This window comes from Oryza glaberrima, chromosome 1 (assembly GCF_000147395.1).
Source record: "Oryza glaberrima chromosome 1, OglaRS2, whole genome shotgun sequence".
In the NCBI taxonomy this organism is placed as follows: domain Eukaryota; kingdom Viridiplantae; phylum Streptophyta; class Magnoliopsida; order Poales; family Poaceae; genus Oryza; species Oryza glaberrima.
The window spans coordinates 16,185,669-16,306,051 of NC_068326.1; the positions used below are offsets into that span (position 1 = coordinate 16,185,669).

The 120,383-nt window shown below is 43.7% G+C and overlaps 8 protein-coding genes, 1 long non-coding RNA gene and 2 other non-coding genes across 17 annotated transcripts; 6 read left to right on the forward strand and 5 right to left on the reverse strand.

The window, feature by feature from the left end:
* Positions 1–2,338: 2,338 nt before the first annotated feature.
* LOC127765687 (probable purine permease 4) lies at positions 2,339–3,704 on the reverse strand. Its single transcript, XM_052290633.1, has one exon. The coding sequence runs from the start codon at positions 3,608–3,610 to the stop codon at positions 2,471–2,473; it is 1,140 nt and encodes a 379-aa protein (XP_052146593.1). The 5' UTR covers positions 3,611–3,704; the 3' UTR covers positions 2,339–2,470.
* A 12,864-nt stretch (positions 3,705–16,568) lies between these two features.
* On the reverse strand, positions 16,569–24,580 carry LOC127760522 (protein DETOXIFICATION 12-like). 2 transcript variants are annotated; one of them, XM_052284805.1, is made up of 8 exons: positions 24,187–24,580; positions 20,344–20,888; positions 18,652–18,738; positions 18,516–18,572; positions 18,185–18,423; positions 17,688–17,893; positions 16,973–17,074; positions 16,569–16,830 (listed from the first exon to the last, which is right to left on the reverse strand). In XM_052284805.1, the coding sequence occupies exons 1-7, from the start codon at positions 24,502–24,504 to the stop codon at positions 17,018–17,020; spliced, it is 1,509 nt and encodes a 502-aa protein (XP_052140765.1). In that variant the 5' UTR covers positions 24,505–24,580; the 3' UTR covers positions 16,569–16,830; positions 16,973–17,017. The 2 variants fall into 2 exon arrangements, with proteins under 2 accessions (XP_052140765.1, XP_052140764.1); XM_052284804.1 differs by having other exon boundaries at positions 16,569–17,074; positions 24,187–24,579.
* A 5,274-nt stretch (positions 24,581–29,854) lies between these two features.
* Positions 29,855–29,961, reverse strand: LOC127760879 (small nucleolar RNA R71). Its single transcript, XR_008015156.1, has one exon. It is a non-coding gene; the product is annotated as a small nucleolar RNA R71 (small nucleolar RNA).
* Positions 29,962–49,590: 19,629 nt separating this feature from the next.
* Positions 49,591–68,526, forward strand: LOC127774306 (RING-H2 finger protein ATL43-like). Its single transcript, XM_052300563.1, is given in 3 exon segments — positions 49,591–49,782; positions 49,784–50,300; positions 68,321–68,526. Coding segments are annotated over 3 exon segments (831 nt in total). The 5' UTR covers positions 49,591–49,674.
* Positions 54,891–54,997, reverse strand: LOC127760880 (small nucleolar RNA R71). The gene has a single exon (XR_008015157.1). It is a non-coding gene; the product is annotated as a small nucleolar RNA R71 (small nucleolar RNA).
* A 1,403-nt stretch (positions 68,527–69,929) lies between the features above and the next one.
* Positions 69,930–74,110, forward strand: LOC127773731 (2-hydroxyacyl-CoA lyase). Its single transcript, XM_052299893.1, has 2 exons — positions 69,930–71,544; positions 73,474–74,110. The coding sequence occupies exons 1-2, from the start codon at positions 70,126–70,128 to the stop codon at positions 73,786–73,788; spliced, it is 1,734 nt and encodes a 577-aa protein (XP_052155853.1). The 5' UTR covers positions 69,930–70,125; the 3' UTR covers positions 73,789–74,110.
* Positions 74,111–74,206: 96 nt separating this feature from the next.
* LOC127773736 (pentatricopeptide repeat-containing protein At1g71060, mitochondrial-like) lies at positions 74,207–76,984 on the reverse strand. 3 transcript variants are annotated; one of them, XR_008017629.1, is made up of 3 exons: positions 76,763–76,984; positions 74,769–76,677; positions 74,207–74,684 (listed from the first exon to the last, which is right to left on the reverse strand). XR_008017629.1 is itself a non-coding variant. In XM_052299916.1 (3 exons), the coding sequence occupies exon 2, from the start codon at positions 76,652–76,654 to the stop codon at positions 75,032–75,034; it is 1,623 nt and encodes a 540-aa protein (XP_052155876.1). In that variant the 5' UTR covers positions 76,655–76,677; positions 76,763–76,984; the 3' UTR covers positions 74,207–74,684; positions 75,015–75,031. The 3 variants fall into 3 exon arrangements, 2 of the variants coding, with proteins under 2 accessions (XP_052155876.1, XP_052155866.1); XM_052299916.1 differs by having other exon boundaries at positions 75,015–76,677; XM_052299906.1 differs by having other exon boundaries at positions 74,207–76,677.
* A 13,259-nt stretch (positions 76,985–90,243) lies between these two features.
* On the forward strand, positions 90,244–91,379 carry LOC127759063 (probable calcium-binding protein CML11). The gene has a single exon (XM_052283956.1). The coding sequence runs from the start codon at positions 90,393–90,395 to the stop codon at positions 91,014–91,016; it is 624 nt and encodes a 207-aa protein (XP_052139916.1). The 5' UTR covers positions 90,244–90,392; the 3' UTR covers positions 91,017–91,379.
* Positions 91,380–92,753: 1,374 nt separating this feature from the next.
* LOC127765717 (uncharacterized) lies at positions 92,754–95,441 on the forward strand. The gene is made up of 6 exons (XM_052290662.1): positions 92,754–93,118; positions 93,221–93,277; positions 94,193–94,428; positions 94,524–94,652; positions 94,767–94,826; positions 95,103–95,441. The coding sequence occupies exons 1-6, from the start codon at positions 92,887–92,889 to the stop codon at positions 95,175–95,177; spliced, it is 789 nt and encodes a 262-aa protein (XP_052146622.1). The 5' UTR covers positions 92,754–92,886; the 3' UTR covers positions 95,178–95,441.
* Positions 95,442–109,534: 14,093 nt separating this feature from the next.
* Positions 109,535–111,593, forward strand: LOC127760431 (uncharacterized). Its single transcript, XR_008015079.1, has 3 exons — positions 109,535–109,742; positions 111,018–111,097; positions 111,172–111,593. It is a non-coding gene; the product is annotated as an uncharacterized LOC127760431 (long non-coding RNA).
* Positions 111,594–113,597: 2,004 nt separating this feature from the next.
* Positions 113,598–116,951, forward strand: LOC127768544 (pentatricopeptide repeat-containing protein At5g11310, mitochondrial-like). Of its 4 annotated transcripts, none has more exons than XM_052294160.1 (4): positions 113,598–115,527; positions 115,617–115,745; positions 116,239–116,292; positions 116,445–116,951. In XM_052294160.1, the coding sequence occupies exon 1, from the start codon at positions 113,619–113,621 to the stop codon at positions 115,242–115,244; it is 1,626 nt and encodes a 541-aa protein (XP_052150120.1). In that variant the 5' UTR covers positions 113,598–113,618; the 3' UTR covers positions 115,245–115,527; positions 115,617–115,745; positions 116,239–116,292; positions 116,445–116,951. The 4 variants fall into 4 exon arrangements, with proteins under 4 accessions (XP_052150120.1, XP_052150136.1, XP_052150128.1 ...); XM_052294176.1 differs by having other exon boundaries at positions 116,239–116,281; XM_052294168.1 differs by lacking the exons at positions 116,239–116,292; positions 116,445–116,951 and having other exon boundaries at positions 115,630–116,207.
* The last annotated feature ends 3,432 nt before the right edge of the window (positions 116,952–120,383 follow it).

Consider the following 120,383-nt stretch of genomic DNA (forward strand, 5'->3'; position numbering starts at 1 on the left):
TTCGTTGCGGAAACCAGCGGTCATCGTCCCCGTATTTGACAATAGGGTCAGTAGATCCATGTCATCGCTGCCACTGCAGCCGTTGTCATTTAGGGCCTCATCGTTTGGCTTTTTTCGTAATAAGCCAAAATGGCTTATTAGAGAATAAGAATGAATTTGTAGCTAAAACTTTTATATATATGTTCTCGGTGACTTAAAAGCCAATGCTGAAAAAGAAACTACGTTGAAAATATCTTAAAATCAATGTCAAAATTAAGTTTGAAAATTCAAATTTTGGCTTTTTCTTTGGTTGAATAGACCATCCGATGGAAGCTTACATCTTCCTGGGACTTATGGACTGAGAAGGCTCTACTGCCACCACGGTCCTTGCAACCGCACAGTCTGCTCTAGTGGCGGCGAAGCAGGGAAAGGACTGGAAGGAAGCGGTGGTAGTGCAACATCGTCGACACCCGAGTCATTCAACAAGAGCGACACGAGGACAAGATATCTGGTACAGGGGTTCACAATCCCAATACCGGATCAAAAATCGCTCATGGGCGATATCTTTAGATTTTGTGGAAACCATTGATAAATCGACAAAATCCGGATAAATCTTGTCAAAAATTTAAACTTCGGTTTGATTCTTTTTAACTTAACTAAAAACGGAGCGGTTTGTTTTTCCGACCTGGTTCAGGAAGCTCGGAATTCGGATTGTAAACCCTAATTTGGTATAACTCTGTTAAAGTGTAAAATAGATATGATTCAATTATTTAGAAGCTCTGAAAGGAAGGGGATTATTTTGTTTCGAAACACAATACGGGTCCAGGTACCAATATAAACACATGCACACTCACCCTTAAAAATATACATACACATCCTACCTCTATGAGTATCTTCAAGATTGGGCTAGCATATCACATATCTTCATATTCACAAAGTCACCATTGGGTCTTGCAGTCGGTGGTATGTCGCGTACCAGTGAAAGAATACTTAGTCGTAAATGCGAATGCTCATGTTAAGACATGTACCTAAATGGATAGATTTTACCAAACAAATGAACTAGTTCTACGTTCACTTTGTGAAAAGAAGAGGATTATAATTAGAGATGAAAACTATTGGAAACGGAATCATTTTTTATTATTTTTAATGAAACAGTCGGAAATGGTCAGAGAAATTCTCTATATTTAAGAATTTCACTGTTTAGTATTAACTTCAGTGTGATGGTGACAAAAATTAGGAAAAACTAAATTTTAAAAAGGTAATAATCGATAAAGATATTTCTATTATATTAATTATTTAATTTTATGGAAGGGAGTAGCTATATTTATGGACTCATATTTTTTTTAAAGAAAAAGTCAGCATGCATTTATATTGTAAGTCTCTAAATTACCTATGTAATTTTAGTGTGTTTACAATGTAAATACCAAAATTACAAGTAAATACCAAAATACCGGTATCGATCCGGTCAGGAAATTTCCTACCGTTTTCATCTTTAATTATAATTCATCTAAGATCAGACTTCTTCCTCTGTTACACATTCTTATATGATTCTTATAATAGTGTTGCTTTCCACTTTGCCTATCAACTACAGCTTGTTGCTCCACTAAGCCGTTGACTATAGCAGGACTTGTAAAGGTGTACAAAAGATATACACAGTGGCAGACACAAAATATTCTGAACCTTGGCGAGTCGTCGAGCCCGGCCGATTGCTCAGGATCTCTGGGCCCCTAGGTCTGCCGCTGAATGCACCCTATCTGAACTCTTGTCAATAGATACACCAATATCATGAAGAGGTCCTAGGAACGTGGAACAGTAACAATTGATGGGAAGAATATCAGATGGAATCCACCAATTTAGTGAAACCATGACACTAATACTACACTAAATATGCCTACAACTTAAAACAATTTACCAATGCAAGATTGATAGTACACTGTATTATGTAAAATTTCAAGATCAATCTTAATTTCGCTGGGAAGTTATAAAATTGACAAATAACGAAGCGAGCACGGTTGAAACAATTTAATTCGGTTGCTTACGATTTGATATCACTGGTTATGAATTTCATATATTTCAAAGAATTGCGTAGTATTAAAATTAGCAGATTACCTACACAACACATGGTATGTTCTATAACTTTCTGAAAATTCTTCACAGTTTGTACAGTGGTTTTCACAATTTGATTGGGCTGGTGGTTCCGCGGTACTTGACGGTCCCTGCTGAGTGCCCAGTGCACACGGTACCATCGAGCTGGCCAGCCACGATGAGCTGCCGATTCACTATTGCTCTCACTCACGAATTTCGATTCTGTCAGCGAAATATAATTACACTCAGATTAACAGATAGCCAGAGAGGGTCATTAAAAAAGCTAGTAACTTTTCACATTATGTGCATGGTGGTTATTCACATGAAAGGGAAAAAAAAAAAGACTAGAAGTGCTTTCTCTTCTTTCTTTTTTTTCTTTTTGCTTAATCTGATCTGAAAGCAAAATTTAGACCCGATCCAGAATCCCTTGGTCCTCCTCATTTGCCATGGCCTTGTCCCCTTTCTTGTACTCCCCATAGACGTAGGACGAGAAGGCCCAGAGGCAGAGCAGCATGGCCACCGCCTTCTCCGGCCCGAACTCGTCGCCGAACACCACCACGCCGCCGGCCACGTTCACCGCCAACAGCGCCGTCATGCAGATGCCGCCGTGCAGGGACGTCGTCAGGAACACCGTTCCGGCGGTGCCAAGAAAGCACAGCTGCCAGCTAAGCACCGCCGCCCCGACCACCGCGTAGTAGGCCGCCGGCGACAGATCCCACGTGGCCTCCACGCCGTCCCACGGCCACTTGCCCCCCGCGGACGACACCATGCCGGCGGCGCCGACGGCCGTCGCCACCGCCTCCATAATCACCTGCGCCTCCACCACCATCCGGAAGCCCGTCACCCCGCCGTGCCGGTACACGAGCTCGGCCGCCGGCAGGTAGAGCGCGAAGAGCAACGCCGCGCCGAGGGTCGCCGCGACGCCGACGAGGTAGTCCGGGCTGGTGGCGTCCGCTCCGCCGCCGCCGCCGCCCGCGCCGTGGCGGAGCGCGAGGAGCAGGGACGAGAGCGTGAGGAGCACGACGGCGTTGAAGTTGGCGAAGGAGAGCGGCACGCGGACGAGCGCCGCGGCGAGCGCCAGCGTGAAAGCCAGCTGCATGGAGAGGAGTAGCGCCGTGGTGGACACCGGCAGGTACGAGGTGCCGCACGAGTAGAGCAGGTTGTTGAGCCCCATCACCAGTCCGAGCAGGACGCAGTACATCACCAGACGCGGCGTGAACCCGGCGAACGGCCGTGACGCCGGCCGCCGCGCGCACATCAGCGGCAGCAGGAGCGCCGGGAACCCCGCCGACTGGACGAGCGTGGCCAGCCACCGGTCGGCGCCGCCGTGCGCGAAGTAGAACCGAGAGAGCAGGCTGGACGAGAGCGACCCGACAAACAACGCCGCGTAGTTCGCCGCCAGCAGCAGCGCGCCCCGCGCCGCCCTGCTCTTGAGCACAGGGAACTCCACGGCCGCCGGCGGGGAGCAGAGTAAGAGGCGGTCGTCATGGTGGGCGTGGGCGAGGAGGGGAATGGTGGGAGAGTGGAGCTTGGCGGCTGTGTCCATCAAGAGTGGAAGGTAAGGGAGGGGGAGAGGGACAGGATAGGGGTTTGCAGTTTGCTGCCTTCCTTGATGTTTATGGTCGTCTGCAAAGGCAGAGAGGCATATTTCAAGGGATTTTGCAAGGTATTTTCGGTGTAAATTGAGCACCGTTATATTAAACCCAAGTTGGTGGCACACGACATGGACTCGTCGATGATGGATCGTACTACGGGTACTCCAGTGGAGTGCAATTATTTGCTCTCAAAAGGATGCCGCCCTTCGCTATCACTGATGTGTCCCTTCTTCTTCTTCTTCTTCTTTTTTTTTCCCTTTTCTTTTGGGGTCCTACATGGCAACATCCTCCGTATAGATTAATAAGCTTGTGTCTGAATTTCCCTTGAATAGTTATGTATTAGTACTAGTCTCCAACGATCAATCATCAGCTCTGTATGTATTACTAGTAGGAGTATCTCTGTACTCTCTGAAGAACGAACGATGGAGTATGTAGTGTGTACAAGTATTATTTCTTTCCCCTCTGTTTTTGGATGATTGCTGGGGAATAATATCTCGCTTGTCTCACATGTGAGACACAAGGGGGAGAGAAATTCCTGTGTCTGTGTGTCAGGTGCCCGGAAAACTCGCTAGAAACGTCTGTGCTATGCACCCAGCAGAGCACTGAAACAGCACATTTTTTCTGGCATCCGGAGCGTTGTCGTTACCAGGGAGTGTTGGGGGCGATTTTTCTTTTCTTCACAGCTATGACGACATCGCGTGATGAACTGGTGACAGACAAGCTTTTGTTATTGGGGGGATATTCTGTGCTGCCAGGTCTGTTCTTTCGTGCAAACATCTTCTGAAAGAAGTCCCCTATAGTGCAGTGCAAAATTACGCAGAACATCCGTGTGCATCAAAGTATAATTTAGCATCAAAGTATGCATAATTTATACAGTATGCTTCCAAACACAAGCTACAGAAGGCTTAAACAAACACATGTACACGTCGCAATATAGTACTATAATATAATAGAGAAAACAGGACGAGAAACAGCAGGCGTACGTTGGACAGGGAGAAGCTTTGGTGGAAGGTTTCGGTGGGCATGAAATCAATCGGTCAGATGGGATCTACTCCCTCCGTCCTAAAAAAACAAATCTTAGATTTCCGTGTCTAATTTTAATTGTCTGTCTTATATGAAATTTTTTTATAATTCGTATTTTCATTATTGTTTGATAATAAAACATGATTAATATTTTATGCGTGACTTGTCTTTTTAATTTTTTTTATAATTTTTTCAAATAAGACGGACGGTCAAACGTTGGACACGGAAATCAGGGTTTGTCTTTTTTTTTAACGGAGGGAGTATATCTGTATCTATGTATGCAGAAGAAGAAGAAGAAGAAGAAGAAGATGCATGATCCATCTGCCGGCGGAGGGGCGCGACAACAAAGTGATCGAAAAGGCAGCGACCTACCTATGCAGATCGTAAAACATGATCGGACATGGGCCCAGCCGTTGCAGCTTTTCAAGAGCCGATTGCCCACAGACCGTGGGACAAAAACCTGCCCACTTGATGGCTTTCCGCATCTCGCTTCTCTCGGAGTAGCTAGTGGGCGCAGCAGCAGCGCGTGGTGGTGGGTAGGCGATGAATGTGAAGTTCAGTGGTGTACCAGTACAGCCGCGCCTGGGTCGTCCCTATCAACAAATAGAAGGGGATTTAGGCTCTGAAATTAATTTAGGCTCTATTCTGTGCTACTTTCTTTTTTTAGGCCCCCTTTCATTCAAAGGAAATTCATAGAAATTTTAAAGGATTTAATTCCTATAGGAATTTTTCCTATATAGCCCTTTGAATCAAAGGAATGAATCCTATGGAATCCTATAAAATTCCTATGGAATGCCTCTTCCCATGCAAATTTTGAAGGAAATTTAACATGAGGTTCTACCTCATGTTAAGAATTCTTTGAGTCTTTCTCTCTCCTCAAATTCCTGTGTTTTTCCTGCGGCTCAATCAAACGGTCATTCCTATGTTTTTCCTGTGTTTTGCAATCCTCTGTTTTATACTTGTATTCCTATCAGAATCCTATGTTTTTCCTATTCCCCCGTTTTTTCATTCCTGTGATTCAAAGGGGGCCTTATTCCAGCAAATCAATTTATTACGCCTAAGAAAATGTATTACGTCCATCTGCGAAAATATTCCCACCAAATTTTCTAATAGTATATTTTAATCAATAATGCTACAATTAATTAACTAATACATAAATATATGGTAAATTTTGCTATAGTACATTACGATTTCGTGATTTTAGCCGTAAGACACTGCACAAACTCCCTTTTGGGGGAAGACACACTCTAAACGTGGTTATTTGCCAGCGAACACCGTGCCGATTAAAATAGTATATTCGTGCTGACGAGGCGAAAGCTGAAAGGGGGCTCAAATATTTACACAGAGTGACCAAATTGCCCCTCATTTCTCTCCATCTTCTTCTCTTCTTCCTCCCTCCCCAGCATCGACGCAACAGAGGAGCCGGCATCGAGGTGGCAGCCTAGAGGAGGCGAGGGTGGCAGATCCACGGGCAAAGCCTCTTGCTGCACCATCGACGCACCACCTCAAGCCATGGGTGCATTAGCAGCATTCGCTGCCACTAACTCCGGCCCATGCACTGCATGGCTCTGATGCTCCGCGTCCATCCCTGCATGGCGCCCCAGCTCCTCCCAGCACTCCTCCGCGCCACCGCTTCTCCGGATCGAGGACAACACCACCTTCTCCGTCATCCTCCTCAATTCTGATTCCGATTCTGGCCAGCGTCCTCTCCTGCAACTGTGCCATTGGCCGACTCATTCCCAGCTTCCTCGTGGACCCCATCGTCCACCCCATCGGCTTCCTACTCGGCATGCTGGTTTTCTCCACCCCGACTCGTCCGCGCCGCTTCACCACGCTGGTCGATGCCGCCCTTGCCTCCTCCAGGCCACCTTGGATCCACCTCCAATGCCGGCTCCCCTGAAAGAGGATATAAGGAGCTGACTGCGGAAGTGGAGGAGTAGTGGTGGAGCCACGTTAAAACTGTAGGGTCAGCTGACCCCACATGTTTTTGCAACATACACCTTGATCATGTGAAAAATAGTGAAAAAGTACATAAAACAAAGAAAATTTGTATGGATTGACCCCACATAGTTGCATATTTATGCATTTTGACCCCACAGGGTTGAGAACTTGGCTCCACCAATGTGGAGGAGGCGAGGAAGGAGGGCTGGCTAGGGAGCCAAGGCGTGTCGCTGCTTGCGCATGATGAAGGGAGTCGGGCCACCATGCTATTGCGACGGAGGTGGAAGGGGGGGAGGAGGGAGGACCGACCCCTTAGCGTGAGCCCGGGAACAGGATCGTGCTGCCCCGCCGCCCGCACGTGCTAAGGGGAGCTGGGCCACCACACCACCGCGACGGAGGTGGAGGAGGCAAGGAAGGAGCGCCGGGTGGTTGCCAGCGGCGAGCGGAGGTGGTGTTGTGGCTTGAGTGTGAGAGGGAGTGAGTTGTGGGGGAAGAATATGTCAAGTGGGCCCAGGGCTATTTTTGACCTTTCACGCTATTTATCTCTCCTATTCAACCAGAAATTAATATTTTAATGTTTGCAGTGTCCATTAGCAAATAACCATATTTTGAGAGTGCATTCCCCCAAAGATCGACTTTTGACGTGTCCTAAAGCTAAAACCACGAAGTCGCAGTGTCCTGTGGCAAAATTTGCCTAAATATATCTAGCAACTAATAGACATGTAATACGGATATAATACACATATATTGTATGCATTAGTGAAAAGTGCAGGCCATACAATAAGATTTACAGTACCGTCATAATTATGGATTATATTGTTAATTACACAAGCACATGACTCTACTCCCCAAGAAACTTGGACTCTTCACTTATCGCTAAGCTGCCTTCGAGGTTGAAGAACAGTCCATCTTTATGGTAGCACTCATGGTGGATGAAGTGGTAGAGGTCCCGCTATATGTTTTTAGTGCCTTCATCGTCAAAGCTAGTTCGATATTCGATTCTAGACAACTGCATGCACGAGAATATATAGCAATATCAATTAGATGTGCATTCTATCATTAAACTTATACTTTGAGTTGAGAGAATTACATTAACCCGGAGGAACACGCAAGTATAATATCCACAAAGGACACAACCTTTAGGTTCCTTGTGACACTTCATTATGACATACATATAGAAGGAATTAGTTATACACGCAGGCAAAAGAATGTAAGTAAATAAGTGTGTAGAGTATGTTTAGTAATTATATTCTCATATGTATGCACTAGCAACTTCTCCCTCCTTGCCAGTTCTTCCTCGCCTTTTGCTTTGTAGTTGTTGTACGCACTGTACACAGAATAGGATATTAAAGTTTGTATTAATGAACACAATTTAATAATTATTAACACTTCATGATAGTACACATGCAAGGATAAGAATATCTTACTATTAATTGAAAGATTGTTAGAAATTGTCTATATGACTTGTGATTATAATCGAGGGAGTCGAGGACTGTAACAGTCCCATGCTTCGGGTAGAGCAAGAATAAATGTAATGATCGCTACATAGTAATGATGATTTAGTTAATCATAGATTAAATAAAGATATATACACAGATCTACCAGACTTACTTAAAATTTTATCCGACTATTATGACTCTTTTATCTTGAAAATTTAGGAATGCTTGTCCAATATAGATGGCCACAATAAGCAACTTGGTTTTGTGCAAGCCATTCTTATATTCCTTTATCTCTTTAGGTGTCTTGTTCTTCAGCTGTTTGGAATTTTCTTGGAGAGTGATGATATGATGTGTTTGACAAATCCTTGTTCGGTCCAGGTAACCAATGGGTTGTCGCGTCTTCTCATCATCCATGTATTGCATCCTAAAAAAATGATTATTAATCATTTTCGGGATTATATTGTCTATTTATTTCTTTGTATGAATGTGCATTTATACTCACAGGCACCATGCAGCCACAAAGTTCACGTCCATCTTTTTACGGCGGTACACGACGTGAAGGTCAGCGAAATCGAGCCATAAAAAACCTACACCGCTCATGAAAGCTTGGGGCGATGTTCGAAATGTTATGGACGTAAGCCCTTTTTTGCTAGCATCCCTGTACCATTTATGTAATCTTCTCATCTCCTGTGGACCTTCTTCAAGCATGTGATTGGACCAGACGACTTTCCATTTTCAAACTTCGCCGGTACTTCATCCGTTGGAAGTATTCCTCTCTAGCAAGTTCATCAACCATTTTCTGATCAATCAAGCATTCCTTGGCATGTTTTATCCCACCTCGGAAGGTGGTTATCATCCACTTCTCCTTTTGCTTATTCTCTGACTTGGGAGTTGTGGCTTCGTAGCACACTAGGCACTTTGGACTTATTGTTGCTGTTGTCATCATCCTTGGGTGCGTCTATGTCCTCTTTGGTGGGGCATTGGTCTTCATACACATCGAGTTCTATTTCTTCCCATTCCATACCCGTTGTGTCTTCTGGATCATGTTGGACATAGGACACAAGTTGTACTTTGGTTTTTGGTCTGTCCATCAATTGATACTATGGCTGATACAGCTGCTTCCCCTTGGCTATTTGCTTGTTGACCTGCAAGTTGCTCACTTCAATGTGTCCATCACAAGGTGCCACCTCATGTTCTTTACTATCTTTTTCAACCTTATGAGGGGCCGATTTCTTTTGTGTAGGTGTTGGTGGTTTCGGCGGAGCATCGATGGAGGTCCCAAAGATTATATCCTTTTTGTGCCATAGTATTATATATTCCACCGCATCCCCAAGTACAGCTAAACCATCACATGTCAGGAAGTCTAAATCGTATGTCTTGAACCCTTCATTCACATGTTGTGGTTGAATTTTCGCATAATCATCTGGAATATAATCCTCGTGATGAATGCGGCCAGGGATAGCCATTCATTTTGCCTCGATACAACGGGCCAAGTGCAATTATCTGAGGAACTATATAAACCATGATGTGCTCCATCATATTAAAATATGATGCAGGAAAGCACATCTCAAGTTTGCACTTGGTCTCATGTGAGAATAAACAAATTAGTGATAACACTTCAGGATTGATGAGCTTCTGTGATATTGCATTAAAAAAGTAGCACATCTTTGTGATAGCAACCTTTACATGTTCTGATTTAATGGCCCTTATAGCAATGGCGAGAAGCACGGTGAATATGACATCAACAAATCTTATAGTCATGTGAATTGTCACAGGATATCAACAAATCTTTCATGAAGACTAGTCGCCTGATGTTTGATGAGAAATCTATGGGCACTTTAACACCGTAAAGGCACTTGCAAAATGCCTTCTTCTCCTTAGGTTAATGTAAAATGCCTTCTTCTCCTCAGATGTTAATGTGAAATAGGCTGGAGGGAGATATACTTTTTAATTCTTCTCACCTTCTATCGGGTGTAGCTCTTACTTGATTCCCATATTTATTAGATAGGTACGTGATAGTACACCATTCTTTGTCTTGTTTGGTATGTCAAGGACAATTCTGATAGTGTTATCAAACACATTTTTTTTTTCATAGATGCATGAAATATATGGCATAGCAAATCTCCAAATCTTTCCAGTACCACATGTACTCAAAGAAAATCGATGCTTCTTTAATGTGGGACATGATTTATCATCTGGTTTCTTACGCTTTATTCCCTCCGAACATTTTTTCAGCCCTTTTCCGAACACGCATTGTATTTTCTTTGTAATGGCATGTATTTCCTTCCTAGTTTTATGTTTTGGTGGTGGATCATTCTCTTCGATACCATCGAATTCTGACGTCATCTTGTGGTATTTATGATTTATGTGTAAGAAACGCCGGTGACGCATGTAAACAAGCTTGTTGGAACCTAGAAGGTAACTGTAGTAGGACCCATTTAAGCATATCACACATCATGTTTTCACTTTAATCTGCTGCGGAACTGAAACATGGGGGGGTAATTGTTAATGGTAATAAAAATGATGGGCCTTTACTGTAAAGTATTGTCTTAAATACTCGTCCCACACATTCATCCCAGCTTCCCATAAATCTTCGATATCTTCCGTCAATGGTTCAAGAAATACATCAATGTTAATACCAGGCTATCGTGGGCCTTGTATAAGGACATAGAGTAAAACGTACTTTTGCTTTTGACAAAGCCCATGTAGGAAGATTTTACATAGTCAGAAACACTAGCCAAGTGCTATGTGAGCTGCTCATGCCTCTAAAAGATGAATCGTGATATGCAACTATTGAATTAGCCTAAAACCAGTAATGATTATAATTCCATACCTCAGTAGGTGTGGAATAAATTTCTTCCAAATCCCTCTCAATCCATTTGTAGCCCAGCCCAACCGACGGACGGGCCCACTTACACTTTCATCATCGCTTCGTGTAAAAGGGTTAACCCGGGAGTAGCATGGTTGGAGGGACAATGCCTTATAAGCTTGTTTCACCCGTGCTTAACTAGCAAAGTGGTACTGTTAATAGTGAATTTGATAAGCCCGGAGTAGTCATCGGCTTAGAGTCAGCATCGGCTTCGAAGTCCTGAGATTAGCCGATGAGAGTTGTCAAGTCGTCAGTTGTCGGATTCTTGCTATATTCGGTTAAGGAAATTGATCTACTAAAGGAAGCTTATCTAGAAGAGACCGAGTTCAAAGAGAATGCGGCATGGCAAGTTATCTATTAATTAGGAATAGTTTGTTAGTTTCCTTTTATCTTTAGGAAAGTGTGTTTAGTGTCCTATAAGGACTTTATCTTTTCCTTTTATCTTTAGGAAAGTTTCTTTCTTGTACGACAAGGACTTGTATCAACCCATGGGTACAAATATGTACACCCGGGGTCTATATAATCTATCTTCACGATCAATACAATTCGGCGCATCGCCACCTTTTACCTTTTCTACTTTATTTTATCGTCCGGCGGGACTTGGCACCTGACGCGGGGCTGCATCGGTGTTCGATCTCCGGCTAAGGGGTAAGTCCAATGTTCCGTCGGCCCAGGGAATTGTATCGTTTACGTCGGTGCCGTTCAAGGCTGCATTAGTACATTCGACCTCTTGGATTGCTCTGGTTTGGATGATATATTTGCGTACCAATTTATCACATGTCTCTGTTAATCTAGTCTTAGCATATCAATTTAGCTCTATCGGCTGCTTCTCGTTTTAGGGTTTCTGCCGATATCGGCTAAATCTCGTTGCTAGATTAGATTAGCTTAGATATCTACCACCCTGAAAACTCAGTCAACGGCTTGATTGTCTAGATATTATGTTTCTTTTCATACTTAGTGCTGCATCAATTAAGTTTGGTCTACTAAGTCGTGCTTAGAACCGTAATCTCTAGCCTGCTTCTTGATTGCCAATAAGGGTTTCATCGGGGTTTCAGCCGGTGAGTTATCTGGACGTTGCATCGGCTCATAAGGATTGCATATACATATAAGTTGGATTTAGCCGATGACAACAAAGGTTTCACTGTTTAATCTAATCTTGTGGATTTCATGACATCGGACCTCCAGCCGATGTGTGCTTTAACCTTCGGATCGATGCTTATTTATCATATCATTATTTGCCGATTGGTTTCTACTCGACTATATTGTTATTACATCATCATCAGCCGATTGCCTTTATATCATTATCTACATTGGACATATAGCCGATTGCTTAAACCCTATCGCTGTCGGCTGGTATCGACATCGGTTATTACCGGCTATCGGCTGGAACTACTCCATCGGCTTGTCAGCCGATCGACTGTTTTGATCTACTATTTGCATATCTTGTCAGTTGCAGGATCAAACTGACTGGCACACTTGCATCTCATCGAGATTTGGACCTGCACAGGAGCTAAGCAGATCTCCCAGGCCGGTGTGTTCGATTTTTTCGTCAACACAAATTGGCACGCCTGGTGGGACCACGAATTTTATATCCACATGTCTGAAGAAGAAGTCAATGCCAAGATCATGATCACGGTGGAGAATTTAATGGAGGAACGACAATATTGGCTCGGGGGCAAGCGCATCAGTTTCAGCATGGTGGAGCACATCAGTATCGGCTCATGAAACTGTTCAAAAAAATGTTATATAGAAAAATGACCAAACTAAAAGTTGTAAATTTTGATAAGTTATACAACTTTGTTGTTGACATTTTTTCCATTTGAAATCATTTACTACCCTGAAGTTATTTTGAGTCATAAAATGAATTATTATACTGCACTTAATTATTTTGTTATAGTTCAACTTACAAATATAAACATTTCATACGAAAAATGGAAAAAAAAACTCATCGGTGACGGGCTTTAGTTAATGCCCGATAGAGATTAAGTCATCTCAATTGGGCATTAGTATATAGCCCGTCAATGATGAGTCATCTATGATGGGCCTAGTTGTTATCTCAAACGGGCCTCAAGTTGGTGCACGTCACGGATGATGGTTATCTATGACGGGCCCCAACTTGAGACCCGTTTGAGATATGGAATGTTATCTCAATCGGGCCTAAAGTTAGTGCCTATCACAGATGATAGTCATATGTGATGGGCCATAACGTTAGGCCCGTTTGAGATATGGAATGTTATCTCAATTGGGCCTAAACTACGGCCCGTCACTGATAGGTGTCATCCGTGACGGGCTTAAGTTTTATGCCCATCTAACATGTCTGTGCGACCATATCTCAATCGGGCACTTTTCGGCCCGATTGAGATGACTTTCTTGTGACGGCCCGCTATTTCTAGGCATATTAGAGGCCGTCACAGATAGAAGGATCTGTAATAGTGCTTAATTCTATTGTTGTCTTGGGAGCTTTGACGTTATGGAAACATCGTAATTGTTCTGTCTTCGACGGTACTTTTCCCAACATGGCTGAAGCATTGCTACTTGCTAGAGAAGAGTTGTATAAATGGGGTTTGGCAAGGGCTAAGGGCATTCTTGCCCTTGTGCCGAACACTGAATAGTGTTTGCTTGTAGTAGGTTGAGGTTGTCTTTTGGTATCGTGAAGGTCTATTGTGTGTGTTGTAAGGGTTCTTACCATCTCCTTTATTCTTCTTAATATAACGATATGCAGCTCTCCTGTTTGTTCGAGAAAAACAATTGAATTTGACATAAACATCCAAATCTCTAACAATACCACGGTAACTAATCTTTAACAGTTTCGAAGGCATGAACCCACTACACCATGACTTAGTATGATGAGGACATCCGCACCATGCATGGATATAATCACGCCAACGGCAAGCACACAAGCTGAACCAGTGATTAAGGATCAATCGCTCGAGCTCTTGTCCGTCAACTTAATTACCATGTAGGGTTGCATAAGAATGATTTACTGAATTGGGTAGTACTACTAAATGCTAGTGGTGATGTTATTGTGATTAGGAATGACGGTTGAGATGAACAAAAGCTCAACGAGGATGCAAGATAGAATATTTCGGTTCAGTTTGCTGCACCACCCCAAATTCAAACGAGCATACCCGTTGATCTAAAAATCCATGTGGGGATAATTGTATTTGATAGAAAGATCTCGGAATTCTCTTTCCGACGGATCCAACCAATCTGAACCGTAAGAGTGGTTTGTTCCTAGAAACCAAAACCAATGGTGTTGCATCACCTCCACTTGGGCAGATGGGTCTGGTTTGTCGTAGGGCGACGTGCCATGTCATGCACACTGTCCTAGATCACTTCATGTATAAATACTAAGCCACCCCCTTAAGTTCATTTGGTGTTTTGTTAGATCATAATTTAGGCATTGTTACTTCATCATGTAATTGTGTGCAGTTGGCTACATCACTTGGTTACTTGTCTTTGGAACATCTTAGTAATGATTACCCTTAAGTTATCATTTTTTGTTTTTTATTTTTTTTTCTTGCCAGTTCTCGATTGCTCATAGGAATGAGTACCTTCATGGTTTGGTTGATTGTTCTCCATCAAAATCACTAACCTTTTCTGAAGTTGGTGTACTGGACGCTGAGGCGCAACGTTCTTGAAATCATGATTAGTGAGCATCGTTTCTTGCAATCAAATTTATCAACATCTTAGTACAATTCATCTGCCATGAAAATATATTCTTGGCACCTACTAATTACTGCATCATTCTTTTTTTACTTGTCAATTTGGCAATCGACACAATTTCTAATGCGTATATATATATTTGATTATTACTTTTACTAACTATATGTTTATAAAAGATATTAAACTAGTATATAAAAGTGCATTTCATGAAAAATCTATTAATATCTTTTTTTGGCACTTTGACCATACTTTTTCATAAATTCTATTAAGTTTATGAGATTATGAATGCTATTTTCAACATAAATATTCATCTACCATCTTTATATTCTGAAACTAAGTATTAAGGAAATTGAGCGTCAATGTTTCAAAAAATTAACATGAAAAAGTCAAAAGATTTTTATTTGCTAGTCTGACATTTAGCATTTTTGTCGTACAAACTAATTATCGTTTTGCAGCAACGCAGGTAGTATTTGTGTAGGAAATGATTAATTACAAGAATAATTATGATTACATGATTCATGTAATATAAGTCAAATAAATATATAGTTTCTGAGAAGAAAATGAAGAGAAATAACTTAAATTATTATGAGGCAGGAATGATGGAGATTCCAGGAAAGTGATTCGATATGCTGCAGAAGCTAGTACTAAGATCGCCGACAATGATCAGCTGATGGATCAGTTAGCTCTTTTTTTTTCGCGTACTGTGTAGTGCTTCTCCACATTCTTAATTACCTAATTAGGTTTAGCTGCTCTCGGGAATGTCGACATGACCAAAAAAGAAGTCGGTACGGCGCAACCTAACAGACTAGTGTGATGTATCAGAGCGAATATTAAAGTGCTTAGTATTTAGTTTAGGGGCTTAATCTGACCTCACGTTGTACGCGATTGCCAGTCTATAGTCCTATACTGCCAGTGAGCCATCAGCTGAGAGCGTATGACTTCACATATTTGTTTATGTTTCTTCTTATTTTAAAAAATATCGTATGACAGCAACATAGATACACCTGGTGGTAGCTACTGCAAGACTAGCTAGCTAGTGCAAGAAAAAAATAAGGGTAATTTTACCATTTTTGAGAAGGTACATAGCGATATTATTATTTTCTAGTGTAAAATTTTGTACATATAGAGTATCTAAAGGTATAAAAAATTTTAGTGGAAAATTTAGATAACTTAAAGATACTTTCTTCTCAATAACCGTAAAATTCCTTAAAAAATAATTAAGCAAGCTACAATAGTCGGACAATGAGTATTTGCATGGTTCACACGGTCTATATGTTTTTATTTTCCTTCTGTAGCATACACCACACGCACACTTAATAATTTTGCCTCGTAATGGTGTCACCTTCTCTCGATGGGCTGGGCAGGTCGGCTTAAACATGCCCCATGGGCCTCCTGTTGCCGGTCGTTAAACCCAACTCGACCGTCAATTGTTTTCAATAAAATAAAGAAAAGACAACATATGCTATTGTTCTTACTTTTTAACTCACATATTTTCACAAGTTTTGTTGGTTTAACATGTTTCGCAATTTTAAGTCATAATAAATCATCCTCGGACAAGGAGATCATCAGGAACTTGGGCCCAAAGTTAACTTTGGTCCCTAAACGTTCCCATCCAAAGCCCCTAGAAACACCTGATGAAAATGCAAGTATTAAACAAGGCAGTTGCATTAGCATCGGAAAGAATCTCCACAATGTTCAAAATTTTGTATGAGGAACAACGAATAATATCAAAGTTTGTATGAGAAACAAGCACTACTAAAGCCATGTTGATGTAAGTCACGTCTTGCTTGTTGCAGACATGGCTTCGTAAGCCTTCATAAAATCAGATATGAAGAGGTAAGTATTGGATTGTGCATTTTTTTTATTTGTTTGGGGAAGTATATACGATGCGCATTTTTTATTTGTTTGGATTGTGCAAGAGCTTATTTTGGTGTACTTGCAAGAACATGATGGACATCAGGACATAGAGGCTTCACTTAACATGGCAGCACTTACATTTACAAGTGGATTGTCTACACCTTACAACAATTTACGAATGATATACAAACAGCAGGTACTAGTGATGCCAAAACAATCATGACTTAAGCCAATATGCGTTTCTTTTGTTTATATCGATTTTATATTTTTTCCAAACCGTATGGTTCCAACCCTGGAGGATGTTTGCGCTGCAATCAGATGTTTGTTTTCCAGTATACTTTGCTCCTTGTTCAACACAAAGATTATATATGCTTTCCTACAGAGAAGTAAAAAAGATGTAACATCACATCTTTCAAGTCTTCCTGGGACTTGACTAATTCTTCGAGCTAAGATGCTACAGGATTCATTTGCCATTCTGTTACTAATCCTCAAGAAAAAAAAAAGAACATGTACCGTACAGGAAAAATTTGAAGATTGAATCCAACAAAACTTAGTCAATGTGGTTAGACTGACTGTGTCGGAATCCTTTCCTCAAATACTCTGTCCCTAGCCTTTTCAGCCTGCAAGCAAATAACCAACAGAAAGATAAGAATGTAAAACGTTCAGAACATAGTATAAAAAACAAAATCAATTTTTTATATATATCAGGTATATGACTTCAAGAGGACTTCGTTTTGTAGACTGAAACGTGGAAAATTGTTTGTTCATAGACCATTGCAATATACCAAGACAAGGAAACATTGATAATGTCCCTCGATGTAGTTTTTAGCTAAGTAGGACCCTTTGTGCATTTTGGTACATTAAACTCTTTTGAAATAGATTTACACAAGTAAAGTTAACACACTTTGGGTATTTCTTAAGCTTCTTTTGTATGGTGGTACAACATAAAACCTCCAAAACTGACTACCATGTTAAAACCGTAACAACTGGCAACTGCTTTTTTTTTTTTTTTACTTCATTTGACTGCAGACTATATTAAAAGTTTAACATTCCAAACCGGATTGAATTGAGCTTGGTATCAGGCTCACTTTACTTTTTCTGCATGGTTTCTAATATCCCAAATCACTCACAAGAATCTGTTAGTATTGTTATCCAAATTTTGAGGCATTACGGTTTAGAGACAGCCTGTACTGATAAAACTTTATGGAGAAGAAATGGAAAAAAGGAACCTACCATCTTTCCCCAGTTTGTCATTGCAGTAATGATAGATAGAAGAGTGACCTGTGTCGCTCCACCAGCTACCATGCCCATCCAAAAACCCATTCCTCCTAGATGCATTGCAAACCCAAAAAAGAGAGCAACAGGAACTCCGACAAGATAGAATGCACCTAGGTTAACATAGGCCCCTAGATGCTGCCATCCACAGCCCCTGGAAACACCTGGTGAAAATTGAAATATTAAGTAAGACAGTTGCATTAGCATTGCAAAGAATCTCTAATGTTCAATTTTTTTTTTTATGAGTAACAAGCACTGATATCAAATGGACTGATTGACAATGTTGATCACTCCTAACAATCACCCATCAATCATATTGCATTATTATGTCTAACAGAAATATTGGTTTTGGATAATGCATATGAATTACAACAAACACAAATATTCAAACCAAAACCTGTCTTTATATGATGAAACTGGCAATAAAATTTTGCCTTTAGAGGTAAATTTGATACCTGAGAGGACACCCTGAAGGCTGTCTGTAATAACTGAGATGGAAAGAACAGGTACCATTCTTGTTACATAATTTATGACTTCTTCCTCATTGCTGAAAGCAATTCCGATGAAATGACGCAACGCTAGAAGTGTTACACTCACTAGGACTGCTGAACAAAGTATAACAGATAAAGCAACCCCTACTACCAAGCGGGCACCTTCTGGATTCCCTGCACCTAGTTCATTTGAGACACGGACACTGCCACATGAATATAACATGTATTAGGTTAAACATCTGACGGGTACAAAAAAAGATGTTAATTAAGCATGATGAAAAATGAGTGGTCCCACCTTGCAGCTGTTCCAATACCATGAGGGAGATTGTACACCAACACAACAGTAGAAATGCTGTTCCAGATATATTTATTTGTTAAACATTATAACAGAAAAATGGAAGAATCTATTATTCATTGCATGTAATGCATACCATATAGAAAGCACAGAAGTTTCAAGTGCTGGATTTGGTAGGATCCCAGAAAGCAGAACAAGCAGCTCATAAGACCACCATTCGAGGCTGTTGACATGTGAGGCTAAATTAAATTCTGGGGAAGAAAGTTATGCAGTTTGAAGCTTAACATATGTAATATTACTTTTAATTATACTGTAAAAGAAATTCATGATTTAACTTCACATTATATATGGAGAGGCCTACCAATTTAGAATAAGAGGGCAGGAGACATAGAGTCAATTGATATTTTGAGCAATGTGCGCTACGGTTTAAATCGATGAATGTGTATGTTTTCAATTGCCCTCCATTTCTTGTACACATTTTGTTCCTGATTGTCCCAATGGAACGCATTCATTGGCCAAAGTTTTCCCTCTTCGTACTAAATATTGCTTTCATGCTAAACAGACAGTAGCCTAAAATCACGTATTAATTTAAAAGTGGAGAGAAAGCTAAACAGACAAAACTTCATTATTGAAATGAGTCATATCATGCGTGCATGGTAAATATATGTGAACAGATACTTTAATGTTTACTTGACCTTTTATGTCATCTACGATATTACCATTACTAAAAGAAAGGGAGGAAACAAAGTCTATTTACAACTGTAAAGGTGACATGTTTTTTTTTTTGTTAAACTCTTCAAAATTGTAAGGATAATTATTTGCAATGGAGTAGTAGTCCTGCTTGTATTAAACTTAGTAGCATAACAAGATCAACAATCTATCCCTAACACTTGAACAAGGAGTAATTAATCTATATAGAACGAAAAAATTTTGGCCTTGGGGGAAATTGTAAGCATTGAGAATATCAACAGGAAGGCAGTCACAAAAAAGGAACCTAAGATTTCATAACCAAATGATTCCTGTATTGTGGAAAATTCAAGGTCCTAAAAGGTGTTGAGAATTCTCAAGGTATTGTTGTTTTGTCCTCTTTTGCATGCATGCTTAAAGAATGGGTGGTCTTCTTTGCACACCTTTTTGTTTATTGTGGCTCCATTGCATTTTTCCACTTTCCTCCACAAGGCTCTCCTTATTTGTTGGCAAAACCATTAGCATGTATATGATGTTTCACAGCATTCAATCTAATGTAGTGTTGAAGGCTTTGAGCTTTACAAAGCCGTCACAAGTACAAAATGTCTAAGATTGTATTTCGAACCAAATTTTACAGATTTTACAAGTTTATATCGAAAAGATGCCAAACTAGATTGAAGGTTTTTTGTACTGCACATCATTTCTTCTAATTGTGAAATTTAGCTCTATAAGAGAATAGAAGTAACTATTAGCTGGGAATTCCATCCCTAATAATCAAAGAGCATGTGTGGTCAATGTTTAAAAATATGACCATGGATATAGATAAAACTATTCAAACTAGCCAACATAAACATGATATTAGTATATTTGCAATCAAAAGTGGTTCATATCAATGCACGTTTCCTAATATTTGCAAATACTCCATTAGAGCAAAATGATTGTCAATGCCTCAAATATGTGTTCTACAGACCATGTCAATGTCAAAATGGCAGGAAAAGAGAACGATTAATCATACAAGAGTAATCAAGAAAATATTCTAGTGTCCAAGATATAGCAAAATTAAGTAAGATCTTCAGGCATCCTTGAAACCTTACATTGTTCAAATGATCTTTTTGTAAATTGGGGAGTAACATGTACTTACCAAATCATGAGGGCCGATGGTACAGCCAACCTCAAGAAACTTCCAATCCCACTAAATGCTTCCCATGTGAGTGGAGCACGAGTTTTTTCACAAGAAGGTGAGAGAACAATGTAAAGACCAAGAACAGTCACTTCGACCCAATCACAGATACTGACTGATAAAGCAGCTCCAGCATTACCCATCCCAACTTTATAAACCATGAACCAACACAAAGGAATGAAGAGTGCTAGTGTTATTGATGAGCTTAGAACCATAGGAAATATTAGGCTTTGAGTCTGGAGGAACTTTGATAAGCATTGAGCAACAGTGAAGGCAAATAAACCAGGGATTAGCCACAATGCATACTTCCCAGCTTCACTTGCTATTTCTGGTTGCTGACCTATGAGAGGAAGTACCTCTGGGATGAAAACCCATATGATGGCGATTGGTACACTCACAACAAGAAGCACAATTATGGACCTGTACATATATAAAGCTAGCTTATGATACTGTTCTGCTCCATAAGCCTGTCCGCAAATAGTTTCCAGCCCACATGCCAGTCCCATCTAAAAGGAAAACTGCATCAGTAATAAAATATATAGATATTTCAAGGAAGAACAAAAGTCAAACTATCAGGATAAAGCATAGAGATAACATTAAAGTCTAGCTAGAATGATAGTGAAGGCTAAATTTGCAAGAGTACAAACGGATCATCCATGTACTGCATGGCATGTGAATTGGGAGAAAATATTTATGTGTGAAAAGCATGCCGACATATAGCGTGGCATGTATAACGATTTCAGGGTCTATGCAGCCTATTTATAGTAATAGCTAGAAGGGAGCTCTTTCTTTTATAGGAATAAGTCCATTTTAGAACTTCTAACTGTCGCACAGGTCCAAAATACACCCTCAACTTTGAAAGCATCTATTTGATTTATCTATTGGGTCAAAATGAAGTTGAGAAAAAAAATACAGATTGAAAGTGGCGAAAATTTCATTCATGTTGGTTATGACAGAGGAAACTCATGGGAGGTAGCCGAACTCATCATCTAGTGGCAATTGTTGGAATTGGTATGTGGGCTAAGGCCCATATGAAGATTAACTATTCGGAAAATCACAAAAGCCCACCTCATGGGATGGCATACATGGGAAGTTTAGTACCACCTTGCCTATTCTAGAGGAGGGAGACCTTCTTACAAGGGAGGTTGCTCTCCTAGCCACTTGAGGCATGTGTGGTGGAGAAAACTAGAAGAACACACGCGCGCGCTCGCTCGCCTCGCCTGGCCAGGCGAGATGCAGCTTCCTTTTGCAGTTTTGCTTTGCTGCAAATTTCGGTTTTATTTTTGGAAACACACCGAATAATCCGGTGCGTGGAGAGGAGTGGACTCCGGATGAGTTACGCGCGACTTATTCGGTTCGGTTACGTGGTGTGGAGATCGTGCAGGTGTCCTGATATCTTTATATAAATCGAGCCGTTGCCTCCTCGCAACACACTCGAAATCAATCTAGGGTTTGTCTCCTCCTCAGTTCTGCGTTGTCACTCGTAGTCTACTCCATCCCGCTCGTCGGTGTGCACCGACGATCGGGAGAGCAGGTCTCCGGAACCTTCGCCTTTGATGTCCTGCACTGGGAGAAGGCGGCAATTTTGGGAAGCGCTTCACGCGACTGCTTGCTATTCATCCACAACGGCTCGCCTTCCTCTTCGCTCAGGTGCTGCGTGCCGTCGTCAATGCCTAGTACCACGAGTCCTTCATGTTGTGTAGCTGAACTTCTAGAACCCTCGGTACGCATTCGCTACTATCTAGTTTACATGTGTAGATCGTATGATATGATGATGCTAGTTTTAATTTGCAATGTCATGATTTATTTATGGAATAAATTAAATCAATATGTGCTTATATATTCAGCAGCAGTTACAATAGGTGAAACTCATTAGAGGTAGCCAATGTAGAAGAAGATGCTCCTGATCACGATGCTCAGAGCTCCTTCAGTCCAAAGCCTTAAGAAATTCAGCAAGTACTTCTAGAAACACAGTGTGACCGGTGAGGCTGTGACATGGAGGAGGATCTCGGTGTCTGCATAACAAGTACCATCAATTGTCAACACCAATATTGAATCCTTCCATGTCACATCGTCTTCCTAGAAGTGCTTGTCCAATTGCCTCAAACCTTTGTACTAGACGAGCTCCTAACATCACTCAAGCCTTCTTATGTAAGAGTAATGCTACCTCTACAAAGTTTTTTTTTCTGAAGTAATAAACACAAGTGACTTGTCCACTCCATGTTCAATCCATTGCTTGTCTCGTCTTCACTATATAGAGGTTGGGACCCTTGGCTATGCCCCTTTTAAGGTGTGCTTTGACCTACTTTTACAAGATATGGCTGTTAACAACCCCCCTCCGTCCCAAAATATAGCTACTTCTGGTATTTAAATTTTGTCGCAAAATGTAGTAACTTATGCACCTAGTCCCATCTCAACCAACTACAGCCATCTCTCATTTAATATTCTCCATCTATCTCCTCATCTCAACCAATCACAACAATCCGTCATTTGATTTCACCTCTCTCTCCTTAATCGCGGTGAAAAACTCCATAAGTGCTTATATTTTGGAACAAAAGGAGTAGAAAATTTTAAAAGTTAAAAGTGTAATTTGTTGTACATTTAGATAACTAAAGGTGACATCCATTTTCTCTAAATGTTCGAATTTGTGTATATTATTAATAACTAGCAAAATGCCCAAGCTTTGCTATGGGCAGAAGAAAAATAATCATAATATGTCATAGAAAAATATTTGTTTATCAAATATCTTAGTATCACTTGTTTGCTTTTATGATTATCTGGTATTCACTTGTTTGAACTGAATGTTGGACTATTCCACAATATTAGAAAATATCAGGGGGACAATTTGTAAAAAACTGCAAAAGCAATAGTGGGGGTGGGCAGATTCACTGCCACCACTAGAGGCTTTTAAAGGAATATAGATGTGTATTTGTCATTTATTTACAAAGTCCGCAATCCTTTACTCTGTTTCTATAGCATGCAACTATTCCAAAGCTGTGGACAATACATTGCCAAACAGAAGTACATAATGTAAAACCAAAAAAAAGAACTTGATTACTGCAGTAAAGAGTGGGACATTTTATCACCATCCATAAGAGTGGCAAATAATTAATTATTCCGTAAAGGGTGTCCTAGAGCCCTAAGCACATACACGGCCACGGCACGGTAGTCGGGTACCATATTTCATTGTTATACGAAAGATGAAGCACTGGTCCACAACCTAAAGGACGAAACATGCATATGGAAGCAATCTCAAATCAAAGAGCTGGCGCTTAGCTTATAATCAATATACAACGACGAAATGTTTGGAAAGACAGAAAAGCCTTTCCAATGCGCACGGTGAACCTGAACTGAAGCTTCCAAATCCTTAGCCTCATATGTGAGGAACTGAGAATAGCATATAGTCAAGTAGGAGTAGCATCGTAAAGTGAAAACAGTCAGCTCCAATAATCAAAACCCAAAACAGCAATTAACACAAATCAGTGCTACGAAGGTGAGTCGACCATTTGAGAAAAGAGCACATGGATTTGGATTCGCGTACGCAATTACTGATCCAGCTCGCGTTCTAGCAACTTTTGGTGCGTTGATTAGTATGTTTCGAGTATTTGACCAGCGGTGCAAAACCACATGGCGGATTGTCGTGCGGGGCATTTCCACAAGCACCTCGCTGGCGGCTGCGCGAGATGCCAACCACCACACGGCCACAGCCATAGGGCACGAAGTGAATCCCATTCTATCCCTAGAAGGCGTGGTCTCACGCACAGAAGGGTAAAAAAAGATGATCGAAGGGAAAAGGGTACTCACGAGGACGCTGAAGCCGGAGACGTTGGTGAGGGAGTTGGCGATAGCGGCGCCGGCGAGAGCGACCTCGCCGAGGTGCCCCACCATGACGGTGGAGATGAGCTGCATCATCAGCTGCAGCAGCGCGACCGCGATCATCGGCGCGGCCAGCGACGCCAGCCTCCCGGCCTCCGCAGTCGCCTCCCGCCACCACCCTCCTTCCCCATCGCCGCCGCAGCAGCCCCGCACCTTCCCCGCCGCCGCGTATTCCTCCTCCTCCTCCTCCTTGCGGTGGCTCCCCCTCGGGAGCAGCAGCGGCGCCTGGGAGTCGGAGGAGCCCATGGCGGCCGCAGCGCACGGCACGGGACGGGAGCGACGCGAGAGCAAGCGGACAATAGGGGCCGTGGAAATGATGTGGAATAATGGTGGCCGAAACGAACCAGTTCTCGTCGTGTTTCCCGTGTGAAGATGCTTGCAGTGTTTAAATACTACTATTTTATTACTACTACTAGTATATCCTTTTTCCTTGGCCGCCATAGGCTCGGGTGTAGCTAGCGGCGTAGGGGGTAGGTTTTCTCTTGTCCAGTCGACACTTGACAGGGTTAAAAGTAGTAGGAAGTTTAGGTGTGTAAAAAAGTTTTGATGTGATAAAAAGTTGAAAGTTTGAAGAAAAAGTTTGGAATTAAACAAAGCCATACAAGAGAAGTTTGACACTAATTTAAGGCCGAGTTTAGTTCCAAACTTTTTCTTCAAACTTTTAACTTTTCCATCACATCAAAACTTTTCTGCACACATAAACTTCCAACTTTTTCATCACATCGTTCTAATTTCAACCAAACTTTCAATTTTAGCGTGAACTAAACATAAGTATTAAACATAGACTAATTATAAAACTAATTAAATAGATGGAGGTTAATTTACGAGACAAATCTATTAAGACTAATTAGTCCATTATTTGACAATGTAGTTCTACAGTAAATATGCGATAATCATGGATTAATTAGACTTAATAGATTCGTCTCGCAAATTAGCTTCCATATGTGTAATTAGTTTTTTAACTAGTCTATGTTTAATACTCTAAATTAGTGTCCAAACATCTGATGTGACAGGGACTAAGGGGGGTGTTTAGATCAGGGGTGTAAAGTGTTGGCGTATCACATCAGGTATTATATAGGGTATCGTATGGGGGTGTTCGTGCACTAATAGAAAAAACTAATTATAGAATCTGTCAGTAAACCACGAGACGAATTTATTAAGCCTAAATAATCCGTCATTAGCACATGTTTACCATAGCATCACATTGTCAAATTATGGAGCAATTAGACTTAAAAGATTTGTTTCGCAAATTAGTCGCAATATGTGCCATTAGTTATTTTCTAGCATATATTTAATACTTCATGCAAGTGTTCAAACGTTCGATGTGACATGATGTAAAATTTTGGGTGCGATCTAACCAGACCCTAAAGTTTAGTCTATGTATCCAAACTACCCATAGGGTGTGTTCGGCACCCTCTTTTCCCAACCCATCTCTCTTACACGCACGCTTTTCAAACTGCTAAACGGTGTGTTTTTTAAAATAAAATTCTATACGAAAGTTGCTTAAAAAATCAAATTAATTTATTTTTTTTAAAATAGCTCATACTTAATTAATCACGTATTAATAGATCGCTCCGCTTTATGTGCGGGAGGGATTAGTTCGTATCCCGTGAAACCGAACACAGCTATAGTACATGCGTCAACGAAGAAGCTACATTTTTCTTTGTTTTTATTTATAGATCAACAGTTTAATACTAACAAGAGGGTGTGGTTGTGGTAGCTGCATGGTCGCTGGTCAATGGTCACCTATTCCTTTTTTTTTTTAATAAACCACGCGTTCAGTACAGTAGGTGCCATGTGCTATTATGCCCGGAGGCTCGGAGTTACGACTTCCGAGACAAATGATCTAACGGCAATTGTGACACAGTCCGAGTCCGGAGTTGATGCAGATCGATGAGCAATACTGCCGTGCGGTACAGAGTCCCTGTTGCTGTACTTCTGCTGTCCTTTTTTTTTAAAAAAAGAAAACTCGTATATTTATTTTCACTAGTGAGCATGCACGTGTAAGACACGTCAACATTATTGAAGAAAATACATAATCAATCAAAATTCGTTTAAGTTACGTTAGTTCGTAAATTTCAAGTATGCAAGCAAAACACAACCACCGTAACATGCCTAAGCTAAACCACGCACACAACTCTCATCTATGAATGGTAATTTATGCCTCGTGCGCATATCATACTATGTCTATGATATGGAAACAAATATAAGTCACAAAGGAATAGCCTATAATATGGAAGCAAATATAAGTCACAAAGGAATACATGTACACATGATTTACTCATATGCATTGCACTATCAATTGTTACTTACAAATAACCAGTGGAACTAAGTAGAGTGACAATTAGTGAAAATAAATATACGAGTTTCTTTGAAAATTTATTGAAAAAAGAAACTTATAGATTTTCAATAATGCCTTTCTTGTTCATTAACAGCTTAAATACTTGGGAGTTCCTCACGAAGGCTGGTCAGTGGTCACCACAGGTACAGGTAGCAACAAAAGTTATCAAGAAAACTACCAAGGCTGCTTTTCAAACTACTAAACGATGTGTTTTTTAATAAAAAGTTTCTATACGAAAGTTATTTTAAAAAATCAGATTGATCTATTTTTTTTAAAAAAATAGCTAATACTTAATTAATCACGCACTAATGGACCGCTCTGTTTTCCGTGTGGAGGGAATGAGTTCCCAATCAGGGGAATCGAACGCATCCCAAGCTTGCTTGTCAAAATCATTATCACAACACATTAAACTTTAAGGTTGAGGATGAAAACACATTTAGCTAGTAAAGTCTGCATCAGTCACTACTAATACAAGCCATCATCCCTGGAAAAAAATACAAATCATCAAACATCTTTCATCTACATGAAGCAAAGACAGCTCAATGCGTTGATCTCTTAGTTATGAATTACAGTAATCATTGCAAGTTAGGCTGAAAAGTAGATTTGAAATGGAAGAAAATTAGATTGATATCTCAAAGGAAGAAGATACATAGCACAATAAATTATTGAAATGGAAGTGGCCACTCACACTAGTTATGATATTGGTGCACATTCATTAGGGGCAATATCCTAAAATTATTGAGATGTGGACAATTTATCCTATTATTATTATGCCTGAGGGGTGGAGGGTATATGAATGACTTCAACTCCTGGAGGGATAGTGAATCCCTTGTTGCCAGTGCACTTCTTTTTTGGCACAGGCTCAATCACCACTTCAGCATCTTCAACTATCACCACTTCTGGCTCTCCTGGGGCATTATTTTATTCTACCATTTGCAATAGCTTTTGCTTCCTAAAGTTCACACCAACCTTATTAGCGTCATGCAGGACTGGTTCTTTGAACAGGGAGTTTCTCACCTCTGCATCCATTAGAATAAAAATCACAGATAAAATTTGTTACTTGTTCTTGAAAAATATATACTAATGTTTGTTGACGGTCGTTATCGATCAGTTTCGACCGTCAATATTACCAAAATAGAGGAGAACTAATGATGCTTACAATGCATATATATATATATATATATGTATGTATGTATGTATGTATGTATGTATGTATGTCAGAATAATAATATTTCACTAGTATTAGGTTTACTAACCTTTTGCAAAGAATAATCATAAAGTGAAGGAGAATCGACATCAACTCAGACGATAAATTAATCAGACGATGTCGAGGAACAGACTTATGTATGAATGGGCCAGAAACTCAGATTGGGCCAAAATTCAAAAGACTGCGGAGAAGAGAAGTCCGGGAGGCCACCAGCCAAATTGTGGGCTGGTTGGGCCGGCCCCTGGTTCGGCCGAACCTCCCTCTCCACCGTTGGATGTGGAGTTTGGTAGGGACGCTCCAGATCTTCTCCTGATGGCGGTTGCGGGTTACTTCAGACATTTCACAGTAGTTACAACCGTCATACCTGCCTATAAAAGGAGCTCACTCACTTCACTTCACACACACACCTCAAGCAAGAACTCTCCATATTCTCTCAAGTTAGTTTAATGTTCTTAAGTTAGTGGAATAGGAATAGAGTAGAAATCAGGAGTCCGGAAGCCTTCGGAAGAGTTCGGGTATGGCTCTAGTAGCTTTCCTTTCCTCTTTTGTAAGCTTTGTACTATTATTAGAATATTCTTCTTTATACATTTATGGTATTGAAATACTTTCCGAGTATATGAATACCTACTTTACATTATGTTCATGTTATACTGAATATACTGCTAGCTTATCTGGGAGATGCTTTGGTGCGGGTATAATGTTTGCATATGCAATTACTCTATGTCATGACAATGATATTAGAGTAGTATCTGGTAGTTTAGGCGTGGTGTCTAGATTACGGGATATCATTATTTGGGGTTGTATGCTACGGATGAGAGGTGGGCCGCTGATGGTGACAGCATAGTACGGGTATTCCTCCGCGCCTGTATATAATCCTAAGTTAATTCCCTAGGGAGGGCATTCCTCCGTATTTAGCCCCAGTTGTATGGTCATGACGGACTGTCGTAAGGAACTCGGTAGTCAGGGGTGGCTTCTCGAAGTACCAGGAGGGCATCGGATAGAGGGTATTACCTAGTATATCGGATAACTGGAATGTATGTATACTATGTATATTAGAAGTATAGGAATATATTTTCTCTCTTTTCTTCCCACTTAGCTTAGATAATATATTATGAGAATGAGCAGCTAATACTTGTGTGTCACTCTACCCTTGGATTATCTTAACCCTTGCTTAGAATATGATTATCACAAGTAATATATAAATTATTAGTCTAGTTCTCTCTACATGATCTTCCCACGGGATAAAATAAATACGATACCCTTGGAATACTCTCGGTGAAATGCTACAATGGTATATCCGTGCGCTTGCGGATAAACTCTGTAACCATAATATTCCATGGGTATTTCTGCGCCATTGCTGGGAATTATATTTCTAGTAATGTCGTTAAGAAAATACCAACAAGCATTTCTGGCGCCGTTGCCGGGGAAGATTCATAATGGAGATTACCTGAACTAATACTTTATATTTATCTCTGTATAATCATTTTCCTTTGCAGGCTAACCTTGGTTGTTTTCACTTTTGTTGTGAAAACAGGGTAGTGCATGACTGGTTTCAACTTGCCGAAAAACTTCAAAGAAAATCTAGAAGCTTTCTTCCGAAGCGTCATGCCGCAAGTCGCTGCTCTGCAAAAAATCTACCGACAGAGAAACCAGCCGTACCAGCGCCACCGACCTTCAAGACTATGGCTAACAAGACTCTCCACGAGTTCGCTGCTCCCTCTGCTGACAATGTGGCCATTGGGCCGCAGATCAACATGGGAGACGTGTATTTCGACTTGAAGTCTAGCCTCATCACGATGGCGCAGGCTAGCCCGTTCTATGGCAAGCCTAATGAGGATGCCGATGCTCATCTGCAACAGTTCCTGGAGATCTGTAGCATGTACACCATCAAGGGCATCAATCCCGACGCCGTCAGGCTGCGGCTGTTTCCGTTCTCCCTTCTCGGGAGAGCGAAGCAGTGGTTCGATGCCAACCGTGCTGCTGTCAATACCTGGGACAAATGCTCTATGGCATTCCTCTCGAAATTCTTCCCGATGGGCAAAACCAATGCCCTTCGTGGAAGGATTTGAAGTTTTCAGCAGACAAGGGACGAGTCTATTCCGGAAGCCTGGGAACGATTGCAGGAGTACGTGGCCGCCTGTCCTCATCATGGGATGGACGACTAGCTGATCCTGCAGAACTTTTACAATGGACTCACCCTGGTGTCCCGCGATCACCTGGACGCGGCAGCTGGAGGAGCTTTCTTCTCTAAAAAAGGTTCAAGGAGCCGTTGATCTAATAGAGAAGATGGTCTCCAACATGGGTTGGAGCGTGGAACGACTCCAAACCCGTCAGCGAGGCATGCATACCATCAAGGAGACGGATTTGCTTGCTGCCAAGCTAGACCTCCTCATGAAGCGATTGGATGACCACAACAAAAGGCCACAAGGCACCGTCAAGGCCTTGGACTCGCACATTACGTGTGAGGTCTGCGGCGGAACGGGTCACTCTAGGAATGACTGCCCGGAAACCCGTGAGGAGGCGATGTACATGGGCAACAACGCGTACCGTCCACAAGGAGGTCAGGGGTGGAACCAACCACGCCCATATTATCAAGGAGGTAACAATAATAGTAACTTTTCTAACCAGCCCTCCTTGAAGGATCTCGTTTTTGCGCAAGCTAAAACCACTGATGTGCTAAGCAAAAAGCTTGCTGCCAATGACAAGATCCTAGATAATATAAATGTTAAGTTAGATGGCTTCGCTTCTGCTTTCCAAAACCAGCTGAGCTTCAATAAAATGATAGAGACCCAGCTAGCTCAGTTAGCATCCTTGGTCTCTACAAATGAAACTGGGAGGATTCCGGGGCAACCTGACTCCTCCGTTGAAAATGTTAAGGCGATCACGACAAGGGGAGGTAAGTCCACTCGTGATCCGCCATATCCTAACCCTGCAGGAACTAATGGGATATCAAAAGAAGCGCCATCTAGTGACTCGGCTGACAAAGAGGTTCAGCCAGAGAAGACCATGCCGCAGGAGCACTGCGACACACGGTTGCTGTCGTTTCCCCAACGGAGTAGGAAACCATCAGTGGACGAGCAGTTCGCTCGTTTTGTTGAAGTAATCCAGAAGAGCCACATCAACGTGCCATTGTTGGACGCTATGTAAGTGCCAACATACTCCCATTATCTCAAGGACATACTCAACAACAAGAGACCGCTCACAACAACGGAGGTGGTCAAGCTGACGGAGCAATGCAGCAACGTGATACTCCATGTTGGCGGCTGTTAAATGTCGATTCTATACCGCCAACACCTGTATAAAGTTCGGATAATAAAACATCCAACATAGTGATAGGTGCTTATTCTCACATATTCCATAGTGTTGGTGTATATTTGTATGCAGGTGATAAACCCCGATGTTGGGAGGAAATCTAGACTAAAGTGAGGAGAAATATGTATCCATACAAGGATGGGTTGTGAACTTCGTAGAAACACCAGAGAATCAGCCCAAAACACCGAAGAATGGATAGAGGAGGATCAGAGGATGAGCCAGGCCAGGGGGGCCCTGGCCCAGGTTCGGCCGAACCCTGGTGATCACCGTTGATCCCAGGTTTTGGCATGGACGTCCGAAATCACTCCCTGATGGCGGTTGCGGGGAACATCAGACATTTCCCCTTCGCCAACCGTCATACCTACCCCTATATAAGGACATCATCTCACTCACTTCAACACACACCTCCAAGCTTGAGCTGAATTATAAGAGGCTCTATTGTACTATATTGTATACTAGAATAGGAAGAGAGTATAGTAGAAGAAGTCAGAAGAATTCCGGAGTTGTCGGTAATCTTCTCCTATTTGTTTTATTCTGTTTATTTCTCTGAATTCAATACAATATTCTTCTTGAGTAATTTAGATTTATTTTGTGAGAATTACCTCTTGGTTAGTTCCTAAATAGCATACGGGATTATTGTTCACTATAATCAACTTAAATATAGTGATTGTTTTGGTGAGTTATAAACACTAAAGTAGATAGTAATTGCTTAGACGTGGTGTTTAGGTAATTGTTATCCAGTAATTGCTGCGTATCCCACAGTACGTTTGAGGTGGGTGTAGAGGTGGTGACAGCCCTCAAAATTACTTAAGTCCTCCCTGTCCGGGTACGTAGTAGAGCGGTATCTGGAAACAGCGGGTTGCCAGTGCCTGAAGTATTGCATTAGGATTAAAGTTAAGCTTTCCCTAGACACTGTTTCTCACTAGTAAATCCTCTCTATCCTAGCCTATCATTTGCTTAGTCTCGTTGGATGAACCGGAGGAAGATCTGACCACACACGTTCCCTTGGATTCGATACCCTTGGAATACACCATAGGGGAAGTGCTACATTGGTATATTCTTGCGCTTGCGGATTTTATCTGTGACCGTAATAAATACCAACAAGCATTTCTGGCGCCGTTGCCGGGGAACGGTTGCTGATCATTTCCGAACCTTGTTCATCCTCGTATCCTTTTTGCTTTTTTATTCTATCTCTACCCCTGCTATCTAGAGAAGTATTCCTGTCAAACTCTTCTCGACCATGGAGCAACCGCTTTTTGAGCTGTCTGCTCCTCGGGGCGAATTCTATGAGCCACCTCCTTCATCAGAGCCCATTTATACAAATGGCTATGAATTCATCCCGAACTAATCAGTATGGTTCGGGAAAATCCTTTTTTTGGCTTTGATCTAGAAAATCCCTACCATCATCTACGAGACTTTGAACAAGTCTGCTCATGCCTTAAGATTCGTGGCATGAGGCAAGAAACTGTGCGGTGGAAATTGTTCCCGTTCTCTCTTCAAGAGAGAGCAAAGCAATGGTACACCTCTACCGTTGGATGTGTAAACGGTAGTTGGGAGAAGTTGCGAGACAGATTCTGTCTTGCCTTCTTTCCAGTTACTCGTATTACTGCCCTTCGAGTAGAAATTCTCAGTTTTAAGCAGATCAAAAACGAATCAATTGGTGTAGCCTGGTCTAGATTCACTAATTTAGTGCAATCCAGACCAACCCTGTCCTTACCCGAGTATGTGCTTCTCCAACATTTCCATACGGGTTTGGATAAGGAGTCTGCATTCTATCTGGACATAACCGCTAGAGGATCGTTCATGCACAAAACGCCGTCAGAAGGAAGAACAATTTTGGATCGCATTCTAGAAAATACTTCCTTCATGACGCACTCCAATGAACCCCAGTCGGAGGTATCCGTGTCCAAGATAGAGGAACCTCTAACGATCGAGCTACTTGCTGAACCATCCACTTCTATTAGCTCGGTTGATGAGAAGGTTCCTGAGCAGCCGTCCGTCGAGAATGAAGAAATTCAGACTCCGGATCGTGCCGCAATCCTGTTCAGGGACGGCTTTGATGAAGACTACGGCAATAACCTGAACTATTTTAGCAAGAGGAAACCACCCGTTCCTTTGTCACCTCCAGGTCCTATGGAACTCGGGTTCCTACGAGAAACTGTCCGGGAGTTAACATTCATAATGAGTGATGAATGGTTAAGGGAGGCAGAGCTTTCATCCGAAGTAATTCGAATAAATACCGCTCCCCGAATCATTCCTTGCCATCTGGAAGGGAATGACGTCGGTATTCTCTACAGTCTAACTGTCGGGGCCAATCTCGTTTCAGAGTCTTTTGCATTCGCTTATTTAAGCCATAAGACAGTGACCCCGACAAACAAATTCTTCAAACATCCAAGCGGAAATATCATCGAAGGATTTGGGATTGTGCAAGATGTGCTTGTCTGCTTTGAAGATAGGGAGGCGATCTTGGATTTCCATGCCTTTGAAATCCAAGATTTTGACATCCTAATCGGGCTGCCAATTGAGCAACTTCTCATCAACACACCCCGATTAGATAGCCTCAAAATAACACTGGGAGAGACTGAATTTTCAATTCCATTCTTACGGGCAAGGATCGCCTTGACCGACCCTCTCCTAGAAATTGAGTCAATGGAAGAGGTTATTGCAGTTCCCCCTCACGAGTCTCCCGAGGCCCTTCTAGAAGATGAGGTCCCCTATTTCATCAAAGAGTAAGTGGATCCCGGTGAGACTCTCGACCTGCCAATCATGGAACCGTCACCTCGACCTCCGCTTGAGCTTAAACCTCTACCTCCAGGCCTATGATATGCTTTCCTACACAATGACAGAGTGGCCCCTGTCATAATCAGTGACAAGCTCTCTGAAGACGAGACTCAACATCTTCTCACCGTGTTGGAAAAGCATCGTTCTGTTCTTGGCTACTCACTTCAAGACCACAGGGGGATTAATCCCGCGCTTTGCACCCATCGTATTCCTATTGACCCCAAGAGTACTCCCTCTAGGGAACCTCAACGATGGCTCAATAATGCAATGTGAGAAGTTGTAAAGAAGGAAGTGTTGAAACTCCTGCATGCCAGGATTATTTATCTCATACCATACAGCGAGTGGGTTAGCCCAGTTCAGGTCGTGCCAAAGAAGGGAGGAATGACGGCCGTTGCAAATGCTCAAAATGAACTAATCCCGCAACGAACCGTAACGGATGGAGAATGTGCATCGATTACAGGAAACTTAACAAGGCTACAAAAAAGGATCATTTCCCGCTACCCTTCGTTGATGAAATGTTGGAACGGCTGGCAAATCATTCCTTTTTCTGTTTCTTTGATGGGTATTCGGGGTATCATCAAATTCCTATCCATCCGGAGAACCAAAGTAAGACTACGTTCACATGTCCATATGGCACCTATGCATACTGTAGGATGTCTTTCGGACTGTGCAACGCTCCTGCATCTTTCCAAAGATGTATGATGTCTATTTTCTCGGACATGATCGAAGACATCATGGAAGTCTTCATGAATGACTTCTCGGTCTATCGAAAGACTTTCGGTCATTGTCTACAGAATTTAGACAAAGTCTTACAACGATGCCAAGAAAAGGACCTGGTGCTTAATTGGGAAAAGTGCCATTTCATGGTCTGTGAAGGGATAGTTCTTGGGCATCGAGTGTTCGAACGAGGAATCGAAGTTGATCGGGCTAAAATTGATGTTATAGATCAGCTTCCTCCTCCTGTGAACATCAAAGGAATCCACAGCTTCTTGGGACATGCCGGCTTTTATAGAAGGTTCATCAAGGACTTTTCTACAATCGCCAGGCCTCTGACCAATTTGCTAGCCAAGGATGCGCCCTTTGAGTTCAATGACGCGTGCCTAAAATCTTTTGAAATTCTCAAAAAGGCACTCGTCTCCACTCCAATCATTCAACCTCCTGATTGGACTCTGTCTTTTGAGATCATGTGTGATGCAAGCGATTTCGCTGTTGGTGCGGTCTTGGGCCAAACCAAGGATAAAAAACATCATGCAATCTGTTACGCTAGCAAAACTCTAACCGGAGCACAGTTGAATTATGCAACTACCGAAAAAGAGCTGCTCGCGGTCGTTTTTGCTATCGATAAGTTTAGGTCATACTTAGCGGGAGCCAAGGTGATAATTTATACTGATCATGCTGCTTTAAAATACCTGCTCACTAAGAAAGATGCTAAACCGCGTCTCTTAAGATGGATTTTGCTGCTCCAAGAATTTGACTTAGAAATAAAGGATAAAAAGGGAGTAGAAAATTCTATAGCAGATCATTTGTCCAGGCTGCAGATCACTGACATGCAGGAACAACCAATAAATGATTTCTTGAGAGACGATATGCTGATAATGGTTCGTGACTCCAACCCGTGGTATGCCAACATAGTAAACTACATGGTATCCAAGTACATACCACCAGGGGAAAATCAACAAAAACTGAAGTATGAAAATCGCCGTCATATATGGGATGAGCCATACCTATATCGGGTCTGCTCCGACGGCTTACTACGAAGATGTGTGCCAACTGATGAAGTACTTAAGATCATAGAACGATGCCACGCCTCACCCTATAGTGGCCATTACGGTGCATTCCGCACCCAAGCCAAGAATTGGCAAAGTGGTTTCTTCTGGCCTACAATGTACGAAGACTCAAAAGAATTCGTCAGAAGATGCACAAGCTGCCAAAAGCAAGGAGGAATCACTTGCTTGAGATGCAATGCCCCTTACAAATAATCTGCAAGTCAAGATATTCGATGTTTAGGGTATAGACTTTATGGGACCTTTCCCTAAGTCATGCAACTGCGAGTACATTCTGGTGGCAGTCGACTATGTCTCCAAATGGGTTGAGGCTATGCCGTGCAGCGCCGCGGATGCAAGGCATGCCAAGAAGATGTTCACAGAAATCATCTTCCCAAGGTTTGGTACCCAGAATGGTCATAAGTGACGGAGGTTCTCACTTCATTGACAAAACCTTCCGAGACCTCCTACGAGAGATGGGAGCCAAACACAATGTAGCCACTCCTTACCATCGACAGACCAGTGGTCAAGCAGAAACATCAAACAAACAAATCAAGAATATTCTGCAAAAGACGGTCAACAAAATGGGAACAGGATGGAAGGATAGATTGCCGGACGCACTGTGGGCATACCGGACAGCCTACAAGACACCCATTGGAATGTCCCCATATCAGATAGTCTATGGGAAGTCATGTCGACTACCCATGGAACTTGAGCACAGAGCATACTAGGCCATCAGAAACTGGAACATGGACTTTGAGGGGGCAGGAGAATGGAGAAAAATGCAAATCGCTGAACTTGAATAATGGAGAGAGAAGGCTTATCACAACACAAAGATATACAAAGAAAGGACGAGGCGCTGGCATGACAAAAGGATAAAAATCAAGAAATTTAAGCCAGGAGACAAAGTGCTAATGTTCAACTCTAGGGTTAAGCTTTTTGGCCACAGAAAACTACGTAGTAAATGGGAAGGACCGTTCGACGTCATCGACACCTCTTTGCACGGGGCAATCACACTCCGCGATGACTCAGGCAACATATTTAAGGTAAACGGTCAACGCTTAAAGATTTTCCTTGAACCAAATGAAACTTTAGATGAAGAAGTGGATGTTATTGAATTAATCGATTATGAACCATGATGATCTCATCTAGTGCATGCTTAATACCCTGTATTGTTGTCATTTCTGCGCTTAGCTTAGGAATTAGTGGGCCTAGGAAGAAAAGTGGAGGCCTGCCGGACCCACCAGGGTTCGGCCGAACCAGCGCGGTGCTCGTTCGGCCCCATTTTCGAATAGCAATCTCTCCCGCTTGTCTATAGTCCGTTGTGATGCGCTTTCGGAGGTGAATCAGTCGCATCCAACCAGAGCACCTATTCTTCCTCCTCCTTCCCACTTTGCAAACCTCCTCTCCATCTCAACCCAATTACCTTGCTCCATCACCTCCAATTCACCAATGGCAGGCAAATCACTGATCCCATTTATTGGCTCTTCTTCCAATTCCACTTACAATCTCACTGGAGAGTCGACGCCGGCAAATCAATTGATTCCGATGGAAGAATACACGATGGAAGGGGTAAATGCTATATGGGCTCAACCCCTCGCAGCTGTGCCGGGCTCCACTGCAAATCTAGAGCCCGTCGGCGAGCTCCCTGGTTCGGCCAAACCCCTCTCGGCCCCGTTCGGCCCCCCGTTCGGTAGTGCGATCCCTCTCCCCTCGCCATGTCACAAGGACGAAAATTCGGGGGGATTCGCTTGCGTGACGGCCGACAACGGGAGTACTCGGCTTGTTGAAGGCGCGACGCCTTTTCCAAGATGACGGGAAGGCCGCGCCGCCTCCCGCCGAGCACTATGTGGGTACCCTGTTCACCAAAGCAGGGGATGAGGTGCTCCATAAGTATGTTACAACCACCGCTACTCCATCCACTCCAAAGGAGGAGCGATTCCGCATCCAGGGAGTGCAAACTCCCGGCGGTGGGTATGGCAAGGGTTTACTCCGGCCGTTGACAGCATCGGAGAAGGAGGGGGCAGCGGAATCCCGTAGCCCTCCACCTATGAAGGTGAAGCGTCATTTGACACCCCCTCCAATAGTAAGGACTCCCGGCCAATATCAAGAAGATGAGGTGAAGTCGCCGGAGCCCTCAATCCATAAGCTCGCTGCGCAAGTGAAGAAACTCCGCAAGGAGAACATAGAGCTTAGGGATCACAACGCGGAGCTAGGGGTAGAGCTTGCTGAAATTAGAAATAATTTCGATACCCTTAGTCGCGGTTTGTGCGAGGCTAAGATCAAGCGTGCATTCGTAGAAATGGGAAAGGAAAATAAGTATTATGCTAATTAGATACTTCCTTTCCCATGAATAAAATAGTAGTAGGTGCTTGGTTTTATTTTTCCAATCATGTAAGCACTTACTATGAATAATGTGGCTCATTGGTGTTAACCCCAATGTTTGCCAAAGTTTGTTTTGTTTCATGTTTAATAAAATTCAGTTTTTGAATAAGTGTGGGGGAGATATCCCAGCCTCTGACGTGCTGTCACGACCGAAAATAACCCGACGGGCGTTCCGTACGTGCGTGTATTATTCCTTGTCCCAGGAGGCAAGGTACACCAAAAGTTGATACAATACAGAGTTTAACAAGCGGAAGCGTAACTAGTTAATTTATTACATGGGCGGCGAAGGCCCAGCACACATGAAGACAAACGAAAAACAGCGGAAGACTAGGGCGACGACCACAGGCGCTTGACGGCAGGCACGAGCTAGACACCAAAGCCTTCATCTTCCAGGAACTCCTCTTTTGGGTTTGGAAAAAATTGAGCAAGACTGAGTACAACCACCGTACTCAACAAGACACACCCATAAGTGCAGAATAAATGCAAGGGAGTACAAGGGAGCCATAATATAGGGGGTTAGGGTTTGCAGTAAACAGCGTTAAAAGTCACTTAGTTGCTCAAAGCTACTTTGTAAAAACGATCCTATAGCTATGCAATATTATTAATCAAGGCCGTGAACCCACACGAACCTGCCTTAACCCAAGGCCTACGATGATTTGGACCGAACTGGCAACCTGACCCTGGGTCCCAGCTCGTCCCAAGCCAACCCAGGCCAACCATTCCACATTTTAGTTGTTAAGCAGGTTTTAAGAATTAAAACACTAACTTGGGTACATTGCTCGGCTTGCCCATAACCGAGGGCGCGGCTATTCGAATAGATTATACTCTGATCAGAGGTGTACATCTTTACCCACAAGACACATCTTCCTCACGTGTAACCACGTGCCACATACCACCACGGTATACGGACGGAAGACGTGACATAGTTTCCAACCCATCCTAGCCATAGACAAGAGTACCGACCCAACCCCACCTACGGCCGGAACCTCCGGGACAGGTAGGCAGGACTGAGCCCCTAGCAGCAGGATACCAGCCCTGTGCCATGACATCTCGACAACCGGGCCGCAGCTCGTGTAGCCTTCATTTGCCCTAGAGATGTCCATCGACCCCCGACTTCGTCCATCTCCATCCGTGTACTTTTGTTTATAACCAGACTGAGCCACAAACTAAGCCTTACCCACAAGACATGTGGAAGTACGGTAGTGCTTTGCAACAGAGGCCCGAAGACCGGTCCTTATATGGCCGAGGTGCTACTATCAAAACCATGCACCCCAAGCCCGGCCTAAAACCATTTTGAGGATTTTGAATAGAGGGGGAGGTGTGAATCCAATTCCACAATAATCCAACCATTCCATAGTGTCCAGGTGACATGAATATTCCCAAAGTCTAGAGTTGTAAAGCCACCTAATGTTGCCTAATTAAGCAGCGAAGCATCTACCTAAATTCATACTAGTGGTACCATGAATAGAGTATCCACTAGTTGGGGTTTTGTTTATTCTAGGGTGAACAAGGTAATAATAACAATAACAATAATAATAAGGTCATAACAAAGGTAAAAAAGGCATGGCTAAATAAAACAGTGATAACGCGGGAATTTAAATAAAGCGATAATGCAATAATTTAAATCAAAATAATTTTATAAACTGGGATTCAATATGTTCAAGGATGATGTGACTTGCCTTGCTTGCTTTCCCAAACATCGGCTTCAACCTCCACGTAGAGCGGATCTTCCGAAGCTGCAGCGTCTACACGACCAACGGAAAGGAAAAAGGCTTTTACTCTAATAAACTCCATATAACAAGCAGGAACAAAGCACAAAAATGGGTTCTTGACTTCTTAAGGGAAAATTAGAGACTTGAACGGTCCAATTCCGAGTTCAAATGGCCAAGTTATGGCCATTTGAAGTTTATATGCTCTTTAAATGAATATTTACGAATTTCTTCATTTAAATTTTAATTTAAAAATGGTTTATTGCGTCAGCCGAGGGGAGAGGGCGCGCGGACTGGGTCCACGGGAGTGGGGCCCACGCGGCAGCCTCTCGGTCCACGGTGGACCGGGCGCTCCCGGGCTCACACCGGCCGGCACCGTGGGCCCCACGCGTCAGCCGCACCCGAGGGCGCGGGTGGCTGACGGCCAGGCCCCATGCGGCAGCCGCTTGGCGCGCCCGAAGGCAGCCACGTCGGCACGGCCGGCGGGAGGCGGCGCGCCCGCGCCCCTATGGTCGCCGGCGGCGGCCATAGGCACGGCGGAGTGGCGGCCGAGAGAGGGGAGGGAAAGGGGGAAACGAGGCAGCGGTCCACAGCTCACCCTAGGTCGACGGCGATGACGAAAAAGGCGGCCGGAGCGGAGGAAGGCGGCGGCACGGCTCGGGTCGACAGGGACGGCGGCGCTTCGGCGGTCAGCGAGCTCGACGAGAGGGTGGACGGGGACGGCGATGGTGCGGCAAAGCCGGAGGAGGCGACGCCGGGGCGGGAAACGGTCTCGGCGAGCGGAGAGAGCCGGCCGAAGGTCGTCGACGATGGAGTAGAGAGAGGGCGACGGCGCGAGCTCGATGCCGGCGAGGAGACGGTGCGGCAAGGGGTGGAAACAGGCGAGGGAGGCGCGGGGAGGGTTTAAATAGGGTTGGAAGGGGGAGAGGGCGGCCGGGAGAGGAAGGAAACAGGCCGGGAGGTCCGGCCGCCATCAATGGCGCCGGCAAGATTTGCGGGAGCAAATCCGGCCGTTTGAATGCGAGAGAGAGATGGGAAAATGGGGGGAAAGGGGGAGGGGATCACGGGGAGTAATTCCCCCCTATTGATTTCACGCGGGGACGACAGGAGGCGACGGGATTCGCGGCGGCGGCGGCGCTAGGCGCGGGCGAGGCGGCGGGGGCGGCGGGAGGAAGGAGATGACGGGTGGGCCCCACCCGTCAGCGAGGGTGGCGGGCGGGCCTGCCCGTCAGCGGCGCGCGCGGGGAGGGGCTGAGTGGGCCGCGGGAGAAGAGGAGAGAGGGGAAGGGAAGTGGGCCGAGCCGGCCCAAGAGAGAGAGGGAGAGTTTTAGGGTTTTTCTTTTTATAAAACTTTTTCAACTTTGTTTATTTCTTGGTAATTATTATTTGTGCTCTGAAAATTCCACTAAAATTTATTTACACATTTTAAGCTTTTAGGAAATATGCAAAAATCCTCTAAGCCTTATTTGACTTTTACTTTGCACATTTTAATTTTTGGAGGCTTTCACACGGATTTTAATTATTCTAGGCATAATTTAAAGGATATATTTTAGGGTCGTTTTGGGACGTGACACGTGCATATGCTCTGAAAATTGCTGAATATCTGAACACGTGGAAGGCACTGAACTTTGCAAAAAAATTGCAGAGGAATTGGGCATCAGAGTGGTTCGGCCGAACCAAAGCTGGCCCCAATCCCTCCCAATTTTCATAGGTAAGCAGGTGAGCACGTCTTGTATCTGTATATCTCCACCACGGTATAGTACTAGAGCTGAAAATTCAGAAAACAATTGGTTCAAGCATAAGTGAAAGATAAAATTTCTAACTAATGAAATTCTTCATGTGATTGATCTTGTATATTCATTATTCTCAGCTGAACTTGTGCTTATGAACAACCATCCATGTTTAGGGAACCTTGTGCATCTAAGTAATTGTTTTATGTGAGATAATTCAAGATGAAGGGAATCCTTGCAACTCTTGTTATAACTCTTGGGAATTTGTTTTCAAAATAAAATTGTTTTAAAAGCTCAATCCTCCAATTGACTTCATCTTATACCTACCAAGGCCATATGCAAGTATATCATTGATGAACCTTGTTATACATATGACTGCTTGACATTATACTGAGCTTTGTTGAATTTATGTGACTCGTGTTAGATATCTTTCATACTCTCATGATCAAGGGGTCATTGTCATTTCCACTTTTCATTTCCACATATATATTGGGCTAAGCTTGTACACTGGAAGATGACTTTCCACAAAAATTCCATTCAAATAAACTCCTACTTCAGACTATGCTTTCTTCTCCTAGAAAAGTTCTTGGTTAAAAAAAAGAAAATGAGAAAAGGGAAGGCAAGGCATGGCTATGTATGAAAAAAAGGGAGAAAGAAAGAAGGAAATAAAGCTTGCTCCCAAAACATTGAGCAAAGTTGAAAAAAAAAATAATATAGCCATGCCTCTTCCATATGCATGCCAAGAAAACAAAAAGGAGGATAGAGTATAGAAAAAAAGGAGATTCATTTCTTTATTCCATCATTCCACAAAATATTTTACTTTTTCATTTTCCATCCACAAATAAAGACCCTTGATCTAGGAGTATGACTGATGATCTTCTTGAGTCCATATTTTTGGCTTTGCAATATATCTGATGCAGGTATGTCCCGATTTATCCCTACCAAGCTCCACATATCAGCTTTAGAATAGGGATGAATTATGGCACATTTTGCCTTGGTGAGGATCCAAAAAGAAAGTATACATCTTTGAGAGACGAGAGAAAGTCAATATGAGGAAAAGAGCTGGTTTGCAAAAATTCATAAAAATCCCATGAATCTGACAGAGAAGCAAGAAGGACTGGAATCGAGATCATTCCATTTGTCAATTACTTAAGATGGTAAGATAGCCACTGATAAAGTTCACAGGTGCAGATATGGTTGTGAATGATTTATAAGCTTGATTCATATCTTGAAGAAATTCATTATGCACTAACCTTTACTCAGGGACGAGCAAAGGGCTAAGTGTGGGGGGGTTTTCTTGGCGGCTGTTAAATGCCGATTCTATACCGCCAACACCTGCATAAAGTTCAGATAATAAAACATCCAACATAGTGATAGGTGCTTAATCTCACATATTCCACAATGTTGGTGTATATTTGTATGCAGGTGATAAACCCCGATGTTGGGAGGAAATCTAGACTAAAGTGAGGAGAAATATGTATCCATACAAGGATGGGTTGTGAACTTCGTAGAAACATCAGAGAATCAGCCCAAAACACTGAAGAATGGATAGAGGAGGATCAGATGAGGAGCCAGGCCAAAGTCTAGGCTAGGGGGGCCCAGCCCAAGTTCGGCCGAACCCCCAGGTTCGGCCAAACCCTGGTGATCACCGTTGATCCCAGGTTTTTGGCATGGACGTCCCAGATCACTCCTGATGGCGGTTGCGGGGCACTTCGGACATTTCCCCTTCGCCAACCGTCATACCTACCCCTATATAAGGACATCATCTCACTCACTTTAACACACACTTCCAAGCTTAAGCTGAATTATAAGAGGCTCTATTGTACTATATTGTGTACTAGAATAGGAAGAGAGTAGAGTAGATGGAGTCGGAAGAATTCCGGAGTTGTCGGTAATCTTCTCCTATTTCTTTTATTCTATTTATTACTCTGAATTCAATACAATATTCTTCTTGAGTAATTTAGATTTATTTTGTGAGAATTACCTCTTGGTTAGTTCCTAAATAGCATACAGGATTATTGTTCACTATAATCAACTTAAATATAGTGATTGCTTTGGTGAGTTATAAACACTAAAGTAGATAGTAATTGCTTAGACGTGGTGTTTAGGTAATTGTTATCCAATAATTGCTGCGTATCCCACAGTACGTTTGAGGTGGGTGTAGAGGTGGTGACAGCCCTCAAGATCACTTAAGTCCTCCCTATCCGGGTACTTAGTAGAGCGACATCTGGGAATAACGGGTTGCCAGTGCCTGAAGTATTGCATTAGGATTAAAATTAAGCTTTCCCTAGACATTGTTTCTCACTAGTAATCCTCTCTATCCTGGCCTATCATTTGCTTGGTATCCTTGGATGAACCGGAGGAAGATCTGACCACACACGTTCCTTTGGATTCGATACCCTTGGAATACTCCGTAGGGGAAGTGCTACATCGGTATATCCGTGCGCTCCACAAGCTCCCGGAGAAGAAGAAAGATCCGGGGTGTCCTACGATCACCAGCTCGATCGGGGCACACCAGTTCGACCAGGCCTTATGCGACCTTGGAGCCAGTGTCAGCATCATGCCAAAAGACGTCTTCGACAAGCTCAACTTCACGGTGTTGGCACCAACACCAATGCGCCTTCAACTGGCTGATTCGTCAGTCCGTTACACAGCAGGGATAGCGGAGGATGTGCCAGTCAAGATACGGGACTTCTTCATCCCGGTTGACTTCGTGGTGCTGGACATGGACACGGGAAAAGAGACGCCGCTCATCCTGGGGTGTCCGTTCCTTAGCACCGCGGGAGCCAACATTGACGTGGGAACGGGGAGTATCCGTTTCCACATCAACGGGAAGGAAGAGAAGTTTGAGTTTCAACCGAGGACGGAACAATGTTCCATGGTTAGGATAAAGTACGGGTCGAATCCGTAGAATATTCAAGTAGTCGAAGTGGAGCCACCCAAGATGGACAGCTTGGTGAAGTTCATGCAGAATTTCCTAGAGAAGGAAACAACGATGCTCAGGAACCATTATTGGAGGACGCCGGTAAAACCACCCATACCGGCCAAGAAGCTAGAGCAGCCGGCTCAGAGGAAGCCGCCCTCCGCACCAAAGCCAACGAAGGTGTGGACGCAGAAGCCAAAGATGCCCGCTCCATCACCTCCAGAGACGGGTAGAAAATCCGCAAACTGAACTGAAAGGAGGTACGGTCTTGCACGTCGGAATTTAAATGACACGACCTTCACCACACAGGTAAATTGGTTTGTACTTGCATTTTTGCTTTCAATAATTTGAATTTTTTGCATCATCGCATGTTTGAATTTCAAAGTTGCATTTAGGATTTTTGAATTTTGAGGAAATTCTTCAATTGAATTTTTCAAAGCAAACCAAAATAAAATTTCCAACGAAAATTCGCTGTGCCACGACCACACTGACCGTTGGAATCCAACGGTCGAAAGTGGGGCCGGTTGGGCCCACCAGGTGTTCGGCCGAATACCCTGGTTTGGCCGAACCAGCCAGGCAACGGTCGGCTGCCTCCCTCTTTGAGGCAACAGCTAGTGGGCCCCACAGGTCGGTTTTGACTGTTGTGGGTGCACTACTTAAGCCAACCGGCCGGGAGAGGGAACTCCACCCCATTTCAACACATTTTCATTCCCTCTCCAAAGTTTGCTCTCAAGTTCATTCAAGCTTTGATAGTTTCCCTTAAATTCAAATATTTAGTTGCATATATACAAGTTGCTTTGGTGAAACTAACCGGCGGGTGAAATTCTTGTCATTCCTAACCCGCGCCGAGTTAGTCCATTCTTGCTCCATTGTGCAGAATGAGGAGGCGATTGTCTCATCTGTTCAAGGGGTCCGGCTCTTTATCAAGTCATCATGACGAGTCTAGTACTCGTTCATCAGCTGTTGTCTCGATGGAAGACGCCGAAGCTCCGCGACGACTCCTGAACGGCACCGACTTCGACCATGTCAATGATCGGGAGAGACAAGCCTACTACATGCTGAGCGACCGGGAGTATGCTCACACGCGAGAATACTCTCCAGAGCTACTGAAAAAGATAGGCATGGATGTTGAATTTCGTTCTATTTGGAAAGCGGTTGGTTGGCAGAGATTTGCTGTGGTAGATGAGCCTCGTTCTCATTTGCTTACTTTGCAATTTCTGTGTACTTTGAAAGAAATAGAATATGGAATTTCCTTTCGCTTTTTCCATAAGGAGTACTCACTTACATGGAAAGGCTTAAGTACACTTCTTGGTTTTCACGATTCCTGTAAAATCGATCTTCAGAAAGGAATTTCTGGGTTCGAGAAAAATAGGTTTTGGGAAGACATTTTTGGTGCTCCAATTTGCAAGAAACCTAGGATGAATGATATCCATAATCCTACCTTAGGCTCATGCACAAATGGATTGCTATGACTTTGTTTCCTAGAGGTGATCTTAGACCCATTAGGGGGGATGAATTGATTATCATGTTTGCCATGGTTAGAAAGATCAAAATTGCTCCTGTGAAATGTATGATAAGGCAATGGTTAGAAAGTATAAAGTTCTCTGCTCTTATTGAGTGCACTTCTCTGATTACTCGGATAGCAAAAGGGCTAGGGGTCGTCAGCAACCAAATTGTTTTTATCTCAGCCACTCGTCCGTGTATTGATGAGACTTATCTAGTGCAAGGGCATATTCTCAAGCATGGAGTAGATGGATCTTTGATTTACTTTTTCCCCGGTTGTACAAATGAAATCCCGCTGCCAAATGTAGGGTATCATTTGTACAACTACCGTGAACTAACCATTCCCCTGCAGACCATAGAAGAATCTTGTGCAGGTGCAGCATACAGGGAGACGCGCAACATGGCAAGGAACGAACGAGAAAGTTCATCATCCTCAACACCCGTGCAGATGTATGAGGCTGGTTGGGAGCCAACTGGGGATGCACTCGGATGGACCCAAGCTCCGCGCCACAGCATCGGGGTCTCAAGCTAGGCAAGTGCTAGTGAGGACCGATGGCGTGCGCCTCATGACATACAATGGGGGGACAACTAACCTCCCAGATCAAGTGGTGTGCCTCCATCTCCAAGTGAATGGCGCTCGAGTTCCTCTCGTTGGGACTTGGGTGAAATCACCAGGAGAATGAACACCCTTGATATGCAGACGGGGGAGATCCAGTACAACCTCACGGAACACATAGCCCAGATGCAAGAATGGCAACAGGCTACTGATGCTCAGTTCGCCAACATCAACAACATGATGCAGCAACAGGGCGACGATCTTTAAGCGTACTTCCGCTTTCAGGGGTTCAATCCTAACCAAGGACCCTGAGCGAAAGCCAAGATTGGGGGAGGGGGGGGGGGACATCTCTCCCCCCACTCAGGTAACTTGTATCACATTGCATATTTCACTTTCCAATTGCATATTTGCTTTCCAATTGCATCCTATAAACTTGAAAACAACATAAAAATTTGCAAAATAGAAAATACCAAAAAGATAGGATAGGTTTGAGTCATGCTAGGTAAGATAGGCTAGTTCTCTTTGTTGAATTGATGAATAGTTGCTCTGTTTTATGTCTCTTATATATGGGTTCGTAGGTAAGTACTCTCTCAAAGGTTAAATATAAGTATCTAACAATTATCTGGGAACCTGAGGTAAATGAGCTGCACTTGCTGATCTAAGTCTAGGTTGTTGCAAGATAAGATAGTAAATAAGAGTTGCTATGATCCTGATCCTAGTTTGACTTAAATTCCGGATGTTTTATTTTTCAAAATGATAAATTTGAAGTTCCTCATTTGATATAAATTCCTACCAGAGCCAAAAATGTGCTATCATGATTGAACCATATAGACATTTTGGTTACTTGTCATTCCATTGAACTTTGTCAAACTCTTGTGACTTGTGTAGATACTTCTCATGCTCTATGATCAAGATCATATACTCACATATATGCACATGCTAAACTCCTACACTGGGAGCTAAGCAATATTCCATTCCATTTCCATACTACCACCAAAATAAATTATTCATGCTTTCATATGCTTTCTTCTCCTAAAAAGAAAATTCTTTCAAAAAAAAGAAGAGAGAAGGAGGGAAAGGCATGGTTATGAAATATTTATATATACACACACACACACACACACACACACACTAGTTGGATGCCCGTGCTTTGCAACGGGTATATATCCGTTTGAAAAATCATCACTTAAACAATCATAAATATAAATCAAATCATGTCACCTACTACCTCGTGGACAAGATTGTTTTCGTGAGGCCTCTGCCTAACCTCTAATCTAGTAATATCTACCAAGCATTGTGAGCCAAGGAGGCATCGTGGTTGCACATTATTCTATGAGAAAATCCATGAAATGCCATCGACAAGCATCCTAATTCTAGAAATGGCATCGACAAAGACAACTTCCCAGAAATGCCATTGCACAAGCCTCTTTCTTCCAAAAATACCATCATACCATAACTGCTGTTAACTCCTCTCCGTTAAGTTGTATGAAAAGACAATCTTACCCCTAGGCATCCATTTGCTCACACAACATCATTCTATAATGTTTGCTCACACAATATTATTTTGCATTCATGCATATTTCTACCCACATCTAAATTCATAGACATCTAAATTCACCCCTGAGCTCGATTGTGAATCATGGGTACCTAAAATTTCTAACTAAAACACACAGAAACAGCAAGGACAGCAAGAAACAGCAAGCACATAGAAAAGCACACAGAAATTACCCTCCTCGCCGGCGCATGTGGGACTCTACTCGCCGGCGCCTACAGCCCCCGCGCTGCAGCCTGCGACCGCTGTGAACCACATCGACGCGTCCTGTTGCACTGCTGCCGCGGGCCTCCTCGCCGCGCCGCCGCCCTGGGCCTCCTCTCTGCAATGCCGCCCTGGGCCTCCCCTGCCGCACCACCCCCGTGGGCCGCCGGCATAGCGGCGCCACCGCCATGGACCACTGCCGAGCTGAGCGGCGTGATGGGTGTACAGCACTGCAAAAAGTCACGATGGTCGACTCGAGCAACATGACGGCGACTGGTGGGGATGTAGTTTTTATCCTCACGCAGGGATGTGTTGGGGATCCGGGATGCATTTAGTGGAGCTGGAAGCAATACGCGCGCGGTACATCCCTAAGGCCTTGTTCAGTTTAGAGGGGATTGAAGAGGATTTTATTCCCTCTCAATCCAAAATCCTCTTCAATCCTCTCCAAACCGAACAAAGCCTCAAGGCGATTAATCAAACAAGACCTCAGTGAGTCTGGACCCCCCCCCCACCCACACCCCACCATGTACTCAGCGTATCCCCATCCTCTCCCCTTGGAGTCCCATTTGGTCTTCCGCCAACCCCAAACTCGTTAGCTGCATCCGCAACGGAGTGGAGCCTGGTGTTTTTATTGGACGGGGCGACCTGCCCGCCCGCGTTGTGCTATGGATCAACTATCGGCAGCGGGGACATACAACGAGCTTTTGCCCCCAAGACGGCCGTCGCCGGTGAAGGGACGCCACTGCACCGCAGAGTTTTCGTTCACGGTTCATGGAGCTTCTTCTGTGATGCAGCTATGGTCCATCCATCGGCGAGAGGTCAACTCAATTGTTCTGCTCAATATCTCCATCGCAATCCAAGAAGATTACAGAAATAAGATCCAAGAGCAGAGCGTTTCGAAAATGCAAGTCGCAGAGAGCTGATGTTGTATTGACTTCCTGTTTAGACGTACTGTCGAAACAGGGATTCGTAAGTATTAATTTCAGCTACTGATTTCGCTTTGTCTTGTACCATTATTAACTCATTAATTCTCTCAACACCACATTGCAGAGAAAGCTATCAGCGGTGAACTATGAGTCTGCGATTGTGATGCTTGTATTATAATTCATAATCCTATTACTGGATGCTTCATTCTTTCTTGTGGTGAATGATACTGCTACTTGGCCGCACTATTTCGTCAAATGTACATGTTCTGAAGTAGTATGATCAATATCAAGCAATCCAGAACCGAAAATCAACAACTAAAAATTGCTTTGATCATAGATAGCTTCCGCTATTTTTAGAAGAATTGAGGATTTGGAGCAAAGCACGGTTTTCCTCAAGCCCATTTCACCCATTCACTTTACGAATCGAGCAGATCTATATCATTCCAGCTACGCCTTGCCTCACAAACTTTTTTTTTCATTTTTAATTTCGCGTAAGATTTAATTATCCATGGTCACTGAAAGAGATGATTCTGACGAAGGAATCCTCCCCGTCGGCACCACCCCCGCTGCCGCCGACGCTCGCCGTGGACGTGTCCGTCGTAGTGGGCCTGCTCACGGCCGTCCTCCTCGCGCTAGCTCTTCCTCTTCCTCATCTACACCAAGCACTGCAAGCACCGCGGCCTGGGCGTGGCGCGCGGTGTCGCCGTGCTGGGCCTCGGGTTCCAGCCGTCGTCGTCTTCGTGCAAGCGGTGCCACTCCAGCCTGAGCAGCTGTGCCGTGGGAGTGCTCCGGTGTTCCGGTTCGGCGACATGGGCGACGCTGCGCGGCGTGGTGAGGGACCAGACGACCAAATGCGCCGTGTGCCGCGGCGCGTTCGACACCGCCGAGCTGCTCCGCGTCCTGTCCCGGTGCCAGCATGCGTTCCACCCAGGCTGCATCGACGTGTGGCTGATGACGCACTCCGCGTGCCCGGTGTGCCGCCGCAGCGCCGCTGATGGTGCACTCCGTGTGCCCGGTGATAGGGAATCAACGTTTCCTAGCCATGTATCAGCGTCAAAGGGGGAGGAGCGCTGCGACATGCGCGGATGGAAGCGTGCATCGCGGACACGAGCGGTTGCGCGAGCGTGGATGGAGGTGCAGCCGCGTGGGGGTGGGTGGATGCGCGATGCGAGCGCGGATGGATGGGGAGTGGGCTGGTGCGTTGATCTTGTGAGAGGATCCTGGGAGAGCTCTCAGCCATTAGATTGTTCAGGACGCACCACCACCACTATGAATTTTTTAGTAGTAAAGATATATATAAATATATATAAATATATATATATAGATATATATATATATATAAGCACAAAAGAGAAGCATTTTTCTTTTATTTTCATATACCATTTCCACCATATATCACACACACTTTGCACGATCTTGATCTTGAGTATGTTTAGTTATCTATTTTAGTCTAAGTTTTTGACTTAGTAATAAATGTGAATGCAAGTATGCCATGTTCGATCCCTATCGAGCTCCACATATCAAACTTTAGAGTAGGAATCAAAAAGGCAAAAATAGTGAGGAATTCAAATTGATACACTTAGAGAGACTGAGTGAATCATTTGAGGAATTTGGCTTTCTTTTTGCAAAATCATTTGAAAACTTCCGGAATAAGACTCGAATAAAGATTGGGTGATTGGCACTCTAATTGTTGTTCTGTCTTGCAACCGCTCAAGGCAAGGAGAAGCAGTGTCTCGTGGGAATAATGGGTAAGGATAAGCCACCGTGCCAAAGATTATTTAATCTGAGAGAGAGTACATATACCTTGCACCTGTACCTTTGAGATATACAGCATAGTAGCAACTCCTGATCAACAACCAAGTTTTTGTTTCCTTTCGTCCTTTACTTGGGACGAGCAAAGGTTCAAGCTTGAGGGGTTTTGTCGATGGTCGTTATCGATCAGTTTCGACTGTCAATATTACCAAAATAGAGGAGAACTACTGATTCTTGCAATGCATATATATGTTAGAATAATAATATTCCACTAGTATTAGGTTTACTAACCTTTTGCAGAGAATAATCATAAAGTGAAGGAGAATCGACATCAACTCAGACGATAAATCAATCAAACGATGTCGAGGAACAGACTTATGTATGAATGGGCCAAGAACTCAGAAATGACACAACCAATTGGGCCAAAATTCAAAAGACTGCGGAGAAGAGAAGTCCGGGAGGCCACCAGCCAAATTGTGGGCTGGTTGGGCCGGCCCCTGGTTCGGCTGAACCTCCCTCTCCACCTTTGGATGTGGGGTTTGGTAGGGACGCTCCAGATCTTCTCCTGATGGCGGTTGCGGGGTACTTCAGACATTTCGCAATAGTTACAACCGTCATACCTGCCTATAAAAGGAGCTCACTCACTTCACTTCACACACACACCTCAAGCAAGAGCTCTCTCATATTCTTTCAAGTTAGTTTAGTGTTCTTAAGCTAGTGGAATAGGAATAGAGTAGAAATCAGGAGTCCGGAAGCCTTCGGAAGAGTTCGGGTATGGCTCTAGTAGCTTTCCATTCCTCTTTTGTATGCTTTGTACTATTATTAGAATATTCTTCTTTATACATTTATGGTATTGAAATACTTTCCGAGTATATGAATGCCTACTTTATATTATGGTCATGTTATACTGAAAATACTGAATTTTTTACATTTTGGTCCTTTTTGAAAACTTATTTTACAAATAGACCCCTGGGAAAACTTAAACCAAAAATGGTCCTTTTTGGGGCGCCAGAGCGGCTGGCGCCGTACCCCAACATGGCGGCGCCAGCCACACTGGCGCCGAGCCCGTGCCACCGTGGCACTAGGGCTGTCCGGAGGTGCTGACTGGGCAGAACGGGGGCGCCAGCCAAACTGGCGCGGCACCTCATACCACGGCGCCAGCATGGCTGGCGCGCCCCTCCTCTGCGGCCCCCCAACTTTCTCCCCCCCCAAATTTTTTTTGCCAAGTCTGTTCTGCCTCCGGGCAAAGGCTGGCGCCCAGCCCCAGACCGCGGCGCCAGGGTGGCTGGCGCCGCCCTCGTCCTCGCCCGACACCCTTCTGCCTCCGGGCAAAGGCTGGCGCCCAGCCCCAGACCGCGGCGCCAGGGTGGCTGGCGCCGCCCTCCTCCTCGCCCGACACCCTTCTGCCTCCGGGCCCGGGCTGGCGCCGCCCTCTTGGACTACGGCGCCAGGGTGTCTGGCGCCGCCCTCGTCCCCCACCGAAACCCTTCTGCCTCCGGGCTACGGCTGGCGCCGCCCTCCCCGACCGCGGCGCCAGGATGATTGGCGCCTCTGCCTCCCTGCAAATTGAAGATATATATTGCACAAATGTACCAATTCACAGTTCGCAATTCAAATCACAATTCACAGTATCATACAGACTAAAACAAGTTCCAATTGCACAAATCACAATGCCAAAAGTCCATCACATATTCGACACATCAAACAATGCCAAAAGTCCATCACATATTCGACACATCAAACAATGCCAAAAGTCCATCACATATTCCACACATGAAACAATGTCAAAACTCCATCACATAGTCCTCACATAGTCCATCACATTTTATATCACATAGTGCACCACACATGTCATACTACCAACAAATAGATTAACTTCATACAAATCACTTCTTCTGTTGGCGCCGAATAGCTTGCGAGCCCGGAGTGTACCTACATTTGAAAATCCAGTGTTTAAAACATTTTAAAAACAAAATGAGGGAAATCAAATAACATTTGAGAATGGTAAGCTCATTTTACCTCTTTTTCGCTGCCCGAGTGGATCGCAAGTTGTATTGCGTGGGTTGCGTCCCCTGAGGCGCGTCGGGAAGCTGCGACATGTCTATCTCCTCAGCGTCTGGTGCGACGTAGTCCTCATCCTCCTCGTCGTCGTCGTCGTCGTCGTTGCTAGGTGGAGCCGGCGCCTTCCCCTTTCCCCTCCCTTGCGGAATGCGTGACGATGACGAGCCACCAACTTCTTCACGCTCTTCTATCCTGATGGAGTGTCGAGCGGTACTTGGACGCGCGGATTGAGGTAGTGGTGGTGGTAGTCTCCGCGGTTGGTACACGTCGTCCAATCCAACCGACCTGCAACCTAATCTTGCTGCAAGTTTCCGGCACCTTTGACGAACTTCTGCCCAGTCAGCTCCTCCACGCCAGCCCTAGGGCCACGGTGGCACGGGCACGGCGCCAGTATGGCTGGCGCTGCCATGTTGGGGTACGGCGCCAGTAACTCTGGCGCCCCAAAAAGGACCATTTTAGGTTTAAGTTTTTCCAGGGGTCTATTTGTAAAATAAGTTTTCAAAAAGGACCAAAATGTAAAAAATTCAGGTGAAAATACTGCTAGGTTATCTGGGAGATGCTTTGGTGCGGGTATAATGTTTGCATATGCAATTACTCTATGTCATGACGATGATATTAGAGTAGTATCTGGTAGTTTAGACGTGGTGTCTAAATTACGGGATATCATTATTTGGGGTTATATGCTGCGGATGAGAGGTGGGCCGCTGATGGTGACAGCTCAGTACAGGTATTCCTCCGCGCGTGTATATAGTCCTAAGTTAATTCCCTGGGGAGAGTATTCCTCTGTATTTAGCCCCGGTTGTATGGTCATGACGGGCTGTCGTAAGGAACTCGGTAGTCAGGGGTGGCTTCTCGAAGTACCATGAGGGCATCCGATAGAGGGTATTAGCTAGTATATCGGATAACTGGAATGTATGTATACTATGTATATTAGAAGTATAGGAATATATTTTCTCTCTTTTCTTTCCACTTAGCTTAGATATTTTATTATGTGAATGAGTAGCTATTGCTTGTGTGTCACTCTACCGTTGGATTATCTTAACCCCTGCTTAGAATATGATTATCACAAGTAATATATAAATTATTAGTCAAGTTCTCTCTACATGATCTTCCCTCGGGATAAAATAAATACGATACCCTTGGAATACTCTTGGGTGAGATGCTACAATGGTATATCCGTGCGCTTGCGGATGAACTCTGTAACCATAATATACCAGAAGTATTTCTGCGCCTTTGCAGGGAATTATATTTCTAGCAATGTCGTTAAGAAATACCAACTAGCATTTCTGGCGTCGTTGCCGGGGAAGATTCATAATAGAGATTACCTAAACTAATACTTAATATTTACCTCTGTATAATCACTGCTCTTTGCAGGCTAACCTTGGTTGTTTTCACTTTTGTTGTGAAAACAGGGTAGTGCATTATTGGTTTCAACTTGCCGGAAAACTTCAAAGAAAATCCAGAAGCTTTCTTCCGGAGCGTCAGGCCGCGAGTCATTCCTCCGCAGAAAACTCTACCGATAGAGAAACCAGCCGTACCAGCGCCACCGACTTTCAAGACTATGGCTGACAAGACCCTTCGCGAGTTCGCCGCTCCATCTGCTGAAAATGTGGCCATTGGGCCGCAGATCAACATGGGAGACGTGGATTTTGACTTGAAGTCCAGCCTCATCACTATGGCGCAGGCTAGCCCGTTCTGCGGCAAGCCTAACGAGGATGCTAACGCTCATCTGCAGCAGTTTCTGGAGATCTGTAGCACGTACACTATAAAGGGCGTCAGTCCAAACGCCATTCGACCAAGGATGTTTCCATTTTCTCTCCTCGGGAGAGAGAAACAGTGGTTTTACGCCAACCGTACTGCTGTCAACACCTGGGACAAGTGTTCTACGGCATTCCTCTCGAAGTTCTTCTCGATGGGCAAAACCAATGCCCTTCGTGGAAGGATTTGCATTTTCCAGCAGATGAGGGACGAGTCCATTCCTGAAGCATGGGAATGACTTCAGGAGTACGTGGCCACCTGTCCTCATCATGGGATGGACGACTGGCTGATCTTGCAGAACTTTTATAATGGACTCACTCCCATGTCCCGCGATCACCTGGACGCGGCAACTGGAGGAGCTTTCTTCTCCAAGACGGTTCAAGGAGCCGTTGATTTAATAGAGAAGTTGGTCTCCAATATGGGTTGGAGTGAGGAACGACTCCAGACTCGTCAGCAAGGTATGCATACCGTCAAGGAGATGGAATTATTCGCTGCCAAGCTAGACCTCCTCATGAAGTGCTTGGACGACCATGACAAACGGCCTCAAGGCACTGTCTAGGCCTTGGACTCACATGTTACGTGTGAGGTCTACGGCAAGGCACCGTCTAGGCCTTGCACTCACATGTTACGTGTGAGGTCTACGGCAACACGGGTCATTCTTGGAATGACTGCCCGGAAACCCGTGAGGAGGCGATGTATATGGGCAACAACAATAACGGGTACCGTCCACAAGAAGGTTAAGGGTGGAACCAGCCACGCCCGTACTATCAAGGAGGTAATAATAATGGTAACTTTTCTAACCAACCCTCCATGAAGGATCTCGTTTTTGTGCAAGCTAAAACTACTGATGCATTAAGCAAAAAGCTAACTACCAATGACAAGATCCTATAGAACATAAATGTTAAGTTAGATGGCTTTGCTTCTACTTTCCAAAACTAGCTGAGCTTCAACAAAATGATAGAAACCCAGCTAGCTCAATTGGCTTCATTAGTCCCTGCAAATGAATCGGGGAGGATTTCGGGGCAACCCGACTCCTCCGTTGAAAATGTTAAGGTGATCACGACGAGGGGAGGTAAGTCCACTCGTGATCCGCCATATCCTAACCCTGCAGGAACCAATGGGATAGCCAAGGAAGCGCCATCCAAAGATTCGGCTGACAAAGAGGTTCAGCCAGAAAAGGCCGTGTGTTGGTATTTCTTAACGACATTACTAGAAATATAATTCCCAGCAATGGCGCAGAAATACTTCTAGTATATTATGGTTACAGAGTTAATCCGCAAGCGCACAGATGTACCATTGTAGCATTTCACCCGAGAGTATTCCAGGGGTATCGTATTTATTTTATCCCGTAGAAAGATCATGTAGAGAGAACTTGACTAATAGTTTATATATTACTTGTGATAATTATATTCTAAGCAGGGGTTAAGATAATCCAAGGGTAGAGTGACACACAAGCATGAGCTACCCATTCTCATAATATATTATCTAAGCTAAGTGGAAAGAAAAGAGAAAGATAATCTATTCCTATACTTCTAATATACATAGTATACATACATTCTAGTTAACTGATATACTAGCTAATACCCTCTATCCGATGCCCTCCTGGTACTTCGAGAAGCCACCCCTGACTGCCGAGTTCCTTACGACAGTCCGTCATGACCATACAACTGTCACACCCTGAAGTTCTCCTCCTAAGACTAAAATTGAATTTATAAATCACCCTAAGAAAATGCCGGTGCAAATCAAGAGAAAACCTTAATAAATTAATGCAAATAATAATTGGAATTGGCATGTGGAATTTTTCTTGAGTTCTACATGTCGAAATACGCTAACAAGATTTTTAGTGGAATTTTCAGAGCTCTCGAAATAATTTTAACCAATTAAAATTGAGCACATGCAATTTTAATCCCAGGAAAAATCATTTTTCCGTCTTTTTCCTTTTTCTTTCTTTTCTTTTCTCTTTTTCCTTTGAATGGGCCGCCGGCCCATTCCTCCTTTTTCTCCCCCTCCTCCCGCTGGGCCGGCCGAAGGCCAAGGCCTAGCTAGGCCGCGCGGGCCGGCCACCCGCCTCCTCTCACCCGGGTCGCCAACAGGTGGGGCCCACCTGTCGGACCCGTCTCCCACCTCGCGCCGCGCCGCCGCGCCCGCAACCGCCGCCGCGCCCACGCCTCCGCCTCCTCCGGGCCACGTCGGCCACGCCCACGCATGCGCCGCACCTCCCGCGCCCACTCCCCTCACTCTCCCGCCCGCGCCCGTGCCCGAGATGGCCGGGATTCGATTTTCGAATCCCGCCTCTCTCTCCTCCCCCACTCCCCGCGTTGGCTGGCGGAATCCCGCCCCTACCGGCCACGTCCGGGATTCCCCTCCCCTATTTAAGCTCCGCCGTCACCCCCTCTCTCTTTTTCCCCATTTCGCCGAACTCCCTCGTGCTCCCCATCGCTCCCGCGCCGTGCAACCACCCGCCGCCGCCGCTTCCGTTACTCCGGTTGCCGCTAGCCGCCGCTAGGGTTGCCGCCGCACCGCACCGTCGCCGCCGTCGGGTTCACGAGGCCAAACTCCACCTCATCCGCCCCTTCCCCGTCGGGATTCGTCGCCGGAATTCGCATCCCCTCGCGCTCCAGTGAGTTCTACCTCTACCGCCGCCTTCGGCCATGGATGCCAGCCGCCGTGGTTCATCTCCCTCTCTCTAATCTCTCTCTCCTCCTTCCTTAGGGCACCCCGAAACCTGTCCGCCGGTTGCCGTCGTCCTCCCGTGGCTCGCCGTCGCCGTTCGCCGTCGTCTTCCTCCGCGCCGGCCACCCTCGGTGAGGCGTCCTCTCCCCTTTACTCCCCTCCCTCTTCCTCCTAGTGCCGCGCCGCCGCTTCAAGTCATGCGCCGTCGCCTTCGGCCGCCGCCGCCGCCTCCCGTGCCGCCGGTCGCCGTCACCGTCGGCCGCGTGTCGTCGCCGCTAGCCCTGGCCGGCCGGCCAGCTTTGATGCCGAGCCGAGACCGGCGGCCACCTCTATCGCCACCGCCCGATCGGCTCGGGGCCGATCTGGGCCGTCGGTCCCGTGGACCGGCGGTGGATCACCCGCGTGGTCCCGGTCCACGGTGGACCGACAGCCTTGGGCCGCTGACCCGGGGGCCCCACGTGCCGCCGCCCCTTCCCCTCTCTCCCGAGCCACTGACCAGTGGGACCCGCCCGTCGGCGCCACCCCCCTTTGATGACGTCAGCCCTGGGACTTATTGTGCAATAAATGATTTAAGGACTTTTTGTTATAGTAATAAACACAGTGAATCTTCTAAAATTCATAACTAATTCATCCGAGCTCCGTTTAAGCCCATTCAAGTCTCAGTAAATCAAGAAAAATGTGTAGAATCCATTAAAAATGGTTTTGTTCTCTGTTTCAGTAGTCTTATAGCCTGTTTGCATTGTTTTCTTTGTATGTTGCTTAGATTCCGGTTCTTCCGACGCTCCAGTGTACTTCGAAATAGTCGCCGAGGTTCCTCCAGCAGCAGCGCAAGGCAAGTCATGCTTGTCACTTGAACATGTTGATCCTATATTGCAAATGCTCTATTGTTTTTCTTCAAATACTGCATTGTTTTATAATGTTATTATGGGATGTTTACCTATTGTTACAGCCATGCTATTTTGGTACCTTGCTCCTTTGTTAACTTGGGTTATAACATGAATAGACGTTGGACTAGGAGTTGCTTAGCCATGCTTAGTTCAACTAGTACACAATGGGGAAAATCCTATTAACGTTTAGACTGTTGGTTCTAATGGTATTGTTGGATTAGTGCCACCGCTTTGGTGTTGGTTAATTAAAATAAATCACATGGTGGGCTGTGGGTGCATGGCTTTGCTGGTCGCACCCATGGCAGTTAAGGACCGGTTCGTGGGATGCCCTGGAAGAACATATCGTACTTACCACAAGCCAGCGTGGGCAACAGCTGGGCTTGTAGTGTAGCTTTCCTCTAGCTGACGCATCCAGGCAAGGGTGGGCGTGATGGAGTGGGGCGGGCCCTGCGACGGCCTCTGTCGCTTCCGGATTCACCTAGGCACGAGAGGGGACTGCCCGCTGCCTTGCGAGGAGTGGGGGTGAAACCTGAGGTGTGGTGTGCTTGGTTAGAGGGGGTTATGCGAAGGGTCCTGTCACGGCCTCTTTCCGGTATGTCGTGGTGGCATGTCGGCGCACGGTAACGTGTCGTGGGGCTGTGTCTTGTGGGTACAGTTGTACACCTCTGATCAGAGTAAAACTATTCGAATAGCCGTGCCCGCGGTTATGGGCGGTCAACCAGATTCACCGTGATTAGTCTCACCCTAGTTTAGTCTTTTGAAATTGGATAGTATAGGTGGATGGTTGGGCCTGTCGCAACGTGGTATAGCGTTGGACAGTGGATGATTAATATTGATTAATTATTACGACTGTTTTCTTCTTTAAACTTCTGTTTATAAATGCTCGCTTTGTGCAAATGAACCACTCTAGCTCTCCTCTGATAATTCCCTGCATCATACCCCTATTCCGGTATGACTTGCTGAGTACAGTGGGTAGTACTCAGTCTTGCTCTATTTTTCCCAACCCCAGAGTACGAGTATGTGTCAGATGGAGGTTTCTCCGAGGAGTAGGCTTCGTCCATGCCGTCGAGGATGCCTGTGGAGTGGTGTTCCCGCTGCAGTTCTAGTCAAGACTTAGCTCCTGTTGTCTTTCATTTTTCCGCTGCATTTATGTAAGACTTTTATGATGTTTGTAAGACGTGGATCTGAATGTCAACATTGTCGTTTGTGTACCCCGACCGGTCCTGGACGGGGATTTTAATGCACATTCTGCTTGGAATTCTATTCGGGAATTTCTGGGCGTGACAACAACCGGGCTAAATACGGAGGAATACCCTCCCTAGGGAATTAACTTAGGATTATATGCAGGCGCGGAGGAATACCCGTACTGAGCTGTCACCATCAGCGGCCCACCTCTCATCCGCAGCATATAACCCCAAATAATGATATCCCGTAATCTAGACACCACACCTAAACTACCAGATACTACTCTAATATCATCGTCATGACATAGAGTAATTGCATAAGCAAACATTATACCCACACCAAAGCATCTCCTAGATAAGCTAGCAACATATTCAGTATAACATGAACATAATGTAAAGTAGGTACTCATATACTCGGAAAGTATTTCAATACCATAAATGTATATAGAAGAGTATTCTAATAAAAGTACAAAGCTTACAAAAGAGAAGAGAAAAACTACTAGAGCCATACCCGAACTCTTCCGAAGGATTCCGGACTCCTGATTTCTACTCTATTCCTATTCCACCAGCTAGATACTACTAAACTAAACTTGAGAGAAATGAGAGAGCTCTTGCTTGAGGTGTGTGTGTGAAGTGAGAAGAGGAGCTCCTTTTATAGCTGAACTATGACGGTTGTGACGGTTGGATTGGTCGGTAATACCCTCCAATCGTCATTAGGGCTTCATCTCAACCGTCCAGCCAAAACCTAGATCCAACGGAGGCAAGGGAGGTTCGGCCGAACCAGGGGCTGGCCCAACCAGCCCACCTTTCGGCTGGCAGCCTCCTCTATTGCTCCTTTATGTAGACTTGTGAATTTTGGCCCGATTTGTCGTGTCAATTCTGTGTTCTTAGCCCATTCATACATAAGTCTGATTCTCGACATCGTCCGATTGATTTATCGTCCGTGTTGATGTCGATTCTCCTCCACTTTATGGTCATTCTCTGCAAAAGGTTAGTAAACCTAATACTAGTGGAATATTATTATTCTAACAGATATATGCATTGCAAGCATCACTAGTTCTCCTCTATTTTGGTAATATTGATGGTTGAAACTGATCGATAACAACCGTGAACATACACCAGGTGTTGTATTGTTTCCCTCTCGACGACGATAACCGTACTCATAGAATAAGGAGTGGCAGTTATATATATGAAAAGCTCTTCATCATGTTGTGGAGCAATGAGTATAGGGATTTGACAAGTAGCATTTGAGCGCGACGAACACGTTCTCGACCTCCTGAGTCCACTCGAATTTGTCTTGCTTTTTGAGTAAATCAAAGAAAGGTTGTCCTTATTCTCCCATCCTAGCTACGAAGTGGCTTAGTGCTGCCATGCATCCGGTTAGTCTCTGGATTTCCTTGAGTCTTGTGGATGACTTCATATTCTCGATGGCCTTGATCTTCTCGGGGTTCGCTTCAATGCCTTGTCCGGAGACGAGAAAACCAAGTAGCTTCCCCGATGGTACTCCAAACGCGCACTTCTTGGGATTCAGCTTGAGCCGATGTCATCGAAGATTGTTGAATGTTTCCCTGAGGTCATCAATCAGTGTGTCGCCCGTCTTTGTCTTGACGACAACGTCGTCGATGTATGTCTCGACGTTCCATCCGATTTGGTCACCGAGAGCTCCTTGGATCTCGCGCTGATACGTGTTGCCTACGCTAATCAACCCGAAAGGCATTCTAGTGTAGAAGAAAACACTGAAGGGCGTGATGAATGTTGTCTTCTCCTCGTCCTCTTTGGCCATGCTGTTTTGATGGTAGCCGGAGTAAGCATCGAGAAAGCTTAACAACTCGCAACCAGCCATTGAATCCACCAATTGGTCTATTCGAGCAAGAGGGAAGTGATCCTTGGGGCACACCTTGTTGAGATCGGTGAAATCTACGCACATTCTCCCCTTCCTGTTGGCCTTGTGAACCTTGACTGGGTTAGCCAGCTATTGACGGCTGTTAAGTGCCAAATTAACGCCGTTAATACCAGCGTAAGACCATAAATATAAAACATCCAACATAGTGGTAGGGTTTATTTCTAACAATTTTCACGAGTGTTGGAGTATATTCGTATGTAGGTGACAAACTACCTAAGCTGAGAAGAAATATACATGAAGGAGGAGGAGAATCAAACTCGTACCCTAACTTATAAAGTTTTGGACCCAAAAACCAAATTAAACACTTCCAAATGAGCCAAACATCCATACCAATAGAATAAAGGGCCCAAAATGAGTGTCTAGACCGAAAACCAGGGCCAACGGAGCCGGTCAGTGTTTGGCAGAACCCTAAGTTCGACCGAACCCTGAAAGAGGCCGTTGGCCTAGGCCCAAGTTGAGTTCGATAGCAACTTCTTTCCTGATGACGGTTGTGGCTGTTTCCAGCGCTCCAACCATCATTCAAATGGACACATGGCAAGGAGAGGATGAATACGCCCTTAGGAGTCCATGGAGGATCTCCACACTCCCAAGGCACCTCGACCTATAAATACCCCCTCACCTCCTTCATTTCAACACACACCAAGATGTAGAGCTGAATTACAAGAGGCTCTAAGTATACTTTAGGTTCTTTATATGTTCTATAGTATACTTATAATTAGGGAGAGAGTAAACTAGAAGAAGTCGGAGGAATTCCGGAGTTGTCGGTAATCCTCTCCTTATTCTTGTACTTTGTTAATTACTCTGCTTCAATAGAAATATCATTCTAAGTAATTAAGATTTGCTTAGTGAGAATTATTCTTGGTTAGTTCATAATTAGCATGCTGGATCATTGTTCACTATCGTCCATTAATTTATAGTGATTGCTTTAGTGTTTGGCCGGCACTAGAGTAGTTATTAATTGTGTAGACGCGGTGTCTAGGTAGTTAATTTTCCGATGATTGTTTTGTAACCCAAAGTAGGTTTCAGGTGGGTGTAGAGGCGGTGACAGCCCTCAATCACACTGAAGTCCTCTCTGTCCGGGTATGCAGTAGAGCCATATCTAGGAGCAGCAGGCTGCCAGTGCTCGAAGTATCGCGTTAGGATTAAACTGAGCTTTCTGTAGACACATTTTCTCACTAGGAAATCTTCTCTGCCCTTTGCCTATCTTTGCTTTGTGTCCTTCGATGAACCTGGAGAAGAACTGAGCAAACACGTTCACTGTGGAAATCGATACCTTGGAATACTCCCGGGTGAAGTGCTACATCGGTATCTTCCGTGCCACTTGTGGATTCTATCTATGACGTTAAGTAATACCAACACCAGCCACTCTAGATGGAGAACCTCTCTGATGAAGCCAGCTTTGAGGAGCTTGTGGAGCTCTTCTCGTATGGCTTGTTTTCGATCAGGTGCAAATCTTCGTAGTTTTTGTTTAACTGGCTTGGCATCAGGTCGCACCATGAGTTTGTACTCAATCACCTCCCTGGGAACTTTCGGCATGTCTGACGACTGCCAAGAAAACACGTCTGCATTGTCGCGGAGGAAGGTATTGAGCTCGAGTTCCTAATTGCTGCCCAACGTCGCCCCGATCTTGACGAATTTGTCGGGGTTAGTGCTGGTCAGTGGGACGATCTTTAATGCATTTGGGAGAAACGTTGCGACCCAACTACAATTGTACGAGACGTTGTTGTGTTGCGCCTTAGAGATCGATACACCTCTCTGTGGGTTGTTGATCTTGCCGGTGTAGATCAATCTTATTCCTACAAGCAAATCGAAGAAACAAGCAAGAACAACATAAAAGCAATCTAAATTGCAAATAGGAATTACATACAAATGATAAGTTGGGTTTCCATAATGAGGAAACTGGTGATATAACCTATCACAGGATTACACGGCAAAGTAGTGAAGCTAAACTTTAATCTAAACAAAATCCGAGAAACCCTGAAGGAGTACATAGCTATTTAAGGAGGTGGGAGGACGACCAAACGGTCCCTAGGGTCGTGCTCCACCTGGTTGGGACGCACCACACATGGGCCCTACTTGGGCCGGGGTCCCAAACGAAGTTACCCCATAGACCCACTATAGGTGATGCAACACCTTGTTTCATCAATTGCAGATGACTTAGATGGAATTTAGTGATGAGGCTGGATCCGTTTGAAAGAGTACTCCGAGATCTTTTCATCAAGTACTCACGGGCTGAAAACGGAGCTCGTATGCAAATCTGGCGGCCATTTGAAGTTAGCAATGTAGCATGTGGCCGAATCGAATTCTAGCACTTGGAGGACTTAAGGGCTGTTTGGATGGTTGCCTCAACCAGCTAATCCTCATATTAGGCATGCCACACTTGCTTAGCCTACCGTTTGTTTGGTGTCCAGATTTTTGGCTGCCATAAAAAAATTGCCACAACGCAGTTGATTTGCCATTGGTTTTCTGGCCAAAGACACGGCGAGCAAATCATTCGCCACACTAGCGGCAAACGCCTAACCTTAGGCATGGCAACCTTAGTCACTAACCAAACAACCCCTTAATCTTGATGTCTTCTTGTTGATCCATGATGTGAGCATTGGTTATATCCATAGTAGTTATGGTCACATCACAACATAGGTAGGAGGACACTTGCTCCTGTGTAGCTGCCACCGTCGCGTCACCCATCACCGGCCATCGGACCTCCTCCTCTCCCGCATGGCCCCGCCTTCCTCCTGTGCACCGACCAGAAAAGTGAGAGAGAAGAGGAAGGGAGAGAATAGGGGAAAGAGATAGGCTAATAATGTCGTCATCCTAACATGTGGGGCCTATATGGGTCCCACACTGATTCAGCTGCTACGTCGGACAAACCAGGGTCAAAACCGACTAAGGACCCAGAGTGACCCGGTTTTATAGGTTGAGTGATGATGTATATCTGATTTTGCAGTTGAGAGATGATTTTGTGATCCGATGATAAGATGAGGGACCTTCGATATACTTTTTCCGGGAAACAAACCAGCACAACCACGGGACAAACCAAAGTAGGTAAAAGCCCACTATTACTTCAAAGACGCCATTAGCAAGCCCAACTAGCCCGGTCCTTGCTCCCTGCAAACTCCATCATCTCTTAAGCTCCGCCTGACGAAAGAGGGAAAAAGAAGAAAACGACCTAGCGATTCAACTAGACCATTCATCATTTTCTGTTACTCATACTCCCTCCGTTTCAAAATATTTAACACCGTTGACTTTTTAATACGTGTTTAACCATTCGTCTTATTTAAAAAATTTAAGTAATTATTTATTCTTTTCATATCATTTGATTTATTGTTAAATATACTTTCATGTACACATATAGTTTTACATATTTCACAATTTTTTTAAAATAAGACGAATGGTTAAACATGTGCTAAAAAGTCAACGGTGTCAAATATTTTTAAACGGAGGGAGTACTATTTTTTTTCCTTTTCCTTAATTGAAAATACATGCACTGGGCCATCATTCATCATCGCTGGCTTGATGCTAACATGACTGACGAGACGTGCAAGCGCGCGCGCGGGAAGAGGTCTATCTAGCCAGCGTCGCCCTTGTTCAGACAAAGATGTTCTCTGCATTTGACTCGTCCTCTCCTGGCTGGTCGTTAGGATAGGGAGATAGGATCAGGATCCTTACGTGACCTTGTCACCGAGGATCTAACAAAAACTTTAGTTCCATATGTCAATAATAAAACACGATGTTTGAAGATAGAGGATCTCCATTCGGATGGGGGAGCCACTAAACATCAAAAATCACGGAGCAACAATTCTCCAGTACTCTATATAGGTAACCGGTGCGGGATTTACTAGTTGATGCCGATTGATAACGAGTTTAGGAGATACGATGCATATACTTGGATAGCAAAACTAATCGAATAACAAAGACCTGGGTAACGTGGCTTACTAATTACCACATCACTGACTCTTTGCAGTCTTACAGACTTTGGCCTATGCCATGTAATTTTCTAGGTAATTCTAGCAGTATTTATTATGTACTCCCTCCGCTCCTAAAGTACCTATATCAGATATATTGCTAGGAGTTAGTTTATCATTAAAAGTAAATTAGGCTACGTATTCTTTTCACTTTGAAGTTTGAATTAGATATTATTGTAAAATATTACACTTTGGAACCGGTGACATACACATATAACTAAACTTATAATTATACTGTAAGTCACGTGTAGCTAACATGTGATTCTAGTTTAAACGTGATGTAACCACACTATAGCCCTAACATTATGATTTATCACTACTCTGCGCATTGATCAAAGAAAAGAATACTCGAAGAAAGACAGGGCAGCAGCTATGTCACACCCTTAGCAGGTCTCAGCCACACGATTTGATCAGAGATCGATCGAACATGCAGCATTGGAAACGGTCTCGCGGGCGTGCGACAGCACCAAATCTCAGCACCGTTTGAACGGTGACCGATCTGACTGTAATTAGCCAAAAATTATGATGACATAAATCTAGCAATTCCATACTACTTCCATTATCCCAGGGCTCTATTGTAATTTGGGTCTACACCTCATCTATCACAAGAAAGCAAACAAGTATAGCAATAAGATAAATGACAAAGAAAATAATGTTTAGAATAATCATATGATCGGCGCACCTGGTTCCATCCTCAAAATACATAAGAGAAAATCCAAGAAATGCGACGAATGTAAGTTCCATAAAATGCCATTACCGTTAGGGTTTTGTTAGCAACCCTCCGTTAAGTTCTATAGGATAAACAGTGTTTTTAACGTGCGTGGAATAGATGGAACCCTAACGGTGATGGTATTTCTGGGACAAAATCGCTTGTACGAATGGTATTTTATGGAACTTGCATTCGTCGATGCATTTTTTGGATTTCAGTGTTTGTCAATGATATTTTTTGGATTTTCTCAATACTAGTTGGGTGCCCATGCGTTGCAACGGCAAAAAATGTATGCATTAAAGCATCTCGCCTGTTATGACTGGCAAATGAAGAGGATAGAATGTGGCTAATGTTCCTCTCTAAACAAAGGAATATGGTTAATGTATCAGACTATCAAGTATACTTGAAAAGAATTTTCTCTAACCATTAGGCATTGGCATAGAAGAATACGGTTTCATTTTCTAAGATCACAAGTTTTGAATATTACCTTCTTAGGTGATACATAGTTAGTTGATGTTTTCCTCAAAACAAAATTGGTTGGTGCTTCGGGAAGCAATCACGGACATCACACACATGAGTAAATTTATCAAGGGTCATGCACTTGATAAATCAAAATTGGAGTGTGACCTTTTTAGGGTCTACTGATAATAATCTTCTGGTACATGCTAAATTTTAAGTTATATGCCTTGAACAGACTAACTATATATATATATATATATATATATATATATATATATATATATATATATATATATATATATATATATATATATATATATAAAACTGAAAATCATCTTAAAGGATTACAACTGAATTTACATGGAATCCAATCCATTAAAGACATAAATGAATCTGAGTAATTCTCTGGACAGTACACTATGTGTTCACGGTAATCTTTAAAAGCTTATAGAATCCTCAGTACATCCAGTTGCAATTTTGCATAGATAAATACAGTTCTCTAAGAAATAGGAATGAATAATAAGAAATGTCAGTGGTAGCATATGAGGCAACTGTGGAGGCACAAATGGACGCGCCAAGAAAATGTAAAAATGTGCTATCAATTGCAACTTAGTGAACAAATCTTGGAGAAGAACAATAGTTTATTAATAGTTTATTAGTTCAGACAAAAATGAGAGTTTTAACTTCTATACTGAGAAATGGAATTTTATACAAAAACCATATACCTTTGAAGCATGAAAAAAAGGGTCACTCCTATGATCACCAGGAAAAAGGCAACATCAAATGAGATTGTAATTTTATAGTGATCAATAGGATTTTAGTACTTACCTGATTATTTGACAGAGTCTCTGTTCACTTGGTAAAAGAGTTCACAATTCAAATTAATCTGCTTTAGTCACTACTCATATTGGAACACTATTCCATGTATATACCTTGAGACAAATTCCAGGCCTGATGATCGATTATGAATTGACCAGCACATTTGGACTGCAGTGAAAACAGAAGAAAAATGATATCTTAGTCAATAAAAAAGCCAACGTGTGAGAATAGCCGGTAAATTAGAACTAAACTGCACATAGATATTATACTGCTCTTCCTTCCTAATATCTGACCATGTACTAATTTGGCTACTCCCAAGAATCAGATGGGAATGATTAGAACAAACCACTGTGTACAACTATGATATGAAGTATATGAACCATTCATATCTAAAACTCTTCATTGCATAAAGACTACCTGACCAAACTGATCCATGGAAGCAAATCTGAAAAATGCATCAAGCTTAACCAATGTAAACAAAGAAAAAAAAATCGAATGGGATGCTCATCACCCAGGATAACACCAGATAAAATATGACATGCTCACAGCCATCAAGAAAGAATGTTGATGGCAGCGGCATGCATGCCAGGAGATACTTAACGATCTTCTCCAACAAGAAACAGCACAACCCATGTCATAATTAACATGCAGCATGGATCTGGCTAGGCCATTGAATGAAGAGTACCCTGAGCTAAATCTTAGCAAGAGGGAAATATATTAGGTATGAATAAAGGTTTTATCCTAATGAAATTATGTTGCTAGGCTATCGAGAAAAATAAATTGTATTTACCATTAGCTTCCGGGTGTTGATAATCCATCAATATATGCATATTTCCATCCAAATAGTTCCTTTTTGAATATCTTCTGTTGTTTTTTCATATCTTCCACTAAATTGATGCAAGAGGAAATACTAATAGTGAATCTCATAGGTAAATTAAAAACATCTTATTACATTGCACTAACTTTACTTGACAACTCATATTATGTTTTTAATATGCAGAGCTAGCTGACGATTATGCCGACAACACTGCCGGTGACTCGCAGCAGCGGGCGCGCGCCTCTCCACACTCCAGCGAGCGTGCTGGTGGGCACGCCTGCAACCACCACTATCATCTCGTCCTACCCCTCAACCATACTGAGGTCCACATTCCTATCCACCATTCCGATGGGTCTGATGCAGCGGCAGCAACAGAGGGTGATGATTGAAGAGCTCGGTCCGACGATAACGACGGCTGCGCAGATGATCGGGATTTGAGGGAGGTTATGGTTTATGGAGGGGGCGGTGGCGCGATGGAGAGGGAGGGGGCAGAGCGAGGGACGGCACAATACGGAGGGAGGACAACCGGAGAAGAAGGCGCGGGTTGGGCGGGATGGGAAGGCGGCGCGTCGGTGGGGTGAGGAGGCGGCGCGCCGAGGAGGAAGGATGGGGGGCTGGGGAGTGCGATGCGAAATTACGGATCGGAGAGAGAGGGAGCGCGATGCGGATCAGGGAGATGAGAAGTGGTGCGATGGGTGGATCGTGGGAGAAAATCTCATCCGCTGATGCCTGTGAGAGGATCCTCCGATGAATGTTAATCATTTGATCGTTTAGGACTCACCACCACCACTACGAATTTTTTAAGTAGTAAAGATATAAACATTTCTAATGATAAATCTATTGATTTACTCAGTATGAAAAATTAAAAATAGGTGGCATCTCAAATGGCACATTTTTCAGTGACACTGGGTGTTTAGATCCAGGGGTGTAAAGTTTTGGCGTGTCACATTAGATATTATATAGGGTATCGCACGAGGTATTCAGGCACTAATAAAAAACTAATTACAGTATCCGTCAGTAAACCGCGAGATAAATTTATTAAGCCTCATTAGCACATGTTTACTGTAAAACCACATTGTCAAATCATGGAGCAATTAGGCTTAAAAGATTCGTCTTGCAAAGTAGTCGCAATATGTGCAATTACTTATTTTTAGCCTATGTTTAATACTTAATGCATGTGTTCAAATATTCGATGTGACAAAGTGTAAAATTTTAGGGTGGGATCTAAACAGTCCCATAACATGAAATTTTTGCCAGAAAAACAGCGAAAATTCTTTAAATCGGGCGCCTGATGCGGGCACGCATGCATCGGGCGCCCCGTCCTCCCGCGCCGTCCTCACCCGTCACCACACACCCCAACTCATGCACAGTTACGGAAACGCTTTATTAAGGGAATCCGTCTCTTTTTTTTCCACCAACAATGTTTCAGCAAGTGTACTGATGTTTCACTATATACGGATCATATGTTGCAGCGAATTGAAACATTCTTTCGCTATTTGCTGAAACAATGTTTTTATATAGGGTGAAACATCGTCTGATTTTTTTGGAAACTGTTTGTTTTATACGTTATAGTAAAATGTTCCATAGCTGATTTGGTTGACATTTACAATGTACCCGGTGAAACAATTTCGATCAACTGCCTGCTAAAATCGGACGCTTCATGCGCCTCCGAAAAACAGATACGATGTGTCGGCAGTTTGACAACTCTGGTCAAACAAGTCTGCAAGTGCCCGAGTGACGTGTACTATGATCGAGTAGGATAGGAGTATTTCTTTGGATTTGTCTCGTCCAGATACACCGCGTCTTCCAACTTCCTAGCAGCAGGTTCATCTGCCTGCCTCCAGCTTCAACTGCGGCGTCGCCGCGTCGCCGTCGCAGTCGCCGTCGCGGCGACTCTCCGGCTCTCCCCCGACCGCCCCCGCTATAAGCCTGAGCTGCTCAGGCGACGGCACGCAACCCCAGCCAGGCAGCCAGCCTAGGGAGAGGGAATGGCGACCGACACCGCCGCTCCAGCTGCCATGAAGGTCGACGGCAGCGCCCTCGCCGGGCGCGCGCTGGCCGCGGCCGGGGCGCGGCACATGTTCGGGGTGGTGGGCATCCCGGTCACCTCCCTCGCGTCCCGCGCCGCGGCCGCCGGTGTCCGCTTCCTCGCCTTCCGCAACGAGCAGTCCGCGGGCTACGCCGCCGCCGCCTACGGCTTCCTCACCGGCTCCCCCGGCCTGCTCCTCACCGTCTCCGGCCCCGGCTGCGTCCACGGCCTCGCGGGCCTCTCCCACGCCACCGCCAACGCCTGGCCGCTCCTCATGGTCTCCGGCTCCTGCTCCCAGCCAGACGCCGGCAGGGGCGACTTCCAGGAGCTCGACCAGATCGCCGCCACCAAGCCTTTCGTCAAGATCGCCGTCAAGGCAACCACCATCGCCGACATCCCTCGCCTCGTCTTCCAGGCCCTCGCCGCCACCGTCTCCGGCCGCCCCGGCGGCTGCTACCTCGACATCCCATCCGACGTCCTCCACCAAACCCTCACGGAATCGGAGGCCGCCGCCCTCATCGACGCTGCCGCCGCCGATTCGGCCAAATCCGATTCTTCTCCACCCAAGCACAAGTCCCTGGACGAGGGAATCGAGAAGGCGGCGGAGCTGCTCCGCCGCGCGGAGCGGCCTCTGGTTGTGTTTGGGAAGGGCGCGGCGTATTCTCGCGCTGAGGACGCCATCCGGAAGCTGGTGGATACCACGGGCATCCCCTTCCTCCCGACGCCGATGGGAAAGGGTGTTGTGCCCGACACGCACCCACTGTCGGCCACCGCGGCGCGCTCTCTCGCCATTGGGCAATGTGATGTGGCACTAGTCGTCGGTGCTCGGCTTAATTGGTTGCTTCACTTCGGTGAGCCACCCAAATGGTCCAAAGATGTGAAATTCATACTTGTGGATGTCTGCGAGGAGGAGATTGAGCTCCGGAAGCCGCATGTTGGAATTGTTGGGGATGCCAAGAGAGTTGTGGAGCTTATCAATAGGGAGATCAAGGACCAGCCATTCTGCTTGGCACCATCACACCCATGGGTTGAAGCAATCACCAAGAAGGCCAGGGACAATGTTCTTAAGATGGAGGCTCAGCTTGCCAAGGATGTTGTGCCATTCAATTTCCTGACACCTTTGCGGATTATCCGGGATGCTATACTTGCTGAGGGAAACCCTGCTCCTGTAGTGGTCTCAGAAGGGGCAAACACCATGGATGTCGGCAGGGCAGTGCTTGTGCAGAACGAGCCGAGGACTAGACTGGATGCAGGTACATGGGGGACAATGGGAGTTGGATTGGGATTCTGTGTTGCAGCTGCAGTTGCTGAGCCTGATCGACTTGTGGTTGCTGTGGAGGGTGATTCTGGATTTGGATTCAGTGCAATGGAGGTTGAGGTATGAATAATGGCATTCCTGTTCCACTTTGACAAATAAAACATCTACCACAATTCACAATTTATTTGATTTAATTTGCACAATGCTATTATTAGCACCTTTGTTGGCTCATATTCTTTACTTTTGCTCCTGCCATGCTGTTGTGCGGTGCAAGTGATATTCATTTTTGCTCATGCAAAAAGTAGTTGATTAAGCATGTCATGATATCAAAACTATTCAGACAATTCTATATAGTAATAACTACCTGTCATAATATTAGTATAACTATGAGACTGCCAACTACAATGAGCTAACAAATCCCCTTAAGTTATGAAATTGGGATATCATGCAAATAAAATCCTCTAACGAATAGATAAAGATGACATGGCATTTAAATAGCGTTCCCAAGAATCATGTATCATTTATAGCTGTGCTGGTTGTATTATTTCTTTTAGATAATGAAAATGTTTTTACATCACCGGCTTCTGCCATAAGGCACACAGCCAACGCACTGGTTGTTTGTATATATTTAAATAAAAAGGTAGAAGATCCTTTATCAACTCAAATTGATCACTATTGTACCATTGATCCCTAATTTGTCATATGTCAACTCAAATTGATCACTATTGTAGACCGTTTCTTTGACATATGACAAATTAGATGTACATGGATAAAAGAGTTGAGGATGGTCCAAGGTGAAACAATGGCAAGGTTACCTGGTCCAAAGTGAAAACATTGGTTAAAGGGTGATCCAAAGTGAAACATCGGTAAAAAATGTGGCCCAAAGTGAAATTTACTCGTATTTTTTATATGTTGATCGTAGTTGTACCTTCGTAATATCGAAGTAAAAAGAATCAGAAATTCAGGATACCCTTAGTCCTAAATTATACATTTTACAGGGAACCTAAAATTACAGCATTTTACGAGAGGCCTATCTGGAAATATTGCCAATTGGCAACCATGCAATTCTGTATTTATGTTAACCTTGTTGTTTCTTACATTAATGCACATAATTTTCTTGAAACTAATAATGCTCATTTTTTGTCATTATAACAAAATGATATGCTTCAATTTATTAATTAAAATCCAGCTGTAAGGTAAGGCCATTCCAAGCTTTATGTTCTTCTCAATGCTATATCTGATGTGGGAGTTGTATAGCTTGTTTAATAATAAATTTATAAGATGACATGATTTAGTATATAGTTGTGTTTAACCCATTCAATGAATTATTAGTGGAGCACTCCTAAATTGTAGGGTGTAGGACTCATGCTCAATAATTCGCTTCGAGTATTAATAACTGTTTGAGAATTTGTGGTTTGCTACTACTACTTGATAGTTGGATATCAATTGGCCGATGTGTGGGTCAAGCAACAATGGAACTGTGCAAATTAAATTATGTGATATAGTGTGATTAATATTTATGTGCCAAATATTGTCAATTGTTCCTCTTGTTATGATTAGATCAGCCATTTTAATTTTTTTGCCTCTTAAGTGGTAGGGAGGTATACTCCTCCGAAAGATGGGAGAAAACCTCACTGCTTCTGTGCCTGCTAACTAGTTGCACTTTTAATAAAAAGAGAGTAGTACATAGCTATTCCCTCTGGTTTTAAATATATGGCACCATTGACATTTTCCTTAAACTTCGACCAACAATAGTACACTAGTTATTCAGTTACTTAGTTAAGTGAAAAGAGTACCACTAGACCTGTCATCAATAGTTACACTAGTTATTCAGTTACTTAGTTAAGTGAAAAGAGTACCACTAGACCTGTCATCAATAGTACTTTAAACGTGCCGTGTATGTTTGTCTATTTGCATATTTCTTGAAAAGATAGTCAAACGAATTAAAGAAAACAATGGTGTCATATATTATCGGTGGTACTATGTTCTATTTTCACAATATTGTACTAAAGGTACCTTAACGTTTATACTTTGTTGTTCACTTTGCAGACATTGGTAAGGTACCAGCTGCCTGTTGTCGTAATTGTCTTCAACAATAATGGAGTTTATGGCGGTGATCGGAGAAGCCCTGATGAGATAACCGGACCGTACAAAGATGATCCTGCCCCAACCTCTTTCGTTCCAGCTGCTGGTTACCATAAAATGATGGAAGCTTTTGGAGGAAAAGGTTATCTTGTTGAGACACCAGATGAGCTAAAATCCGCCCTTTCAGAGTCGTTTCGTGCCAGGAAGCCAGCGGTGATAAATGTTATCATTGATCCTTATGCTGGTGCAGAGAGCGGTAGAATGCAGCATAAGAACTGAAGGTGTTTGTATCATACCAGAACGCAGGTCCCAGTTAATAAGCAATGTCCTATTGAAATTAAAACGGACACCCATGGAAGAACATCTTATATCACTGTCCCTGAAATAAGAAAGATCCTGGGTAGTACTCCGTACTTAATGGCATGTGAGATATCGAATTCAAGCTGTCTGTTTTGTAATGTACCGTACCCGTGTTACCGTGTACAGTATACTAAAGAAAAAATGTTTGTGGTTAGTAATTCACTCATGATGTCGATGCATTTATAAGTTTGTACCTGTATGACTATAAAGTTTATATACAGTAAATTGCGATGTGTCTCCATTTTGTTGAGCTGCTCAAATCTCTAAATTCAATCTAGGTAGAAATATATAGAACACATGATTGCAACTTGGAAAAACAGAACCGTGAAGCTTAGTTCCGCAGCATTGTGATATTTGGGGCTTGGTGGCCCTTTTTCTTCAAGATTTCCAATGAACCTATCACTATGTTAGGCCATGTTACATATCCCAATTTACCAAATGGTACGATTTCTAAAGAACTTTCTTTATCAGCATCTCTTTGCTTTTTTTAAATAACTTTTGAGCTTTGTAATAGTTAAATCATTTGTGGTTGTCATAAACAAAATTTCAGCCATCCACATTATAAATTTGAAACGTGTAATTTGGTTTGGTAACTTGCTTACCTTCTTTATGAATTTGAAACGTTTGAGCAGCCAGCGCCTTTTATTTAGTTCAATCCCTCTATACAATACAGATGATGTAAACTATTTCAGGAGTAAATTTTAAACAAGAAATACAAATTCATTTTTAGGGCCCGGCCAAGCCAAGTGAGGACGGTATAAGAGCTTGCTGCTTGCATACAGTCAGGCCAACGCGCCTACCACCCAGTTCCCATCCTGCCACACAATCATGCCATGTCAGCTCCAATGGATATCGATGTAGATAGATATATGGATGTCTTCGGTCGTATTTAGACATACTCAAAGGAAGGAAAAAATCTGCTGCATTCATGCACATTCCTTTTTTTTTTTTTTGACCGGAGATGCGCATTCTTCATGAATGCAGTCGAATGTGATGCCTGAGAAGCATAAAGATACGGCCGAACATGAGGTTGATGACCTCTTGCAGACACATGGGCACCTTACTAGTAGTATCATGTAGGTTGTAAATGAGACATCCGTTTTCTGACAAACTAAAGAGTCAAAAGAGCTAAGATACCGTCTTACGTTATGTGCTTGATTACTCAACCACGCATTGGTGTTCTCCGTAACATTTCCAACCTTTGAGTCACCTCCTGTGCCAAGGTAATTCTGCCTCCTTCAACAAGCGCTTCTTTCAGATTACTAAAAAGTTGACCTGGTGGCCTAATTCCTTTGTCTAACATCTCCTGGAAATATACACAAGCTTCTTCCAGCCGGTTCTCAAAGCATAACCCATTGATCAACGCTGAAAACATATGCATACAGGGTAGGACACCCTTCTCTTTCATTTGCTTCCATACCTTCAAGGCCATATCAACTCTTTCATTGCTACAGAACATACCGACCATCATTGTATATGTATTCAGCTCAGGCTCACAGCCATCTCTCTCCATTCTCTGGAATAGATTATAAGCCTCTTCTATCTTCTCAGATTTTATAAGATGGTTAAGAATAATATCATAGGTACGGCTATTTGGGCCAATGCCACTCTTTCTCATCTCATCAACCATTTTGAAAGCATGATGAAACTCCAAGGCTCTGCAGTAAGCCCCAATAACTGCATTGCACGTAGGCACCTCCATGGGGAACCCACTTTCTTTAGAAAGCTGAAAGTATTTCAAAGCTTCATCGAGTCTCTCCATTGAACCGAGGCCGTTGATAAGCATACAATATACATGAGGGCTTGGCATGCAACCACTCTCTTCCATCTCATGAAACACCTTGATAGCCTCATCACATTTGCCAGACTTGCAAAATGCACTGATTAGCATCCCGTACGCGACGACATCAGGCTTGATGCCTGCATCTAGCATTTCTTGGTACACTGCCTTGAGCATCAGCAAGTCCTTCTCATGGCCCCAGCCTTCCATGAGGACAGTGTATGTCTTGAGATCAGGTATGAACCTACCTTTTCTCTTCATCTCCTTGAAGATGGCGTGCGCCTTCTTCACTTGCTTGGACTTGCTCAATATATCAATCAGCCAGTTGTAATCTGACAAGTCTGTTTTCAGCCCAAAACTGGACATCTTCTCAAATGTCTCGACAGCTTCCTTGACCTTTCTGGCCCGGGCATACCTCCTGACAATGATCTTGAACGTGTCCTTGGACAGACAGCTCCGGCACCGCATGGCCTCCACTAAGCTCCACACCAGCCTGAACTGCTTGATCTTGCCGAGAGCCTCAATCAAATTATGGAATCCCTCGGCCGAGTATCTGAAGCCTTGCTGCCTCTCTGCCCATCGGAAGAAAGCAAGCGCAAGAATGCCAGCGTTGCTTAGGTTCTTGAGAACCTCGGCCACCAACTGCGGCGAGACGGTTACCCCAAGAGCATCGAGCACCGGCGCAATTCTATGCTCCGGCTGGGCAGACACGACGCGGCAGACCCTTTCTGCCGCCTCGGACACGCCCGGTGCAAGGCCCTCCTGGGCGGCGCCCGGCACCACCGTGAATCGCGGCTCCACATCTGATTCTGAGCCCACGGTGGTGCAGAACCCCGGCCCGCGCATTGCGCCGAGCAGGTGGTGCGCGCGGACCAGAGTCGTCGTGCGGCGTGGTGGAGCGAGAGGCGGAAGGGGCATTTCGTCGAGCACCCTGGGGGCGTTCCCGGCGTGGGCGCTCCGAGCGGAGCAGAGCAGGTGGGTTGCCGGGCGGCGGAGGCAGCGCATCCTCGAATCCGAGGCGTGGGCCACTGCAGGCAGGGGGCGAAGCCAGCAATTGAGTATAGGGAGACCACGCTGTGCCAGGGCAAGCTGGAAGGAGACGTACGTACTTACCTCAGTTCTCACGGGCCACGGTGATGCGCGATGATTGTCGGCGCGCCACGGCACAGCGTCGTGTTGGCGCCTCGGCGGTGCGTGCAGCTGCAGCGTGCGCGAGTATCAGAGTATGTCGCTTCGTGCGTCGCACCGTCAACCGGCGAAGCGGAGCGGAGACGAGGAGAAAGCGAGCGTAGCAGGCAGCGCCGCAGCGTCGATGTTGGGGGCCCAGGTTTTGTGCGGTGCGGCTGTATTGAGCCGGACTTGTTGTGGAAGGCCAGGCCCCCTCACCCCTGTAGGCTTGTGGGAAGCAAACCGCGGTGGCCCAACGAGAATGTAACTATTTGTCACTAACCAAACTGTCACCTTTTCAAGGGGCACTATTATTTATTTTAAATGGCACTATTAGTTTCGTCTTATGTTTTTTCTCTGGAGACCAGACTTCCTAATCTTTTACGCTTTCGCCTACATCGCACGACATGGTAACATGCTAGTGTGGCACTCTATTATGGAGCCCACTTATTCAAGTGGCATCTTCTCTTCCTCTCCCTATTGCTCACCGGTCTCACACTGCTCTGCTGCCTCACACTCATGTTCTCTTGCTCCTCAGAAAACGACAACTCTCTCTACACATGCTCCTCACCATAGCAACAAGCGCTATGTGTTCCTCCTCGCATCGTTTGCCACCATCACTACCCACCACCATGTCCACGCAACTGATGGCGGCGTCTCTATTAGTCAGGTAGACTACAAGGCCTGTAGGTCATCAAGTATAGCCTCTTCAACTCATACGGCTTCCTTCGCTACTGAGATGACACCAAACCCTTCACCCGCTCCAGAAAATGGCTTGGCATCAAGTGCATCAACGATACCCTCTGCCTACGTCGTTGGCAGACGGGCAACGCGACTCTTTCTTCTCTTGTTTGGCTTAATCTAGGCTGGTGGTGTGATGGTGGGTGGGTGAGGCAAGGGTTCGATGTGATAGAGGTGAGTTTAGTGGTGCGGTGGGTGGGAAGTTGGTGCACTTTGACAGATCGATGACATTCACAGGGGATGTCATGTTGTTAGGATTGAAATTTCAGACCCCTCGGCAATGTAACTATCTCGACCGAAATTGTTGATTTTTTCAATTTTTGGGAAATGTAGTCAAAATAGTGTTCAAAATTTGTTAAAATTTTCAATAATTTGGTGAAAAAGGTCCAAAAATCATGATTTTTCGGTCACCACCGAAATCACCCAATTTTCAGTGGTTTTCCAAAAGTGTAAACAATGTTGTGAGCTACTGGGGAGATAACGGGGAGACGAAGAAGGGAAATGACCTAATGTATGGGATTCATATGAGGTACACGCTAACATATCGTATCATGTAGGCAAAATTGAGGAAAAAGTGTTTTTGAACCTTCTAACGAGATAACACAACTTACAACATTGTATGTTCATAAGGATATTTTCATTGTAAAAACAATTGATAAGCTACTGCAAAGTCGATACTAAATTAATGAATCAACAGATAAATGGTTTTTGATAACAAAGTAGCTACCCCACAATTAATTAATTAGGAGCATCTCGATAGGCAACTATCCCTTCATGAAACAAAATGATGCCCCGCGCGTTGCAATAACATTTTGTCTAAAAAAATCAAGAGTCATTTGTGAAGATTATTAGCTATTTTAAACGGATACATGCATGGTGACATAGAACATGAAGAAGTGATATACAAAGGTTGCATTACACATGGTTTGATGCATGGTTATTATTTGGAGTTTGATATTGATCTAGTGACTGAAATAAATAAGATGATATGGCTACCTATAATCAGAGCTAATGGGGATAATTATATAGGAACAGTATATATATTCATCCAACATTCTGTATGAAACTAATTAGGAGTAGGTACTGTACTTTGCTGCCGTGTAAATGTGTAATGTACGTACTGTGGATCGTCATATTGTCATGTAATGATCGATGAGCACTGCTACTGAGCCACAATACTGACTGTTGTTTCTCCCTAAGACCAGGTACAATAGCAGACTATTAGCCAGCTATAAATATATTTTAATGAGATAAAAGATGAGAGAGAAGAGCAGCGGGCTACAGATCTGTAGCCAGCTGCAGCACAGACTCCAAGCACTGGTGGAGAAAGCGTTTGTAGTCCCGATTCATAACCCCCTTTAGTCCCGGTTTCCAAACCGGGACTACCAATCTGGGACTAAAGATCGCTATCTTTAGTCCCGGGTGAAATAACCGGGACTAAAGATGGCTCAGCCACGTGGCCGGCTGAGCCATCTTTAGTTCCGGTTGGTGTTACCAACCGGGACTAAAGATCGAGCTGACCTTTTTTTTTCATGGCCCTATTGCTGCATGGTTTATATATATATATAAACCATGCATATATATGTTTCAATACATATGTACATGCATAATATATATATATATATGTATTTATACATATATATGTTATGCAAATGCATGTGTGTGTGTGTGTGTGTATATATATATGACCAAAATATATATTTACATTATAGAAAATGTGTACACATGCATATAGAAACATAGTCATGTATTAATTATAATCCATTATATGTCCTAGCTAGCTATGATTTTGACGTAGTAGTAGTCGCTATCTCAGAAGCTAAGGACCTATGAATTGTATTTCCGTCGTAGAAGAATTTACCCTTGGGATCAAGGATTTGTTCGTTGATGAATCCCATGAGTTGTTCTTGAACCGCCGTGATAAATTCCTTGTGTGTGATCAGGTTATCCCTCATGCGAATAAACTATATGAATGTATGAAATTGATTAGTAATTAAACAACAAATCGATACGTAATGAAAATTTGAATTTATTTGTACGTACATCGAGCTCTCTTGTTGTGATGATTTGGTCTGCAAGGCAGTGGCAATACTCGCACACGTAGTAGCCGCACAAGTTAGTTCCCTGCTTTTGCTTTGCACACAATAAATAAATGACAAACGACGAGAGATCTAATTAATGTACACTTGTATGTATTTGAATCGGAGAAATATAAATGTAGAGCATGTGTACTCACAGGAAATTTGAACTTTCGCCTAAGTCTTTCTCTCCATTTGCCGCGGACCAAATGACGGAACCGATACCAAGCCCTACATGGAGTTTAAAGCTATGATTCGTAGTAGCAATTAACTATAACAAGATTCTTAATTAACATAGGAACTTATGACAGTACCTGTCTATAAGTTCGAAAACCTTGTCAAACGTAGACTCTTTTTTATCCATTGAGTCATATACGTTGACGGTGCAGGCCTCCAGGTCGAAGAGTAAAAGCACCCAGTGGAATCTGCAATGTACGTGGGATGCATTACATATGAAACACTTAGCATGTTCGTATGGGAATAAAATTTGGTATAGGAAGACAGTAAAATTAAACTAACTCTGTGTTGTACGGCAACAGTATGAACGTCTTGTAATGCTGCGCCTTCAGGAGATGGACGAGATTGTCCTTTGTGGCTTGCGGATATTGGTCGAGCATTGCGACGTTTACTTTCTGAGGGTTGATGAATCCAGTATCAAAAACCCCCTGCCATCGGGCCCTTTGAATCTCCATTCTACAACAATAAAAGGGAGTATATATTATATATAGTCTACTTATATACAAGGACCTAATTAATTAAAGGAGACGTAGTAAGAAATCTAACTGAACGATATACTTACAAAATACAGCAACTCATAATAGAGACGTCGAGGGCATCCAGCTGGTATAGTTCGTAGATTCCCTTGAAATTGATCCAGAGAATGTCATCTCCTTGCAAGAAGTCCGTGTCCCTGATCCTCGCTCCGATCATCTCTCTACCGGTGGTGCTCATCTCCATGTACAGCTGATGGAACTTGTACATTTGTGTGGGTAGGGACTGCAGCAGCTCAGGCTTGACAAGCAGTTTACCGAGTTCGTACATGTATTTCACTTCCGCCTTTTCGATTGGTGCGTCTCGTAGCAATTGATCCGTAGTTAGCCCGGTGTCATTAATAAAGTCTTGTATTCCAAAATCTTCACCGGTCACCAACGGCTCGATCTCCTGGTTTGGTTGCTCTCCAAGCTGAGGGACTGGTTTGGACTTTCCAGAAGATGCTTTCTTGAGTGTTCGCTCATAGTCCGATAGCTTTATGGCCTCCTTGGCAGGTGCAGACATACCCCTGAAGAAGTTCCTTACACTCGGGTCTATAGGAATCTTCTTTTCTGGACTTCGAGGCTTGAATTGTCTCCTGACTTCTGATGCCACATAAGCGTCAAGCTCCTCTTACGTGCAATCGTACCCCGGGTCCTTGTTCTTGGCGGCGTCAACTTTCGCCTTCTTTGTTGCCCTTGTGGGGGCAGGCGGTGGAGCTTGGGGGGCCCTTGACTTGGAAGGTGCCGGAAGAGGAGCTTGCGGAGGAGTCGGTGTAGGAGCCTGAGGAGGAGTCGGTGCAGGAGCCTGAGGTGGAGACGGTGCTGGAGCATGAGGAGGAGACGGTGCAGGAGCCTGAGGAGGAGATGGCGAAGCCGGAGGAGATGGTGCACGAGACGCCGCTTGTCGCCCAGGGAGGATGATGTACCGCTTGCGCCATAGAATAATAGCGTGGCTTGTGTCTCGTAGATGCGTCTCACCGTCTCCTCCAGGGTAATCTAGCTCGAGGTCCTCGTACGCGCCTTCGACTTTGGAGTATCCTGCTGGAATCAGCCTGCAGTGGTAAGTACCTGAAGGGTCCGTTGGGATGGCCATGCTCGACGCCACCTTCATGTGGTGAGAGGTTATTTATTAGTAATCAACATATATAAGCAGCAACTAACAGAATGGCCAAATCTAAAATCTATAAACTACGAGCTTACCTTTATTGATAAGTTCTTGAAGGGAATATGCAGCTCACATGGTGTCCGCTGAGTGATGTCATCAACGGGGCAGGTGGTTTCGTCCTGGGTTTGCATGGCGTCCATGCTGTGTGATCCTACCTGCCCCGTTGAGGCGCAGCTGCTACGATTTCCTGACGGGCTCACCATAGCAGAAGGCATGGTCGGCTGGGGATCATGGGACCGATGTGCGGCCATGCATTCATCAACCTTCCTTGCCACCTCCTCTTCCATGCTGAGCTCGTAGCTCGATACCCTGAACTCAAGATCTGCAATCTTCGCCTCGGTATCTCTCTTGCTCCTCATCCGACTCCTGTACGTGTGGATGTCCTCCTTGAACCCAATCTTCCAAGGAATCACCCCTTTCCCTCGTGTTCATCCTGGATGCTCTGGAGTCTGCAGGGCGAGTGACAGCTCGTCCTTCTCTCTGTTCGGTCGGAACGTGCCCTGAGAAGAGGCTTCCACTGCGTCTGTTAGTCGACGCGCAGCCTCGCGTATCTGATCGCCGAAGACTAGGGAGCCATCAGCTGGGTTGAGCGTTCCAGCGTGAGCATAGTACCAGAACTTCGATCGTTCCGGCCAATTAGCGGTGGCCGGTTCGATACCCCTCTCAAGCAAGCTAGCCTCCATCTCCTCCCACTTCGGCATCGCGACGCTATAGCCGCCTGACCCCAAGTGGTGATGGTACTTCTTCTTGGCGGCATTTTCTTTGTTTCTTTCCATCATCGCCTGCCCTTGTTCACCTGTCTTATATGCAACGAACTTGTCCTAGTGATCCCTTAGCTTTGGGAATGTATCGAAGTTCAGTGTCTGCCCCTTCAGGATATATTTCTAGTACAGATCTCCCTTAAAGCTTTGAAACTGTTCTGCCATTTTCTTCAGAGTCCACCTTTTACTTTGTCCTCTATACCCGCGGGAAGGGTGAATGTCTCGAGCATTGTGGCCCACAGCATCTCTTTCTCCGAATCTGGGACAAAGCTCTCATGATCTCCACGTGCCCTTGTTCTGCGCCAGTACACCGTACTGACAGGCACGTTATCCCGCACAACCCAACCGCTGTGACGTACATAGTTCTTGGCGGCTTCTGCCGGGGCACTAGGTCGGCCGTTTTCGTCCACTTCCATTATGATGTGCCGACCCTCAAGCTTCTTCGCGGCACCTCGTTGCCCGCGTGCCCTCTTCTATCCAGTGGAGGGTTGACTTCCACTAGCCTCCTCCTCCTGGTTCCCCTCCACATCCCTTTCCACGTGCTCCTCCTGGTTCCCCTCCGCATCCCTCTCCACGTTCCCTTCCTCGTTCAAATACTAGTTTGGATCCTCGTTACCCTCTTCTTCGTTCCAGTACTGGCTGCTTCTCTCTGCGATTGTATCGTACAATATCTGTTCCTCATCGCGATTAGCCATCTGTTCATACAAGAAACAGCTGCTAAGTCATGAGACATTTATGTTTTAACAATCTTATATGCTAACAATCATATATGCTAAGTCACATATACTACGTCTAACTGTCGTATATGCGAAGTCATATATGCTTAGTCTAACTGTCGTATATGCTAAGTCTAACTGTCGTATATGCTAAGTCTAATTACAAATCTAATAATCGTATATTAAAACTTAAATAATCTTATACTAAAACTCAAATAGTCATATATGCTAAGTGTAACTGTCGTATATTAGAACCCTACACAATCTTATATGCTAAGTCTAGGTGACGTATATTATAGGACCCTAGCTAGTCAATAATTATATACTAAGTCTAATTACAAATATAATAATCTTATATTAAAACTCAAATAATCTTATACTAAAACTCAAATAGTCATATATGCTAAGTGTAACTGTCGTATATTAGAACCCTACACAATCTTATATGCTAAGTCTAATTACAAATCTAATAATCTTATACTAAAACTCAAATAGTGATATATGCTAAGTCTAGGTGACGTATATTATAGGACCCTAGCTAGTCAATAATTATATACTAAGTCTAATTACAAATATAATAATCTTATATTAAAACTCAAATAATCTTATACTAAAACTCAAATAGTCATATATGCGTAGTCTAACTGTCGTATATTAGAACCCTACACAATCTTATATGCTAAGTCTAGTTACAAATCTAATAATCTTATATTAAAACTATAATAATCTTATATTAAAACTAAGTCTAAGTGTCGTATATTAAATCTAATAGTCTTAATTGCATTACAAATATAACAATCATATATATAATTACATCACTTGCCTGCGCGAATTCCTTCGAGGGCTAGCTACCACTCCGGCTTGAGGGACGACTCCGACAACATTTTTTCTGCAACATACAAAAAGATGTATTAGGATAAACGCGAAGTAACATATATTGCATTTGACGTTCACGTTTCGTTCACGATCATTCACGTTCGCGTTCTCGTTAAGGTCACGTTTCATTCACCTACGTTCGTTCGTTCACGTTCATTCACCTGCATATATTGCATTTCACGTTCACGTTCGTTCACGTTCACGTTCGTTAGTTCACGTTCGTTCACGTTCACGTTCGTTGACGTTCGTTCACGCTCGTTCATTCACGTTCGTTCGTTCTTTCACGTTCAATTCTCGTTCACGTTCGTCCGCTCGTTCACGTTCTCGTTCACGTTCGTTCGCTCGTTCTCGTTCACGTTCGTTCGCTCGTTCACGTTCATTCGCTCGTTCACGTTCACGTTCGTTCACGTTCACGTTAATTCGTTCGATGCCGTGGCGGCAGCGGAGCGGCGGTGTGGCGGCAGCGGAGCGGCGGCGGGGCGGCGCGGCGGCGACGTGGCGGCGGCGTGAAGGCGTTACGCGGCGGCATTGCGCAGCGGCGGCGTGGCGGCGCGGCGGTGCCGTGCCGCCGCGGCGTCGTGGCGCGGCGTCGTGTCGTGACAACGTCGGCGTCAGCGTCGGCAACGAGGCGGCCAGCGGCAACAGAGAGGGAGAGAGAGAGAGAAAGAGATCGAGATCGGAGAGAGAGAGCTGAGAGGGAGGCGGCGGTGGCTCTCACCTTAGAGATGCGGCGGCGGAGGAGGAGGCGGAGGCGGCGACGACGACAAGCGCGAGACGACGGCGAGATACGACGGCGGCGCCGGCGCGGGGATGCCCTAGGCAGTGGCGGCGAAGGAGAAGCCGAGAGAGATCGATCGGGCAAAAACTTCTAAGTGTTGGTGGAGAAGACGAGGGCACGCATCGGGAATATATATACCCTAGATCTTTAGTCCCGGTTGTTCTCATCAACTGGGAGTAAAGATATCTTTACTCCCTGTTGTTCTCATCAACCGGGACTAAAGATATTTTACCGCTATTTCCAAATTCTTTTAAAACCCGGTTAGGGTTAAGAACCGGGACTACTGATAAGCACGCTGAATATTAATTTCCATTACATATATGTTTCTAAAATAGAAAATAATGCATTAAAATTATTTAAAGTACAAAAATTAATGACAATTACTTCGAAAATTTATTGTTGTCTGTAATAAATTAAGTGGATAAAACGTAATAAGCAAACATATGATTTAAAATTAATAAAAATTCTAATAATCATATATACTTAGCATATGAATGATATTAAATTGTTAAAAACTCTAATTAACATATGTATATACATACGGCATGATGTAAAATTAATAAAAATTGTAATAATCATATATAATTAGCATATGAATGATAGTAAATTAATTGTTAAAAACTCTAATTAACATATGTAAATGCCACCTGCGTGATTTAAAACTTTTAAAAATTGTAATTATCGCATATAACTAGCATATACATGATTTAAAATTGTTAAAACCTCTAATAATCGTGCGTAATTAACATATGCCATACAACAATTGATTTATATGGATAATCAATACATCCAAAATAGTTTACATCGTGTACACAATAATTACGGCAATACATCGGCGGTGACGGTTGACCGCACGTACTTTCTCCTCACTATTGTTCCCTCCTTGTGATCGCTACGTGAGTAAGGGGTGTCTTCATTTGATAGGAGGATGCTAGGGTCAATCGTCACCGTGAAAGGGGGTTGCCCATCCAACTGATCGTAATCCTCGCCAGTCTTGTCCTCAACTCCGACGATTTTTCTTTTGCCTGGGAGAACCACGTGACGCTTAGGCTCGTCAGGCCCTCTGCCCTTCTTTCCTTTGCTAGATATGTCCTTCACGTAAAAGACTTGCGTTACATCATTGGCAAGGACAAAAGGTTCCTCCGAGTATCCAACCTTGTTAAGGTCAACCGTTGTCATCCCACTGTCATCAATCATTATGCCTCTACCAGTCAAACTAACCCATTGGCACCGGAACAGAGGGACCTTGAGAGGACCATAGTCAAGTTCCCATATGTCCTCGATGGCACCGTAATACGTGCCAGTTGTTCCATCGTGTCCCATGGCATCGACACGAACAACGCTGTTTTGGTCCATGCTCTTCATGTCTTGGGCTCTCGTGTAGAATGTGTACCCATTGATCTCATATCCCTGGAATGTCGCGATCGACCCAGACGGTCCCCTCGCCAGGAAGGCAAGTTGTTGGTTGATCGACTCGTTACCCATGAGATGTTGTCGTAGCCACGCGGGGAAAGTATCAATGTGATGCCATGTAATCCATGCATCGGACTTACCGATGTTCCTGGCGCGAACTATAGCCAAGTGCTCCTCGATGTAAGGAGTTACCAATGAAGATTGTTGCAGAACCGTGAAATGGGCTTTACGGAATAAATTGTTGTCTACCGTCATTATTCCTTTCCTTCCGAGAGTTCCCTTTCCCCGTAGTCTCCCTTCATGGCGTGATTCAGGTACCCCGATTGGGCGAAGTTTTTCAATAAATTCTACGCAAAATTCGATGACCTCCTCTGTTCCATAACCCTTGGCGATGCTTGCCTCTGGACGAGCACGGTTACGAACATACTTCTTCAGAACGCCCATGTACCTCTCGAAAGAAAACATGTTGGTGTAGGTACACAGGCCCGAGAATACTGATCTCTTTTATAAGGTGACAAAGCAGATGCGTCATTATATTGAAAAATGAAGGTGGAAATATCAACTCAAAACTAACGATCCGGATCGATGACCTTCTGCGAAATTGAGTTCATGAATGCACATAGCTTTGTTATTGTTGCCCGGACATTGTCTGGAAGGATACCCCTTATTACAACTGGTAGCAGTTGTGTCATCAACACGTGACAGTCATGAGACTTTAGGTTTGTGAATTTCTTCTCCTTCGTGCTTATTATTCGCTTGATATTCGTGGAGTATCCAGACGGTACCTTTATGCTCTCCAAGTATTCAAACATACTTTCCTTCTCTGCCTTGCTAAGAGTGTAGCTGGCTGGACTCAAGTAATGGCTTCCTTTCTCCTTTGGTTCTGGGTGAAGGTCGCCGCGTTGTTCCATATGCTTCAGATCATTACGTGCTTCCAGTGTATCTTTCGACTTTTCGTATACACCTAGGAAGCCAAGAAGGTTTACGCAAAGGTTCTTAGTGAGGTGCATCACGTCGATTGCGTGGCAGATGTCCAAGAATTCCCAATAGGGTAACTCCCAAAATATAGAGTTCTTTTTCCACATCGCCGCGTGACCATCTTCGCTCTCTATAGACTGGTTTCCAGGCCCCTTTCCGAACACTACTTTAAGATCTTTAACCATAGCAAACACTGTTTTCCCGCTGCGATGTTTAGGCTTCGTACGGTGGTCAGCCTTATGTTCGAAGTGCTTGCTTTTCTTCCATACCGGGTGGTTTGCTGCAAGGAATCGACGATGACCCATGTATACAACCTTCCTACAGTGTTTAAGATACGTACTTTCTGTTTCATCCATACAGTGAGTGGAAGCCTTGTACCCCTTGTTGGACTGTCCGGATAGGTTGCTAAGTGCAGGCCAATCGTTGATGGTTACGAACAGCAGCGCTCGTAGGTTAAACTCCTCCTGTTTGTCCTCGTCCCACACGGGGACACCTTCCTTCTTCCACAACAGTTTAAGATCTTCAACCAGTGGTCTTAGGTACACATCGATGTCGTTACCGGGTTGCTTGGGGCCTTGAATAATAATCGGCATCATTATGTACTTCCTCTTCAAGCATAGCCAGGGGGGAGGTTGTAGATACACATCGTAACGGGCCAAGTGCTATGGCCGCTGCTCATCTCTCCAAAAAGATTCATGCCATCCGTACTCAAACCAAACCATATGTTTCGTGCGTCCTTTCCAAAGTCTTTAAATTTTCTGTCGATGTTTCGCCACTGCGAACCATCGGCGAGGTGTCTCAGCATCCCGTCCTGTTGACGCTCTTCAGCGTGCCATCGCATCATTCTAGCATTCCCCTTGTTCCTGAACAAACGCCTTAGCCGTGGTATTATAGGGAAATACCACATCACCTTAGCAGGAATTATCTTCTTTGTTAGCTGCCCGTCAACTTCTCCTGGATCGTCTCGTCTAATCTTGTATCGTAGTGCTTTGCAAACAGGGCATGCTTCTAGGTTCTCTTACTCCTCACCGCGATATAGGATACAATCATTCGGACATGCGTGAATCTTCTGAACTTCCAGTCCTAGAGGGCAGACTACCTTCTTAGCCTCGTACGTTGTCTCGGGCAATTTGTTTCCCTCTGGAAGAATGTTCTTGACGAGTTTCAATAAATCGCCAAATGCCTTGTCACTAACCCCATTTTTTGCCTTCCATTGCAAGAACTCCAGAGTGGTATCCAACTTTTTGTACCCCTGCTCGCAACTTGGGTACAACGACGTTCTGTGGTCCTCTAACATCTTGTCCAATTTATGGGCCCCCTTTTCACTTTCGCAGTCCTCCTTGGCGTCCTGCAACATCTGACCAAGATCATCCGCAACGTCGTTACCATCAGTATCCCTTTCCTCCTCACCCGTTTGATTTCCTTCAAATACAACGTACTGAGCAAAGTCCGGAATATTGTTGTCTTCCACTTCATCTTCTTCCATTTCAACACCTTGCTCTCTGTGGGATGTCCAACAATTATAGCTTGGCATGAACCCCGACTCAAACAAGTGGAAATGAATAGTCCTGGATGCAGAATACTCCTTTTGATTCTTAGACTTATTGTATGAACAACAAATAAAACCCTTTTGCCTGTTAGCTTCGGCCACTCTCAAAAAATAATGCATGCCATCAATAAACTCTTTGGACCGCCGGTCAGCGTACATCCATTGCCGATCCATCTACATGAGTCGAAAAAAAATCGTACACAAATAATTATTCTTACAATAATGACAGTCATACAATAATTATAAGATAATTACAAACTCTTTCAACAGTCATACAATAATGACATATCTTTATTCATACAAAAATCATAAAATATTACACCAAATAATTCTTATTTACTATTTCTAAAGTTTTAAACTAATTTTAATGTGTTTTAGTTCGTTTAATTTTCATTTTAGTTTGTTTTCTATTATTTAAGATTAACTTTCACTATATTTTCCTTCTCAACTATTTTATAAAACCTTCTTTAGCAAATCAACTAAATTTCTATATATTCTTTCTTCCCCCACACAAATTTTCTCTCTCATCAACTTACAACTAAATTTTGGAGACAAAAAAAAGTGTGCAAAACATAGCTCCAAATATAATTGACAAAAAAAAACATTAGATGATGAAGTTGCAAACCTTTTAGGCACCTCCGATTTGTATGTAATCACCAAAATAAATTCACTAGAAATTTTGGCATGACCTCCCCTCTTTTTTGAAGAAATTTTGAAGCTTGCTTGGGCAGCTGGAGGAGGAAGAAGACATATATATATATAGGGGTGGGACTTTAGTCCCGGTTGGTGTTACCAACCGGGGCTAAAGATCCCTTTAGCCCCGGTTGGTAACACCAACCGGGACTAAAGGTACGATCTTTAGTCCCGGTTGGTGTTACCAACCGGGATTAAATATCCCGGGGGGCTGACAGGCCCTGACAGCATTTGAACCGGGACTAAAAATGGTTGGTGTTACCAACCGGGACTAAAGATCAAATATGCCCGTTATCCTTTTTAACTGGGACTAAAGATCATCTTTAGCACCGGTTTTTATTGCATCCGGGACTATTGTGGAATTCGGCCGACCGACGAAAGATGGTTTCTCCACCAGTGAAGACACAGTGTGTGTATGATAGGTGGGACCATATATAAATAGTATAGTAAGCAACTATTACTTCCTCCGGTTCCATATTAATTGACGTTTTGGACAAGGTTGATGTCAAATTTTTATAACTTAGACTATCAATAACTTTAAAAATATTTAGTTTAAAGGAACTAGAACAACATATATAGATTTGTCTTTTAAAGTATTATAACAAAAGTAAACATGCATTTATTTATTATATATATTATAATAGAAAAATAAGGTCAAATATGTATCTTGTAGACCGTGTCATTGTCCAAAACGTCAATTAAAATAAAACCGGAGGGAGTATATGAATTGGCTATTAGATTGGCTATAGATAAATTGGAGCTAGTAGTGGACTATACTATTAACCTGGCTCAAATGCCAAAATTGGCCTGTTCAGTTTCCTCGTAGCTAAACTCTTGGGGTCAAAAAAAAAAAAAAGTCCTGTTCCTGATGAGAGAGTGAGACGTACAAGCAAAATCAAGGGAGAAATTATATTAGCTTGCATGCCGTCCCTTTGTGGCTGATCCGACATTCGAGGGGGGCGCCTCTTCCAGGATCCGCCTTCTCCGGCTACGCGCCTCTCCCAACGAACGCCAACCCAGACAGGCTGCCTGTTCGTCCACCACCACCCATTCCGATTCCACCGCGCGCGCACGCCATGAGCGAGCCGGCCACCACCACCCCCACCCCCACCCCCGCCGGAGACCACGACGCAGCCGCCACCGCATGCAAGCCGGCGGAGACGACCACGGCCCTGATTACCTGCAGGAGCAGCAGCTGCAGCGCCCAGCAGCAGCAGCAGCAGGAGGAGCCGCTCGGCGACGACCAGCTGGGTGAGCTGCGGGAGATCTTCCGCTCCTTCGACCGCAACGGCGACGGCAGCCTGACGCAGCTGGAGCTCGGGTCCCTCCTCCGCTCCCTCGGCCTCAAGCCCAGCACCGACGAGCTGGACTCCCTCATCCAGCGCGCCGACACCAACTCCAACGGCCTCATCGAGTTCTCCGAGTTCGTCGCCCTCGTCGCGCCCGAGCTCCTCTACGACCGCGCCCCCTACTCCGAGGACCAGATCCGCCGCCTCTTCAACATCTTCGACCGCGACGGCAACGGCTTCATCACCGCCGCCGAGCTCGCCCACTCCATGGCCAAGCTCGGCCACGCGCTCACCGTCAAGGAGCTCACCGGCATGATCAAGGAAGCCGACACCGACGGCGACGGCCGCATCAGCTTCCAGGAATTCTCCCGCGCCATCACCGCCGCCGCATTTGACAACATCTTCTCCTGAGAATATAGCATCAGTGGCATTCACATGCATCGATCGGCTGTTCATCAGCCGATCGCTTCGTCAGATGTTTGGGGGAGATCAGATCAGATCAGAATTCAGAATCAGATCAGTGGGGTAAATTTAGGTCAGGTGTTCTTCTTCATATGTCATCGAGCTCTTGTGAATAACGAATAAATCTTTGTAAAACAAACAAAAGTAAAACATACGAATTTCAGTTTAGAAATGAACTATTCGTGCATTATCTTTCTTCTCATGTTGGTCTGTTCTGCAATGGTCGTCCTCAAGCAAGGTCATTAGTGATTGTAGTGTAGGAAGGATATCACCAAGAAAAACAAACTCAAGCTTGTATAATAATAGTATAATACTCCCCCCTCCCTTTTATGTTATAAGATACTTTGACTTTAGACAAAGTCTAACTGTTTTAAATCTGACTAAGTTTATAGACAAATATAGTAATATTTATAATACTAAATTAGTTTTATTAAATCAATAATAGAATATATTTTCATAATAAATTTGTCTTGGGTTAAAAATATTAGTATTACTTTTTTTCTATAAACTTGGTTAAATTTAAAATAGTTTAACTTTTATCAAAGTTAAAGCGTAGTAATGTTCATCCTCCCTGTGTTGTTGGAGTTGGACGTTGGTCTCAATCATCTGATGGTGAGGTGCTGGATCCATTGCTGGATCGATCGTTGATTCAGTGCATTGCTGATCCGTCAATCTTCGTACTCCCAAATATAAAATTCAGCGCATTGCTGGCAAATTATTGAGTTTTCCCACTGTCTTCAACTTTAAGTTTATTGGTATTCTAGAATTAATAAGTGCTGGACAACTGATATAGGCAATCATGCATGCTCGCCTTTCATGAACTCGGTCTTAATAGCCGGAAATATTGGATGAGAATTTGTCTTGTCAGATCTGTCCAGCTAAAATTCCAGAACATTATTTTTTCATTTTTGGATGAGGCCAATAGTTCCTCACTACGAATAGTTTGGAACATTTCAGATCTGTCCAGCTAATAGTTGCTCACTAAGAATCTATTATCTATTATCTATTATATATATATATATATGGTAAATAAAAGTTCATTAAAAATCCTATAGACGCTCTTAAGCCTGATGTTGCATTCTATAAACTCCTAAACCGCCACGTGACAGCGGCGGCGGCGGCCCCCTTCTCCTTGTAGCGGCAGCGGCCCCTTCTCCCGAAAGCAGCGGCGGCTACAAGGAGGCAGCGGCGGAGGCCCCCTTCTCCTTGCAGCGGCAGCGGCCCCTTCTCCCGACAGTGGCGGCAGCCCCCTTCGCCGGCAGCGGCGGTGGTCCCCTCATACAGATCCGAAGAGGAAGCGAGAGGAGGCGGTGCTATGCGTGGGTAATTTTTCCTCCTGTGGTTGAATCGGTGATGAATGTCGTGTGAGATTGATATGATCGGGAGGGGAGGAGAAGCGAAGCGAGCGCTCAGGAGGAGGGGCATTGCGGCGCTAGCTTTTTTTCGCGTCTAATTATTTTTATTCTTTTTTTTTCGCATCCGCTTTTTTCCGCCGTAACAGATGGAGATAGAGATAGTGATAGAGAAGAGAAGTAGCAACTCTGTGTAGTTGCTTTGCACGTCCCAATAACTGCTGCTCGGCAGCTATAGGCCTCTAGCGCTTGCTCAAGCGCGCCAGCTCGGGCTCGGGCCGGAGAGAACGGAATGCTTCATCTCAACAAGGCCCGCGGGCGCATGACCTAGATCGAACGGCCCACACTTCTCCACACCTTACGCGACCCCGAACCTAAACCCTCTGCGAAACGCTCCTCCTCCGGACCTCCGCCCACCCTCCCCCAAAACCTGACCTCGCCGACAACACCCGGCGGCGGCGGCTGAGATGATCAAGCGGCGGTACTTCCGACAGGACCACGGCGACAAGAGCGGTTCCTCATCGTCCTCTTCCTCCTCCTCCTCGGGTTCGGACTCGGACAGGGAACCTGCGGAGGAAGCGGCCCCCACTGAGGAAGTAGAGGAACAGCAGGAAGAACAAGAAGATGAGCAGCATGTGGGGGAGGAGGATTCGGGAGAAGAGCAGGAAGAGGAGCTAGAGCCAGTGGTCGAACAAGAGAGTGGGTTCCTATAATTTGTGAGTTTACATTTTCTCGTATTTGCGCAACTGGGATTTCCGAAGTGACCACGTGAGTTTTGCTTTGTTTCCTCATGCCAACCAGGTTCAGGGTACCAAAGTGAGTACAGCTCCGGTAACGATGTTGATGAACCTTCTGCAGGTATTCTGCGTTCCTGCTGATAAATCTCAGCTTTTTGTGTGGACTTCTGTCATTCGATTTGGCGTATGAGAGATCTGGATGCCATCGTTATTGTTATTTCTTTTGAGATTTGCAGGAGTTTTGTAAGAACGTGAATTGTGGTTTAGATTAAGTTGCATTTTCTTGCTCTTCTAAGGACCTCTATTATGTTAGATTTCGTATGTTTGGCTGTTTATAGCATATGGAGGCTACTTGCCTCTTGCATTTATATTCTGCATACAAAATATTGGGCATTGCGTAATTTAACATCGCTATCTCTGTTCTTTTATTCCTTTTCATTATAATTTTGTAGAAGTATGATCATGCAGTGTTATGTGTAACTAGCATTTCTTTTACATAGTCTCTCTATATATCGGTGAACCACCACTGTTAGTTTGTGTTTCCTTCAGTGTTTGTGGTGATTTATGACACAAAAATTAAGTGCCTAGCTAATGTGGATGTAGTTGTCTTAAGCTCAGGGATCTCATTTTGGTACTCCATGGTGTAGCTTTTTCAAAAGTGTACTGTGGCTAGTATTAATTACCTGCCCCCAGCGTCCTTGTGCTTCATTTAGTTCAATCTGGGATCTGATCACTTTTTATCTTTCTGATGGTCATGTGGTACACTTCTTATCATTTTGGTATCAATAGTTCCTGCCTGGCTGCCTATCATACCAATTTCAGTATTTGCATGGAATAATGAGTTAATGACTGTTAGCAAAGATTCATATCTCATTTCTCAATGAAAGCTCATTAATCACTTGGCCTGAAGCATTCTATACCAAATCATCCTATGGAATGTGTTTGTAAGAATAATCCCGTGTTATGAATTTATTCTGAAATGTTGCCGCAAGATAAGTCTCTAAAATGAATTGTTTACTGATGGCTTTGCTTTCAGATAGTGATGAGCACATCATCCTAAGACATGAAGAAGATCCTGAGATAAATTCGTCTGTTAAGAGAGCCTCAAGTGGTAAAGCTGATTCAACCAAAGATGCATCTGACACGGATGATGCTCTTGAGGTTGATTTCAATAACTACATTCTGAAGTGCAAATCTGTGTACAAGTGCAAGCTTTGTCCTAGAATCATCTGCTTAAATGAGGAGATGGTCAGGGTACATCTTAAATCAAAGGTGTGTAATTCAGGTGGAAGCTAATATAAATGATGGGACTTATCTGGTGAGAAATACCTTTGTCTCATGTCTTAATTTTGGTTTGGTTCTTGTAGAGACATGCTCGATCAAAGAAATTGTTAGGAGAAGGTAGGCTTAAGTTGATGCTTAATAGTGATGGTGAGTTGGAGGAAGAGCAAGAGACACATGCTGAACGACATGCTCGAACTGTAGCTCTTGCTCAGGTGTTTGCCCAAATCATTTTATAAGTTTTGATTTCTTATGTGCAAAATGTTTTCGTAAATTATATTTGTACTTGTTATGGCATCTAATTCTGATCATGCTGCTAAATGTTTCAGCAAGTACAAAAATCAAAGAAGGATTCTGGCAGGCAGCGCCAAAACCGAAGGAGGAAGAAGGTAAAGTCACACCCTTTTGCCTATGCTTTTGTTGCAAAGCACATATCGAAGGCTTTTTAGGCTTCATATAGAAAAGCCTATTGAGCTCAAAGCTTGTGCAATATCATACTTATCGTTTCTCTAGACCATAATGATCTCCAGCAGTACCAACACCGTGGAGATCATACTAGGATGATGAACATGCTTCAACAACAATTCAGTTTCTATTTTGTGGTATTTGCATCAGTACCCTCAATGTGGATGCTTTCCTCACAGTTATCTGCTTTTTTTTTTCAGAGATCTCAGAATCATGTTGAGAAGAAACAGAAGCCACTAACATCTGACAAGAAAAAACGCAAAATTGAAAAGTAAAGTGGATGGTCAGAAATGTTACAAGTTTTTCCCCCTTTCTCAATTCGCATATGCTAACTTTTAGAGGTAAAATCATGTGATGTTTCTCGAGCCTTTGCTGGCTGTTTTTTGGTGGTCGCATATGCCATCTTTTAGAGGTGAAATCATGTGATGTTTCTCGAGCCATTTCTGGCTGTGTCTGTGTAAGATTTGTTAGCGACAATTTGCTGATACTATGAGATCACGTTGAATGGGAAATTAATTGTCTCGCTTTTTTCACTTTCATGTTACAAGAATCCTATTTATGGTGAAAAAAGGTTCTATAACGTTTGTCAGAAACACACTCAAAAAGCAATGAATAAAATACCACGAATGCATAATAAATTTCCAAGTTTAATTTTTATTCTCTTGTTACGTTTTCTGGAGGAAGAAAAGTAGGTTTGAAAGAGATGATACTGGCGGTCATAACCAGGGCCGTTTGCGGGCGAAGAGGAGGTCGAAGAGTGCGCTTGAAAACACAAAAATGAAAATGGTGAGCATTGCAATGGGTCGATACCACCGTAAATTGGCTGAGTGTAACCTATCGCATGATTATTTTTTTTTAACCAACAGCTTTTTATCGGGAGTTTTCATTTTTATGCGACCGGGTAGGAACACAGTTATTTTAGAGCGCGAGCAGGAACTCCTTTTATAGTAGTAGAAAAAAAATAATGTAATCGATCAACATTACGGGAGATCAACGGGCGATTGATCTCTACGCGCCTTCGAGGTACTATTTTCATTCTAAAATATAATAACATTTAGCTATATATATGGCCATACCTTCAGATATATATAGCTTATAAAATAGTATCCATGTTCGGAGAGAAGGTAGACACATCAATTATATCGCGTGTTCTTATGAGTTACGAGAACTAACCCAAATGTGAAGTTAAAAAAATATAAGGAAAAAAAATAAATTTCCAGGTTATTTTTAATAATGTTTATTAAGCTGTAACAGCTATTGAATTTTTGAACTTGGTTATATAATTGATTCGAAGTTTATTTCCTCATTCTTCGTTGGTTGCCTTCTCTTCCATATCCATACTGCTAAAAGCCAAAAGTAGAAGTGTAAACGTCTCAATCTAAAACTAATTTTTATTGCAATGATCACGTTTCTTCAGCTTGTAAACCTTCGGCCTTGTTTGTTTTTGCTTTTTGATTCTTACAATTCTGCTTCTTTACAGTGATTTTCAGAGGTTGAATTATTAAAAGCTAATTCTGATTTGCCTCTTGATAAGAAAGAAACGTAGAATTTATATGATACTCATAGGGACAGTTTTAGAACATTACTCAAAATCCACAAAAGCAGCTCCATATCAGCTTTTCGATGTTAGTAAAACAACATACTCTGCTTCTAAGAGCAAGGTCAACAGGGCTCTAAAACTTCTATAGCCAATCTAATAGCCCATTTATACAATAGTTAACTATAAAAATATACTACACCATTAATACCCGGTCCCACCTCTCATACACACATAATATCTTGGAGTCTGTGTTGCAGCCGGCTATAAATCTGTAGCCCGCTTTATTATCTCTCTTCTCTTTTCTTTTCTCGATATATGGTTATAGTCGACTTATAGCCTGCTATTGTACCTGCTCTAAGAATCAAGCTGTTTGTTTTTGTCCTTTAAGCAAAAGAAACATTGCGTAGCCAGACCCGGATAAATACCTTCCAAGTTCCAAGCAAGACCAAGAAAACAATGCTAAGTCTGGCTTAATGCCTCGATTGTAGTGTTGCTGTGGTCATTTTTCAAACAACAGCCAAATACCCATGTGTTACAATGGATTTTCAAAAAATGCATTCATAAGTTTTAAACTTGAAAAGTTTTGTATCTGAATCCTAGAAGAGAACACTTAGCTCGCGAATAAACATGAATCCACAAATAACATTATTAAAATCCAAACGCACAAATTCCTATCAGGGTGTCTGTTAATTAGAGGTATGGAGGTGTCCATCACTTATCAGTTTTATTTATAAAGTACAGGTTATTTTAGGAATGGTTTGTGATAGTAAAGTATTATGTAAGATAACTGTTGAGTGGTAGTACCACGTGGCTTCCTTTAAAATTTCAAAAACATACACAAGGCTGAAAACTATTTTTTTTAAATGTTGCTTCAAATAATTCTAGAAAATCTTGAAAGTATTGAGAAACTATAAAAATCGCCTATAGTAATAAAACTTATTTGTCACATAAAAAACAATTTTAGTTCTAGAAACTATTTTATGTGACAATTATATTTGATTTTGTCGGTGCATAATTTGTACTAGTTAAACTACTCTCTGCATTTTTAAAACACTACCTTTAGTTTTAATATATGACACATTATGAAGCTATGATATATGGGCCCTATGAAAATTTTAAGGCAAATTTTGCTACAGGACACTGCTATAGTGTGGTTTTAGCCGTGTGACACTACCCAAACTCACTTTTGAGGGAAAACACTTCATAAACGTGATAATTTGTCAATGGACACCACGCCGATTAAAATAACGATTTCCGGTTGAGGAGGAGAGAGAAATCACGTGAAATATCAAAAATGCCCTTGGGCCCACATGTTAGCTCTCCATCTCTCTTCCTCCCTTTCTTTTCCTTCTCCCTTCTTCTTCTTCCTCCCACCGCAGGTGAGCAGCGGCGCAACGCACAGTCGGCGCGACAGCCCGAGCCGGGGCGGCTCGGCGCGCGGTCGGGGAAGCGGCGGCGCAACGCCGGGGACCCACCGCCAACGATGACGAGGCGCAGTGGCCACCCGGCGCACGACGCGACGGCAAGCGGCGGCACCGAGCACACGAGCACGGCGGCGGCACAATGTCGTTAAAATTGGGCACAACCGGCTACTTCTACACGATCTAGGGTTCATAGGGATGTCAATTTCACGATAATATAACCTATGTTGCATTGGGATTACGTTTACCCACAGGGAGCGCAACGGTGGCACAATGGCGACCGGGCCGACATGGCTACGGAGGCGTCTGCCCCAAATCGAGGGGGCCACCGGCTTCTAGGTCACTAGGTGAGGCTCGCGACGCGCGACGTGGTGCGGGGCGGTGCAGAGGCGAAACGGCGTCGGCGCCCGATTCTTGGCATCTGGGATGCGACATTGGGAGCAAGATTCCAGCGGTGGCGATGGCGAGGGCGGTGCGGCGGAGCAAGGCCGGATCGAGCTCGAGGCCGACGAGGAAAAGGAAGAACGTCGGCGTCGTCGAGGACTCCGACGGCGGCGTCGTCGAGGACTCCGACGGCGGCGTCAGCGAAGTACGCCGTCAGGTATGGAGGATGAGGTCCTCTCGCGGCCACCGGTGCCGAGTAGGCCGCGCGCGCTCCAGGCATCGCCGCCGTCACCGAGCAAGCCGCGACCGAGATAAGAGAGAAAGAAAAGAAAGAGAGGAAGAGAGATGGAGAGCTAACATGTGGGCCCAAGGGCATTTTTGATATTTCACGTGATTTTTCTCTCCTCCTCAACCGGAAATCATTATTTTAATCAATTACCATGTTTATGAAGTGTTTTCCCCAAAAGTGAGTTTGGGCCGTGTCCGACGGCTAAAACCACACAATAGCAGTGTCATGTAGCAAAATTTGCCAAATTTGAATTGGGAAAGGATGTCAAACACGTGGTTTTAGAGTTGAGAGATGTATTTGACTCTGATATGTTAGGAGGGTCAAATATACTTATTCCTTCTACTTTTAGCCATTACTAATGCAAATTCGAGGTTCACAAAACTAGTACGGGGTTGTGTCCTTGTGGGCCTTTTTTTCCAGTAGAGTGTAACTGCTTGCAACTTTTAGGTTGTGCCCGTGTGGGTCTTTTCTTCCGGTGGAGTGTAACTATTTACAACTTTAAGAGTCCCTTTGAATCACAGGAATGAGAAAAAAAATAGAGAAATAGGAGAAAACACATTATTCTGATAGGACTCTGATATGTTATGGGGGGTCGAATGGACTTTATTCCTTCTATTTTAGCCATTACTAGTGCAAATTCTCATGTTCGAGGTTCAAAAAAACTAGTATGGGGTTGTGCCCTCGTGAACCTTTTCTTCTGGTGGAGTGTAACTATTTGCAACTTTGAGCGTCCCTTTGAATCGTTGGAATGAAAACAAACAGATAAATAGTAAAAACACAATATTCTGATAGGAATGCAAATGCAAAATAAAGGATTACAAAACAAAGGAATAACCATTTGATTCAACCAAAATAAAACTGTAAGAATTGGATGAGAGACATAGACTCAAAGCAAAATTTCCAAGAGGTAGAAGCTCTTGCTAAGTTTTCTCCAAAATCTCTATAGGATTGTTCATTCCATAAGAATTTCAAATGATTGGATAGAATTCAATCTTTTGTTTCAAAGGTCTTTTATAGGATTTTTTAATAGGATTGAAATCCTCTAAAATTCGTATAGTATTCCTTCAAATCAAAGAGGCCCTTAAAAATGGATAATCTCTAAATGCCATTTTTAAAGTTGATTCTATGTGTTTTGCCATGGAAGTGTGGTAACTAGTTTTTTTCTACTTCCGCCAACCTGGCATGGCACATTGAGGTGCTAACATGGACCACTAATGCATAAAGTCCAGCTTGCCCCTTCTAGAGCCCACCAATAAGAGAAGGACACAGACACATCACTTAGAACCTGATACACTCATAGCTGTAGGGTGACCTGTACTTTCGATGAGTTCAAGATAACAAAAGTTGTCGACCTGACTGCAACCTATCATATGTTGTTATGTTGCGCCTTAGCGATCAATACATCTTTCCATGGGTTATTGATCTGGCCGGTGCATATCAACCTTATTCTTGCAAGTAAATAAAAGAAACAAGCAAGAACAAGGAAAAACAATATAAATTGCAAACAGTAAATAAAGCTCATGACAAGGGAGGTTTCGAAGATGAGTAACTAGACGGCCCTGCCAACACGCGCAATTACGAGATAAAGTAACACTGGTTAAACTTTAAAATAACAAAACTCTGAAACCCTGAAGAGGTATCTAGATATTTAAGAGGTGGGAGGACGACTAAGGCATCCCTAGGGTCGTGGTCCACTAGGTTGGGGAGAACTCTACATGGGGCCCCACTTGGGTTAGGCCCTAGATGAAGTTACGAGGCCATTATAGATGACGCAACACCTTATTCCTAGAGTGCCGCTAACTGAGATTGAAATTTGAGGCGATGCTGAATCCGTAGGAAATAAGGATCTGAGGGCTTTCCATCAAGTACTCATGGACCTAAAATGAAACTCGTATGCACATTTGGCGGTCATTCGAAGTCAGTGATGTTATAGGTGGCCAAATTGGATTTCAAAACTTGTGTAGCTGATCTCAATGTCTTTCAGTGAACCTATTATGTGAGCAATAGGTTGTATCCATAGTAGTTAAGGTCTTGTAACATCATTAATTATTTTAGCAAATACAACTATTCTAGGATGTGAGGGCACACAACAAAGCATAAGGATACCACGTTGCTCGCCTTGCTTAGAGCATCCCTAGGAGATACGCTACCCGGTCCTCCATCCGTAATATGGTGTATAAGAGCGGAAAACCCACCTCTAGCAGATGCACCATCCAGTCATCCAAAAGTGGCGGATGTTCCAAACACGGAGAGAGAAAAGCCAAAAATAGCGTGTCTCTCTCCTCATGCCAAATCACAACCAACGCGTATGGATCAACCTCCCACCCCCATCCAGACTCCGCGACCTCCTCTCCATCGCCGTCATCGCCGGCTAGCAAAGGTGAGTATTCCATGCCAGTTTTTGTTTTATTTTCAGCGGAGGGAAGAGAGGGAGGGTGTAGCCATGGAGTGAGAGTGGAGAGGGAGAGGCGTACCAGATCTGGAAGGAGGGTGTTCCTTCTATGCGCCCTCGTCCGGTTGTCCACCACCGACCCTTGGCCGCACGCCCGCCGCCGTCCCTCGCCAGCTTGCCTGCCGCCCCTCACCTGCCCGACCACCGCCGACACTCAGTCGCCCGCCCGCTACCGCCCCTCGCCAGCTCGCCCACTGCCCCTCGCCCACCTGGCCACCGTCGACCCTCGGCTCCACGCCCGCCGTCGCCCCTCGACAGCTCACCTGCCGTCATGCCTGCTAGCTGCATACGTGACCGACTGCTCCATCCCTCTGCAGAGAAGGGTAGTAGTAGAAAAGAATCGGTTCATTTGAGGGGAGAAAAGATAGTAGTATGTTACTTGCATTGCTTTTATGTTTATTGAGCAGAGAAAAGCAATAGAAGTAGAGTACAAACTAGATTTATGTTGCTATATTTTTGCTGTGCTTTTATGTTCATTTTATTTATGTTGCTACTTTTTTCTTCCTAGGTGAATTCATGGACAGCTATGTTAATTTGTTGGGTTCAAACATTAATGTAGAAACTTGGGATCCTAGTCAAAATTCTCCCCCAACTGGACAGTAGCCACAACACAGTCCTATGGTTAGTGAACAACCAAGTGCTGAAGTTGGTGGGATCCTCTAGACCCAACAATAAGAGATCAAAAAAATTTAGTATTGCGGAAGATCAAATGTTGGTGTCAGCTTGGCTGAATACAACTTTAGATGCAATCACAGGTGATGAGCAACATCGTGACTCTTATTGGGCAAGGATTCATCAATACTTCCCTGAAAACGAAAAATTCCCCTCAGATCGTAACCAAAATTCACTTAACAACCATTGGGGTACCATTCAAGAACAAATTAACAAGTTTTGTGGGTATTATGAGCAGATTCTTAATAGACCTCAAAGTGGAATGACTGTTCAAAATTATGTAAGCATCTAATTGAGCTAGCATCTTTCTTTCTTAAAGAATGTTGTTTTTTCTTCTTATTGACCTTGCCAATTAATGCAGATAACTCAGGCTTCTACTTTGTACTAATCATAACAGAAGAAGACATTTTTTAAATGCATTGTCGGGAGATTTTGCATCATCATCCAAAGTGGAATGATAGGTTGTCCCAGAAAAAGCCGAAGGCTCACATCGATCCTTTGGTGAGAGCATATGCAAGCACAAACTTTAGTGAATTCCTTTGCAGCCCCAACATTAATATCTCTCATCCTTTGGTGAGACCATCCGGGAAGAAGGTGGAAAAGGCATAATGCACACGAGGTAATACTTCTTCATGCTCAAGTGAGAGTAGTCTTGTAGTTATTGCATTAAATAACATGTGGTCAGAGAAAAAGGATATGAGTGCACAATCTAGGGAGGAAAGAAATGACTGGTTGGCTGAAGTTATTTCACTTGAGAAAGAGAGGTTGAAAGTAGAGAAACGAAAGTTAGATTTATAAACCTATGAAAGAGAAAAAAGAATTATGAATATGGATCTTAGTGCTATGTATGGGCCAAGAAAAGCATATTACTTGCGTTTGCAGCAGGAGATAATATCGCGTCATATGGATTTAGTTCATGATGTATGGATATGTACTATTTATTACCATTTCTTAATGGGTTGTGAACTTTTATGTTGTACGCCGTGTAGGCTTTGATGAATTATGTACTATTGCTTGTAAGAGCTTTATGGGTTGTGAACTTTTATGTTGTATGTCGTGTAGGCTTTGATGTATTACGTAATGGTTATTGTTAGAATTTAATGGTTTGTGACCTTTATGTTGTATGAAAAAAATGCTATGATTAATTGTGAGCACAAACAAGTTGCATACATAATTAGAATTGCATACATAATTGAGGATTGCATACATAATTGAGGTTGCATACACAATTGTGTTGCATACATAATTGATGGATTGCTTACATAAATGAGGTTGTATACACAATTGAAGTTGCTCACTACATAACTGGGAGGTTGTATACTACACTAGTTACTACCATGAAATTGCCATAGATGCTCAACTAGATCTTCTTGAAGCTGAGAGCGAGTCCGTCTATTTCTAATGTTATGATGATTCTGAATAAAGTCATGCAGTTCAGCTATAGGGGTATGCAAAGGTGTGACTCGCTCTCCCTCATCATCATAGTTGTAGTAAAGATCTTCTTCATCCCTCTCATCTTCTACTATTATATCGTGTAAAATAATACATGCTGTCATGATTTCACTTAATATGTCTGAATACCAAAATCTAGATGGCCCACGCACAATTGCAAAATGAGCTTGTAGAACTCCAATCGCACGCTCAAAATCTTTGCGATCTGCTTCTTGTTGTTGGGCAAAGTGTTTTTTCTTATTTCCTTGCGGTTCTGATATTGTCTTCACAAAAGTGGCCCATGAGGGATAAATACGATTTGCAAGGTAATAACCAATTGTGTAGTTGTGGCTATTGATTTCATAATTCACTTGTGGTGCCTATCCTTTTGCTAGCCTTGCAAAGAGAGGGAAGGATGAAGAACATTAATATCATTGTGAAATTCCAGCAAACCGAAGAATGCATGCCAAATCCAAAGATCTCTTGAAGGAACATCTTCCAAAACAATAGTAGGCCTACTTGATTTTCCTTTATACTCCCTCCGTCCCTAAATATAAGGGATTTTGGTAGGATGTGACACATCTTAGTATAATAAATCTGGACATAAGCATGTCTTGACATAATGAATCTGGACGAAGAGAGTACATGCCTTGCCATGCTGAAGGGCAATTTTTCCACTCCCAATGCATGCAATCTATGGATCCTAGCATTCCAGAAAAACCTCTCTGCTCTCCAAGTGCAAGTAATCTAAAAGTGTCAGCACTAGTTGGATAACGCAAGTACTCTTCTTCAAAAATCTCAACAATAGCTCTCACAAACCTTTTCAAACTCTCTATAGTGGTATTTTCTGCAATTTGCAGATATTCATCTTGAGTAGCGGCTGCGACTCCATTGGTTATCATTCTAAGTGCTGCGGTAATCTTTTGCAATGGTGATAGACCCAAAGCACTGGCAATATTTCGTTTTTTCACAAAATAATTATAATGGGCTACCACATCATTAACTATGCACAAGAAAAGAGGACGAGTAATTCTAAACCTGCGCAACAAAATGTGAATTAATAGAAGTAGTGAACAAAACGGGATCAACCAAAATATGTAAATTAATTGCAAACCTTTGCCGAATAAGACTAGGCCATATGTAGGATGCTCCGAGAAGTAGTCGTGGTGCAACCTATCATGGCCGGCTCGATGATTACGACAAACAACCTAATGACCAGGAACATAACCACCTTGTCGTGGAGCATTCGACTGCTCATATTCATCTTGCGCGACTATTGCTGCAGTAACGATGATTTCATCACCGGATGACGATGATTCATCCAACAGAACATGTCTCAAAATGAATCTCATTGAGTGATGGAAGAACTATGCACAATAATGTGGATGGAGCAAAAAGATAGCAAGTAATGTAGCGGTATGTATAGAGCTGAACTTTACATGTTGCATGTGCTAGCCGTTGGATAATTTGAATGAGCTAGCTAGCCGTTGGAAATGTAGCCGTTCGAAATGTTGCCGTTGCACACATAAAAAAATGCTTCACTCAATTCAAATATATCAATTAAAAAATTACACATTAAAAATATATCCGTTAAAATTTACTCATTTTGAAATATTATCGCGATAAATAACACCGTTAAAATTTAGTCGTTCAAAATATATCCCTTAAAAGTACAAATGTAAGGTTAGTTGGAGAATATTACCCCAATATAGGATGGTGTGATATGAATGATCTGTTGGAGTGAAAGGGATATGAATGAGGAATCTTTTATCTTTTTTGGATGATAATCCATATGGGCATTTGGAGGATCAAATATGGATGAGCTCCTGGGTATGCTCTTAGAAGCTAAGTTCTTGCATGGTGCAGTTGTATTGGTGCATGGTAACAATATTAAGCGATTTGGTCGCTTTCTTCTTCCGAACCAACGTGACTATTTAAATCAAAACAACACAAACTCAAGATAACATTATTAGTTGATATGTCCCAGACTACTCAAGTAATATCAGTTGGTGATTTGCATATTTTTATAAAGTCTGGAGAAGGCCAAAGAATATTTCAACCTCCATGCAGTGTACCAGTGCCAACAGATGGAAATAAAATAGATGATATCAATCATCATGGTGAGGATTAATTAGACCTAGATAATTAGCCAAGGCCATTAGGCATCATGGCCGCATTATTTCAATATATGTTGGGCCTGGTTTGTAAAGGCCTATTTAGTCACTATATTAATTTGTTTATTGAGTTGGAGTCGGTGTTGGTCTGGGCCTGCGAGCCTGTGTTGGGTCCAGTACTAGTGCTTGCATGCACATATACATATATGTTAGGTATTAGCAACAGGAGGCAGATTGGTTTTCCTAAGGGGCAATTGCAAATTTACCACTACTTTGAATCGTTATTGCAAAACTGCCACTAGAAAATTGCAAAAATATCACTAGAACTGTCATTCGAGTGGCATCCTTGTAATATTGAAAAAACCGATGGAAAATTTGCAAATGCCCCTTTTCCTAAAGTTCATGTTTAGGGTTTGATCCCTGCTGAACTACCTGGTGGCGATCCCATCAGCTTCTATCTGAATATTTTGCCGCCTGATTGGTTGGAGAAGAAACAAGGTCAGGAAGTCTTACCTAGTTTTGTTGTTTGGTACATGTGTATGCCTCCTCTTCTGTTCGTGTGTGAAAGCACGGGTGGATTAGATTCTAAGTGCTTTGGTATATCGTCATCATATTTTCTGAATTAATTTGATAACTGTTTTATTTGGTACCGTAAAAGAGAGGGATAAATTAGGGTACTCGCTGTTGGGTACTCATCATTAGTCATGATACTACTCCCTGTCTCAAAATATAAGAACCTAGGACCGGATGGGACATATCCTAGGTTCTTATATTTTTGGATGGAGGGAGTACTTTCTAGCTTGCTATTTTTATCCACAACTATAGGAGGTCCTAAATCTAAACACGTGTAAACTTTGTGCACCAAATATATTCCTCTATCATTATATTTGCCAAAGATATGACATATAGTATTAGTTGATCTAGCAAACAATTTCTCCTTCAAATTACCAAGCTCTCAAAAGTCATCAAACTGAGCATGGCCTAGAGTATTTAAAGACAACAGTTGAAATTCTTCATTCTCGCTAGAAATGATCACATAAAAGAATAACAATAGGAATATCTTGTCCATTCACAAGTTGTGGCTTAAATATATGTGAAGTATTATCACACAACTCAACAAGGAAATCTTGATGTGGCTATGACTACCATAGATACAACCATTATTCAAATCATAAATCAACCATAAGATATCGAGATAAAGCCGCAGAAGTTCTATAATCCAACTCGGCCACATGCAACAGTGTTGACTTCAAACAGCCGCCAAATATGTATACGAGCTCCATTTTGAGTCCATGAGTACTTGATGGAAAGCTCTCGGAGTGCGCTTTCCAATCGGATATATATAGCCTCATCTCCAAATTGCATCTTAGTTGGCTACAATCATAGAAAAAAGGTGGTGTATCACCTATATTGGGTCTATGGGCTTGTAGAATGGCATAATAAATTCGATTTGAGCAAGCTTAAGATTATAATAAGGTAGCTCATACGCTTCATACAGAGAAACCGTCATATCTTGTTGGTGGTGAAGGTGTTGATGTCGAGCATGCTATCTCATATCCCATTGTGTGAGCAAGAAAAAACATACACAAAAATATACACGCTCCTATCAACTACTAGGTAGTGTAGGCTCAACAACACCGGATTTGGTGGTGATCAGGGCAGAAAGAAGTGGGAAAGTGGCAGCGGCCTCCTTCTCAAATGTACAGGGCGACGTCACCACCCAAAAACATTAGGTGAATTAGTCCGAGAATAATTTATCTACTCTAATCTAATCCGATGTCGTTTGCTTAAAATGGGATAGAAATGTTACGTATCAAGAAAAATCAGTGGCATGTGCTGTGCTTTTGGTCAAAAGCGGAAAAATCGTATGCTACTACCTCTGCCCCAAAATATGTGTATCCGTGGGTATCCATATCAAACGTTTGACCGTTCGTCTTATTTGAAAATTTTATGAAAAAATTAAAAAGAATTAGTCACATACAAAGTACTTGCTCATGTTTTATCATCTAATAACAACAAAAAAACTAATCATAAAAAGAACTTTAAATAAGATGAACCGTCAAACGTTGGATATGAGGGGTACTTTTTTTTGGGACTGTCTATGTGACATGCGGCTTAAAATTTTTGTTTTGTCAACCGTTTTTTTTTTTCGCTGGCCGTGCGATCGGCGCACGGATGATCCATGCGCACAGAAAGAAAGTAGCATGATTTTTTTTCTTTTTTTAGGCCACAGCCCATTTCTGTTTTTTTAGGCCACTGCCCACATCCTCTTTTCTTTAAAGAAACAAAAAGCCCGTCACAATTTGTGCAGAAAAAAAGGAAAAAGTACACCGCAGGTCCCTCAACCTATCATCGAGTTACAGAATCATCCCCCAACCACAAAACCAGATATATAACATCCCTCAACTTATAAAACCGTTCATTTTAGGTCCCTCGGTGGTTTTGAACCTGGTTTTGTCCTATGTGGTGGCTAAGTCAGCGTGGGACCCACGTGGGTCCCACATGTTAGCGTCGCTACGTCATCACCCTCTCTCTTCCCCTCCTTTCTCTCTCTCACTCTTTTCTTTTCTTCTCGGCTGAGGCGGAGGCCGCCAGGGGAGAGGAGGCGGCAGGCGACGAGGCGGCAGCGATGCCGGAGAAGGCGAGGGCGGAGGCCAGTCGCGAATGGCGTCAACGACGCTACGTCGCCGCCGGCGGCGAAGCGGCCCCGCGCGGGCGGGCGCCGCGGCGTTGGGTACGGAGGCGGAGGTGGGGCCGGGCACCACGACGGTGGGCACGGAGGTGGAGGCGGGACTACCGGGCGCTCGCAGCGGTGGACTTGGCGGACTCGGAGCCCCGTGGAGGTGGAGGCCCCCGCCTCCCTTCTCAAGCGGCGGCGACGGCAACGACATGGGAGGCGGCGGCGACAACGATGTAGAGATACTGCTCTGCTCCCCTGATCACCACGACACAGTCGCCCGTGCGCACGTAGCACGACGAGCCGGCGCTGTGGAGGCTCGATTCGAGTACTCGACGCGCAGAAGGCTAGCCAATGTCGCCGCCGGCGAGGCCATGGCACGCATCCTCCACGCCTTCCTCAGCACCAAGGGAGATGGTCCAGTGCCCTGATGGCGAAGCCACCATTAGTAACCACCTGCTAACCTCCTCTCCTGTCTTCCCTGTTTGGCTTACTTCCTGTTGTTGGGTGGGTTGCTTCCAGGGGATCTGGAGTTCTGGACATTTCAACGGTATGCTTTGAAGCTTAGTGCCTTTCCTTAGATCAACATGCTTGTTTGATTCTTGATTTCACTGGAATGTTCTGTACGAGGTGCAAGTGTAGCCCGTCGTTTCTGCAATTGGGTTAATTGCTGCACTAGTGAGGGAATGTGCACCCTAAAGATTAAAGATCTGTTTGATGGATCAGTTCTTGTCATACATGTGTCGATTTGGGGATCTGGGTTTATAGTTTTAGTAGTTGATCGTGGGGTTATGCATGTATGTTACTTATCCGAATCAGTCCCCTGACCACCATGCCACGGTTGCCCGTGCACACGTAGCATGACGAGCCGGCGCTCCGGCAGCGGAGGTGACGGTGGGGGTGGAGTCGGCGACGAGTGCGGCTGTGAGGGATGGCTTGGCGGAGCTGGAGCCGCTGATTCATCTATCTCTCCTGCCCTCCTCTCACCCACCTCTGACGGGAGCACGAGCGCGCCGCCTTCCTCGTAGTCGGCGTTCGCGTCGGCCTCGGCCTCGGCAATGCTCTCGGGATTCGAGTGTGACGAGGCAGACAAGTACAGTGGCGTTGGCACCAGGATGGTGGTCTCCATCACAGCCGGCGCGCCGAGATGACGAGCACAGGCGGCTCCGGGCGCGGCGACACGGACGCGGACTATCGAAAGAGAGAGAGAGGAGGAAGGGAGAGAAGAGGTGAAAGAGGAGATGATGACGTGGTCACCTTGACATATGGGGCCCACGTGGGTCCTGTGCTGACTCAGCTGCCATGTCAGATAAAACTGGAGTCAAAACTGCCGAGGATGCTTGCACTGGTTTTGTAAGTTGGGGATGCATTGTATCCGGTTTTGCGGTTAGGGATGATTTTGTAACTCGAGAACAAGTTGAGGGACCTTCGGTGTACTTTTTCCCAAAAAAAATACAAACAAAAAAAAGCCCACTAGTTCACATGGCCCACATCCCACAGCCCATGATGGGATTAAAAAGCATCATGACGATTTATCTTTGTTAATAAAAGCCCACACTTGCAAGGAGGAGAGAAAGCAAGAAAGAAAAGACCATATACACGTGTTTTGTCCCCATAAAAAAAGCACAGGAAAAAGAAAGATACACAGATCACGCCTCTCATATGCCAGCGTCACCCACAATCATCACCCGTCCACCACCTTGCGATCCAAGAAAGAAAAAAAAAAGAAAACAAGAGGTCAACTCAATCGGGAAGGAGTGAATATTGTGTGCAACGAAAAAATCTCCATGGATGCATCGTTGAAGATGAAGAGAGATGAGAAGAGAGGCGATTCAATGCTGAATATTGGGGAAGCCCTAGGTATGTGCAGAAATAGATGAAAAACTCTAGGTTCAAGTACTTACCTCCCTGATTCTGAGTTTGAAACCCATGAACTTGTTTTTCTATTTGACTATCAGATCTGGAATTTTTCAAATCACTCTTTGTGTTGCTTTCATTTGTGGTGGTTCACCTTGTCTTGATGCATGAACCATGTTTGATAAAACACACTTGGTTCAGAATAAAAACTGAAAAATATTCAGAAAACTGCCAGTAGATAAAGTTGCATCATGCAACTTTTGATTACAAAAAGCTGCATCACCCATAGTACAGAGATCAAGACACGAACTAGTTCTTAGAGTCCCTGATATGTTCAATTCTCAATGAAAACAACTAAAAATTGCAAACTATATAATTCCATTAGTTGTCTGGAGAGCAGAGTGTCACATGAGTTGGATTGTTCTTTCTATAGGTCATGTTAGTTTTAGATTTTCAGTAGCTTAATAGGGACAAAGACAAAGACAAAACATATGGTTCTTGAGGTTTTTTTTTTTGCTACCGTATCAGATCACAAAACAAAACTATGGTAGGTATAAGTTAGGTTTAATCTGAACTAGAAAGCAAAAAAAAAAAAAAACAAAACTGTATACAACTAGTAGAACTGTACTAACTAAAAATGTGCTGCCATTTTTTCTGGAGATATATGAATGGTAGCGTTTTCTACAATCTTGAGTCAATTTGTTGAACGCTAATTACAGCAGAACCGAAAGTGTGTAGAACTCTAGATTCTACTAGAAATGGTCAGGCATATCGGAAACTGAAAGATACAGTCTGAACAGAAACAGTTTGAACAGCAGTCTTGCCTCTGTAGTTTGCACAATGTGAAGTAGCACATAGGAATTGCTCACTTTGGCACATTTGGAATTGCTTGGGTCTCCAGATAGGCATCGTCAGCCATGGCCCCTAGGCTCCTCTTGCTCTGAACTCCTACAGAGAAAAACAATAGAAATATGTAGCTAAATTTTATAAAAGTTGACAAAGACAGACAAAACCAACCTAGTGCCAAGACCAACCTATTGCCAAGACGCATGTTGCAAATATAAAAATCTAACAAAGACAAATACAAAGACAAAGACAAAGAAAAAAAAGACAAAGACGCATGACGCATGAAAATATAAAAATCTAACAAAGACAAATACAAATACAAAGACAAAGAAAAAAAATAAAAAAACAAACTTAGAGAGTGTGCACAAAGCTGACACGATATAACTTCACAAATTACAACAAATCACAAATATTACATGTTGTGTTTTTCAGGTTGGGTGAAAGACTCACATAAAGAAGATTATGTAATGGTGGATATGTATGATCAACAGTCCTTAATGAGACATCAGCAGGTAAAAATGGTTCTTCATTGCATTCTCCCTACTGTACCTGACAAATATTAATGAAAAATATCATCTCTTGTCAGGTTCAGAATAAATTGTGATCAGAGTTTACATCAATTTGCACTGGCAGAACATGAAAAGTTTACATCAATTCAGCTATCTCAGTACATGTATCTACAAAACTGCAGCTAGAATTCAAACAAACTGTCTATTGATAAATATCCATGTATCCAGTGAGAAATAAATATGCATCTTGGGGGCGAACTTGCTTGCCTCGTGTTCTGCTATTGGAAACACGTCCTTGCCAACCAAAACAGAAGAAACCATCGAACCCTTGGCAACTGATACGCCAAGCTCAAGGGCCCCATCCGCAGCAGGAATTGCCTACAAGTTTTTCATGAGTGACATATAGGGGAAGTCCCAAAAATGTATACTACAAAAATCCAAAAGATACACCACAAAAGCATGACAAAGTTATAATTTCAGGATGATCATGCCACAAAACACTCACATATAACAACAAATTATGGTCACGCGTGCTGTTCAATGCAAATAGTGTCAGCATCCCATAGTCTAGTTGAGAAACATGAGATAATTAAATTGAGCGATCAAATCATCGAAAGCCTTCGTTTACCTAACAGTGTCGATAATACAATCGGACCAAAAAATGGAACATACCAAATTTCATGCAGCCACCAAATTGCAAACTGAACATCAACAAGCCTTCATTCGGTTGCAGCGCGCGTCAAGTACTCAAGTCGATCTGATATTCAGTTTTAGCGTCTCTCTTGCACTGTCATTTTTTAGAGATTTTGCATGATAAATAGCACGCACTTACGCTGTAGGGGCGACAGGAGTGCATAGCCGTGCAGTTGTTCCAACAAAACAGATATGGATTGGACATAGCGGATAATAGAAGAAGAAATACGCTACCACCAGACACCAGTGCGAGGGTGACATACTGATGAATAGCATACAGGCCACCATGTACTGAAGTATACTGAAAATAACCTCCACACGTGCAAGGGTAGAAAAAAAACTTTGCATATGCTATAAACAAAAACTGAAATGCTTACCACTCGAGGATGTCATAGTAGATGTTTAGTTTTTTTTCTCAGACAACACTAAGCACAAATCAAATACAATTTTGCACGGGGAATCAAATATGAGTTTGCACGGGGCGATCGAGATCAGATGGCCACATTAACAGATCTGACTCACAGATGAACGTTTCCAAAAACAAATAACAAAAAACTAACACAAATTACAAAACAAACGAAACCTGTGTAGCCTTGAAAAAATGAGAAAAAGGGTATACTCGCTCACCTTGGAGGTCGATTTGCCCCCATGGCTGACTGAGAGTTCATGGCAGGGGCGGATCCAACGGGTTGGCTTCATCAGGCTCGAGCCTACCCTCCGATTTTTGTAAAAAAATTTTAATTATATAGCATCTATCCCATGGGAGGAGTTGGAGAAGGCAGGGAGAAGAGAAGAGGCGAATAACTGTCTCTGGCGGCGCGAGGAAGAAGAATAGGAGCGATGGAGGTAGCTGAACCGGTACGCAGTATGTTGCTTCTTTTACTTAACATTTATTTACTTCTACCATTTATGTATTACTAATTTTCTTCATTTATATATTCAGGTGGCTGCTCACTTTACTCTTTGCTAAGGTCAAAAAAATTAGCATCTTAAGTCAAGGACTCAAGGGATTCTTTTATAAGTATGTTTTTCTATGTAATCATGTAAGTGTTACATTTGAATTGATAATGGCATGTGCTTCATTTTAACATTATTAACTTAGATTTAGACTTATAGTCCAACCTATTCTCAATTTTGTCCTGGATTCGCCACTGGTTCATGGATCAGAGGTCCAACTGCGAGATCCACCAAATGGTTGGTCCCCTCACCCGCTTGAGAGAGATGGTTGGTCGCCTGGCCCACCGGAGAGAGAACCACCATGGCCAAATCAGTGCCACGCGTGAAGTATTCCGTCGGGGGCTCGCTGACAGACGTGGCTACCTCGCGGCGGCAACGCGGCGGAGTTGCGGCGATAGCGCCGAGAACTCCGCCTCTGCCTGTCCTCTCGAACGAGCGGATGAGAACGAAGGAGAAAAAGAAGCGAATTGTTTTTTGAAACAGTGCACGGGCGCGTGTGTAGCTGCCGCAATGACATGCGTCATGGGTTGGGCTGGGTATACTGTGCTGCATGGGCCACGGGAACAGCCCACAGAGAAAGAGACAGATGGGTCGGGCCAAAATGTGCTGCGTGGGACACGTGAATAGATGGGTTCGTTGCACGCATCTTGAGCAGAAATCCAACGGGCAAGAATTCGGCTGAGAATGAAAAAAATTTCAGCAGGCAGCCGTCTAGTAATTCCCACTTTTTTTTAGAGGGTTGTTTTGTGTGCCGTAGATGGAATTTTGTCTTCCCTAATCGGACGGCTACTCGCGTCGGGTAGGGTTGTGAGTTTGTGACGTCGTCCCCTGCAAAACCACAATTCTCCACACGCAGCCGCCGGCGCCCGTCGAAATGCTGGCCAGGCCTGGGCGGCTCGCCGCTTCCACCCTTCCCAACGATTCCGCCGCCGCCGCCGCATCCACCGTCCTCTCCATACTCCGCGGCGAGGACCCCGCCAGCCTCCCCGCGGCCGGCATCGACCCGTGCCCCGCCGTGTTCCAGCAACTCCGCCCGTCGCTGCCCACCGTCCCGGACTCCTCGCTCCCGGCGCTGGCCCGATGGGCGGGCGAAGCCACCGCCGTCTCCCTCCTGGCGTCCCGCGGCCTCTTTGCTGCCGCCTGGCGCCTCCTCCTGGCCCCTTCCCCCACGCCTCCTCCCCTCGCCGCCTTCGCCCCGCTCGTCCGACGCTACGCCCGCCTCGGCCGCGCCCCCGCCGCCCTCCGCGCCTTCCAGTTCCTCCGCCGCCACCCCGACCGCTACATGGCCGGCGGCGACATCCCTGCCGCGGCGTCCCTGCTAAACATGGCGGTCGACGCGCTCTGCAAGGAGGGCCACCCGCGCGCGGCGGTGGAGCTCTTCGAGCGGTGGCGCCGCGAGGAGCCCGACTCGCCACCAGATGAGCGGGCTTACAATATCCTTCTCCACGGCTGGAGCCGCGCCGGCAGGCTCGACAAGGTGGGGAAACTCTGGGCCGAGATGCGCCTCGCCGGGGTGCGCCCGACGGTGGTCACGTATGGGACTCTCATCGAGGGGCTCTGCGTGAAGCGCAGGCCAGACCAGGCGATTGCGCTTCTTGACGAGATGCGGGAAGAAGGGATCGAGGCCAATCTGCTTACTTGCAACCCCATTGTGTACGCTCTTGCGCAGGCCGGCCGATTCCAGGACGCCCACAAGGTGCTCGAGAAATTTCCTCTGTACGGTGTCGCGCCCAACATTTCCACCTTCAACTCGCTCGTGATGGGCTATTGCAAGCATGGGGACCTTGCTGGGGCTAGCAGTGTGCTCAAGGTGATGACAGAACGGGGCATTTCGCCGACCACAAGGACATACAATTATTTCTTCATGACCTTTGCCAAGAACAGCGATGTTGAGTCAGGGATGAATCTTTATAGCAAAATGATCGGTAATGGCTATTCACCAGATCAGCTTACTTATGTCCTCTTGGTCAAGATGTTGTCCAGGGCGAACCGGCTTGAACTTGTGGTGCAAATGATACAGGAGATGAGAGCTCATGGTTTTGAGCCAGATTTGGCGACGAGTACCATGCTGATACATTTGCTTTGCCGGCGTCATCAATTTGAGGAGGCATGTGCTGAGTTTGAGGATATGTTTAAGAGAGGAATTGTGCCCCAGTACATCACTTACCAGAAGCTTATGAGAGAGCTCAAGCGACTTGGTTTGGTTCATCTGATCCAAAAGTTGACAAATTTAATGCGCTCAGTGCCACATTCTACAAAGTTACCAGGCAGCTATAGGGATAAGGAAGGGGATGACTCCATGGAAAAGAGGAAATTGATATTGCAGAAAGCACAGGCTGTTTCAGATGTTTTGAAGGAGTGTAAAGATCCGAAGGAGTTGGGCAAGCTCAAAGAAGATGAAGGGACTGATGTTGAGGTCGCAGATAGGTTAGTAGCCAACATTAGAAGAAGTGTATATGGGGGTGCCTCAACGAGCTCTGTATTGGCACCTCTTTCTTGAATATGGAGTTGCAAAAATGAAAATCATAAAGACAAGGGACATGATTGCATGTGAGGGGATTTACTGATAGATTGCATTGTTCATCTCAGAAGTTGACCACCTAAATGATTCGTGCACATGTTTACTGTTGTTGTTTGGGCCCTTCAAGATAAAAGATAACAGAGAAGAGGTAGTGACATACTACTGTGGTTGTGGTTTACTGGATATTGTCCCATGAAGGAATTAGCTGGTTGATGTGTTTCTTGTTTTAGGGAAACATTGATATGGCAGTTATTTACTGATGGTAAATTTCTAACATGAGATGTCTTTTCTTGATGTCTAAAAATTTCATACCTGAACATTTTTGTGATAAATGTATCTTATTGATTGCAGTGCTCATCTGCAGATGTCTTGGATTGCTATGAGACCTGTGTATGCCTCATGCAGTGATATTGCATTGAATCAGGCAACTCAGGAAAAGATGATGCCTCATTCGAAGTCTAACCAGTGAACATAGAATTGGTAGGACATTATTTAGCATGCGGCAGCCCTTGGGTTTGGCCGCTTGTGCAACTCATATACACAAAATTTTCCATTGTGTAAAGAATTTTCCGTTGCTTTGTTGGTCGGATACTGCTTCAGATGCTGTTGTTAAATTGAGATCATTTAGAAATCCCATTTCCTGTTAAACAAATACAATTAAACTTTGACTCTCCATTTCCTTTATGTTCAGATAATCTTGAAATAAATTGCTCTTAGAACTACTCAATATTGCTAGCATGGCTAGAAATGGACTCTTGGGAACTTTTCAAGAATTGAGTTCGCTCACCCTTCTCCTTTGCCAAGAATTGTCTCATTTGCGTCAGTTTGTTGTTAAGGAAAATCTTGGTGCTCATTTCTAACTACCTTTATCGCCCATTCTGACAACTTGCTGATGATCAATAGGATAGATGGAGTTATACATGGGGGACTGATGTTTTTTTTTTTTAATTTGCATATGATGGGATCGATGCAGGTTCCTAAGCCCTTTTTGTGGACACTGAAATCCAATTGTCTTAGTAAGTGGAAGGTATTCTTTAATTTTTCTGGCTGCTGCTTAAAGATAGGAAATACTAAAGATTTATTAAGGCTGAAGAACATATAGCGATTGAGAGAACATGCTTTATACTTTGTCATAACCAAATCAAAGGAACTGAGACATTTGTTTTTCACTTCTTACAGTTAGAGATGTTGGACAGATGGTCTGCCGGTCTGGTTTGAAGTGCTGTTTGTTGCTAGCTGACATGATTCACAATGGAACAAATGCTCAAAGGAAATAATAACCATAGCATATTTGTCTACGAGACAATTTAGAACCATCGCAATAAATTAAGGACTTTTTTGGCAGTAAAAGCCTCCATGCAAGCCTGCGTTTTGGTCTAGTTTTTCTTATAGTTAATCTAAGGGTGGTTGTTTTTATAAATCATGGCTGAATATTTTGCTTTTTTTTTTCTTTACATCCTTCTCCTTCAACTCTTCTTGTAAATAAATCTCTTTTAAAGAATATCAGTAGGGATCTTCCCTCCTGTTTACGTGAAAAAAAGGCCGAAGAAATTAACGGCAGATGGCTAATTAAATGTGGAGTTCCAAGTTTGTTTAACAAGCCTAATGTCCAAGAGGATAAGCTTAATTCTTTTTAGATTGTTTATACCGGATCATTGAAACGAACTATTTTCTCCATGCTTCAAAAAAGCAATTTCTTATAAAAAATTCTTTTATTATATTGTTTAGACCACTTGTTTTAAGTTATTTATTAAATTTGTTTATCAAAACATTTAATTTATCCTAGATATTCGCCGTAACAATCCGCTCAATACTTTGTTTCAGATTTCAAGCCTAATATAAGCACACCTAACTTGTTACTAGACACTTTTCTATCATCCTACTTCCTCAGATCATGGATCTTCGCTAACTTCAAAGTTGGAGAGGGAAGGGGCTAGCAACTTAGGGTATGTTTAGATCCATTTGGAATGGCAAATGGCAAAAGTTTTGGTGGCAAAAGTTTTGGCATTGCAAAAGTACTGGTTGGTGTTTAGATGCATCCTAAACTTTTGCCATTCTAGCACTTTTTGGTGGGGAGAGAGAGAGAGTGGTCCCAAAGCACTTTTTGACACAATTTGCTACTATGGACTAGCAAATGACAAATTGACAACTTTTTCTACTAGCGTTTAGATCCAAAATGACAAAAAGTGCTCCAAAATGGCAAAACTTTTGTCATTTTGAAGGATCTAAACAGGGCCTTAGTGCAAATAGAGAGCATAGGGAATAATTAACTTTTTACCACTCCGGTTGTAGACCCAAGAATATGATCTCACATATCCATGTGGCACAATCTAGTGCATATCCACATATGTTGCCTTTTACAAGTGAGTTCATGCTCTAAGCTTGATCTAGTTTTTATCGGATAGTATAATTATTGCAACGATAATGCTAATAGATAGCATAGTGCACTTGGCTAAACATGTGGTCTGCATGTTCATTCATCCAACCCATGCTGCTCGACCATCTAGTATGGAACAAATATTAATGCATAAAATATTTATTTCTTTTTTATTTAGTATGGAACAAATATTAATATGCCCATGTAGGCAATATTATCGTATATTCTACTCAATTTTGTGCTCGGGTCAAGGTCTTCTCAACTCTCACTTTCTCATTTTTGTTCTGTTCATCTCGATCTCCACATTTTGATCATTATTGTAGCTAATATGCTTCTCTTCTCCTAGTTGCCTACTTATTCCATCTTTTTTTTTTCTAATCGCTCCCTATTACAAGATGTACTGAATGAATGCTAGTGTTTTCTCTTTGGAGGTTGATGTCTTTATGTTCACGCGCGCCACTAAAACCTCCCTTGGCTATGGGGAAGGAAGTAATTTCATCCTTTTGAGTACGTTGATGGAGCCCAAATCCAGTAAACAAAGAATACATGTGGTCTCTTACAAATTTTTTTTTTAAGAATTCTTAGATGTATTCTCTTCTTTTATTTATTTAGTCCTTATGCTTCACTCTCTTTGCTTTAATGTTACACAAGTTGCTTAGAGATACTGCACTAATGTTTGGATGTTATATAACACTTTTTTTGCCAACTTTGCTCATTATTAGGAGTTGAGGAGGCTTTTTATATAAATGAAATAGCTGAGGATAATATATATGTACTTATTCATTGTTACAAATATTGCATCAAACATCCAATAGAAGAGAACTTAGCAACATCTTAATGTTTCTCTCTTTTCTGTTGTAAATGTTGCATCAAATCTTGGATGAAACATTTGACTGCCTAATGAAGTTCAATGCGACATTTGTAACTTAGAGGGTGAAGCAGTGAAATAGTATTATACTTGCATGTTTAATTGGATGTTGATGCAACATTTGTGACTAAGGTACAAAACATCACTTAAAACAATGTGCAAAGTTGGATAAGGAGTTGTGCAACATCCAAAATTTGTACGCCATCTCTAAAATAATTTATGCGGTGTCTAAAAAAAATGAAGAAAACAGTCGAATGCAAGTGCAAATAAAAAAGAATGCAAGTAGACCCTAGTAGTCTATATATTTACCCCCGTCCTCTCCTTCATTTTGTGAAGAGCTCCATCAATGTATCAAGTAGAGGTTAGGGATGAGAGGGGTGAGCAGTGAAAGAGATGTGTATGAGTTCCTTATCTCATAAGATCTGAAGCGTAGCCTAAACATGATCGCCAATTCTTGATCTCATGCAAAATTGGTGTTGTAGACTAGATTACTTGAAGCCAAGGTACCGCATGTTGTGGTCGTTGTCCTCTCTATGTTGGTGTAGTGGTTGTAAGAGCCCCTTACGTCAAATCATTGGCTTTATGAAGTTTTCGTTGGACCATTGTGTTCCGAATGTTGTCTTCCTTCCTTCAGGGTACCGTGCACAACCTAGAAAATGGCCCTTCGGAATGGCCCTTCGGGTTCCTTCCAGTGGTTTTTGATAATCTAAGATGAAACTTTTGGGTTTTGGGAGGTGGCTAATCGTGTGAGAGATCATCATCCTCGCAAGGAGCCCCTTTCTCTCTTTTTGTATTTGCATTGATGGGACTTGAGGGGCAATCCAATATAATAGAAAGAAAAGTGCCTCTTATTATGACGCAAGATTGCTAATAATATATGCGTGAGGGGACAGAGTGGACTGCGTCCAAGGGTGAAGTATAATGCATAGCTGTTAAACTAGATGAAACAGGGTGAAGCACGTACGAGGGATGACTCAATACATTGTTGTTACCACAAATCACATCGTTGTTGTCGTCACCGGTCAAATCATCATTATCAATGAAGGAGGTTGTGCGTCAACTCATCACCAATCAAATAACGACATGATTAAGGTGTAAAATCGAGCTACAACTATATATTTAATTTCATGAACCATATCAATAAGTGATATGCAAATATGACAAATATTTTCATATATGTACTGGTCAGGTCAGGTGATTGTGTTGGCTTTGACAAAAGCTAATGCTCAAGGGAATACACCAGAATGTGTATCTATCGTATTAAACTGTAATACCTTGTCATATTATCTAATCTCTTCATCCCAAAATATAGTTGTCTTTAGACTATGAATCTGGACCAGATTCATAGCTGAAGGTAGCTATATTTTGGGATGGAGCTGGTAGTTATTTGCGTGAAGGTGGAGAAAGGAAGGAGTGGTGCGGTTTTATGAGCACGTGTAGTACAAAAGTTGAAAGTGGTAAGAGTGATAACGCACGTTGGGCAAAGCATCCGTGGTCTCCAAAAGACTATACTTTTCTACATGAATCTAAAAAAGTGCCTATTTAGATTTGTGCGTACCTAAGAGTGAACTTTTTTTAGATGGGTCTTCAGACTCATAGCTATATACGTGGTTAATAAAAAGATAACATATGTGGCCTACATAAATAAATATATATATATGCTATGGTCTTAATGGATTCTACAATGATACGAGACATCTAGGCTTGAGTAATGTTCAAATCTCTACTATTAGAAAAATTAATTGATTCAGGACTAATCTCATTTTTGTTGGTCAAACTGCATTGGATATAGAGTATTTGTGTTGGTCGTCCATATGGAAATCGCGGACAGCACTACGGCATGGCACGTCCGCTAGGGAATCAGTCTAGTGCT

Excerpts from the sequence above, each read along its gene's own strand:
- LOC127773731 (XM_052299893.1), top strand. The coding sequence starts at position 70,126 with ATGGCGACCGACACCGCCGCTCCAGCTGCCATGAAGGTCGACGGCAGC. Across the intron at positions 71,545-73,473 it reads TCAGTGCAATGGAGGTTGAG|ACATTGGTAAGGTACCAGCT; the intron begins GTATGAATAATG and ends TTCACTTTGCAG.
- LOC127765717 (XM_052290662.1), top strand. The coding sequence starts at position 92,887 with ATGATCAAGCGGCGGTACTTCCGACAGGACCACGGCGACAAGAGCGGT. Across the intron at positions 93,278-94,192 it reads TGTTGATGAACCTTCTGCAG|ATAGTGATGAGCACATCATC; the intron begins GTATTCTGCGTT and ends CTTTGCTTTCAG. Across the intron at positions 94,429-94,523 it reads GGGTACATCTTAAATCAAAG|AGACATGCTCGATCAAAGAA; the intron begins GTGTGTAATTCA and ends TGGTTCTTGTAG.
- LOC127765687 (XM_052290633.1), bottom strand. The coding sequence starts at position 3,610 with ATGGACACAGCCGCCAAGCTCCACTCTCCCACCATTCCCCTCCTCGCC.
- LOC127760522 (XM_052284805.1), bottom strand. The coding sequence starts at position 24,504 with ATGGGCTCCTCCGACTCCCAGGCGCCGCTGCTGCTCCCGAGGGGGAGC. Across the intron at positions 20,889-24,186 it reads TCTCCGGCTTCAGCGTCCTC|ATGGGACTGGCATGTGGGCT; the intron begins GTGAGTACCCTT and ends TTTTCCTTTTAG. Across the intron at positions 17,075-17,687 it reads TGACAAACTGGGGAAAGATG|GCTGAAAAGGCTAGGGACAG; the intron begins GTAGGTTCCTTT and ends ATTTGCTTGCAG.
- LOC127773736 (XM_052299916.1), bottom strand. The coding sequence starts at position 76,654 with ATGCGCTGCCTCCGCCGCCCGGCAACCCACCTGCTCTGCTCCGCTCGG.
- LOC127759063 (XM_052283956.1), top strand. The coding sequence starts at position 90,393 with ATGAGCGAGCCGGCCACCACCACCCCCACCCCCACCCCCGCCGGAGAC.
- LOC127768544 (XM_052294160.1), top strand. The coding sequence starts at position 113,619 with ATGCTGGCCAGGCCTGGGCGGCTCGCCGCTTCCACCCTTCCCAACGAT.